Source organism: Antennarius striatus, chromosome 3, assembly GCF_040054535.1.
Source record: "Antennarius striatus isolate MH-2024 chromosome 3, ASM4005453v1, whole genome shotgun sequence".
NCBI classification, from domain to species: Eukaryota; Metazoa; Chordata; class Actinopteri; order Lophiiformes; family Antennariidae; genus Antennarius; species Antennarius striatus.
The window spans coordinates 16,933,063-17,077,241 of NC_090778.1; the positions used below are offsets into that span (position 1 = coordinate 16,933,063).

Here is a 144,179-nt window from a genome sequence, read left to right on the forward strand (position 1 = left end):
GAGCTGTCCATCTGGCAGACCTTCAGCGTGGCCCGAGCAGCAGTCAGGCTGCAACAATTTCTTTAATAATAAGATCCTGCTCATCAGAGACAAAATTAATGGCTTCCTGTCCTCAAACTCTGGTCCTTCTTTAGGTCCCTTAGTTCCGGAAAACACACAGCTGACTCCTGAACCCTTGGGTTCTAAGGATGTCTTTTCTCCAATACAGATCAGTCAGATGATTAAAATAATCTCCTCAGCTAAACCATCCTCCTGTCTGTAATATACCAACTAAACTCATCAAAGAAGCCTTACCTTTACTTAGCAACCACTTCCTTAATATAATTAACCTGTCATTATCAACTGGATATGTACTACGGTCCTTTAAAGTAGCTGTAATCAAGCCACTTCTCAGAAAACCTAACCTGGACCCTACTATTCTAAATAATTATTGACCCATCTCAAATCTCCCGTTTTTATCTAAGATCTTGGAGAAAATAGTCGCTTTTCAGTTATGTGATTTCCTTAAATCCAGGCTACTAGGCTACTACGTTTTTTTGGGGGTTTTTTTTGTTTTTGTTCTTACAGACCTACACTGCTGGAGACTCAACATCCAGACTCACTGAGTTCCTCTCTCCTCCTCCTTCTCTCCAACCATCTCTGTTACTCCTCCTCCTCTTCTCCGATTTCACTCTCCAAGTCTCCAATCACACCCTACTAACTCAACTTCTTCCCTGGAGTCTCTGTGCTCTATGTCCTCACAGGTTTTTCTCAGGTTCACCCCTCATCCACCCATCCGCTATGGACCTGCTCTTCTTACCCCACCAGTATCACCCCTAACCTAATCATCGGCTGGGGTTTGGCTTCCTTTTGTTTCCCTCCGCGCCACCATACTGATCCACCCCTCATCCACCCATCCGCTGTGGACCATCTGCTGTGGACCATCTGCTGTGGACCTGCACCTCCCATTCACCAGTATCACCCCTCACCTAACCATCGGCTGGGGTCCTGCTGCCTCGCTTCCTTCGTGTCATCAACCCCTCATCCGCCCATCTGCTGTGGACCTTCCTCTGTGGACCTGCACCTCCAAGCCCACCAGTACCACCCCTCATCTATCCATCAGCTGGGGTCCTGCTTCCTTTCTTCCTCCGTGCCACCATACAGTCATCCACAAAGCTGTAATTGTGCCTTGACTTTAGCAATGGGAAACATAGCCTTAACCACATTGACACTGACTCTATCTGGTCTATCTGCCACTCTCTCTCTGTCTCTCTTTCTCTTTCCCTGTTCCTATCTTCCTTTGATTTTTCTTCTACCCAACCGGTCAAGGCGGATGGCCGCCCAAAAGAGTCTGGGTCTTGCCCGTAGTTTCTGCCTCATCTAGGGAGTTTTTCCCCGCCACTGTCGCTTATGCTTGCTCTGGAATTTTCAGTTGCGTTTCTCTGTCTGTTAAAGTGCTTTGAAATGTCTGTTGCCATGATTAAGCACTATAAAAATTGAACTTGATTGATCGATTGAAACATGACCATTGATCAGTGAATCAATCGGTGAATCAATCGATGTTGCTCACGAAGTAACGGCTCTGAGAGCCGGCTCTTTGTGAATGATGGGAACCGGCTCCTCAATGCCTCGCTGTCGGCGCTCAGTGCATTCACTGAGCTGATCAGAGGAGGGAGGGGCAGTTCTTATAGTTTATTCATTCATTCATCTTTTGCCGCTTCATCAGCTATAGCGGGTCACGGGGAGCTGGAGTCTATCCCAGCTGGCATAGGGTGTGAGGCGGGGGACACTCTGGGCACAATGCCAGTGCACCGCAGAGCCACACACAAAGACGGACAACCATGCACACACACTCACTCCTACAGGCAATTTGGGAACGGCCAATCAAAGTGAAGTGCATGCTGTTGGAGATGGGAGGAAGCCGGAGAACAGGGAGAGAACCCACGCAGACACGGGGAGAGTATGCAAACTTCATACAGAATGGGACTTGAACCCAGACCCGCCGTGTTGTGAGGAGACAGCACTATCCACTGTGCCACTGTGCCGCCAGTTTCTTATAGTTTAGTTTTAGTTTATTTATTGTAGCGCTGAAGAGTAAATATTTTTAATTTATATTTTGTTGTGTTGCGTGTTTTTAAGGGATTCTGTGTTTGCTTGACTTTAACTTTTGACAAACACTCATCATTTCCAATAAAAGGGTGAACAAGTCAATCAAATAATAATAATAATAATTACAATAACGAGAATTAGTGGTTGGGGACCGCTGATCTAGGGGTAACAGGTAGTGACGTCTGAATGGCATCCCATGGGGCTTCGAACCGTTTGCGACAATTATAACTAAAACTGTTTCAGTACTTGGCGCCCCATTAACTGAGAATGTGGACGCCCTCTTTGGCAGGGTGACTGTACTGCAACCAGATGACGGTCGATGAGCCCGGAAAACAGCGCTTTGACGTTTCCTGTATTGCATATATTTTCTGAATAAAACCAAATATAATCTAATTCAATGTGTTAATCCTTGCTTGTTATATTGTAGCAATATATTATAGGGAATTGTTTTATGATAATTAGTCCTTGCAGGGTTCAATAAAGCAATGACTACTAATAAAGCAATAAAAGATATAGATTACATGTTCATGCATGTATGTTTAATATAAATATATACATATGTGTTCGTGTGCGTGAGTTACATAGGATGATTATGTAATGTCTTTCTTGAGTTGAGCGGTCCGGAAACCGCTGTGACAAGGCAATACGTGAGGCACGATGATGTCGTGCCTCATTGGTAGGGGGCGCTGGTGATCCCAGAGATTCGGCCAAGGAGTCTTCTTCCTCGGCCGTAGAAGAAGTGACAGCAAACTACAGCCATTCATTTGTTTTCCGCTCGTCTTGCCTTACTATATAATTTTTTTCGCTGCTTTTGTTCAGAAGGAGCAGCGCATGGACTTAATTTATAAGCAAACGTAACATATAAACAAACATGTAGGTAACAACATTACGTATTTTTTAATCAAATGTGCTTATTTGTCTTGCAGTTTGTACATTTAAATAATTCTAATAATTTTGCTCTGAGACTTTAAAAATAACACACTCACTGTTGATAATTAAATAGTGAATAAGCTGCACAGTAGGTCCATATGTTCGTAAATCTAATTATGATGAGATCAGTGCCTCACCAGCCATGAACTTCACCGCACGTCACGGAGTTAAATGGTGTTTGGAAGTCGTCTTCAGTTAAAGTGATCGCTATGTTGACCCATAAGAGGTTGCAGTCACAATCCCTCATTCTCAATTAAAGTTTTCCCACGTTTCCAATATTTAAACCTTTATTCGTGCAATTCAATTTGAGCAAGTACTGTAATTTAAAAAAAAACAACAACTCGCCTTGCGTCACGTCAAAACTCCAACGACCACAATGCATTTCAGCGACAGAGTCACTGTCATGTCACATCTTCAACATAAGGAAACGCGTCCTCCTTGGAAGAATTTTATATCATACCATTAGGACAAGACTGACTTCGTGCTATAGTTACTGTTTTTAGAAGTACTGAAACTGTTATTCGTCTTTGAAAGGAGGTTCTGTCAGGAACTAACTGCGTGTCACAAGTAGCCCACAGCTAGCTTTGTAGCTCAGGAGCTCACCAAAATACTGCCTCACAAGCTAGTACGCGCTAAAGCTAAGCTAAGTGAGGAGACCCAGTCCGTAACGTTGAACATGGAGCTCTAACGTTATATTGCGACATCTCGATATCAACGGGACACGCTTTAAGGTGACGACACAAAGTAAGTTGCTCGCTACTTGCTCTACTAGCCGATGTGTGGCGTTTGTTATTGAAACTGCAGAAGGTTAGCTAATTTATACAGACAGCTAAGTTATGTTGGTATCTGGCTCTAGAGTTTGGAAACATCCCGATCAACAACATTAATACACGAAGTGTTTAAAGTATTTCAAACACCTCTCCTAAGGGTATTCGTTACTGGTGTCATTCTCTGTATCCTATGGTGGCGAGTGAGATTTTATCACGTGAGCTGCCACAGCGCAGGAAATCCAAATCAAATTGTCTTCAGTTATGAAAGTTATGAAAGCCAGACTTAAATAATGCACACTATTAAAGTCGTAGTCAAACTTTGGCAACCACCGAATTGTTTTCCAACGACTGTCTGTAAAATTTGTTTTAAATACACACACACACACACACACACACACACACACACACACGTGTGTGTGTGTGCGTTTGTTTTCTGGGTGTCAGGATGTTCCCCTGATCGAGTCGAAATGTGGCTGCAGTGAAAATACTGAACGAGACAGTTTGACACAAGCCGTGGATCGACCCAGCCCTCATACATATTCTGTCGTCTTTGAGGAATGACATTTTTTATCTGATGGATTTGATGAACTCTCAACATAAAGAGATGAAGCAATGATCCCATCCAGGCATTTATTACAAGTCATTGCTGTTTCCATCTGTCGTTGCTAACCAAGCTGCTTATGTCTCCGTACCTTTTGCCTTGATACTTTTGAAATACTTCCTGATTTTGGATATTCAATGAAGCTAACCAACTAATCACTTCAGGTCTTGCTATGACAGCCATAAATTCCCCTGTGAAGTGCATTGTTTCAGTAAAGCAGTTCGGAAAATATTTACCCATATAACTAGAGTGAGCTCTTAATTTCCCCTTCGGGGATCAGACTAGTATACAAAGTTAAAAATAAATAAATAAATAAATAAACAAACTATCTGTAATGACAGATACTGCTGCCACATGACTTTACATATTTAACCCAGAGATAATTTAAAACTGGACTTGTATACCCCTGGCCACTGCAGCATTAGTTGCTTTATCTATTTACTTTCATTTGCTTCATTGGAAGCTGGCTGTCATTTTCACCCAACCTGTTAGTCACTACAGTTCATGCACATGCTAATTATTTTATGTCAGTAAGGAAATTATTTATTGTGGTAAAGTAACTCACTAAAAAACATCTAAAATGTTTGAAAGTCTCAATGCATGTCGGGGATTTTATGAAAAGTGCCAAGGGTGGTTTGAGCTGTCAATGTGTGTTTTTTAGTTTTCAGTATGCAAAATATCTCTTACTACCATGTTTTTGTAGGTTCCATTTTGATACTTATTTCATGAGGTTTCAGGTTGTTGCAGTCAAAGCTTAAGTATTTAATATAAACTGTGTACGCACTGTGTACATGTTGACCCTAACCTTAACAATTGACAGGTCATTCATTTCCTTTCTGATAATATTACAAGTGCTTATTGTTGAATGCACTTGCAGTCATTATCTGTGAGTCATTAATATGCTGAAGGCCTGATATTTACGGACTGAAGCAAAACATTCTCTTAAAATTTTAACTTTCATAATTTTTTTCTCTTTCTAACAGCAAATCTGCAGATTTCTGAATTGAAATTACAAGCAACAGGTGAAGATGAATGAATCATTCCCATGGTTTCCCATGAATTGCATCTGGAGGTGGAGGATGTTGTGAGGAAGGAGCACAAGGCAATTAGAAGCAAAAGTCATGAATCTTCATCAGGTTCTCACAGGGGCTGTCAATCCTGGAGACAATTGTTTCTCTGTAGGCAATGTCAACAGTGTGCCGTTCACGGTAAGATATAATAGCTGGTGGAAATATTTCCCTTCCTGCTGTTTAATGACCCTGATTTTTAGGACTGGTCTACCTGATATGACAAAAAAATACCTGTTCATTTATCAGGAAACTTTGTCCGAACCTGTGATAAGCACTGTAAATGTATCAAGCAGTGTAAAAGTAGAGAACAGAAAACGATGGAAGGAACAATTTGAGTGACAATTTTTCTTTAAATTTCTTGAACATTTTCTACAAAATCCTTATCAAAATGTGGTCATTATCCTCATATGTTTTTTCTTAGGTATTTGAATTAGTTGAGATTCAGTTTTAGATGACAAATAAAATATTGCCATAGTATTGATATCTTTTACCAGTGCCAGGTGTTACCAGTGGTTTGTACATGCTGAAATGTATATAAATCCATCCATCCATCCATCCATTTTCCTTCTGCTTATCCGGGGTCGGGTCGCGGGGGCAGCAGCTTAAGCAGGGAAGCCCAGATTTCCCTCTTCCTAGCCACTTCGTCCAGCTCCTCCGGGAGAATCCCAAGGCGTTCCCTGGCCAGCCAGGAGACATAGTCTCTCCAGCGTGAGCGAACCGCTCCAGTATATAAATCCATAGTATTAAAATGAACTACAGACCAATTCATGTGCCAAACTGCAAATGAGTCTTTTTTTTTCTTTCCCTCGGCCTTCTAACAGTGCTACTGTATATTAGCTGCTTTCGGTGCACTCAGAAAACACTTCCGTCTTCTGGAGGAAACTCTTATTTAGGCTTTGGAATGGTAGTCTGTGTCAAAAATACACAAGCTGCAAGGCTGATTGCTTTGGCACTCTGATTTCAAAGTAAACTATGAACTACTACTATAATGGTATTTGAAGAATAGATAGAAAAATGACAACTCTTTCTGTCCATCTGTCCTCTTATGATGGTGACACACTTGACATCCTGTGAATTACATCATGTAAAAAGACACAGAAATATAGTTTACAGTTAAAATTTTATTGACTTTTACTTATGAGGTACATTTTTTTCCACTGACTGTGACTCTAGAACACGTGCAGTACAAATAACTCATGATGGAATTCCCTCTTAGTGGGTCATAGTGCCATTTTAAATGTCCTGTCTACTTGTTTCTCAACAGGCCTATGCATCAGGCTGTGATGTGGTGATTTTGGGTAGTGACTTTGAGCGACTGCAGATCATTCCAGGGGCCAAACATGGGAACATCCAAGTGGGTTGTGTTGACTGCTCTCTGCAGGACGGACAGGTAAGACAGAGTGGTGCTCTGTTCTTTCGGGTTCTCATGCTGATGCTGACTGCTGTAGAATGTTCATGAAACATATTTGCTTTTGAATATAAACATGACTGTCATTGAAGTCAATATTCCACCTTATTAATAGCTAATCCTCAGTTGTATCGTATGTTTACAGAGGTGAAACTGCAAAAAGCTGCGATTTTCTGTATAAATACAAAATGCAATCTTTGAAAACAAAACAAGTTTACCTGCAGCAGCTTTAGTAGTTGTTGTGTTGTCGTTCCCTTTTCTTCTTCTTCATTTTATTTTCACTTGTCCCATTGGGGGTTGCCGCAGCTTGTCTTCCTTTTCCATGTCAGCCTATCTTCTACATTCACCTCTCTAACTCCAACTGATCTCATGTTTTCTCTCAATACATCCATCCACCTTCTCTTTGGTCTTCCTCTTGCCTAGTTTGCTCTGGACTGTTGACCCCAAGTATTTTAAGTCTTCTGCCTTCACTATTTCTTCTCTCTGTAGTCTCACTTTTCCTTCTCCACTCCTCTCATTTAACCATGATTATTCTCTTTTATGGTTTAATACAACTGTGTTTTATAAAGTGGTGAACCTCACCTCATTCTTGACTCTAAATTATTGAAGTTTTCAGGGATTCCCTTTTCATGCTTAATCATAATAATGTCAACTCCTGAGTGCCATTTTTTCTTGCAATCTTGTGTTGCCCCTGTCTCAACTTGTTGAAATGTGATGGTCTCGTCAAATCAAAATATTTAAAGTTATGCTAAATTAATGCTAAAATTAATCAAGTTCAGGAGAAATACTTATGCAGTATTGTTCTTGTAAATTCAGTTGTATGTAAGATATACAGTATGTCACATCTCTCTCTCTCTCTCTCTCTCTCTCTCTCTATATATATATATATATATATATATATATGTATGTGTATATATATGTATATACTGTATATGTATGTGTATATATATGTATATACTGTATATGTATGTGTATATATGTATATACTGTATGTGTATATATATGTATATGTATATACTGCATATGTATGTATATATATATGTATATATACTGTATGTATATGTATGTTTGTATATATATGTATGTATATTCTGTATGTGTACTGTATGTATATGTATATGTATATGTATATATATATGTATGTATGTATATACAGTATATGTATATACTGTATATATGTGTGTATATATATGTGTATATATATGTATACTGTATATATAATGAAAAAAATCTTTTAAGTATTATTTTCAGGGATTGAAATTTAGGGGTTAGAGATTGGGACAAATACTCCTCAATAGAAAGTACCTAGGAAGGTAGCATAAATTATTATTTTGTATATATTTAGTTTAATTAATATTTAGTTACAGTATTGTGCTTAACTAGATCACAACATAATCTTTGTAAATATTGAAAGTCGAAATTCTTCATTGTTTTGTTAAGTAGTTTTTTGGGGCAGCAATTTGCATGAATTCGATAGAATGACCCGTGTCTGTGTGTGTGTGTCTGTGTGTGTGTGCGCACATACTGTATAATATAATCTCCTGTGCAAATGTGGTTAAAATACTTTCTTCTTCATTTTGGGATGAATTTGTTGTTATGAATGTTCTTGAACCTTCATTATTTTATGGAAGACATACGTTTTCAACATCAGGAGCTGTAGTAATTAACTTCGGCTTCCTGTTGACATCCTCAAAAGAAATGAAAGTAAGCCAGAAATGGAAGTATAGTCTACAGTATGTTGACATGACTTCTTTATCTACTGGTATAGATGTGCTGAATATTGTTTGTTCTTTTGCAGTTTAGAAACGTTGTGTTTTTCTCTCCTTTGAAGTATAATTCGTCATACACTTACAGGTACTTTAAAAAAAAAGCTGTTTTCATTATGTATCATGTCATGTGACTGCACTTGTAAAATATTTTAGATATATACAACTAAAATGAGAAGAACAGTGTAATGTTTTATTTTATGAATTAAATTGCATTGGATGGCTTAAGCCAGTATCATACTTTTTTTTTTACAAGTATGTGAGTCAGTAAGCATATTATTAACCCCAGCAGACACACAGCTTGTGTTTTTTATTACAAGGATGTTATACTACTTATCCTGTAATGACTCCAAACTGGTTTCAACTGTTGACACAAAAGGTCTTTTGCAAAGCGTATCTAATTATATGTATTCCAGATCTGCAAAAATGTATGAATGGCATGATATATTTGTAATGTTAATCCATGTATGGTGGATGTTGAGACAATGTGAAAATTGTGCAGACACTTTCATTTTGCTAATGGTCTAAAATTATGGATTTTTTAATGTCCCCACAATATTGATAGATATCAGAGAAATAAATATTTTTGGTGTGTCAGCCTAGTAAATAATGTTCATTTCTGAGAGTATCAAGTTAGTTTTGTTGTGGTACAGTTTTTATTGTGGTCAGTTAATCCGATACTGATTTCTTCTACATCATTAATGTTTTGACCTACATTCATCTCAGTTGACCTCTGGCAGCATCTCTAGGCTCACATGGCTATAAGGAACAAATTGATTGTTTGAGTCATGCACTACTTTTTTTTTGGTTGATTTTGCAGCTATCCTTGACGATGATTTCTTTCTCAAGGAACTGTTTCTTTGGCATATACCCTTTGCATGCCTATTATTTAACAAATCTGAATTTTAAAAGCTAAACTAAATGGACTAAAATTTAACACAAGTCAAGTTAATTTGTGTAGCCCAGATTCACAAAAAAATACCTCAAAGGGCATAACAATCTGCACATGGACGACATCCTTCTTAGCACAACACAGCAGTTCTGCTAAACTTCAAATTGGTCGAGGCTGTTTGACCAGTTTTCAACTTTCACCAATGATTCATCCTGTAAGATCCAGGTGTGAATGCTCAGAAGGTGAACTCTGATATGATGCAAGAGTGTTAATACAATATCTGCAAGCATTACTCGTTTTAATAATGTTAATAGCATCCAGACCGCACTGTTATAATCTAAATATCAGTCATTTCAGGGGAATTTTTCCAGAACACTGTTCATCTATTTAACACCAGTGTAATTAAAAAAGGGGTTTAATACATTTCATTTGGGCCAGAAGTACCATCACATGTGTCTTGTGTTGACTAGCATCTGTTTACTCTCCGTGTACTCTCAGAGATGGAGAGAGAGATATTGGCCACACACACACACACACACACACACACACACACACACACACACACACACACACACACACACACACACACACACACACACACACACACACACACACACACAATTTATGTGCAGTTTAGGCACCTTGTGTTTTGCTCTCCCCTGCAGTATAATCAGTTGCGCACTGTATTAAAAAAAAAGCTGTTTTCATCATGTGTTATGTCATGTGACTACACTTATGCATGTGATGGCTTTTATGAGTAACCCTGTGTCAATTCATACATTTTTCACAAATACGTGAGTCAGTATGCATATTATTAACCTCAGCAGACACACAGTTTGCGTTATGCAGGATGTGGGCTTTATTAAACTTGGTATTTGAGGTCACTGTGGAAATGTCACCCACTCAATATGTTTAACAATTGAATGTAGTTCCCATTTATTTGTGCTAAGCATGTAACCCTGATGAATGCATGCATGGAGGGTGTACATACCATTTAGTCAGCACAAGTTAAATCAGGTCATGTTTAGTGGTTTTCTTTTTGGTGTTGTTTTGTTGGCCACGGGCTTAAGAGCTCATGTCCTACTAAGTCATGTCAGTTTATGTTCTGAGCCTAAAATTTCCTTTTTAAATCTCAGGTGCCAACTTGAAAAAATTAAAAGCCCATTCATCACTTTCTGTATTGTCGAAAAAGAACTTCTTTTATGTAACTGCAATCTATGTCATGCCAAAAACATAGTTTACATAGTTTTCACATGCATAAGCACACAATTCAGATTTTCTTTTTCTAAATTTTTAGAAACTGAAACTGAAAAGAATTTAACAAGTGGTTCACTTTGGGCAAAACTGTACAAGTCTGTCACTTATCATATTTTAGTATCCAATGTGTTGCATTTTATCCTTTCTACCAACAGATTGCAGCTTCTTATGGAAGCATTGTGTGCATCTTTGAGCTTGTTCAGCACCCAGATGAAAAGGTGACGTCTCTAACTGTGAGTAGACTCTAATGGTGACAGCCTAGTAATGCATGCACGTATAACAACCCTGAAAAACAAAACTTCAAACTACTTGTTATTCAAAAAGGAGCAGCATATTGTTTCTCCAAACCTGTCAGAAATTCACTCGTGAAACACACGCATTTAAAGGAATTCTTAAGAAATTAAAGTGTAACGTTGTCTTGCAGACATTGTCGTATTTATGGATTATTTCCATGCTATAGTTTATGCAGAAGTTCTATCTTTGCTCTGTTAGTGTTGAATTGTGTTCTGTTTCTACAGACATTAAAAACTAGTCATATGGAATGGAAAGTTTGAACACATTTTAAAAACAACCCAGTTCCTCTTTCATTGAAGAATTTTTCCACTTTTGCAGTTTATGTCTATGTGGCCTGATCACATGTGACTCACATGAGAGCAGCTTCACTGTTGTTTCTAATTTCAAGTTGAAACTGGTGATATAAAATTGGAAAAATGACCAGGACAATTTCACTTTTATTGTTAATTCAATTTTTATATAATATATTTGTTGTTCATTCATTTTTTAAATTAACACAGAAGGAGAACTGCCAATGGCACAAGACTGGTCAGTTTGTATTAAAGTCTATGGTACGCAACCTGGCCTGGCATCCTACAGGTACTGCAATAAATATAACGCGTTGTTAAAATATCAAATAATGATAGGAGATATGGATGGTTATCTGGCCTGACGTGAATGTGTCCTTGTGTGTCTAGGAAGGACTCTCTTAACTGGCTCTTGTAGCCTCCAGTTGTGGTGTGATTTTGATGTTGTGAAAGATGAAACTACCGAAGAGGGAAATCAGACAGAAGTGACCATAAGAAACTCACATTCTGCCTGGAGGAGCATCTGGCAGAGCAAGTAGGAACTGAGAACCACATAATAATCACATGATGTTTGAAACTATTACATTTCTGTATTCATTTGAAAAAGTATTGTTTTTCTGTCTAAATTTCCTGATATTTTTGATATTGTTACAAACACTAGTTATGATGAAATAGCCAGTTTGATAAACTAGATAATGCAAGCGTCCCATTTGGATTTATTCATTATTCAAATGTTTAAAAAAATTCTCTTATTTACCGTGTATTTAATATTCAAAAATATGAACTTTAAGTAATATTAAGTATTTGATGTTGCTCTTCTAATTTGAATTTTTCTTTGAAGGACTGCATCTCCAATTAGTTTGATGAAGTTCTCCCCTGATGGTGAATTCTTTGCTACAGCTGGACAGGTGAGTTGCTGTTACCGTACGAGAGCAGTTGGTCAACCTCATTGATCTTGATATAAGCTAAAGTAATCAAGCAATTTTCATCTGTTCATTTACATGGATCATGTCCAGGTCAAGTTTAGGTCAAGGTCTATGTCGAGTCTGTTCTAATTGCTGCTGTTGGTCTGCCTTCATGGGTATATCTGAGGAATTAAAACATGTGTACGGTTGTTTAGTCATCCCTTGATTGGTTGTTGGGTATTTAATGGCTAATTAATTTTCTTTAAAAAAAAACAACAATGATGGCTTTACCATTACATAGATAAAACTATTTTGTTTTGTATCACTAGCAGCTGTGTTTTGTTTTGTTTTTTTGTTTTTTAGGTTTAAAAGGATTTGCTTGTTGATTGCTGAGTCATAATGCAAGTGCATCAGTGTGTAACCATTGGGGTTCTATCAATTGGTTCTGTGCTAGTCTTGCAGTGCATTGTCAGTCTTTTACTGAATATGAGTAGAGTAATTAGAAATGGATGTTCTTCATATAAAACATACAGTAATGGTCTTGGCGGAGGTAAACTATTATTCCTCAGGTCAGCGTAAAGCTTGTAACCTGCCTGAAGCCAGAGTGACCTTTCTCTCCATTAAACATCAGCCAGCAGATGGTGGCATCACAACATGAATGATTGAGTAATATGACCCTTAAAAGCCATAAAACATGTTAACAGTTGTGGAAATAAAAAAAAAACTTATCTATTTAAAGCTATGCCTTGAATATACTATCTGTTGGTACATACTGAGATTTGTTAATTTGTAGTAAGATCTGCAAATTTTTGAAGTGAGGCCAAAACATGCTGACTGTGGAAATATAGATCTGCTAATGTACAGGAAAATCGGTAAATATGCAGATCCTTTAATGAAAGATGGAATAGCATTCGGATTGTTAGTTCTAATCTATACGGTGTTGTGCCAGAGCAAATCACATTTATGAAGCGTAGTAAAGGTGGATTCTACAGCATAATAATAATGTTTTCTTGTTGGTATTTCCTCTTAAGGATGACTGCCTAATAAAGGTGTGGTACAGCACAAGTAAGTGGAAGTCAGGTGTTTCCAGACTCTTCACACCTCTCGAACCCAGCACTGATGTCAAGGGAGAGCCAAACTTTTCCTTTGTTTACCTGGCCCATCCTCGCTCAGTTACTGGCTTCTCGTGGAGGAAGACCAGCAAGTACATGCCACGGTATGCACATCATCAAGGCAAATTTCAGATATTCTGTAAACAGGTAGAGTCTGTCCTGCTCATTTACCCCAATATGCAATGTTTGCAGATTTAATAAAAATCACAGAACTGGGAAAAAATAAAAACATGTTTGATTCTGTGTGGAATTGCAGTCTTATTGCAATACTGTACTGTAGCTCCCAGTTCTATCCTGTTTTTGTGAATTATTGTCTCATTTTGCATGATCTTTAATTGTTCTGATGGGAATTATAATGTGGCACAGTACAGCTCATCAGAGTTATGTATGAATATTATTCTGGAAATTTCTTATGAAAGATCTTTATTTCCTATCAGGTCACAAAACCCAATGTAAACAGTAAGACGGGATGATATTAAAGCAGAGTTTTCAGTCAACTTAGCAACTTGTTCTGCTTGCATATTTCAACTTAAATTTCAACTTAAAATCAGGATTTGATGATGTTAAATTGCTGTGTTTTGCTCCTCAGCATACTTCAAACAAAATTGTTTGCCATTGTGCTTATTTTTATTTATCCCTCCTAACAGAACTGCAGTATGTAACGTTCTGCTTACCAGCTGTAAGGACAGCGTATGTCGACTCTGGGCAGAGACTCTCCTGCCAGGAGACACTCTGCTGTCCAGTCACCATAACAACCAATCTCCTGGCCAACACAATGACACGTTCAGATGTAGTGGATCTACTAGTAAAATCAGCAGTAACTGGAAGACCCACGGAAAAACAACACAGGAAGTAAGCTGTTTTTTTTTCCTTAAGATAGAAGCCCTAATTCTTCAAAAGAATTGGAACACTGTAAAACATGAAAAGAACAGAATATGGTTTGTACCGTTTTTTTCAATAGAAAATGATGCAAAGATTATATAGTTGATGTTTTAACTCATTGGTTACTGACTTTGAAGCCAGTAACACACTCCAATTATGTTGGGACAGAGAAATCTGAGGATTTGTCATAAGAAATCCTATTTTAACAATTTTTTACTTGGCGATATTACCATAACCTCAACCTCAAAAGGCTCAATCATTCACAAGCAAGGATAGGGAGAGGTTGACCGCTTTGAAATACTGTATATCAGCAGTTCCCAACCTTTTTTGCATCATGGACCGGTTTAATCTAAGACAATATTTTCACGGTCTTCATTTGCTCGATAACCGTTAATGACACCAGGACAGCTGTAGTCTAATAATAAATCATCCGCAGCGGTTTTATGTAAAATGCAGACATCAACAGACAATAAACAATCCTTTTTTCATAAATTGATAATATCTCTGTAAATGAAATAATTGTAAGAAATATTTACTGTATATTAAAAACTCAATTGAAGTGACTGCACTGATAAGATTTATTTTTAAATATAGCGACTTACAAACAGTGCATTCAACGTAGGAGAAATGCTGATCATTTCTAATAAAACTGTGAATAAGTCAGTCAAATAATAATAATTACAATAATGAGAATTAGTGGTTGGGGACCGCTGATCCAGGGGTAACATCTGACGTGTGTTGCGGACATCCGGTCTACACCACAGTTTGGTTTTCTTTACGGTCACTGCAGAAAATCCCACTCCACAAAGACAGGAGGTTTTTGATACTTTTTAGGCGATCTCAGGATAATCTGCATTGACTTTAATCCACAACACTGGTGCAGTTGTGGGCTCTTAATTTAGGGGTAACGGCTGGTAACCTATCATGTGACTGAGACCTGTCAGGTGGGACAGACGCAGGCGTTTTTCTGTGTGTCATTCCGCACAGATGTCACTTTCCAAAATAAAACATCTTTCAAACTCCAAAATAAATAAAACGTAAATAATGTAAATTATTTTTTATTTCTATGCGGCCAGGTACCAAATGACCCACAGACCGGCACTGGTCCGCGGCCCGGGGGTTGGGAACCACTGCTATATATGATTGTATGAAGGCAATTACATTTATACACCAGCTCAGGAGAATTCAGTAAAACTGTTGGATTGTTTGCGAATGTATGCGTTCTGTCTTCATTACCTTTTGAAATTAGGACCAGAAAGCTTAGGCTAGTACTCACTAAGGGGCAATGCAATTTGTTTTGGTGAGCATTAAAAGCATCATATAACAGCTGGATTACCACTGTGTTTTCTTTGGTTGTAATATGAAAAAGAATTACCTTAATGTTTTTAATAATTAGGAAATAAATGGTAGTCTGTTTTGTCTTTTCTTTTTGGCTCTGATGTAGAAGGCAGGCTCCAGGATTTTAACCACTGTTAATGTAGGACATCAGGGTGCTGCAGAGATGTGAATGAGAGCAAAGGGAGCCTCTGAAGAGGATGGAAATAACAGAGGCTTAGTGGAGTTAAAAGGGAGAGTTAATTGGTATCAGCCATGAAGATGTTTTTTTCATCTTTCTACAACTAAAGACTACCATCGGTGAAAATTGTTTGCCTCCTTCTGCTAAGCGATGCAGCACTTCAGGATGTGACTTCTGCTGATTCTGCTGCTCTCATTTGTATTGGTGGTGCCTTCCACTTCAAGTGACTGGCATTGTTGCTGACAGCCTAGTTATGCCTCTAACACAATACTTATCCATTTAAATATGGACATTAAAATGATAATAGGGCTCACGAACACTTACAGAGCCCAGGGCTCATTAGGTTACAGGAAAAAGAGTACATGTGTGGAATTATTCATTAATAAAACTAGGTCAGAACCTCGTGTGAGGCTGGAATGAGCCTGGTCAGTGTGCAAAAAATTAATTTTCCAGTTTTCCTTTCATTCCCCTAATAATTATTTATAGTTAAAGTCTGCTGCAGTGAGGGTACCTGCAGATCACTGAAATGTTTTAAAATATCTTCAATAATGTTTTTGATATTAAAGGTGTAAAAATTAGTGCTGTCAGGTGATCAAAAAATTTAATCTAATTAATTACAGGATTTATAATCAATTAATCTAATCGCATTTTAATCTCAGACCTGTTAAAGGCCCCCAAATAAAGAAGTTGAATTCTAGGGCATTACAAAATTGTAGTGCATGACTAATCAATAGAATGCACCAAGAAGAGAAGATGTGAAATCCACATTTTTATTGGTTAAGTGTGCTTTATAAATGAAATTCAAAAGAAAAAAGGCCAAGCACATCAGCAAACCAATTAGGCCAGGTGCATTTCTCAAAAATGCAATACGATTACAGTTAAATAAAATAAATAAAATATTTATTTCTGAATAAAAATTCAGAAATAAAATAAGGCTGAGTCTCAAATCGGCACATAAACCGACTCTCAATCAAAATGAATACTAAAGCTCAATACAGCAATTGAAAATGAATAGTATAACATGCCTCTAAATAAGACAACATCAATCGCAAGATGCCAACAGGCATTTCCTTTAAAAGGGTAAGCTGACGTTACAGGAACTGACAACAGACAACTCGATGTGTCCTTGACGTGTTTTGCATTTAAATGATACGTTAGGCAGGAGCTGCTTCGGTGATATGAAAATTCTCTTTTACAAAAGGTACAAATCATTGCGTTTTTGTTGATAGTCCCACTTTTGTTCTTTTTATAAATAAACTTTACGCCCAAAGGTCCGATTGGGCTTCCCTCACTCTCCTGTGTCGCGTCCATCTCTGTTATCAGTCACTCTGCTTTTGACTAGTGGCGCAAATACAAAGTGACGTACCACTGCAGCCTACAGGTCCTTCAATGGGCCAAATTTAAAATGCTTGCGCATTGACTTGCCACTCACGATTAATGGCGTTAATTTTTATAGTGCGTTAATTTGCAGAGTAATTAATTAATGTAATTAACGCATTAAAGTGACAGCCCTTGTAAAAAAGTCTTAGGCCCTGTCCACACGACGATGGATTTTTTTAAAAACTGAACTTCTTAAAAATGCATCGAAAAGGATTCCCGTCCACACGACAGCATTTTTAAAAAAATCTCCGTCCACACGTAAACGCACCAGTGCGTTTTCGAAGATGGCTATAAGCAAGCCAAACCATGTGGTGGCAGTATTGAGTCAAATTTTATCCAATAGGAATCCTCCGTCTTTTGTTGTCACAACGCATGGGCCCATAAATACAACGTCACAGCGGTTTTCGTCACAGGCAAGACGTCAGCGTTTTAAAAAAGTCGCGGATAGGCCGTCCACACGACAACGCAGACCCAGCGTTTTTTTAAAAATCCACCTCGGCCGGCGTTTTTAAAAAGTTGCGTTTTCGTTCTGGATATCGGCGTTGTCGTGTGGACGGAAGGCGTAAACGCAACAGAAAAGTTGCGTTTTCAAAAAATCCGTCATCGTGTGGACGGGGCCTTAATGTATTGAATTTTATCAAACTGTTTCTGCATCTGATTTGTAAATTTTCTGAAAAGGTGTCCTTTTTTTAGTTACAGTATTTTCCGCACTATAAGGCGCACCTAGAAGCCTTTGATTTTCTCAAAAACTGACAGTGCCTTTATACAGTATTTGACAAATGTTTTAACGTCGTGGACTCCCTCGTGACTTGTGCATCACATTTTCTCTGCTGTAAGCAGCACAAATTTAAACTGCCATCATTCACACATGAAATTGAACTTTAAAGTTGTCCCTTCTGATCTCACGCAATTTGTACATGCAGTTGGAGCAGTCACAGGCCAATGCATAGACCGTATTGTGGTGTTTGTACACTGAACAATATAATAGAGTGCTGCATGTCCTTGTGAAAAACAATACAACCATGTACGTGGGAATAATGGTACATTCCTCCTCAGATCTCAGCCTAAACCGTGAGTTGGATGTTTGCCAGGACTAAAATTGAGTTCTGTAATTATGTCAAATAATCTTCATGAAAGTAAGAATTGTCTTCCAAATTCTAGGCTGCTAGGAGACAACTGTTCCAGGTTTATACTGGACCTTTTTGTGCAGTTCATGCCCAAAACTGCAGATCCATATCCATTATTGTGAAACAACAGAAAGTCAATTAGATAACCTACTGTAAGAACAAAATTAAGTTACAGTTTAATATCACTTCTGCTAAAATGTCTTCCCTCTCACTCAGCCATATCTGTTCTCTTCAGTGATCCCCTGCTCATTCTCTATTTTCAGACAAAGTGTGCATTCATTCATTCATTTTCCAACCCGCTTAATCCGCTAACGCAGGTCGCGGGGTAGCCAGTGCCTATCCTGGCAGTCTCAGGGCGTGAGGCGGGGGACACTCCGGGCACGACGCCAGTGTACCGCAGAGCCACATACAAACAAACATACATTCACACACACACTCACTCCTATGGTCAATTTGGGACCGGCCAATTAACCTGAAGCGCATGCTTTTGGAGGTGGGAGGAAGCCGGAGAACCCGGAGAGAACCCACGCAGACACGGGGAGAGCATGCGAACTCCGCACAGAGCGGGACTCGAACCCGGGTCCGCCGTGTTGTGAGGCAGCAGCGCTAACCACTGCGCCACCGTGCCGCCACAAAGTGTGCAGTGAAGCTAAAATGTTTTCCTTGTTGTTTAAGCATCAATAGAATTACACAGAGATCCTATCCCCGAGAAACACCCAAACATAGCAGAGTAGCTTAGATAGGAAGGAATACATTTGAACAAAGTTAGTTGATTTATTCAGATCATAACCTAAAGCCAGTTTAACCAGTACAGGTGTGTCAGTCGGAAATGTACAAAAGAACACTTTGGTTTCATCTTCTAGCCCCAATCTTTAAATTACTTGTTGTTTTTATTTAGGTCTAAATCCCTAAAAAGAGGAAAAAAATAGGCATGGTGCATGTATTTATTGTATGTTGTGCATGTATTTATGTTATGGAAATTCAGCATGGTGACATTATTATTAGAATATCAGCATTTTAGAACTCCCAAATGCCAATCTACAATTATCCTCACAGATGGATATTCAAGAACCATTAGAATTGTCCTTTTGCCGAGATCCACCTCAGCCATCGCTGACTGGCTGCCTGCCGCACAATCGGAGCCAACATTATAACCACAAGACGACCAGGAGCAACATGCCCCATGCTAATGCTCTCTGCCACTTCCATATTGCTGCCAGCATCAACCCTGCCACAGGTTAGACTCAAGCACTTTGGTTTCTGTTACTGTTGGGTAATTCTGATGATCCTCTTTACTGGCATTATTGTGAGCCAAATTTCTCCAGATTTTATTTTAATGTGGAAGAAAGTTCAGGATAGTGCAAAAAGATGTCTAATTCTGTAACTCTGTACATTGTTTTTGACATGTGTACTGTACTTAAAAGCTTGATCCATTTTTTTTTTATGGTAGACATTCCTCTGCTTCCCTCCATCTCTTCTCTCAACACCATGGATGATGAGGAACCTGGAGGTCCTTTTACTGTCCATTGGCTCAACAATAAAGAGCTTAATTTCACACTAGCCATGGAAGTGTTTCTGCAGCAACTCCGAAGCAGCCTGGAGCAACAAAATCAGTACCCCCAAGAAGGTACTGAAAGATATTTTAATCAGGCATTAAAGGTTGACTTTAAGGACTGTGGATGTGGAGTTAGACTGACATTTCATTTCATTCAGCCAGCCAATTGCTACGTCTATCATTCCTTTTAATGCTTTTTTAATATGCAACATAAGGGTGTTGGAATTTAAGTGCATCAGAAACCTACATATGAAGCCAAGAGTATTTGAATTTAATGATGTTTGCTCTGAGTTATTATCATAAGTAAGCAGTGATCTTGAAAATAAGTTATTTACAATGTTTCTTGTTTGGATAAGGGAGGGAATTGACCGGTTGTATTTATCTCATGGAAATATGAGATAGTACTTTACTGATCCCCACATACTTGTAAGGAGTAATTGGACAATTCACCTCTATGGGGCGCCGCCACTCAAAAGGGGGGAGGAAAAAAAGGGGGAAGGGAGGACAGCTATAAAGCGATAAAGCGACAAACTATTTTTATCTTATTATTTACGGTAATTTAAATGTTTATGAACCCTCCCCATACTGATATTAAACCACCTTCTAACTGTATTACCTTTTCCCACACTCTTATCAACTGTTGAAAGCACTTTTGTGTCACGGAAGAGCGCTGCCTTCCGAGACTCACGGAATGTAGTGCACTTGATGTACGAATGCGCGACGGATTACTGTATTTGGTATTTTTGTCTTCAAACATTGTGTGGTATCCGTCCTATGCTTGATGCTCTGTCATTCAGAATTCATATTTTGACAACATTGCTTTCTCTTCTAGAGCCTGAGGATGAGGATAACTCTGATGTGGAAGATAATAACAGGCCAAGGGATCCCTCAGGACCAGAGGCTGTGGAACTTCCTTTGGCAGCAGTGAAGCACCAGGTGGATGTGCTGTTAGAGGAGTGGAATAAAGGCTCAGACATGCTGTTCAGCATCCATCCTATGGACGGCTCTCTGTTAGTCTGGCATGTGGACTGGTTGGATGAATACCAGCCAGGCATGTTCAGACAAGCTCAGGTTTGTTCACTGTTGATTAGTTTATGTTTATGAAAGTAGTGGAAAGTTGGATTTATGTTGATTTATTATCTTGTTTTAACATCATCTTTCACTACTAAGGTGTTTACAAATATCAATAATGAAGAATCTGGGCTTAATATTACAATGAGATGACAACTGATGAGAATTTACAGAGACCGAATTACAGTGAGAAAATACAGAAACGCAAATAATTTGATTTTACTGAACATGTTCATATGAATTAATGAATGTGCTAAACTCAGTAGATTCACACTTTCCAGTGACTTATTTCACAAATGGATTTTCTGGGACTTCATTTGTTTATCATCTCAATAAGTTTGTGATTTATTTTGACAGCCATGATGATGTGGCTCTTTTTCTAATGGTTAATTATCTAGCCGCTCAGACAATTATATCGTAATTATGCTTGACTTGAAAACCAAATTCAGAAGTCCCCCTGGGTCATTTTTATTAGAGTTGATATAATGAGAATGATATAATGAGAACTGTATGAAATGGCAATTTGTCAGTCAGGCGAGACAGCAAGCAGAATTCCAACTTTCATTCACATTTAGGGTGATTTGGCCTGAGTGCCTCAGTAAGATAAAGCAGGATTGCTGTTATTATTGTTGTTGTTGTTGCTCTTAGGTTAAGTAGTGTTTGTATGTGTTGTTGAACATTATTCATTTCACATACACACGTGGACAAAAATGCTAGTAAATTTAACTCAATATTTTGTTGCACAACCTTTTGAGACAATCACTGCAATCAAATAAATTTTGTAACTGTCAGTGATACTTCTGTACCAGGATCAGGAGACAAAACACCACTTCAGACTTGTCCAATGTTTTGCTCTAAGCCATTCTTCTGTGTTTTTAGCTGTGTGAAGGGTGCAAGCCTGTTTTGTTTGTTTGTTTTTTAGATTTATTCTGTTGAACTACAGTTCAAAAACATCTGATTTTCATTTGGTTGATTTTCATAAATTTTTTATTCAGTACTTTTGTCAGTTTCAAGTTCTTTCAGTGACCAATGTGGGTTTATTTTTATTAAGAGAAAGAAAAACCCACCAATAATTTTGTCTACGTGTGTATGTGGAGTAGCAGATGATGGCTGCATTCACATGTTTTACATTGTTATCGGTGTGACACAAATAATTTTAAAAAGTCCAGCTCAGTGTTGAGCTTTTAGAGCAGTGATGAGTGCATGATCTAAACTGCTATGTATTTCATAACTAATGCAATTTCATAAAAATATTCTTACTTTGGATTTCATTGCTGAGGTGTTTTTGCTTCTTTCTTAGGTGTCCTTTGTGTCCCGTATCCCTGTAGCATTCCCTACAGGTGATGCAATCTCCCTTAGCCACAGTGTTGTTATGTATGCCTGCAACAAGAATGTGGATCTGGCTATCCAGCATGGCAGGCATCGACTCTCCGGGAGCACATTGCCTCAGACCAAATCTGCCCTGATAAGCTATGGCGGTCAAGAAAAAATTGCACCAAGTAGTAGTCTTCGACTAAGTATCTTCACCCCAAATGTCCTTATGATCTCCAAACATGCTGATGGCTCCCTAAACCAATGGGCAGTCAGCTTCGCAGAGGACTCAGCTTTTTCCACTGTGCTCAGTGTCTCGCACAAGTCCCGCTACTGCGGCCACCGTTTCCACCTCAATGATCTGGCCTGTCACTCAGTACTCCCTCTCCTCCTCACCACATCACATCACAATGCCTTAAGAACACCAGAGATAGACAACATCCTGGCTCCTCAGGGCACCAGCTCCTCTGGTTTCTCTCATTTGACATCTCCACCCCGTGGGTCATGGCCTAGCCGGGTGTCCTTAGGTGTGGTTTCCCAGGATCCCAATGCCATCTACAGTGAGCTGATTTTATGGAGAGTGGATCCTGTTGGCCCTCTGTCTTTGTCTGGTGGGGTTTCTGAACTTGCTCGGATCAATTCTCTCCATGCGTCAGCTTTTTCAAATGTCGCCTGGCTGCCTACACTCATTCCCAGCAGCTGCTTAGGTGAGGGAATATTTTTATTTGGAATTCCCAAAGAATTTTATTGCCTACATTTATTAGCCATTTTAGTAAAAACAACTTCATTTTCATAATAGCTGTTATTTTGGTTCACTGATACATATATTTATGAACCTCTATAACTAGTTATGACCAAAGGAGATGAAATCTGTGATGTATACTCCCTAAATAAATAATGTATTTGGTCTATATGACCTACGTGTATTAAATAAGTACTGTTGAAATCAATTAAATTATTTAATTTAAAAAGGGCAACTTGGTGGTGTAGTGGGTAGCACTGTTGCCACACATCAAGAAGATCCTTGGTTCAATTCCAATTTTGCTAATTGTACGTTAATACATATACATATATGTGAGAATATATATATATATATATAATGTAAATTTTTTGTTGTGACAACACAAATTTTTTTATTCCTTTTTTGATTCTTTAGGTGTTTACTGCAACTCTCCCAGCGCTTGCTTTGTAGCAAGTGATGGCCAGTCACTCAGGCTGTATCAGGCTGTTATCGAAGCTAAGAAGCTGTTGAGTGAGCTATCCAATCCTGAGATATCAGTAAGTGATACACCAGGATTCTCAAACTGGTGGATATCATAAAGAATTGTGCTCATCATTTTGTATTCAGTCTGTTAACAACTCAAAAGAATTTCCACTTTCACAGAATAACATAATAATAATGATAATAAGTAAGATGGTGTTAGGTTAGATACGGTAGTAGAACGTTTGCATTGGAGCACATAAATCAAGATATAAATTAGTACCTGAATTTATCTTCCCCAAGACAACTGGGTTGATTCCTGCAACAATTCATGTTTATCAATGGCACTTAGCTTAAAAAGATCCAACAGTTGTAGAATCAGTTGTAAACTAAAGATCATCCAGTGGTCTGAAATGTTTTAATCTCTAACGTGTAAATGACCCAATGTATGAATAGACAAAGTTACATTTTAGTGTAATAGTGCTCAAGTAAACAAAATAAAATGTAAATTTTTGTTTCATATTAGAAATATGTTGGCGAGGTGTTCAACATCATCAGTCAGCAATCCACAGCAAAACCAGGATGTATCATAGAGCTGGATGCCATTACTGGCTTTGTAAGTATAAAGACTAAAAGGAATTAAGTTTATGAAGACAATGTTCTGCTTCTTCTGTTCTCTCAATGTTGATTATGTCTAACAGCAGAAAAATGTTGTAAGCATCTGTGATCACACTTGCTAACTGAAGGCTGTCCACTTATACAAAATATGTATTGTATTTTGTTTAGAAGGAGTATTTGAATTCTACACCATTGGTAGCATCAAACATTGTGTAGGATGCTTATTAGTCTGAAATTTGAGCGACCCTAACTGGTGGAGAACAAACCTCTGTGGGCATGTATATACTATACATTTACTGTATGTTAGATGAACACAACTTCCAATGGTTTGACTTTACATGATAGCTCTAGAGCAGTGGTTCTTAACCTTGTTGGAGGTACTGAACCCTGCCGGTTTCATATGCTCACTCACTGAACCCTTCTTTAGTAAAAAAAAAAAAAAACGTGTGTAAACAAAATAAAATGTAAAATAAAACGTGTGTAGCCACAGCTGCCCTGGGGCAGACTGACGGAGGCATGGCTGCCAATCTGCGCCTACGTCCACCGGAACATTCATACACCAGTGAGTACCCCACTGGAGGCAAGGAGGGTAAAGTGTCTTGGCCAAGGACACAACAACAAATGGCGGGAGCGGGAATCCAACCGCCGATCTTGAATCATTGACCCGCGATACCACTGAGCCATGGCCGCCTGTTGTACATATTCACCCAACCACTTTCTTTTTTTGCTCAACATGGTTACTGTTTATTAAATTAAGAAAGCAATCAGATGAAGTACCATCATGACAGGCATAAATCGACTGAGTGCGCAAAATCCCATGTAGCACAGGTAGGCTAATCGATGTAGCGTAATCACCTGCAGCCAGTGATGGCTAAAGGGGGCGTGTCATCACGAATTGACACGATGTGTCAAACATACACAGTGATTCGTGTATGTTTGGTAAAAACACCCAACACATTGTGTCAGGTGTTTTGTCTTGACCTCTGTCTCTGCCGAACCCCTGAGAGCACCTCACCGAACCCCTAGGGTTCGATCAAACCCAGGTTAAGTACCACTGCTCTAGAGTGAATGAAACATGTTCAGTATCTGCCTCTGCTGTAGTTTGATGATGGCTGTTGTTGGTCTTCTGTAGCAGGGGAAGGAGACCCAGCTGCTGCACGTTTTTGAAGAAGATCTGATTCTTGGCAGTGAGAACACAGAGAGCCCTTGGAAAACTCTTGATTCTCCTCAAACTGGTATCAAACAGTTCTTTAAAAACTTGGTTTTTCTTGAACCCTCCTTTAACAAAAAGTTAGTGGTTTAAGTCTTTGCCATTCTCTGTTGGTGTATATTCCTCTGCAGCCTCTGGTGAGCCACTCTTCTCAGCACGTTTTTTCCTTGTGGTGGTCGAAGCGACGCCGACAGGTCGTTCACTCCTCCACATGTGGCATCTTCATCTAGCTGCTCAACCTGTCACCATTGGTGGGTGCTTGAGAAATTTGAAGTTGACATGGTGTCGAAAAAGTTTTGATCCATTCACACCATTGCTTCAGTTCAAAAACTTTTGTTAATCATCTTGTTTTCATTCATAAACAAATAAATGAGTGGCTGCTTTAAAGAAAAATTTCCAGAGAGAATCTCTCAAAATCTAGATGCCTGATAAGAACCAGTAATGAGTAAGTTTTTTAACGCCCTATTGTATAATAATATGAAAAAATGTGTTCAATATCAACTGAATTAACTGATAATTTTTATAGCAATCCAGTGATATTTACATGCTATTGAAATAATGACATACTGTTTGTTTCACAAAGCAAGTATTCTGAGGTTTTGAGATTTTCCTAACATTCCACTTTTCTTGTCTGTGTTCCCACAGAAGTCAGCACAACCGAGGATGCCACAACCTCTTCTCCTCTGAACAGCTCTCAGTACATCTTCGACATGTTCAATTCTCCTGTAACTCCAAAGAGTAAACCATCCACTTCCAATCTTCACAGTGCCTGTCGTCTCAGCCTCACTACACACAGAGTATACAGCCAAGAAATGGCTCTGCCCGAGGGGGTAGAAGCCATCAGTGTCACACCCTCAGCAGGTGAGGAACAGTTGAGCTCCACATATATGCTGTAGTTTACAAAAGGTTCTAACCTGTTTCTCGGAGTGAAATGGAGAAGAAAAACATTACAGCTTTGAAGACAAGATTGTAGTCTTTTAGGACATTACAAGGTCAAAGACACAGAAACCTCCACTACTGAAAAAAATCTGTTTCGATAAACCATAACCTTAATGATTTGTAACAATGAATAGCATTGTTACAAATGCTATTTTAGAGGAGATGAGTCCATGATATACGTATATGGTTGGACAAGGGTAACCACATGTTTCTTTTTTTTTAAATCTGTAAAAACATGCATTACTTTAGGAATCTTTTCTCCAGAGATCAATTGAGTGTAGTGATTCAAATACCTATTTCATGATAAAAATAACAGTAGTATATTTTATGTGTGTAGCTATTTCTTTATGAGAAAAGCAACACAAAGTTTTACAACAAATATGCCTAACATAGGAAAAAAAGTAAATTACTGTAAACTTTATTATACGAGTGAAAATAAGATGAAGATACATTAATGCTCGGATGCCACCAGTATTTAAAACAAGATGAAATTGGATTGGAGAAGGAAAATAAGTCAATTATTAAAAAGAATTTAAGGGTGCATGCATTACATATATTAAATAAACAAACATACTTTTAAAATTATTTTTGATTTTCATTTCACTTTAACTTTGCATGTCTTATTTTAAAAAAGTTTATAAGCAATCTCTTAAAATGAATTTTAATATCAACAGACTGAGGAAAAGATCCATAATCATTAGTGTATTTTCATTCTTTTCCAAGGTCACCTGAGTGCATCCTGTTCTTTGCCAGCTGGCAGTGTACCCTACCTCCTTGCCACTTCCTGCTCTGATGAGAAGGTGCGCTTCTGGAGGTGTCATGTCACCGCATCAACGCCTTCCAATATGGATAACTTGGTGTACAGTTGGGAAGAGTGGCCTCTCCTAGTGGAGGATACGCTTCCCAATAGCAGTGCAATAAATGTGAAGGGTCGCCCCGTGGAGGTTTGCTGCTGTCATGCTGGACGGATCGCAGTTGCTTACAACCAGATGCCAAGCACACCAATGAACTCAACACCTCATCTGAACTCAACATCCCATCTAAACTCTCACAGGCTGCTGACTTCTCCTCCTACACTCTCTTCCTCTCCTTATGTGAACTATGACAAAAGCACCCACCTACCCCCAACCTTGGCTGTACAGGACAGACCAAACCTCACTCTGACTCCCAACCCAGCAAGCACAAGAGAGCCACTGGTATTCATTAGCATCTTCCAGTGTGAATCCACAGGTGGTTCACAGTGGATTCTAGAGCAGACCATAGTTCTGGACAGCTCAGATCCCACTGCTAACTGTGGTGTTAGCATTAACACAGCTGGAAAGTGCGATATTCCAAGTAAAATGAAAGCTCGGCCTAATGAGAACTGTCTTCTTTCAGCTGGTAAGAGCCTGGTTCACTTGGACTGGGTCTCCCAAGAGAATGGGTCTCATGTTCTGACTGTGGGTATTGGGAAAAAGATTTACATGTATGGTTGTCTTTCTGGGAAGCCTCCAGAACTCTGTCTGTCATCCGATTCTGGTCGAGGCCAGAGCTCATCTCACATGGTTCTGCTTCGAACAGTTGATTTGGTCTCCTCCGTTGAAGGTTCACTACCCATTCCAGTCTCCCTTGCCTGGGTGCGAGATGGCATCTTGGTAGTCGGCATGGACTGTGAGATGCACGTCTACTCCCAGTGGCAGCCCCCAGCACCACCCAAGCTTAATGCCGCATTAGTCCAAGAGACAGACATTAGCGGCAGCATTTCCTCCATAATCTCAGCTGTCAGACAAAGCCAGGAGAACGGTATCAACCCTGGGGGCCCCATGTCATCACTAGCCCCTCCTAAAAGGGTCCTGACAAGATCCATGATGAGCTTAGCTCAGAAACTCAGTGGAAAGAGAACAGCTTATGATCTCCCCATAGAGAAGGAAGATTCTGGGCTTTTTGAAGCAGCTCATCAACTCTTTCCTACGCTGCCTCAGTACCATCCTGTACAGTTACTCGAACTCATGGATCTAGGGAAGGTAATTGAAAGAAGTTGTTCAGATACTGTCTTGTGTTTTCGTATACTTCACATTTTCTTTGAATTGTGTTCTTTGTGTCAGTGTCGTCATCTTTAATGCATCGTTATTCCATATAGTTTGAAGAATTGTAGAGCAAGTGAATACATTTAATGTGGAAATATGCCAGGTCACATTTAGCTCAGTTGATTGTACATGTTTCCCATATAAAGCTACGGTCCTCCAGTGTTTGGACAGGTTCTATTTAATCGGTCACGTTTTGCTGCATGCCTTTGTCTATCAGTAAAAAATATGCAACACCTGGAAAAAATACCAGGAAAAAAGAAATATGCAAGGAAGTCCTCATTTGTTGTGGTCGCTTTCCAAATTTGTTATCTGAATCAGTGTAACTTTGATATATAAACCTGTAACAAATTTGTCCATCTTAAGGTTCACCGTGCCAAAGCCATCCTCTCTCACCTGGTGAAATGCATCGCTGGTGAGATTGTGACACTTAAAGACAGCACAACTAATCAAGAGAAACGTTTGCGTTCCCGAACTATCAGTGCTGGAGGCAGCACAGCCACCGACTGGAGGATGTTCAGTAACGCAGAAAACTCCACCCCCAACTACACAGAGATCAGCTCCATCCCTCCACTGCCTCTGTATGCACTCTTGGGAGCTGATGAGGACAAATCACCAAAACCTGGTGGGTGTACAGAAAGTTGTTTTAGAAGAAGTCTAATAGTAGTTGTTACTAAGGAATCTGATAATTAATTTTTTTCATTCAGTATACTGTATAACATTGGAAAAGTAGTAGAAGTACTGCTAGTATAATAATTATCAGTTTTAATTTAAAAAAATATCAGTGACGGGAATTTCACAAGCCTATTGGCTTCGGATGTTGTTGTTGATGTTTTAAATGTGATGAAGGGAAAATAAGGGTAATTAAAAAGAAAAAACTAATTCTGATAGAGGATTTAGCAAGGCTATTTGGTAATTTAAAAAACCATTTACCATTAAGAAGATCTAAAAGGGTTTGTTTTTTCTTCAGTAAATGAGATTCAGTGTAGTATTGATGCTATACTGCTCCAGACCCAGGACATCTTACTATTGAGGGAAATCTGACATATCCTCTTTTTCAGAATGTTCAAAACGAGAATGTTAACCTGTGAGCTGAAGCTCAATAATAACTGGGTCATGCAGAAAAACAATGATCCCTAAGCATAAGAGGAATTCAGCTTGATTACATAGTAAAGTTTAGTATAGTCAAATCAGACCTGAACCCATTTGGATGCTGTGACCTGACGAGCTTATGCTCTTTGACCCTCCAATGTGGCTGTGCTGAGTAGTAGTGTGAGGAAGAGTGGGTCAGATTTCCACCAAAGTGATGTCAGAGACTGATCCCAAGTTGTCTATTAGGATTATGGAGGTGAATAATTTTTAACACTACTGATTTGGGCCAAGGGTAATCACTTATTAAATGAAATTGTGTTTTAAACTTGTATTTTTTGTCCACTTAATTTCCCTTTGTTTTCATTACATTTTGGTGATCTAACACATTTGGGGGGGAAATACTCAGACATCGAATAATTCAGAAGGAAGTCAAATATCATATCACTGTCTCATTTGTAACCACCCTGCCTCAGGCTGAAAGAGATTGAGAATGATATCTGTCTCTTCCAATGTCTAGCTCTCCCTGTAGGAGGTGATCTTTCTGCACGTCTATAAAAAACATGTCATGTGTAATTTTACTGTGTCTTGTGCCTGCCTGCAGATAAAGTGTGCAGTGTGAGTGGAGACAGTGGGCATGGTTCCAGTCACACCGATGCTTATGATGAGCTCTTTAAGGCACCCACCATAGCAGATCTTGACTCTCTGGACAGCGATCAAGAGGAAACTGGAAGCAAGGTGCACTTTAGTTAGCTTATCCTTAGCTAATAGACTGTTTAGTTTAGATTGCACAATTTTTCTCACGTCTATTTATTATGTATTCTTGTGAAATATTGACGCCATGTGGTTGATTTTAGAAGTTCTATCTTTTTCTCTTCTGTAGGTCATTGACCTCTCTCAGTACAGTCCAACATACTTTGGTCCAGAACATGCACAGGTTCTGTCCAGTCATCTCCTTCATTCCAGTTTGCCAGGCTTAACCAGTACAGAACAAATGTCTCTCATGGCCCTGGCTGACACCATCGCCTCTACAAACACAGACCTGGATAGCCATGGCAAAAGCAAAGGTACCATTGGGAAATAGAAATATAGAATAAAAGATCTTCATCTTAAACCATCAAATAAGTACAAATACAGTAAGATTCCACATGTAGTAATGATTTGAAGGAGTAGTGAGAGCTGTTTGATTCATTTTGCAGGTGGAGATACGTTGGATGAGTGTGGTCTGAAGTTCTTGCTGGCAGTCAGACTCCATACCTTCCTCTCTACTTCTCTTCCACCAGCCCACCGTGCACAGTTGGTACGACAAGGTAGAGTGGTTTTCACAGAGGTTTCTGTAGGCTCATTTCATGACTGACACGGACAAATGGGATTTTGACTATAGGATTCAACCACTGCATCACTAAGAAATTGTTCCATATCTAATTTACCTAGCCTAAAGATCCCAGATTACCAGGTTCATTCTTTTGACATATTTGCAGAACTTCGCAACAAAGGACTAGAAAAGTTGTGGAATGTGAACAAAAATAGTTTGGAACATTCCACAGGTAACTGGGTTAAGAATGAATAAAAGCAGCTATGACAAAACATTTTACACTTTAGCAAGAAACTCGGTGGCCAGCAGGATAACACTGTAGCTGTCAGTCAACTTATATTTATATATAGAACCGACTACTCAGTGTGCATTAACTCACTGAAGTTCTTTTAAAAATAGCTTTATCTCATTCACTTAAATCATGAATTTGTCTCGTCCCTATGAAATCCTCACCCCATGTTCAGTGTATGTGCCTGTGTCTTTTCTCTGCAGGATTGTCAACATGCCATTATGCCTGGGCTTTCCACTCCGAAGCTGAGGAGGAGCTGCTGAACATGCTGCCTGCCCTACAAAAGGAAGAGACCACCTGGCCTGAGCTGCGGGCCATGGGCGTGGGCTGGTGGCTGCGCAGCAACATCAAGCTACGAAGGTGTATTGAGAAGGTGAAGTGCTTTATCACATAATTCATTGTGAAAATCATTAACAGGCACAGGTATTTAGGTATTATTATCACTAATAAATTCAATTTAATATTGAAATTATGCATGACATGTAAGTTTAGAATTGATAGTTTAGTTTGCAATTTATACGTTAGAAGGTAGTTACAACTATTTTTTGATGATCTTACAAATTGAAGGTAGTAAAACTACCAATATTTCTTTACTTCTATTTTTGTAATTTGGGGATTTCTGTTGTATTCGGCAGCACTTGAACATTGTGTTTTGGATTGGTGGTCAACTAAGTGACTCAGATTGTGAACATGTCTCCTTGTTTTCCTAAAAGAAATTGCATCCAGTTATTTTGAAGCTTTAACCATACAAAAAATTAGTTTGTCCATTATCAGGATTACACTAAAACTAATAAATGGATTTCCACAAAAGGTATGGAATGGTGAAGCACTGGTCAGACAAGAACCCAACAAATTTGTTGCAGATTCCAAAAATATTCATAACTGTAGCCCTTATAACTGTTATTTAAACTCTATTTATAACTAAAAGCAAATCTGAAAACATTGTGTAACATTGTCTTTCAGGTTTACTATTTATTTTTCCACCATAAAATAAGATTAAAGTGTTTTCAGGATCCACAGATGTGTGTTGTTGGGTTTTGGTGGAGGGGTACGCGGCTTCGTGTCATTCTGCTATATAATAATAGTCCTGTTGGCTGGGTGAAATTGAAACCTTGCTGAGGCTGCTGTAAAATACAGCATTATAACTGAGTTTGAGCCACTCCCTGGGATTACTTATAAAGCTACAACTTTTTCTGTGGATTAAACTGCATAGGCTGAGGACACACAAGCTGAATTTTTTTTTTTTTACTTTGTCAGGTTGCCAGGGCTTCTTTACAGAGAAATAACGATCCTTTGGATGCAGCTATATTTTACCTTGCTCTAAAAAAGAAGGCGGTGGTCTGGGGACTGTACAGGTAGGCAAACATCAACTTGTTTTGCAACTGAATTATAAATGCACACCTAACACATACTGTTAGGGCAAAATTGGTTCAAACCTTCGTCCAAGACTGTTTTGTTAGATTACCAGAGACATGAATAGTTTTCTTGTTTTGAATCCACAATGTCTCTCCCTCTAGATCTCAGAAGAATGCCAAAATGACAGAATTTTTCCGCAACAACTTCAGCGAGGACCGATGGAGGAGAGCAGCACTGAAAAATGCCTTTTCTTTGTTGGGAAAGCAGCGTTTCCAACATTCTGCCGCCTTCTTCCTTCTAGCAGGCTCCCTTAAGGATGCTGTGGAGGCAAGTGGAAAACAGACATGACAGACTGTTAGCAAGGAGTGCAAGTGCAATTTCACAGCTCGCTAATTGTAGTTTTTAAAGCTTGTTGTTATTAGCCAAGTGTTGCTCAGTTTCTTTTGTAAGAGGTGTGTAATACTGTAGATTACTTTTTTCGAACAGATGACAATCAATGACAGCATGTGGTGGCATAGTAAAAAACAGGAACCTGCTGAAAGAAGCTGTTCTATCAGTATTTATGTAGCATAGAACATTGTTTTCATTATTGAAACAGTTAAGTATATTTCTACAGCTTTATCTTTCAGCACAAAGCACTACGGAATTATTGATATTGACAGTTGACTCTTGGGTGTTGGTGTCTTTTCTCGTTTAGAGAGAACAGTCAATAGCACAGTGTCGCATTTATAATCCAGGAGCATCATTCTTTTATGGAAGCAGCATAAATTGGGACACTACCTTACACTTTCATAAAGATATGTTTTTTTTATTACTATCTGCCATCACAAAGCAGATAGGGTATGTTCAGAATTTACTCTCAAGGTTTGGATTTTAACAAATTTGAATTTGTACTCTACTTTTCAATTTTGTTTCTTTTAAGATTGTTAGAATCAACATAGGCCCCATGCTTATTTTATAGAAGATAAATGTGTTTATTAGAAGCTGCACTCTTTAAAAATGTATTGTTCATGATGAATAACTCAGTCATATATTCCTATTACATTGTCAGTTCACTGCCACTGGTTAGAGTACCGTATTTTCCGCGCACCTAAAAGCCTAACATTTTCTCATAAACCTGTAGTGCGCCTTATAATCCGGTGCGTCTTATATATGGATTCATATTCATATTAATATTGGTTAAAAACATGATCGCTGAAAAAAAGCCGGCAGTCTGGCTGCCAGTCATGCCGCACTTTATTTTTTATTGTGTGCGCCTTATAATCCGGTGCGCCTTATATAAGAAATAAATTATAAAACAAACAAATTATTGAGGGTCCAGTGCGCCTTATCGTGCGGAAAATACTGTATTTGCTTTTGACACAGTCTAAAGCAATTCGATTGAGTATAACTGCTTTGCTCTTTCTCTGTTGAAGACAAGCAAACATTTCTTTAATTTCATTTACCCTGTTGCAGTGAAATGAAGCTAGCAAGTGAGGAACACTGGTACAATGTGTCAAACACAGTTCACTCCCTGGAATCTACTAATAAATATTGGCGAAAGTGTTCAGTTAGGTTAGTTGGACAGCCCCACAAAATAATCTTGGCGTGCATGCAACTGTCTATCCCTTGCTATCGCTTGCAGAGGGGTAAATCTGGTCAGAGGACGTACTTAGCCTCTTATTCATCAAGGTTATTTCTGCTCGGAAAGACCTTGTGGAAATGAGTCACATTATTTCATCAGTGTGAGTAACTAGAGCTTCTCTAAGCATTTTATGGAAATGAGTGTCGCCCAGTCAAAAAGCTGTTACTGACTTTGCTTTCATTTCTCTGGCTGGGAGGTAGTGTCATTGAAATGCACCTCACACCTTACCAGTTGGGGGAAACTACATCAACTTCAGCTTTCCACAATCATTTTGCCTCATGACGACAATGTTTTGCATTCATCTGGTCCTGTATGATTTTCCAAATTACTGTGTATTATGAATGTGCCATCTACTCTTTCTTGTCTTATCCCCTCAGTACAGAATGATATCATGTAGGTGCAATCTTTTTTATTTGTTATTTAAGGTTTGTTTAGAGAAAATGCAGGATCTGCAGCTGGCTCTGGTGATTTCCAGATTGTATGAGTCTGAGTTTGAGACAGCATCCACCTACAAAAAGATCCTCCAGAGGCATGTTCTGGGACAAGACAAACAGGTACAGACCTCATGTTATCTCATCCCACAAGCTATTTTTACTGTTGAAAATCTCTATATCACGTCAGTATCGTATGACCCTTCAGAATTTCATTATTCGTTCACTGAAGACACCAGAATGAGCCTTTGTTACCTCTGTTAATGTCAGATTCAACCCCACCAGGACCCGTTCCTGCGAAGCATGGCTCACTGGGTCCTGGAGGACTATAGCAAGGCCTTGGACACTCTGCTTGAGCAGCCTGCTGATAACACCAGCATGGGGTCCACTATGAGCAAAGGCGATGCTGGTAGGTTTACAGCGCTGTGACATTGTGAGTCTGTTCAATGCAGCATTTTCGGTACATACATAGAGCTAAGCATTGAGTACCTCATTGTAATCTGATACTTTGATGTTAATAATGCTGTTTAACAAAACGTTTTTTGGCTTATTTGGTCATTAAAGTATATACTGAAGTTATTGGAGCCTTCTGGAAAATGAAAACATAGTTCCTGATTCCTTTAATAAATGAAGAACAAAACTTGATATGAGCCTCTTTGATTTAAGAGCAGAACCTACAGATTAACATCCCTGTGCTACATGTTTTATAACAGATATTCTTAAAACTCTACAGAGAAAAAGGCAAAGTAAAAAAGGTTCTTGTGCATCATATATTATGAGTCATGTATTTTTATTTTCAGTCTGCGTTGTCTGGTCCTTTGACATTGTTTATACCTGGATGAGAAAGAGCGAACTGAAGGCGTCACCTTTTTGTCTACTAGCTCTGCTCTCTAAGTCTCTGTTTTTAAGCTTCTATTTCCACCCTCTCCTCTACTTGAAGTCACCACAGAATGTAGCTCACCTAGATCAATGTTTAGACATTCAATGAATATTTAGTTAAGTCAGCTCTGTTCCTGTGTTGAATCCAGTTACATAGATAACATCAATATGCAGGTATTGTCAAAATACCAAGGGCTGAGCCTATTCATTGTTTTATATTTTGACATTAGTTATTCTGTTTCCTTATCTACGACAGGTTCATCTTATGTGTCTACATGTAACCCTATGGTTTTCAACTTTTACACCTACCTACGGACTCATCCACTCCTCCTTCGTCGTCATTTTGGCTCGTCAGACAAAGCAAAAGTTGGCCTGACTGCTGAGGGTCGTAGGGCCGATTCCATTAGCCTGGAGGAGCGAAGACTGTTTTTCACGGCTGCACATGCACACTTGCGAGCTGGATGTCCCATGTTAGCACTTGAAGTCCTCTCAAAGATGCCAAAAATCCAAAAACATTCCAAACTTGCCAGCCACAAGGATACAGACATCGCTACCGAACTCTGTGTTGGGAGTAAAAATGAGCAAACATCGGATTCAGATTGGTCTCAGCCAGGTCTGAATGGCTATGACTCAGATGGAAACAGTTTATCTAACAGCCATTCAGATTCGGTGTTGAGTTTTGACTGGAGCCAGCCATCAGTAGCAATCCCAGATGAGCCATTAGAGCTGAAATGGGACAGTGACAAAGATGGTGATGATGATGACAATGATGATGTGGAAGAAAATAAAAATGGTAACAATAGAGCTGCAGACTGCAGCAGCATTTTCCATGACATGCAGGAGGCTATGTCACCACCGATGGAGACGTTGATGGAAGAGGACTCTGAAGACAGCAATGACTTCATCGCACCAAGCGATGACATCTTGGCCGCCCAACTGAAGTTCACTGCCTGCTTGAAGATCCTGACCAATGAGCTCCGGACTTTGTCGACAGGATATGAACTGGAGGGAGGGAAGTTGCGTTACCAGCTCTACCAGTGGTTAGAGAGAGAGGTAATAACACAAACATTTGAACACTTTTACTAAAACTCCAAATCTAAAATTTTCAAACTCAAAATTTTCAGTGTAAATATTGCTGTTGTGATTTTATATCCATCTGTGTGGTGAAGCATTAGTCTTGCTGCACCCCTAGGTTCACTCAATAAAACTTATATAACTTGCATGACTCCCACACGTCTTTCCAGTTTTCAACAGCACTGACGATTTTGTCTGTCTCTGTGGCAGTGTTTGTAAATATATACTTATATATATATATATCTCATTGAAATGCATTACACTGGTTTGACTTTATTAACTAATTTGTCTTTTTACTGTGAAAGCTGCTTGACAGTTTGTTAAAATAATTTATTTTCAAACCTTCACAATAAAAATTTACTCCTACTGAATAAATGGATTTTGAGATAGAAGCGTGTTTTCCCCAGGTGGTGGCTCTCCAGCGCTGCTGCAGCTACAAGCCCTGTTTGCCAGAGCTGTCAGTCCAGGGTGATGCCCCTGTTTCTGTGCTGGTGGAAGAGGAACAGGTGGGTGTAGATCGCTGACAGCATCTAGATTTGTCAGATGTTCATGAGGAAAAATCAAAACGACGCATCCTGTAATAAAAAAAATTACAGCGGTGAATTTCACTGAAATTAATTTTACACAATTCTTGCTTGGATATAAGAATATGTTAACAATATTTTTGTTTTGTCAGTCATAAAACACAGAGCATGCTCGTCTATTTCTTTACTATCAGCAGGAAACTTTCAGATGCATGTTATTCTTAATGTGAAAATCTATCAGTTTTTAACATCAATGAGTATCATTGTAGTTTTACATTGGATTTAGCAATGTATCTGAACGCAATCCATTTTGATAAAATCACAATATTAACATTATTTTATGATTTGAAATTGCTTTACCAGCCCAGGAGCCCACGTGGTGAAATTCAAAGGAACAGGAGACACTGGCTGCAGAGCAACCAGCCTTTATTGAGGATGTTTCTGAGCTACTGTAGCTTGCATGGAGCTCATGGTGGAGGACTGGCCTCTGTACGCATGGAGCTCATATTATTGCTTCAAGAGTCTCACCAGGTATTTAAATCATACGCGGAACTTATACGTACAGCTGGACAAATTTTATTCCGGAACAACATTGGCACTGGCATGCAGAGCTGCAGTTATCATTACTATGTAGTACTTGTTATTATTATGTAGTTATAATTATTATTATTTTTATTTTTAAAGAGAGCTCAAGGTCTATGCTGGCTACTGAGCAGAGGAGAGGGCAAAGTACATTTGAAAGATGAACAGGATGCCAGGGAAAGTTTGTGCTTAAGCAACCATCTTTTCAAGACGTACAATCTCACATTCAGTTCTACTTAAAATTAAAATAAATTAAAAAAATTATTGTGTGATATAGGCTGACAGTCTGTGCTGATACTGAGCTCCTGAAGGAGGTCTTGGTTTGGGCTGAATAAGGTTGAGGCAAATTCCAGGAGGTGAACAACTCGATCACACACCACGGAGATAAAATGCTTGCCTGATTCGCTCTCTTGTTTTTGAACTAAAGTCTTTTTTTTCCCCAGCTCTTGTTCCATGGTTGTCAAATTTCTCCATTGTTGCCATGGAGTTTTTTGTATTCTCTTTTGTCTTAACTGAGCCAGTGAGCAGAGCTTATATCAAAAAAAGTGTTGTTAGTCTTACACAGAATCATTTTCAGGCATGTAGCGGATGAATTCAAACCATCCTTCATTACTTTTCTTTCTTTAAACCTTGTTCACGTTTATACTGGTGAACGCATCAGACTCGGGAAAAGGTTAAATATCACCTATCGTTTCCCTGCATGCATTGTCAGATGTCTCATTTATCCTCTGAAAAGGAAATAAAGATAAATACATATTGAGTTTTGGGTTGACTGTAGTGGGAACGTGATGTGTGGCTCTCCCCACAGAACGACCCGTTCCATTCTGCTTTGACACCATGTTGTCAGCAAACCTCCATCCCTCTACTGATGGCATGCACGGCCAACGTAAAAACAGTGGTGGCCAATCCCATTGTCTACCTGACCAACCTGACACATGATATCCTGGAGACCATCAGTGCACTCAACTCTCCTCCACATCCAGATGTTGTTAACAATGAGGTGAGGCAGTCTTGATGATCCATGTCTGCCACTGTTGATGGCGTAATAGGATGTTACCTTTTTGTCCATGTGATCTTGGAAAATAAGACCACTAGCTCGTCATTGATATACTAAAAATCCGAGGCGATTAAGTTTAGTTTCTTTTCGGTTTACTTTTATTTTGATTGCATTCATTCATATCAGACACTGATTCATGCTTCTTGTATCTCTTTCCTTCCTTCAGATCTACTTGATGCACACACTGGCCGCCTCATTGTCGGCCTGCATATATCAGTGCCTGTGTGATGGACACACCCACAGGTAAGTTTCTCTCCTGCGACCTTTAGCTAGTTATTCAAAGCTACCGACACTCAAGCCTGTCCTGTTGGGACTGTTAGTACAGTGTAGCCTGACAACAAATCAGTGATACAGCAAAAGCCTGTTTTGTACTTTGGGAATCAAGGGAAAAGAATCATTCTAGATGCCAAACCAGTGTTCGAAGAAATGCTTTCATCCAGTAAGACTCAAAAAGGTTAAAGATCATCCTGGTTATCTAACCTTAAGCTTGTCTCTGAGCAAGCCTCTTGGAGCCTTTACATAGTTCACTTTTATACGTTTCTTTCAACGTGACTTAGTAGCAGTAGTTATTATGGGAGTTTTGTTTTCCTAGTCTTAGCTTTTCAATTTAAATGATGAAATGCCAGAAAAAACTACTTGTGCATGTGTTCTCAGGTTTCCTCCTTCCTTCTGTAAGTTGTGCATGCATTGTTTGGTGGTCATATATTCATAACCGAGGGTCTGTGCATGTGTGGGTGTGTTTGTTTCAAGGTTTTTAACTTATTGGAGCAGAATAATAAGAGAGGGGAAGGGACTGGTATTCATATTTTATAGTGAGACTGTAATGCTCACATACATTTAAACACTACAACTGTACCAAATTAAGAGAGGGATTTTACTGTCTTGGGCTTTGCTTATGAGGGATCATCTTCAGGCTGAGTCATTTCACTTAAAAAATATATATATTACAAACTTTTATGATCAATTAACTATTTATTGATTAAATTCCTAAATATATTGAAGCCTGTTGTGTTAATGTCATGGAAGTTGGTGTTGTAACTTCTCAAAATTCACAACACAGAACAGCAGCAAAAAATAACTGGAAAGTCAGGAAGTGTCTTTTTGTTGTTGTTCTGGAAAGAGTCGTTTGAATAGACTGTTCTCGTTTAAATGGACTACAAAAATGTGCCAACAGTTTTATGATTTTGAGGTAAATGGTTGCCATGTAAACAGCCCCTGAGGCTGCTTTAAGGTTTGGATCATTACACTTACTCCTCATATCACAGTCTCTACTATCGAGCTATTGTGATTTGTGCTGGTTCGTATACTTTCAGGTTCCCACACATGTCCATTGTGAACTCCTTTCATTTGTACATTGGACGTGTCGCACACACACATGCATAATGATAGAAAAGACAGCCACTCTGGCTAGTTTTCATTTTAAGAATAGATTTTAGAGAAAATGCAATAAAGCTCTGTAATCAGGATGCCCCCTGGACGTCCCCCCGGGCTGGCGTTCTTGACTTATCCATTTGGGAGGAGACCACAGAGTTGACCCAGGACAAGACTGAGGAGTTATGTCTGTTGTCTGGTTTGGGAACATCTCGGTGTCATCTCTGAAGAACTGCTGGAGGCGGATGGAGAGAGGAGTGTCTGGGCTATTTTGCCAAGTCTGTTGCCCCCAGGACCCAGACCAGGATACACAGACAAAGACGAGACAATGAAAAGCACAGTTGTCAACTTACTGCATGTTTTAAATTCATAGATTCTTTGATCCATTTTCTAAATTCTGTGTAAAAATGTTCTCTGGAACATTCCACATTTTTTTTTGTACATGTGTTGAAAAGTCAGTCATTGTGAGAACTGAGAAATAAGGCATGCGTCATCATGAAGCATATCTTCTGTGTAACCGAATAGAATAGAAGGGTTGAGCTGCAATGCAGCACATTAGTATTTCATGTCTTGACAGAACAAAGCTTGACAGCAGTGCCTCTTAGAAACATCATCCGGGAGTTTAAACATTTAAAATAAAACACTGATATATATTTACATCGCCTAACCTAATTTCACAAAATCCACTTTTCCACCAGCATTGTGTGTTTAATATGAATGCTGTGCTGCCCTCAGACTGACTACAGAGTTTCTTTGTTGTCTGTTGGATGTCCCACAGCCATGTGAACCACTTCACAGGAATCGTGTATCAGAGTGTGTTGCTGTCCCAGAAGCAGCCTGTCAGAACGCTCAGCATGGATGAATCTGTTTTACCCAACACGTCCCCGGCTCAGTGGCCAGGTAGATCAGCTCCTAACTGTTCTGCCTGAAATCTAGAAACAAGTATAGGTGGAAGACCCAATTAGGTTTTTGTCCGTCTCCTTTTATGTCTTGTTTCTTTTGAATGAAGCTTCTAATGGATTTAAATAATTTAAAACAAGATGTTACATAATTTAGATTTTTTATTTTACCTTCTAATTTTTATACATTTTATACAGCAGCAGGATGGTGAGCATGTAACTACTAAATGAAGTAGGATCTGTCTTAATTCATCGTTTTCAGCCTTTAATGAAGCCTTTTGATTTATGCATGTTAATTTGGGCTGTACTTGCTTTGTTTTTCATTGTTTATTCCAAATGCTAAAAAATGGTCATAATTTGGTGTATCCGTCTGCACTATTAAATTGTTTTCCCGAACACTTTCTACGCAGGTATCACTTCTCTGATTCACATGTTGAGCTCAATGGGTGATGACAGCCAGCCGGGTTTAGCTGTGCTGCTCTGTGAGATCCTGACTGCTGTCTTCCTCAGTCTGTTTGTGCACGGCATGGCCACTCACTCCAGCAATGAGCTGTTTCACATCGTGGCCCACCCCCTCAACAGCAAACTTTGGTTGTCTGTGTTTGGAGGTGGTGTCCGGATACCCATCAAAGAGAAACACAGGAGTCCAACGAAAACACCCCCACCAGGTTCGTCGAGCTTTATGTGGCCAATCAGATTCGCTGGGGGGAGGTGACACAGGAGCTAAATCAAATCAGTCCGGCTTAAGTAATTGAGTTTGCATCTGTAGGTCAAAGTGAAATCCATCATTTTATTAATGTACAAGCTGTTTGCCTCACACTCTCTTTCAGCTCTTTCAGTAGCTCTGTCATGGATGGCAGAGGAAAGCCAAATACAACTACAACCCCCCCCCCCCCCCAATGAAATATGTGTACTATTTACAGTTGATGAAGATGTATTTAACATGGCTGGCATTTGTTTTGTGTATTTTGTGAAAATGCATGAAATTTAACAAACACTTTGTCTTGGCACCTCAGCTTTGCCAAGCAGCCTGGAAAGGAAGTCGAGGCGATTCAGGCTTCTGTCATCACGCAGCGGCTCCAGAGAGGAGGCTGAGACAGAGCAGGAGGGCCCCTCCACTCCCACACATGCTCCTGTGGTGGAACAAGAATCTCCCCCCGTCTTTAAAGAACGATTCATTCCTCCAGAGCTCAGCATTTGGGATTACTTTATCGCCAAGGTCATCCAGAATATCAATAATAGTATAGCCCCAAAATAATCGGTTAAGTCATATTTAACCCTTTCTTTATGTGATGACTCTTTTATATACGAGTTCTATGATGGTCTAATTAACTTTTGGCCGTATCTCTGTGGGTTGAGTTTATTTTGTATTGTTTCTGTTTGGCTGCACTTTATTCATTGTTGCCGTCTGTCCTTTAGCCTTTGCTGCCACCATCAGAGAACAGAATTGAATACGACTCTGAGGACAGCCAGAGCAGTCAGGATGAAGAGGATGATGATAATGACGAATATGAAGATGCATTGGAGCCCAACTTACCACAAAAAGAGCATTCCAACAACAATTCGTACAGGTAAGGAGAGTGTTGATTGTGTTTAATTTTGGCTGTCTGTGTCTGAATGGCTTCGACCTTAGTGAGGAGGTTAGGGTTCGTAGGGATTGGTACTGTTTGTCAGAGCCTCTATCACAATTCTGGAGCATAACTCAAAAACATTTTAGATTTTTTTTTTTTTTTTTTACACAAATTCTCCACAAAACATTTTTTTTTACATTTCCATGTTTACAAGTTGGGCCTATTTTGTGAGTGGGTTTGATGGTTGCTGAGTCATACTTCAAAAATAGAGTACATATTTTTACAAAAATTGTATGTACTCATCTCCCATCTACTGTTTTTTTGGGAAGTAAATTTTTTATGTCTGAGGGACAACTGATGTGTTTTTATCGGTTTTTCTGTTTGGAATGTGCCTGTGGCAGGCTTTTATTCTTTCATTTTTGTTCATGTTGATATTGTATTCAGTCCTCCCATCTCGCAAGTTTTCTCTACATTTTGAATATGTCTTTGCACCCCAGGTTTATTGAAGGCAGCTTGGGACCTATTTATGTCCATAATGAGCATTTTTTGTTCTCTTCTCAGTTGGTGTTTGATGCGTCTGGCAATGGTTCAGCTGGTGCTGTCCAACCTCAAGTCCTTTTATCCAGTGGCAGGATATGATCTATTAGGTAACCACTAAAATACAAGGATCTAGATAACGCTGTCCCATTTCTGTTTGTTTCGGCTAATCTTATTGCCTTCCTTTTTGTGTGTGCCTACTCCTACTTATGGCAGACTTGCCCGTGGCGTCTCCACTGTGTCACTCTGTACTGAAGACGCTACAGCGCTGGGAGCAGGTGCTGCAGAAAAGGCTGGAGATTTTTGGTGGCCCCCCTTTTAAGTTCATCTCCACCCACCTCCTGGATGAAACCGCTACTCCCGGTCCTGCCCTTCTCAGACACAAGGCCCTGTTTGAACCGTCCAACACTCCTTTCAGGTTTGACCATTAGCTTTTTAACAATGTTAAAGTATTAGAATGAGATGTTTGGGGGGTTTTTTAATTTGTTTTGATGGAGTTTAAAATCAGTCACGTTTTGTGTGATTTAAATATAACCCATTGTATTTGTTCAGGGCTGAAGAAAAAGTAATGTTTACACATAGAGAAATGGATTGATGTCTCCTATATGATACCACTTCCAGCCTACATATATAACCTCCAGGTCTTATGAATTAATGTTTACATTATTCTAATCAGTTTTTACAGTTTGCCTTCAACAATAAATATAACTGTACATGTCCAAACCATCCAAGTGTACTGTATTCAGAAACTATTCCCCAAGATCTCCACACATATACATATACAGACATACAGTTTTAGCCTTCAGCATTTCTGACTCCTGTAGATTTCCACATTGCTTTTAAATTTCTCCCTGTAGGAATTTATTGCTCTCAATGGAGCGATGGTTTCTTTATTTGCTGTTGATGTGTTTGCCTTAGGCACCAGATATGTGGGGTTTTCAGAGTGACACCAATGGCCCAAATCAAAATATATATATATTTTCTCACACATTACATTTGTGCTTCAGTGAACTGATTTAATAAGCAGTAGTGTTTACATGCTGGAGGTGCTCTGTTCGTTTCAGGACCAGCCACCCTTTAGCGCTGCCCATGAAGCGTTTGTGGCAGTTTTTGGTAAAGCAGGAAGAAGTGCAGGAGACTTTCATCAAACACATCTTCACCAAAAAACGGGATCCCAATGAGGTACACTGCTCACGACAGGTTCCCCACTGCATGAACTGTGTCTCTCTCAAAGCCAGTAATTAAGAAGGGTTGCCGCTGAATAACACATTAAATACTTTGTCATAATAAAATCCACATCATGTCTGTGATTACCCCCATGCAAATCCATTTCTATACCAGTATTGTTTCCACATCCCTGATGGCATGGTTTTGCTTTTTTTGTTAAGCTTGCCAGGCCTGTGTTTTATTTCTGCCTTCAGTTGCATGGCAATTTTGTGATTTCATTCAAATAATTACACCCTGTTTGATTAAGTGCACAATAATTTAGCTTCTGTGTGTGTGTGTGTGTGTGTGTGCGTGTTTGTGTGTGTTTGACTGCATGGTTTATCACTGGTTGTCATCTGTTGTGTGTTTTGTGCTTGTGTGTGATTATTCTGTGCTGCTTCCCCAATCATTAAAGTCTGGTGAGGACCGGCCTGACAATGTGAAATATTCAGAGATGGAGGAGACAGGAAACTATCAGGTACTGCTGCTTCAGATAAATTGTGATTTATGGTATTTGAGTGGGGATGGACCAGCTACCAAATATCAGTGATGAGTGAATTGTCCATAGCACCAAATTCTGACAACTGTCAGTAACCAAAATAAAGATTTGTATTATTTTTACTTATTCCTTCCGACTGATTTCATTGTAATTTTGAAACTGTACTGGTTTCTGAATAACAAATCAAACCCCATACCAAGACCAAATCTTTTGGAAGGGTCTTGGACATTAGAATTCCCATACTTGAATCTTCGATAGCATTTTTTAATAATTGTTAATACTGCTATTATTAATAAAGCATACCTGGTCACCTGTGCTTCTAAACTGAATCATAATTTTACAACAAATGGCTTGAGACAGAAAATGCCATCTTTATTTCATCAAAGAATTTTCTAACATATACAAAAACAAATTATTATGTAGAAACAATAATAAATTAAAAAATGAAAAATAGAATGATTGTAATAATAATTTAAGCAATAAATAATTCTAATCATTGTGATTGAACCTGGTGGTGTGCTCAGGTTTGTGACTAATGTGGGTGGTACATTAGGTATGCTAATAAATACTTCATGTGCCGTGTATTTGCCTCCCACATTAGAATAGTAAATGTGGCTTGTCTCATATAATCAAAGAAATATGGAAAGTGTGATCTTGACAGAATTACAGTACATGTGTTTTCTGGGCCATGAACTCTGTTACTGTCAGAGCTTGAAATTAATCTTACATCCAGCTGTCTAAATATTCATGCTAAAACGAGCCATAAATCTTAACTGTACTCTGATGCTACATTGAGATATTTCCTTTATTCTTCTGGCTCTTCGTATGCAAGCTGTCACGATGTAGCTACCCCATTTGGCTCGCTGTTAAATAACCCAGTCTCTCAAAGGACAAGCAATGAAGCTGGATAGCTTCTGATTAATGGACCCAACACTGTCGTGCTGAATCTGTGTCTCACAGGGATTATGTGCTTTGTGAAAATGGCAAACCACCATATTTAGATTTCCACAAGTCGAGTTTTACTTTACTCCATGCGACCCTTCCTTTCCCTTGAATAAATGTAATGAAGGCTTTAATTCAATCTCGTGCTAAAAGGATGCCGATGTCAGTTTGAGTGATTCTAGCATCAGAATGTACCGCTGCTATACAATATGCAGAGCTACAGTACAACTTATACTGCTTGCATCCCATAGGACCTCTGCTATAGTGTTTGCTTGTGCTCATCACTGACGAGCTGTCGGACTCATGCTATCTGATGGCTCTAACTCAATTATGTGTCCTGCTCTGTGTTAACTGTGTGGACCAATGTCCTCTTCTTACCCCAAAGGGAAGGGAAATGCACATAAACACAGAGTGCATACTGTGCATGGTTTTGTGTAGTACCAGAAAGACCAGGCTCATCTTGAGAAATAGCTCAGTTATAATCAGCTCTCATCATCTGCAGGAAATAATTTGACACTTCATTTATTAACCCCTGTAATCGATCTTGTCACAAAATTGTTTCCCCAGCATGAAGGAAATGTGTCTAATGTTATGGCTATAATTTACTCTGCAGGAAATGTTGACGTGTGTGTGTGTGTGTGTGTTGTGCGTGTGTTTATTTCTCTGCAGATTGAGTCCGATCTGGCCTGCCCAGGAGGAAAGGCACGCATCATCCACAAGGAATCTGACATCATCACAGCCTTTGCCATCAACAAGGTAAAATCTTTAAAGTATAGCGTATCTCCATGGGTTCTACCTAAGTATCGGTCATTCTGTTTGAACATTAAATGTATAAAGGGGTCCTACTTTGAAAAACATATTCTTTCAGGTCTCTACATATACATAGTGCTCCTCCCTAACCTTACCAACTCCTAGAATCGGGTAAACAAACGCTTCCTGCATCAATAAATATTTGGAATTTTAGGAATTCATGGCCCGGACAGAATCAAAACGATCGGATTTACTAGAGCACTGTTTGTGATGTCATTAACGGAGTGTAATGGACCTCATCTGAATTATATTTGATTGTCTACCTGGATATGGGCGTGTTCATCCCCAAGGTAGAGTTCATTTAGGCTGCGGTAGCAGTACGGTAACTGCTACCACAGCCTAGCGGTTACCACACCGCTAGAGCTATAAACAAAGTTCCTCACAAGCTGTTCAAGTCAGCCAGCATTTGGCTAACTAGTTAGCCCGCTTCAGTTAGGTGGGTATGGTGTTGAGGGGGGTATTCGTGTTCAGGCTGCGGTAGTGGTGTGTGGCAATGACCTGGCTCAGAGCTACACCCTGAAAGTGCCTTACAGATGTTGAAATTAGCTAACTAGTTAGCTCCGCTTCAGTCTGTGTGTGTGTGTGTGTGTGTGTGTGTGTGTGTGTGTGTGTGTGTGTGTGTGTGTGTGTGTGTGTCCGCTAAAGGCATATCCTCAATGTCAAAGTGAACACAGCTGCGTGTATCCAAAGCAACTACACTGCTCATTGACAAACAGCCTCAGCCTTTCATTACAGCCTAACAGATATTCACTGTCACCAGTCAAGGGTTACGTTCAACTGACATAAACCCTGCATGTGAAAAAAATCCAGACAGAAGTCAAGAGGTGAAATTACCACACATTCCTAGCCTTGTTTGAGAGACACAAGGCTGACACCAGCTACCTTCATGTCCTATCTCTCTCTCACACACACACACACAGACAGAGAGAGCGAGCAGGTTTTTCTTATGTACAGTTTCTTATGCGTATAAGTGCTATATTGATACATCCGTCCTCCTCACTGTGACGCAGGTTAGTGGACAAGTAGGATGGCGCCGTAACAGCCAATAGTTCAATATACTCATCAGCTTTGTCTTACCTCTTACAGATAACACTTCCTTAGACGGCATTAGCTTCACTCCCTGGTGTTGTTAGCAAGCAGTCTCCTATTGTCTGTAACGATTGTTGGGAACCACAGCTTTAATTACTTCTGTCAAACAGCGGTTGTCGTCTCCACTGATTTTTGTCCCACTTGCAAACACTGTGTGTTTAAAATTCTTTGCAATATTTACCGGTGGTCTCAGTAGGACTAGCCCATGTGTTTACACAATGAGCCATGGAATCACGTTCTGCTGACTGAGAAAGCAGCTCCACGCTTAACGCAGAGAAATCAACAGTTATTAACAAGAGAAACAAACACAAGAAAAATAAGAGCGAAATACGTAATGACGAAGTTCTTCTAATTCTCCTTTCGGCTTTTCCCTTCAGGGGTTGCCACAGTGAATCAGTTGCCTCCATCTAACCCTGTCTTCTACATCCTCTTCTCTCACACCAACTACCTTCATGTCCTCTTTCACTGCATCCATAAACCTCCTCTTTGGTCTTCCTCTAGGCCTCCTGCCTGGCAGTTCAAAACTTAGCATCCTACCAATATATTCACTATCTCTCCTCTGGACATGTCCAAACCATCTCAGTCTGGCCTCTGTGACTTTATCTCCAAAACCTCTAACATGTGCTGTCCCTCTGATGTACTCATTCCTGATCCTATCCAACCTGGTCACTCCAAGTGGAAGCCAGGACAGCCAACTCTTTTTTAAGTCATTTTGCTTCTTCCTGTTATTTGGAGAATATTGGATACAGATCACATCACCCTTTTCAACTGAGCAGCATATATGCTCAAATTCTCCCAGAGAAGTTCTGCTGTGTGGTAAATACAGGAGATCAAATCACCGACCTCAAGCCTGCTGTGTTCCCACATTGTGTTTTTGTTTGAACCAATGAATATCACCGGGCTTTTCAACCAATACTTTTGTTTTCAACAGAGCCAGACCGCTGTGATATCAAAAGCATCTTCAAAAAGGTTGCAATTCCAGAATCCACAGGCCCGGCAAACTGCAGGGATTGCATTACACTGGCAGCAACCCTGATATAAAGGTTTCTTCAGTAAACAACTATTCAGACCTTATTTTTTTTCTTGGAAACCTGCCCAAACTGCAAATTCTAAAAATCAGCTGTCAAACAGTTTAATCTGCTTTCAAACACTGGAGCATTACCAACTCAACAGCCTGAAAGTTTCCACAAGCCTGCCGAGACCTCAAACACAGCTAGAAAGAGGCCTCAAAGGTTCTGTGTGCTGACCTGATCAAGCTGAAATGGCAGCATTGTATGTCTGCAAGTTTAACCAACTTTAGCCAGTTTGCGATCAAAACAATGCTTTTTTGTTTGGTTAAGTGGAGGCGCTACTTTTGAAAATGAAAAAGAATTTGTCTCCTGAAGATTTATGCTGGTTATAGTCAAAGAATTCAAGAAGTTATTTTAAACCATAGGTTGTCTTTGGCCAATTCGCCTTTAAATTCAATGCATGCAAGTCAAAACAAATATAAAAAATTTTTGGCCAGTGGCACAACTATTATGCCGTTTTTCAGTCCCTTTGATGTTGCTGATGTTCAAACTGTGATTCTGTTGCTTTAATACAGGTATTTATTCTTCAAAGGAAGGCACACCTCAAGTCATAATTAGTAGGAAAACAGTTTATGGTTTTGCAACCACAGGCAATAGAGCGTAGGAAAAAGTCTGTCTGACTTTTGTGCACCTTCAAACTTCTTTAAAATTTGCACATACATTAAGGCATATCCTATTCCTTACCCTTATCCTTTCTGTCACCCCCGTCTCCCTTTCCACACTTCCTGTCTCCGTCTGTCTCCTAGGCAAATCGTAATTGTTTAGTCATGGCCTCCACCCATGACATTCAGGAGTTGGATGTGTCATCCATCTTGGCAACAAAGATCTTGACATGGATTGATGAGGATGAGGCTGAAACCAAAGGGTAAGAGAATAATGCGTGTGCGTGTGTGTGTGTGTGTGTGTGTGTGTGTGTGTGTGTGGTAGAGCTTGCGATTGTGTATACTGGTTGAGGTGTGAGGAATCCAGAGTCACATCTCGTCACCTTTTCACCCTCATAACCAGTGGAGCTAAATTGAGAGTGGGCATGGGATGATGTGATTGGTTCAGCATCATGGGTGCAGAAGATGAATATACATCATTGTTTCTTTTTAGATATGAGGTGTTATCATTGTGTTTTTGTGTGTGGTTGCACCTTTTTGTGATCTCCTTCAAGATATATAACACATGACTTTTTCTGTAAATATCCACATATCTGACAAAAACATTCTTAATAAAGATGATAGTGCTGTCACACTTCCTGTAAGGATCATTAATCTTAATTTGATTTCTGAAATCTCCTGAAAATGCTTCCTGCTCGGCTAATCACTGTCATGAACATTTGTAAGATCACAATGCTTGAATCTCTGTAGGGTCAGTAGTGATGACTTCCTGGTGGTCCATGCACGTGACGACCTTGTTGCCCTTCACGGCACCACGCCTTACACTCACAGTAGCCTCGGCACACCCATCAACATGCCGTGGCTGGGAGGGGTGCAGACAGGCCGGGGGGCATCTGTGGTGAGTGACAGTCTGACCCAAGCTAACCGTGACTTAAAATCTGATAAACTGTAGCTTGTAACAGTGGAATGAAGCCGTAACATTTTCACAGAAGACAAAGTAGAGCTTCGTAATAGCCTGGCAGGGTTTAATAGTGAACTGTTACATAGCAGTGTCCATTTTCCTACAAACTGGCTTCCATTTGTTGTGATGCCAGCCTTGTTGAAACTTTTTCTTTTCACTTCTCAAAGATGATCAAAAGAAACATCAACAATGTGAGAAGAATGACCTCCCATCCCACACTGCCTTACTGTGAGTATAACCTAGATATCGATCAGTATATATATTGTTTTTTTCTTTAATTATCTTGTATTGTCCAGCCAAACTGCAGAATAGAAATTCAGTCTTTGAGATGTGTAGAACAATTCAAAAGGTTTAATGTTGGCTGAAGTATGTACTATACATGCAGAGTGCAAAGTAAGATGTTTTGTTCATCAATTTTAAAACACATTAGTTCGGGATCATAGTATTGCCAAAACCTGATGATGTGACCAGCGTGCTCATCAAAACACAGTGGAAAATACAACTGTTTGTTTTCTTCAGACCTGACGGGAGCGCAGGATGGGAGCGTGAGGATGTTCGAATGGGGTCACTCACAGCAGATCATCTGCTTCAGAAGTCCAGGAAACTCCAGAGTCACCAGAATACGATTCAACCACCAGGGAAACAAGGTTCTAAAGTTTCTATGTATCATGTTCTGACTGGTACTTTAGTGTACTGGGACCAGTGACGTAGAAAAATGTCCCTGTGGGTGTTGAGAAAATAATTCCATGCAGATTCAGAGGATTTCAGGCTCATAATCCCTGAAGTCCATGGAATGTTGTTCATGCAGCATGTTCCTAGGGTGGTAATGTCTGAGGCCTTGAAGGACATTTTCTGTGACCTCAGAAAACAGAGTTTTGGCCACATCCAAAAAAAAGTGCAGTATACATTAATCATGACATTTCACATGATGATGGCCTCATTTATCTAAAAGGTTGGCCTCACTGCGTCATCAATTTTAAGCAAAAACACTTTCCAGCCATTATTCAACCCCATTACCCTGGAACAGAAAGGGGGGGGGGGGTATAACCAAATTTCACATTTGGCTGCATACTGAGTGGGTAGCACTACTCTTTGGCGCTCACCTTGGCACTGCAGCGACTAATAAAGATCTTCTGCGCTGCAAGTTGACAATGTTTATGAGGAATCCACATTTTTGAGTTTTAACTTGTTATTGGTGAAGTTTAAACGCAAACAAGCAGATTCTATGTATTTTTTTCTTACTGAACTTAAACACTGATAGACTTCGGATCGACTTCACCACAAATTCAGTGTCTTTGCTGATGATTAAGCAATGTTATTGCTTCATGTGATGAAGACCTGTCCCAAATCTCTGCATTCTTAAACTCCTTAAAGACTGATTCATAACTGGAATCATGCATGTTTGGAACCTTAATTACTCCTAAACTCCTTCAAGGTCTTCACTATACTGTACATAATGAGTCTGGACAGGCATAGCATCGCATCTTGACTGGTGGGTGGAGGCTTACAACCATGAGATGGTAGTTCTAGCTCACCCATTACTTGTTTGCATGCCTGGAACACTTAAGGCCTATCTACCAGCATGCAGATGTCAGAGTACTGAGGTAGAAGCTTTTTATTGTGAAGTCTGTGAGATTCAGCAACATTTTCACGTGTCCTCTGTTAGCACTGCCACGGAGGCACGAGCCACAGCGGGGAGTTTGGCTCCTGCACACATTGTTCTTCAGCTGAATGATTCAACCAGTCTGAACTCACACTCGCCTCAAGCCAATCATTTTCTCGAATGGCACCTCTCCTTTGCCAATGCTATCGTCTGCCTTTCTTGCCAAACTACTGAAATATGCTTCAGTAAAGATTGTGAAGGGAGGACATGCAGAGCACATGATTTTGGTTACATAAGTGCTGTGTGAATTCAGGAGGGCGGTGACATGCTTTTTAAGCTCATTTGAACGCAACCCAAAACACCTGAAGGGAGCTGACACAAGAGGAGCAGCAGTCAACTTGTGTCTATGTATAATGTAAAAAAATAGAATTTAAAAAAAATTCATTTCAGCATCTGATATCTTCTCCCTGGATGTGTTGTGTAGTTTGGTATCATAGATGCAGATGGAGCTTTGAGTCTGTGGCAGACCAACACAAGTGGAAATGCACCCAAACCATATCTGGTAAGGAACTCCCAGAACTGCTGTGTCTCTGTTCAGCGTGTTTGTGAGTTTTTTGCTGTTCAGACCTTCTTGGTGTCCTCATCCTCTCTTCCTGTCATTCTCATTTGTGTTTACCCTTCTCCTACCTCTCTATTACTGTCACTATTACTAACCGTCTCCATTATTTCTCTCTGCCAGACGTTGCAGTGCCACAATAAGACAGCTCATGACTTTGTCTTTGTGGGCTCCTCCTCCCTCATTGCTACTGCAGGCCTTTCAACAGACAACAGGTACGGGAGGCTGCAAATCACATTTTGCCTCCAATCCCTCAAAGTTATTCTGTTCCATTAACTTGTGGTGGATTATGTTGCATTCAGCTCCATCCCTGTATGACCACTGGGGATATGCCCTGTGATTAAAGTGTTAGAATGGGCAGTAATTTGGTCGTGTTTGGACTCCACAGGAATGTGTGTGTGTGGGACACTCTGGTGACTCCTGGGAACAGCCTTGTGCACGGTAAGCTGCACAAGCAACGCATTTATTTTTAGCAAAAGTCACCTTGACAAATTATCTTAGCAGTTAGCAACACTTTACATCAGTGTTTCTGCTGTAAGTGGAGTATTTGTATCCTGGCAACCGCTCAGTATTTAAATTATATTTGTTTTTATAAACATAAATATTTGGATTAAAAAGGTGTCAAGTGAAGATCTGCTGCTCTAATTTTGGAAAAAAAAAATTTTTTGTCTGTTTTCTGATAATTTCTTGTTAATTTCTTTAAAATTTACGGTGAGAAAAATATTTTCTGTTTTATTCCCATTTTCTCAATTTCATCCCATTTCATTTTCTATCTCATTCTTCTGATCATCCATCCCCCGCTCTCCTCATCCGCCCTAACCTCAGCTTTCTGCTGCCACGAGTCTGGTGCTACGGTGCTAGCAATGGCCCCCAGGCAGCAGCTGCTTATCACGGGTGGAAAGAAGGGCTGGATCAGCATCTTGGAGCTCACCCACCGGCACCAGCGCCAGAGTTTCCAGGCCCACGACTCGCCTGTCAAAGCGCTGGCTGTCGATCCCACAGAGGACTGCTTTATCAGCGGATCATCTGAGGGCAACATAAGGGTATATTTCACTTACTCCACTTTTCTATCCCAAAGCTAAATCAGCAAATTAAACATTTTTATTCCAGAAACATTAATCCACATATATATTATTATAGTATGTTAGTTTTCATTGGCAACTTTCAAGGTCAGGTGCAAATAAACCCCAAGTTTGCTTTGTGAAAGAATCTTAGAGGACAATTAGAATTCTTAGTGTTGGTCTTCTTTTTTATTGTAAAGTCAGTCATTATTTGGTGGAAATTCTCGTTGTAAAGACCTGGATTATAACAGGTTTTGACCATTTCCTCTTCACAAAACCAAACTTTACATGACACAGTGGTCGGGGGGGGGTTTGAAGTTAGTCTTCAATCGAAAGCCAATATCACACATAAAATGAACCACATGCTACAGACAATACCATGGAGGAAAGAGACGTGATGCAGGACAAGGGAAAGGAAGGTGTGAACAGAAGAGGAATGTGAGCGCCTTCAGCTAATATGTTTCCAGAGAAAGGGTCTTTTATCTTTCAGACATGAAGATATTGACACAGACCACATAGCTGTCACTCCAAAGATGAAGCCACTATGTCACACAGGCGTACAAGAAATGGTGCGGCGCACATCCGCCCCAAATTCAAATGACTTTCATTCTGGATGAATTATCATAAAAAGATCCAAGGATGTGTGACATTTTAGTCTGAACTGTTTCACTCTAATTCATCACAAATGAAATATACTGTATATGAGCTTTTCAGTGTTAAATAGAAGATTAGATATCAGATAACTCATCTCACAATGAGCTAACTGGAGACGTAGGTCTGTTTTCAGATGAACAGTTTATATTTTCCTTTTTCAAAAGACTTTTTAGTTAAAAGCTTTTTATTTTACATGCGTATCGTTCCGTTATTTTATATTGGTATGTATCGGTATGTTATTCTACTGCAGTACTTAACTTAGTTCTGTTCTGTAGCTACGACACATCAACAGTAGATGGGCCTCAGAGTTCTAACGAGGTGACAAACAGACACAATTCAGAGGATGAGCCAGGAGGTTTTACAAAGACAACAGAAGAGACATTTGTCTGATCGCCTTCTAAATACTCAACCCTCCAGAGGATCGTGCTTCATCCTGTTGCCCAACCTTCTGTTGGGCCGCCTCCATCCCCATCCTCTGATAGCTTTTTATCCATGTTTGTTGTATCCTCTGCAGTTCTCTACGTCCATCTGCACTGCAGCTGATGTGAATTTCTTTTTTCCTTGTGGACATTCAGATCCACACGGCAGTATAAGGACAGAACAGGAATCCTTTTGTTTTTGTGTCAGTCTTAGTGATATCAGGCTTGTTAGGATGTATCGCGTTCAAAAGAATCTGTGTGGTCCATGAATGACTCCCTTCTTCCTTTGACTCCCCAGGTTTGGAACCTGGCCACCCAGTGTCCACTCTACACCTTTCCCAATGAGCACGCTCGCCAATCGCTCTTCAGGAACCTCGGCACGGGGGTCATGCAGATCGAGGTGGGGCCGGCCGACCACATCTTCTCCTGTGGCGCTGACGGGACCATGAAAATGAGGATCCTCCCAAACCGCTTCAGTGTTGTCAACAACAACCACAGCGACCTCAAGAATGACGTGAAGTTCATCATATAGAGACACGTAGGAAAAAGTAGGTGTTATAATATGCGTTTTATGATCGAGCAGCATTGGCAGCTGCCGACCGGGGGCTTGGTGAAAACAGCTGCTGTCAGTGGAGGAAGAAGATCTGGGACAGATCGATGATGTTAAGTGTTATCAGTGTAAATGAAGGCTTATTAAGGTTCGTAGGCTCTGCATCAGTGTTTAGAGATCATGGCATCTGCTGCGCTTCGTGTGAACATGAATCCATATTTGTCACGACCAGAGGGAAGGTGGTAGAAACGTAAGAGGAGCGCAGGTTAAGGACTGAGGATGTATCTGACTGGAATAAAGCAAAAAGGAGACAAAAGCTTAGATGGAGAGTTTCCAATAGAAACTCTTTCAAACATTTCGAGAGTCTTTTTTTTTTTCCACACAGGATGAAGCCGTACAAGAGATTGAGTACATTATCAAGTTGTGGCGTTATTCTCCGTGTCTCTGAATGTTAGTCAAGCAGTCGTGATAAAGGACGCTCTTGCTGGACATTGCTGCTGAAGTGTTCAGGTGATGAAATACCGGAGGCTGTGTCCAGCGTGTCGTAGAGCAATGATCGTTTGAAGGATTTGAACGTCACCACAAAACTGTCCAACAGCGTTGGCCCAGCTCAGAACAATGTGTTAACACAATGGACATCATCCAAAGCACATCACCAGTCACAAGGATTCATGGCACATTCTGGGGCTTTTTATGCTTCTCTGAACGTGATCAAACTTAAAGAATAGCAGGATGTCAATTTCATATCACTTTGTTTCATGTTTTAAATTTAGGCATCTCTTTGATGCGCTCTCTTAGCCTGACTTGAAATTAGTACTCTGATTTTATGACATGGAAAGAATCTTGAAAGTCTAGTTGGACATTTTTCCTGTCTGGCAGAGGAGATGCTGACATGTAGCATCAACTCTCCTCCACAAAGCGAATAAGGGTACCTCCATTTTTGAATTAAAATATACTTCAGTTTGCCTTTAGTTCTGCTAGCTGATGTCCTCTTAGTTTTCATGGACTACCTGAATGCTCCAGTTCTCTATTTGCACAGAAACATCCAGCTGAATGATATGGAATGAAACACATGGCTGGAAGCAGGGTGAGCCTTAAATAACCCAATCGATCAATACAACACTAAGTGTTTATCACAGGTTCAATTTACCTGGTGGTTTTAAGTGCCCTTAATATTCTTAGATCCTCTTCCACCATGCTGGCACAAAACTAAAATGCTATTGGTCCCGATCAGTTATTATTGTTGAGATTTAGTTGCACAAATGAGCTTAAAAAAATACGTCATTTGAATAGGGCACCTTGAATTATACCCCCCTCTCCCTCCCCCACCCAAAACATGTTGACTAGTAAGCTTCAGAACATGAAACTTTACTGTCGACAACGAAAAGGGTTTGAGCACTTATTAAATATATAAAATCAATATTCTGATAGATTGTTTTATTCCGTAAAGGTACTTCCGCTTCTGACTGCAGCTTTTTTTCCCTGTTGGACCAGGATTCAAAACTGCCTTGGAGATTATTTTATTTTTAGCAGATTTGCTTTATCTTTTATCTTTGACTTTTCATTCAGTTCCTTTGTCACAATTATAGAAATTACATCAGCTTGACTTTTTTTTAAATCATCCAAATGTTGCACATTGCCTCAGTACATGACATAAATGTAATTTAGATAGGTGTGAGCTACGTGTCTTCCACATATAGTAGATAGGGAGAGTGTTAAAGCATCTTTTGGTTGAAGTGTAGTTCGTTAATGTCACTGCCCACAGAACAGACAGAACCCCTACTGTGCTGCTGTAAGGAAACAAACATACATTAACTCTGATTTCAGGGAGGATAAACTGAGGAAACCTTAAGCTGAAGCAGACGTGGTGCAGTTTGGTGTATAGATGGCTCCTCATGACTGCATAATCACAATAGTCACAAGTAGGAAGAACTGACAGAAAAGTCACTTTATGAAGAATATTATCCTGCACAAACATAGATATATATTTAAAGAACTACATTCATGTATTAGAATTGTAGACTGCTGGGTCAAAAGGCAGGTGTATCCTGATCTGCCTCTTCTCTTTTTGCTCTATCAATACTTGCTTTTGTCACATTTTTGCTGTTGTGGGCTTGACACAACACCATTGTGATTTTTTTGTTTTGTTTTTCCTTGAAATCATAAAGATTAGAAAAGTATGTGTACTTCAGCAATTCAAGAAAAACACTACAAAGGTCCACAGAGAGCTTGTTGGCCTGCCAAGGCCGGTAGTCTACTCTTCTGTTATATGCAAATAGACAAGCTTAACCGCTGAGTGTAAGATTTATTTCCAAAACTATTACAATTATGTTCAGATATGGGTGTACATAGCTGTAGCATCAGTGGTGGCCCACTGGACGTGTGGTAGTACCTGCAAACAAAAGCTCTTGTCATTTTTTTTTTTTTACCATCTTTTGAATATTTTGTGTATCAGTGTTTGGGGTAAGTGTCTTTGTTTCCCCCAGCTGTCGACAGTGCACAGGGTACGAGGTCGGATTATTCTTTGTCTTTGTCATGTATGTGTAAAATGCTATCAGTGTGTTTCATCTGAATTTATGCAAAAAAAAATCCAATAATGTGGTGAAATTACTGCTATGTTTGCTTTCTGGCCTCTCTCACATTCATTGTGTGGCTCGTTCAGCCGCCGCTGTACTCCATCTGAGAAGGTGCCAATGCACAACCGAATGAAATCCAGTTTGTGTCTACACTATGATTTAGATCCACTCCAACTTTCTTCTTTGTCCACGCTGCAGCTTTCCACCAAGTTTCATGGAAATCAGGCCAGTAGTTCTGTAATCCTGCTGACAAACAAAAAAAGTGAACATAACATCATTGGTTGAGACTATGCTTTTTTAAACAAGCTATGTGTACTTTCTTTGAAGCTGTAAAATAAGTTATTTTATCAAATAAATTGCTTTTCTTTGAATAATTCTCCTTTTTCTTTGAAGGCCTGCGTCACAAACAGACCAGTTTCACTATGTCAGTATGTCGCCGCTGTGAGTCCATTAAACAAACTCACTTTGCTTTTTCTCTCCTCAATCTTGCAAATGTGAACTTGATCAGATAATTCTAATTTTATAAATGAAGATATGTGTAAATTGCTGGATTGTTATATGTATAAAATGTACCAATATAATAAAAAATGTAACAAAGAGAAGTCTTCTGGGATTTTGAGTTTTTTAAATGTTCGATCTGTGGTTGAAGGGGTTAGAAGGGATTACCGTTAGAAGGGGATAGAAGTTGACCCCTGTCTATTACCCTGTCTGTTACCCTGTCTATTACCCTGGTACAAGCCAGTGTCTTATTGTGCCGGTCCCAAGCCCGGATAAATACAGAGGGTTGTGTCAGGAAGGGCATCCGACGTAAAGCTTTTCCAAAACCAAACATGCGAATCAAACCTATGACTTCCATACCGGATCGGTCGAGGCCCGGGTTAACAATGACCGCCATCGGTGCTGTTCACCTACAGGGTGCCGGTGGAAATTGGACTACTGTTGGTTGAAGAAGGAGAGGAGGAAAGTGTGTTCGTAGGAAGAGAGAGAAGAGGAACGCCAAGAGTATAGGAATGAGAGTAGGGGCGTTGAATGTTGGGACTATGACAGGAAAAGGTAGAGAGTTGGTTGAAATGATAGAGAGGAGGAAGGTAGACATACTGTGTGTCCAGGAGACCAGAGGCCTGTACCATAAAGATGGATTACGGCTTAGCAAGATAACTTCAGGCTTAACCCTGGCTTTTCGGTACCATAAAGGTGGCTGACTTTCCGGAGGGCGGATGTCTCGGTAAGTGAAGCCAGATGAGTAAAAGTAAGTCCGGCTAGGTTCATCAAGCTTTATGGTACAGGCCTCAGGTGGAAAGGTAGCAAGGCTAGAAGTTTAGGGTTCAAGTTGTTCTATCATGGTGTAGATAGGAAGAGAAATTGAGTAGGAGTTATCTTGATGGAGGAGTTTGTTAGGAATGTCCTGTAGGTAAAAAGAGTGTCAGAGTGATGAGTCTTTGATGAAGTGATGCAGAGCTTACCTAGAAGTGAAAGAGTTGTCATTGGTGCAGACTTCAATGGACATGTTGGTGCAGGAAACATGATGAGGAGGTGATGGGCAGGTTTGGTATCCAGGAGAGGAATGCAGAAGGACAGATGGTGGTTGACTTCGCAAGAAGGATGGAAATGGCTGTAGTGAATACTTTCTTCCAGAATAGGCAGGAACATAGGGTGACCTATAAGAGTGGAGGTAGGAGCACACAGGTAGAGTACATCTTGTGTAGACGGTGTAACCTGAAAGAGATCAGTGTCTGCAAAGTAGTGGTAGGTGAGAGTGTAGCCAAACAGCATAGGATGGTGGTGTGTAGGATGACTCTGGTGGTGAGGAAGATGAAGAGGGCAAAGGCAGAGCAGAGGACGAAATGGTGGAAGCTAAAATGAAGTGTTGCATGACTTTTAGGAAGGAGCTAAGACAGGCTCTGGGTGGTCAGGAGGTGCTTCCAGATGACTGGACAACTACAGCTAATGTGATCATGGAGACAGGTAGGAGAGTACTTGGTGTGTCATCTGGAAGGAAAGTAGATAAGGAGACTTGGTGGTGGAATGAGGAGGTACAGGAGTGTATACAGAGAAAGAGGTTAGCTAAGAAGAAGTGGGACACTGAGAGGACTGAGGAGAGTAGACAGGAGTACAGGGAGATGCAGCGTAAGGTGAAGGTAGAGGTAGCAAAGGCCAAACAAGGGGCTTATGATGACTTGTGTGCTAGGTTGGACAGTAAGGAGGGAGGGACTGATCAATACAGGGTGGCAAGACAGAGAGACAGAGATGGGAAGGACGTGCAGCAGGTTAGGGGGATTAAGGATACGGTTGGAAGTGTATTGACAGGTGCCAGTAGTGTGATGGGAAGATGGAAAGAGTACTTTGAAGAGTTGATGAACGAGGAAAATGAGAGAGAACAAAGACTAGAAGAGGTGACTTGTGGACCAGGATGTAGCAAAGATTAGTCAGGATGAATGGGAAAGGCAGTCGGTCCTGGTGATATACCTGTGGAGGTTTGGAAGTGTCTAGGAGAGGTGGCAGTAGAGTTTCTGACTGGGTTGTTCAAAAGGATCGTAGATGGTGAGAAGATGCCTGAGGAATGGAGAAGTGTAGTGGTGCCCATTTTTAAGAACAAGGGAGATGTGCAGAATTGTGGGAACTACAGAGGAATAAAGCTGATGAGCCATACAATGAAGTTATGGGAAAGAGTAGTTGAAGCTAGACTAAGGGAAGAAGTGAGCATCTGTGAGCAGCAGATTGGTTTCATGCCAAAAAAGAGTACTAAAGATGCAGTATTTGCTTTTGAGGATGTTGATAGAGAAGTACAGAGAAGGCCAGAGGGAGCTGCATTGTGTTTTTGTAGATCTGGAGAAAGCTTATGACAGGGTGCCCAGAGAGGAACTGTGGTATTGTATGAGGAAGTCTGGAGTGGCAGAGAAGTATGTTAGAGCGGTGCAGGACATGTATGAGGACTGTAAGGCAGTGGTGAGGTGTGCTGTAGGTGTGACAGAGGAGTTCAAGGTGAAGGTGGGACTGCATCAGGGATCAGCTCTGAGCCCCTTCTTCTTCGCTATGGTGATGGACAGGCTGACAGACGAGGTTAGACAGGAATCTCCATGGACTATGATGTTTGCAGATGACACTGTGATCTGTAGTGAGAGCAGGGAACAGGTGGAGGAGAAGCTAGAGAGGTGGAGGTTTGTCCTGGAAAGGAGAGGAATGAAGGTTAGCCGCAGTAAGACAGAGTACATGTGTGTGAATGAGAGGGACCCAAGTGGAAGAGTGCGGTTACAGGGAGAAGAGATCAAGAAGGTGGAGGATTATAAGTACGTAGGATCAACAGTCCAGAGCAATGGAGAGTGTGGAAAAGAGGTGAAGAAGCGTGTACAGACAGGATGGAACATGTGGAGAAAAGTGTCGGGTGTGATGTGTGATAGAAGAGTTTCAGCAAAAATGAAAGGAAAGGTGTACAAAACTGTAGTGAGACCAGCGATGTTGTTTGGTCTAGAGACAGTGTCACTGAGGAAAAGACAGGAGACAGAGCTGGAGGTAGCAGAGATGAAGATACTGAGGTTCTCTTTGGGAGTGACCAGGAAGGATAGGATCAGGAATGAGTACATCAGAGGGACAGCACATGTCAGAGGTTTTGGAGATAAAGTCAGAGAGGCCAGACTGAGATGGTTTGGACATGTCCAGAGGAGAGATAGTGAATATATTGGTAGAAGGATGCTGAGTTTTGAACTGCCAGGCAGGAGGCCGAGAGGAAGACCAAAGAGGTTTATGGATGTAGTGAAAGAGGACATGAAGGTAGTTGGTGTGAGAGAAGAGGATGCAGAAGACAGGGTTAGATGGAGGCAACTGATTCACTGTGGCGACCCCTGAAGGGAAAAGCTGAACGAAAAGAAGAAGACGATCTGTGGTTGAATGGATTTTATAAATTGTAATGGAAGAATAAGATTCAAACACATTCTTGAGGTTTATTCAGAGAACTTCAATCATATATTTTTCATTGTTCTTCACCTTTGGGTCGGCCTTTCGCATCAAACACATTTGTTTGGGGTTGTCACATGACAGAATGTGGAGAAGTTCTGAAAGCCATTGTAACTAACGCCAAGGACAGCGAGCATTAAAATATTTGTTACTCATCCACGTTCACCAGACATGGAGGAGGGGGACGCAGGGGGGCACTGGCATTCAGTTAATGTTAACTAATGTTTCTGGTGACCACGTCCGAGTCCCACATACGGTCCCAAGCCTCCACACTGCAGACACCAGCTGAGGAATGTTTCAGTCCTCCATCTACCATCACTTGAAGTTCAATTAATGCTGGGGAAAATGTATTGGAAGTCAGTCTAGACTTTACTCATTTACTCATGAATAATTTCTGGGAAGTCAAATTCTGTGGAATTAAGAATTAAAGTCAGGAGTCAAAATGGCAGAATTCTGAGAATAAGAGGCCATTGGCGCTGTTTGGCTGCCAGGTTTCCGTCACTCTGCCCCGGGGCAGCTGTGGCTACACAAGTAGTTGAACATCACCAAGAACGAATGAGGAGTGAATGAATAATGGATCCACTGGAAAAGTGAGTACTGTACCTAGAAAAGGGCTATAGAAATCTGATCCATTATTACTTTTATTATTATTAATATATTTGAAACTCATCGATAACGTGGATAATTATGACTGTCTTTACCCAAAGCTATAGAGCCAACTGGAATGAGGCATACGTAGAACTGAATATGAGTGTGTGCGTGTGCTTGTGTGTGTGTGTGTGTGTGTGGACAGTGGGCATGAATTTGGCCCCTCAGGTTAAAATGTGGCCCTTTTGTTAGAAAAATGTTTCATTCATCACTGGAAACAGATGGAAATCAGTCCAGGCTTCACTTCCTGTGAGCTGTTATGTATTCAGCTCTTGTCGAGTTGCTGCATATGACGCTAAAGTTGCTTCACAACAACCTGAACCGAGCTGCAATAAAAATTAAACACACAAAAAGGGGTTTGAACCAAGTTACTTTAGTTTTTAGAAGCAACAATGTTTTCACAATTGCATCGTTAATAAAAAATTAATGAAAATCATTTTTATAGAACTCTATTATTATACATCTCATGTGTTTACAGTAGCAAGTTGATTAATGTTCTTCTGAGGTCAGAACGTTCACAATGAAATCACAAATTACAGGATCGTGATGTGCGTCGGATTGAGCTTTAAAACCAGGTTAGCCTGGAACTGTTACATCTGCACAAAACACGCAAACACACACCAATCAGTGACGCAACAAGTGGTTGGTTCTTGAAGTCTTCTGATTGGCTGGCTGAGGAGCTCACAGCTTGGCGTAGTCCTTCAGGATGACCTCTAGTTTCTGACTCAGCATGATGTTTCCTTTAACCTTCAGTTTGCCCGAGAAGAACGCCTGGCAGAGAAACAAGGACACACTTATCAAACTTAGCTGTTTGTCTGCTAGTTGTTTGAAAGGAGGCCACCATGTCTGCGCCTCACATTTCCTACAGACAATAAACAAACCAGAACACGGGCCAAAGGAAACATGATTATTTGTTGTCTGGCAGGAGAGCCAGTAAATACCACTCAGATTTATTAGCTGTCTGTGTGCAGTGTTTCCTTCGCTACAATCAATCACGGGGCAGCGTTCCATCACGACCCGGGACGACAATTAGCAGCGTCCGTTTTAACCCCCGCAGCTCCTGTGGCTCAAGCTGCTCCATTTATTGACACAGTGGCTGGAAAAAACCGTCCTAGAGGTTCTGCAGCTTTTAAAGAGTTCAAACACACTGGCCTGAGATCAATACCAAGCACTCTCAGAAGCAGAGAGACGCTGTGCGGCGACGGCCACACCCTGTGGGAGACGCTTCTCAATAGATCACTGCCTTCCATTCTTATGATTACATGTGAGAAGTCACTACAGATTTAAAGGCTCATGAAAGAGACGTTAATTAAAATGTATAAGGAGTGATCTTTATACTGTATGTTTTTAATATATGAATCTATATTTTTAACATTTTAGCAAAAGCTTAACTCCCCCGCCCCCCTCTCCTTGCAGACCATCTAGGGAAAAATAAGTCTGGCTTCCTTTCACAGTACAGTAACTGTGCATGAAACACTAAACTGCTCCACCCACAGAGATTTATGTGTTTTACCTTCTGAGGGTTGAGCTTTCCCTTCACCACCTCCATGAAGTCTTCATCCGACACTGTGAAGGTCACATCCACCTTCCCGCTGTAAGGGCCTTTATTTAAGGAGCCCCCACCGTTCTTCAAATCAATCGCTGCACGGAGACACAGATGGAAAAGTGGTTTGAAAAGTGGTTTCCTCACAACTCACTTGTGTTTGCCGTTCTTATTCAGTCCATTGTTGTGTCCTGGTTTTAAAGGTTGGTTTAACAGCTTGTTAGCAACACGTCAATCCAGCTTAGAATAACTGAGAGGGGCACTGGAGGGACAGGCGTGTTAAAACAGAGATGGCAGGAAATGTCATTAATAAATTTAATGTGAAACTCCAGTGAGCAAAATGTCATAACTTATTTAACATTGACTGAAGGTTTATGGCCTCATTTTACAAATCCACATTAATGCCAGCCCTGGTCTTCACACTGAATTGTCACTCTGGACATGAAATCTGTGAATCATCAATCAAATGTTCCTTGAGGTGAACAGACGCCATCTTTTAGATTCAATTACTAACTATATCTGACAAAGAAATCTAAATACATCCTCTGACAGGATTTTGTAATCTTTCTCTATTGTCAAAAAAAAAAAAAAATCACATTTAATTCTATTCATCTAGAAAAAAAAAGACCCAATCTGGAATATATGCATTATTATTTAATCATCTTTATTATTCCATCAGATTACTGCAGACAGGAATTTTCTTGGGACACTAATAATTTGTAACAAACTGATGCCTCTTTAACTTGATGTCACAGTATTCCCCACACTTACTCCACTGTGCAGCATTCTTGCCATCTTTAGTGATCTCCCAGCCAAAAACAGCGTTCACCTTCTGGACCAACTCGGAGCCGGCGTCTTTCATTCGGCGCCCGATCTCTGTGAACACCAGGTCGCTCTGAAGGGCCCCTCCCTGCAGGAAAGACGGGAATAACACAAACAACTTTCGTTTACATGCAGGTCACATCTCTGCCAAAAGTGCAAATTCATTCAGGACAGAACTTTCTGGTGGGCCATGATTTGAATAAAAGCAAAAAATGTTTTGAAAGGGAAACTTTTAGATGGAGGTACTTGATTAAGATTTTCTGGAGAGGCTTCTGATGTGTTGTGCAAATCCACGTAGGCCCCCGCCAGCACGACATCACCTGTCTCCTTCACCTGGAGGAAAGTAAATGCACCGACATGACGACTAAGACTCATTTACCCCCAAAGGAATGTCAGATCCACAGATTGAAATACCAACTTTGCACTGGATGTGAATTCTGTTTCCTTCTTTCCACATCTCAGTCTGCAGTGACTGACCTGGAGTGACCGGCTTCACAAAGCGAGCCTGCAAAGAAGAAGAGATGGGGGGGGGGGTTTAAGAGAGGATGGATCAGCAATTAAATATGAAACTAAACTGATGAATAAGTTCCATTTAAATGTAAAAAAAACAGTTTGTCTTCATTGTACAGATTTGTTGGATTCATATGGATTCACGACTGTGAGGTTTCATCAGCTTTAATAAATGCAACTAAAACACATTAGGTCACATTAGGTCAGGATTATAAAAACACAATAATTTACTCAATAGAGAAGTTGTGCTGTCAAAAATCAGCAGACAGAAACAGAACACAATTAGCTGTGCCTGCTGAATTGGAGAAGACAAATCCATTCGAGAATCTAAATTGAGCCAGTTTTAAAGACCGAGGAGTAAAAATTAAAGGGAGGTGGTTTAAAATAGATTTGTCATGACCAAAGTGCAAGGTGAGTGGAAGTAACGTTGGTAGAAACAGAGGATATCCGACGGGAGGTGACGTGACTCTGAGTGAGCAACAGCCACACAATAAATGAGTGATGACATTGACGATAAGTAGATCCAATTTCTAAGTCAATTTCAGTAACGAATTTAATTCCAGGTTACTTTCACCCCAATTTCATTCCGGAGGCTGAAATCATTATTATTCCTTAATCAAATAAGCACTTTTTTTTTCACCCTCTGGAGACTATTCTGCAGTACTCCAACAGTTCTGGGTAAATTTGACTTTGTCTTTGAATGAAAACTGTACGTATGACAATATTAGCGGAACATGATGGAGGAACAAAGTCGTTGCCACGTGGCTGACATGCGGTAAAATCAAAGGTGAGTCTTACCTTCATAGCTTTGAATCTGGAGGGGTCGTTGTTGGCAAACTGTTTGAGAACGTGTCTCGCAGCAAAGCCATAGGAGGCCAGGCCGTGTAGGATGGGAGCCTTGAAGCCTGGCCAAAGAGAATTTTTAAATAGAGTAAGTTAAAGTATAAATGAGATCATTTGTGGCAAACACCTCCCACAGCTCTTCAGACTCTCACCTCCCATAGCAGCAAAGCTGGGGTCTATATGAAGAGGGTTCCAGTCTCCGCTCAGACGGTACAAGGCTGCCTGGAACCACGCGAGAGCAGGAATTGTTTAGATCTATGTCTAATTCATAAACCCCTGAACCCTTCATACACAGATGTGGGATGAAATTAAATTATTATGAAGGCAATAGAACAGATACCTAAAATAAGAATGCCTTTGAAGTGATGCAGTCGCATTTAAATCGCTAAAGGGATTTTGTGGTTTTTCTTTTTCTTTTTTTTACAAATCTGGTCCCTTTTATTTTCTGCAGCATCACACAATGTTCTTTTTAAAACTCTACGTAAATCTTGTATAACATTTCTGCAGCAGTTTCACATTTTGTCTCAAACGTTGTAAGGCTAAAAAACAATATGTCCTATTTTCACCCACATATTATCAGTGCGGCTAATTTATTCTGCAACCAAGCCCACACAGACAAACTCACTTGGTCTCTGGTAGTGGAGTCAGTCACCACAGCATCTGGAGCCCGTTTGGGTGGAGGAACAGCAGCCTGGAGAAACACAAAAGCCACATATCAAACACGAGGATGTGCTCATTCCTGACCTCTTAGATTGTCTGATTTGATTAAACGTCACAAATATGTTTGGCAAACATACTTTGGCTTTCTCAGAGGTTCTCTTCCCTCCGAACCCTCCAGCTCCGACCACAAACACTGAGAACTGGTTGTATGCGACCAGCTCGCCGTCGCTGTAGGTGTTCACTGCAAAGCAGCACAGATGTGACATCAAACTATAGCAGATCTGTGGCGATAGAAGCATTCAGAGCCTTTACCAATGAGAGGACAGCAGCAATGCAGGGTCCTGCAAAAGCTTTGTTTTATCTGATAATGACTGGAAGTAAAATCACAAGTGTTCACAATGCAGCAAAAGGAGCAGTAGTATATACTTAGAGATTATATTCAAGAATGCATATTACTCCAAATTATCCAGAGCTGAAGTCTCCAGGTGGTGAGAGCTGAGGAGGCGCTGAGGTACAAGGAGGTGGGAGGAGGCGCTCAATGTTTTTGTGAGCAGATCTTTTAGTTTATTGTGGAAACACAAAAGGGCACACGAGTGCCTGGCAACATTACACACCGAGCAGCAGTAACACACACACACACACACACACACACACACACCAACGTGACCAACAGAAGGCAAAGAAACAGTGGAGCGTTAGCCCGCAAATAAAATCAGCTTTCAAATGCTTAGTGGATAGAACGTTGTAGTTGGCTCACGGAAGAGACGTTTAATGTCACGAGTTCCCATTCATTAAGTTCACGTTTATGACGGGACATCACTTTGAATCACACTCAACACGTGTCTTGACGTTACTTAAGTTATTAACTCCAGAATTCAGACACACAATTTACAGACACACAAACCTGTTTCTGTCAGACTCCCCCTGAAAACAACTCTCGTTCTGGGAGGTTTAACAGAATGTGACTGGTCTGTGGGTTTAAGTAAGTTACAGCGAGCGATTGTGTGAGTCCTCAGGGAAGCTCAGGTCCCTTGTTGTTTGTTTGAAGTCGGATTAATTAAAGATCAGAGTGGTTTCTAATATCGTCCATCTATTCAGAAATACCAGCCACTCTAAGTCCATTATTTCAATCCCTGCAGACACAGACTGAAAATGGACTTGAATTAATTCAGTCTAAGAGGCAAACGTTCAGAAAACCACACATCGAAGTGATGAAAACAAATTAATATTGAATACATAGAATATTATAAGAAAAAACCCACCATCCAAGAGGATTAGAGCTCCAGATCCTTTGTCCAACAGGTCGGCTACGGTAGTCTCAGAGATGAGAGTCCCTGGAACGGAATTTATCACACTTAAGATTGCTTTAATACAACTTTACCGATGAATCATATTCTGAACATCCCTGAACTAACTCTGTACGTCATTTGTGACTCACACCCAACTTCATTTGAAATGTTGACAGCAGAGTGTTAAAATCTAAGATTTGATAAATGAGAATACATGACAGTCACAACCTTCAGCCAGGCTGCTCCTCTAAGTTCATTTCTACTGTGTGGACTCACATCACAGACTCTATTATAACAGGAAACATGAAAATGGGATGAATTAAAAGAAACTAACCTTCTATTGCACTTAGACCTAAGAAAATCTACTGGAATTAGTCAGGTTTATTTTACCTGAGGTTGGTAACGGTCTGTAAATCTCCAGATACTGCTCACCATGTAATATCTAACAAAACAACATTAAAACAGTCAGGATATATGAAAAAAGAACTTCAAGCACTAACAAATAACACAAAAATACAGTAGATCAGCCACCATGTGGTTATAGCCGATATCCACATCTGAACAGACTGGGGTGTAGTGAAGACTTTAAAGGTGGCGCTTGGTGACATGAAAATAATGACATCATTCTATTGAATTATTTCTGCTAAGAAACATGAGGAATCACATCAAACTCCTTATCAGTAAAACCCACAAACGTCATTGTGTGGAGTGGACAGTAAATCTGATTTGTACAAGAATAAACTCTAAAATGTCCCTGTTGAGTCTCTCGCTCACGCAGGCACACACACACACACACACACAGGCACCCACACACCCACACACACAGGCACCCACACACACACACACACACACCTTCAATCCAGAAGGAATAAAACATTTACTGAATATAATCACCACAGTTTCAAGGTGGACACCAAAGATTAGTGTCGCCCATTCCGTGTCTAACCAAATGTGAAATATGGTCACAATCCCCTTCTGTTCCTGGTTAATGGGGGTGAATAATGGCTGGAAAGTGTTCCGCAGCACTTGGGGATCTCACAATGATGATGACCTGGGCTTTTAAATGTCTTCTATGCATCGCTGTATCCTATTAGACTTTTGTGAGAAATGCATTAGCTTTTTGTGTGAAATTAATTTATGTAACCATTTCTTTGGTTATGGACAAAAAGTCTTTTTTCCCAAAAATCATTATTCATCCTTGAGTCCGTGTGCACATTTTCAGCTCCTTGTTCCTCGGGGGCATCACTGAGATATGGCCTTTACCAAAACAGAACAGACCACCAGACATCCTGATGCCTCCAGCTACACCATAAAACATTTTAAAGTTGACGTGTGCCTCCTAACCTGTGTGGGATCAATGTTGAGTCCTGGGATGGAACTCAGGCCACCTTCCATTATGGTTGACTGGGAAGGAATGACCCCAAAGGTGGGGAGGCAGCTAAATTCTGGATGGCCTTCATACAGGAACCTGCATGAAAATTCTGGAGTTACTGAACTGTGAAAAGTCACCATGTTATAGAAAAGCTGCACATCTGTAAGCCTCATTGTTTTTTTACTCTCCATGCAGGTAAAACTAAGCGGTTGACATTTCTTTGAAGTCAATTTCACACAGGTTGGCTTTTCAGAGCCCATGAGGCAGTTATAACCACATCGACACACCTGAGATGGTCTGGGTCCTTGGTGGACATGCCGACCCCCAGTGCGTACAGGATACACTGTGTGTGGGTGAAGGTGAAGCTGGATGATGGTAGTTTCTGTCCCACCGCCTCAGCCTGAAAAGAGAAGTCCAGATTTTACAGTTGACTTTGACAGTTTCTAGACATAGCAGTATAATCACGGCACGGAATGGAAAATTATCCTATAATTTAGACAGTGAATTAATGTCATTTTAAGGACTTTCAAAAAGATAATCAGATTCATCCAATGGTCGATTAGTCCCTCATCCCTGAGCACAAACGCTTTGGTGAACGCCTCACGTCCGGCCAGCCGATCCATCAATCATCCCCTATCATTAAGGTTCAGTCATGACAGGAAGTAATGCATTCACCTTTGTGGGGCTTTTCATTTTCTTATCTTTTTTAGTTTTGTTGACAACTACTCCACTTTTTAGTCCACAGCCACTGGAGCAACCGTTAGGGTAAAGATCTGATGCTTGTGTTACAGTGTAGTTTGGAAGATACAAGATGTACTGACTGTCACCATCAACTATTAGGTTCAGGGATCACAGGAAATGGAGTGTCGATTATCTATTACAACATCCACAGATTGACTGATTGATCTGCAATTGTGTTTTATACCTAAAAAATGAGTAAAGACACGTCTGAAAAAAAAAATCTTGAATGAGGGTATCGTAATTTGTGCGTGAAAGGGTTAAAGGGTTCATTAACATCACTTTGTTAGAATATTGTTAAATATTCCTCCTTTTATCAGTTTTTAGTGTCATTGTCTTCACTTTACTGACAGTTTCACAAAAATTGAGACAGGAAAAGTGAGGAGGAAGTTTCCTGGAATGAAAATAATGGTGTGTGATAAGCATGAGGTCCAACAGGAAGTCCCTCTCATTCATTATTTTGACATCAATGCAGCCTTCAACAATATTACATCATACTGATAAGCTAACAGATAGATGTAACACCGCTCTTCAGTTTGTTCAGCGGAGCATTTATTCTGTAAATAAATACACTAAACTGGTCCTTTCTGTAAATGAAACAGAATAATACACAATATTTGAGTTAATATTAATGCTGTCGAACTTTTGCATGAAACAAGTTGCTTATTAGAAAATGGGGACTGTTTCCCGTGGATTTATTATTTCATGTGGATCACATGAAATAATTAATACTTTAACATGCATTTGAATATTTCATGGGAGCAACCAAAAGCAGTTCAAGGTCTGTTCATTAATGTTAGGGAAAACAGTGCAGTGAAGGGGAACTCCTATCGCTGCACCATTGTGCTCCCACATCTTCTCTGTGGCATCTGAAGCTCTAATCTGAGGCGACACATGTCTGACGCATCACCACTTCACATTTACAGGACGCATCCGAGTATTTATATAGCGTGTTTGGCGCTTATTCTAAAAGGGTTATTAATGTCCCACACCAAACAATGTAGTGAAATTAAAGAGTTATGAGTGAGTTTATTAAAAGCAGTTTGAGATCCGACAGCCACACGCCATCAGAAGTCATTATCAGCCCACCGTTAAAATCGATGTTCCAGTCGCAGCGGGAAGAGTCGTACAAGGAAATGAGGAGAACGTTGATGGGCATAAAGTAACAGGTGTTGAGAGTGAGGCTAAGACCTGCAGAGCTCAGGAAGTAATGGAGGATTAAAGGATGAATGAGAAGGTATTTAACCAAATCTCAGTTTTGTACATTTATTTATGTATTTCTGCAGTTTTCAGTTTAAGACTGTTTGATGCCTTTTTCTTCTTCTTCTTCTTCTGCCTGTGTTGTACGCCTGTTGTTCTACCTGTTTACCGTGGGTCAGAGAGGACTGCAATTTCATCTGTGCTGTATGTCGTGCATATATAATACATTTGACAATAAAGCTGACTTTGACTTCTACTTCTTCTTTTCCTTTTGGCTTTTCACTTCCAGGGAATGATGCCTTTTGAACATCACAAAATACTCAAGTTTTCATTTCTCGCTCATCATAAGTCAGTTAGCCTCCTAGCAAGTACAGTTAGCAGGAGTAGTAAAGGTTAGTAAAGATTTAGTTACTGATTACTGCACAGCATCCACCAATACACACCTAACAACTATAGGTGTGATTCTTGTGATGTCTGTCTGCGTTTGGATACAAACCTTACAACATACAACATGGAGCAAACATAGTTTCAGACTTCTAAAGCCAGACCTGGTGTCACCTATAAATCCTAGACATTCAGGTTTGTGTGAAAGAAAACAAAGAGCAGCGGTGAAATTCTCCACTCACAGGATCGATCCCGAGGACAGAACCTTCAGCAGCTGTTGGATTGGCTTTGACCTCCGACTCCACGTCAGACAGCACGTTCACCATTAACGCCATGGAATCTACACACAGGTGAGAGACGGCGTGAACACACAGTGATAGACACCAGATAATTGTGACTCTGGCTCTACAGACCATGAAGAAAGACAGAGGTTTGTTCAAATCCAAAGGCATTTACTGCTGTAAACAAACTTATAAACAATCGATCCATCAGCTGACTTTTCAACAATTCTTCATACATCGATCAAGTAGTCCAGACAAGCGTTTCATGGCTGGAACTGATAGAATGTTTAAGCTACACGAGGTTCAAGCCATCACCTAACTATTACTTAATGTGGCATCACAACGTTCTCACACCTCCAGATATTTGGTAACATTAATTTGAATGGAACACGATGTTAATGAAGACATGAATACACAACGGGGGAAGGATTTAAAATCCATATAAGTGAGCTCTACCAGTGTTAAGAACAAACAGAAGCAGTTCTTTGTTCACACACTGTGTTGCCTTCTGGGTAACACCTATTCAATTGGAACAAAATCAGCTGAGGCAACAAGGGGAACATAATGACACAACACAGACCACAGTCACTAATTAGCTTTGCTACATGGCAGCCGCTAACAGAACGGAGGCAGCAACGAGTTTCTGAAAAAGGTGTCTTTCAAAAATATTCATGCTAATGAGGCTAGCCAGCAGCCCTGTGAGGCCGCCACCTTCGTTAGGTTAATGTTAGCCTTTCTTCCAATGTTCATGTGAGAGCGCGGAGGGGGTTGGAGGAGGCGGAGAGAAATAATAATGAACATTTGCAAGCCTCTTGTTTGTGCGAGACCTTTCAGGAACAAGGCTTGTTCACACTGCGCTGTATTTATCTTCGTTTCCTTACTCCTCCTCATTCTCTTGATCTCGTACACAACTTCATCCACGCTCCATATAAGCAAACTGTAGGTTTGAATGAACCGATTTGAAAAGAGTTCATATTGGTGAAAACTGAGTTGAAGTTATTGACTCATTGAAATAATGAGTTTGAGCTTCCTAAAAGGTGTTTTCCATAAGGCTGGTATTACACTTCATACGGGTTAATTATCACACAGGTGAGCCATGGGTTGGTGGTATGTGACGCTTTACTGACCTTGTAAGGATTTAGGCTTGGTGGCATCTGTAAAGTCACAGATTTTGTCCCACTGGTCCCTGACAGCCTCGGGGACCATGGGTTTGTTCTTTTGTCTCACAATTTGGCCCCGAGTACGCTCCCAGCGCACTGCACACATGGACACACAAATAAATAGGTCAGTGTAAAGTTAAATCGCACAACGAGTACCAACGGCGAAGGAATTTCATAAATGTACACAGACACTTCCTGAGGAAAAACACACAGTACTCACATTTACCAATCCAGCCCGCACTGACCTGAAGGGAGATAAAATGAGAGCAGATGAAGCAGCAACTAAATGTTAATAAATCACCAAAGATAGAAGAAATAAGAAATTCTCAGACCCCACATCTATTATCTGAATGAAGACAAAAGTCCATTAGTGCATTTGTAATGACTGAGGGACACACATGTACAATTTATGTCTAAATTTAAATTAACTTAGTGGTCTTCTGATCTACTATCTTGAGCCATGCAAGCATTATCACGAAAAACAGAGGCCGTTTCCATAGTTGGGTAAAATAAATTACAGGCATAAAAACTGGTTTTTCAGTTGGACACCTTCTGGAAACCATCACCCGAGACTAAACCTCCAACACGTAACCATGGAAATGAAAAAACAAAGTTAATAATCCCTTATTACAAAAAGACAAACTTTTCTATTCATGAAAATACATTTAAAGTTTTGTACTTGTGCTTCGGAAAAGATAACCTGACTGACGGATGGAAAGTCCCCTTCCGGTTTGCTCTTGGTGGGATGACAATCGCCACAAAGCTAGAGGGGGTACGGTACGACGGACGAATAGTGTTTTCTACTCACCTCAAACAGCCCTCCATTTTCTTGGCATTGTTCATGACAGAGCCAGAGGACCAACGGAGCAACGTACTCTGGCTTCAGGGACGCCAGGAGGTCTAGAGGGAACAAAACATACAGATCAGGTCTCATTAACGCCGTACAGAACTACGGGGGTCTGGTCCTACCTGGGGATTAAAACAGGACTTGTAGGTGAAGGTACTCACTAATGGGGTCTACTTAAACCTAAAAATCTAAAACAGGTTCAGGCTTTCAGACCACAATCAATGCTTTTTAGATTCATCACTGACCATATTGTAAACAAATTTCAATATGATTACTGCAGAAACACAAACTTGATTTCCATTTCTCTGACAGGTTCCAAATATTTGACTATAGTCTAAAGAATTCATTTTACAAGTCAATCATCAAACTTTATTTATAAAGCACTTTTTATACAAAATGAGTAACCCAAAGTGCTTCACATACAAAAAACAGTTTACTCTAGAAATATCCCCCTCTCCCCCAACACTCACAAACACACGCAAAATTTAATAACACTGAGAAGTTCAGAACATAGAAGAAACGCTATATTACACTCACCAGAGAGAAGTTAATCGATATAGAGATAAAAGATGACTGTATAGTAATGTAGTAATCAAAAGCAATCTCACTTTACTTTATGCCTACAGGGAATAAAGTTTGAATTACAGGATGTGCTTAAAAAAAATCTGTACTCTACTGTACTCCAGATTGCCTAAAGAAAAGGGGTTTGTTTATTTATTTTAACGCCTGAGACAATGAAAGGTACCATATGGAAGAAAGTCATTTTCTAAGGTGAGGCCATACTGTGACAGTTGGCAGGGCACAGTGTGACAGATGCTACTGTAGATCAGCCCAGCAGGGCATCAAAACCATTCCTATTAATCTCTCCCTTAATACCCCTGTCAGCAGGGCTACAGCCACTGAGCATCCAGAGAAGTTATCGACCGTTATAGACTTTGGTTGCTCATGAGATCCTTTCTGAACCTCATCACAGCATGTTAAACACTGTACTGCTGATGAGTTTTCATTGTGTAGGTCGGTATTTAAACGTATTGATGTAATGTTCACACACTATCGATGGTTTCCCAGCAGTGAGCTGTTCTGAGTTATGTTTCATTACGCTGGTGTAAATGTCCAAAGGTGCATTAGAGTCTTAAGAAATATTAAACATCAAAAATGTGTCCAAATACTAGGAAGCCTGGGTAACACCTATGGCAAAATGAGGGGGCCAGGGCCACTTGCTGAAATAAAGGGCTGGCATATTAACATTTCTGAAGCAGTAAAATGTCATTGTAGCTGTTAGATAAGAAAATATTGATTATGACAACTTCATATGTCAGGGCTACTACTCCCTTATAATTTGTTGCTCATCCTTCCACAGGAATTCACATTACGATCTGAAATGCAATTTATTATTTTGGCAAGTGTGACAGCATTTGTACCTTTAACTGGCAGAACAGCTCAGAGGAACAGCATGCGCCGTGCAAGGTCAACTGCACGCAATTAAGGATGTTGTACATCACTGTCCTTACCTGGTGGCATGACGTCCTCCGTGAGGCGTGACCCAGCAAGAGGAGCGATCGTGTTGCAGTAGACGTTGTATTTGTTTCCCTCGATAGCCAGGGTGTTAGCCAGCCCCAGCAAGCCCAGTTTGGCCGCGCTGTAGTTGGCCTGACCGAAGTTACCATAGATGCCTGCGGCTGAAGTCGTCATGATGATTCTGGGCAGACACAAGCGGAGGCAAGAAGTTGTGAGTGTCTGTAGCTCTCACATACACTGTGTATGTACAAACACACAGGATAATACACATCTTAGATGGCTGTCCTTTAATTAAGATATAGTATTTTCCGCACTATAAGGCGCACCTTCAATGAATGGGCTATTTTAAAACATTCTTCATATATATGCGCACTGGATTATAAGGCGCAGTCGGTTTTTGAGAAAATCAAAGGCTTCTAGGTGCGCCTTATATTGCGGAAAATACTGTACTTAATAATTAAACACTGTCACAAATATGTATTTGCCCCATCCCTGAAGGGGATGTAGGTTTGCCGTTATGGTATCTCACCCATGAGGACTGGAGGAACTGGGCAGCAGGTGAATGAATACTCTTACCACATCCACTTTTATTTAACACCCAACCACTGTCACAAATACACAACTGCTGTGCACCAACAAATGCATGCAAGCAGCACCAACCTTGACATTACTCTGATCACTGGTCACCATTAAGCAGCAATCCACAGCATTGCAGTCTCATTCTGTACTCTGGAACTGAGCCAGGGGATCGGATATGATAGGATATTTTTCAAATCAATACATTTAATGCTCTTAAATCTATGATTTAATTACCAAAGAATCCTTTCAGACTGTAAAATATTACAACAAAAACAATCTCTTTTCACAGTGACCATGAGACATGTCTTTGCAGAAAACCACAGCCTTTGGTGCATTCAGTTTTATTCACAGCCTTCTATAGCTTCAACATTCTGCCCATCAGTGGTGGATAATCTAGTTATGACTCTTTCACCTTTTTATTTCTTTTTGAGACAGATTTAAATACAAAATAAACATTGTTTAGAAGGTGAAACACAAGAACACTGAACTTTAAACGTGCCCACAAGCAATAAAAACTAATGATAGAAGTACTAACAACAAACATGAATGTCAAAAAAACCCAAGGATCTATTTCCTCGCATTTATTCTGTAACTCTGTTCTAACCAGGTCCAGTGTCATTTATACAGCAAACAAAGATAACTGCCCACCAGAAGAGAATTGTAGATGGCTGGAGTATTAGTTTTCATTCACTTACCTGCACAGCAAGAATACTGAATTTGCAAATACCTATTTAAAAAAAACTCAAGTTCAAGAAAAACTCAAATAGGAACATAAATAATTTTTGGCCATTATTGAAGAAAAATTAAAGGCACTACCCCATCTAAAAAGCCTCTATGACTAGGTTCCACACAAGCCAAAGTTAGCTTCAACATCAACATGTTTATGAAAAGTCTTCTGTCATACATTCCATACAACAAATAATAATAATAAATTTTATTTATATTACACTTTACATTACGAAAATCTCAAATTATGCACATAAAGTTCATAGGGCCTGTTACATGATCGGTACAAATTGATTTGCAGGAGATCCTCTGGATTTACTCTTCTAATCAACAAACATTCCAAAAGTTCAATGGTTTTTATTCCTTTTAATCTTTGCTGTGATGTTCTGTGGTCACCACACTCCACAGAGACCGCCCACACGCATATACAGGAAATAAACTATTTATATTTACAATATTAAAACTACAGTGTTACTACACTACTGACATGTAAATATTTAGAAATAACACTGTATATTTTGTATAAAGTTGTAACTAAACTTCTAAAGTATATCACGTCTATAGCTGTCCCTGGTCCCCATCAGCCCTCCCATCATGCCTGGCTCATTTTCAAATACAAATGACTAGTAACCTATCCCAACTTCACAACTTGGCAGTGCCCCTTTGTGTCCATGTTCTGCATAGCTCTTAAATGATTGTCAGTTTTTTTTAATCAAAACTTTAATATCAAACATAAATTCCAACCGTTTTCTACATGACAAGAACCTCACTTCTGAAATGTACTGAAACTGTCTACACAACGTAATTTTAAGGTAAATGATCCCCATCTTGTTCCACTCATTTAAAAAGTGTCATGCTTTTGTGTGAAAGGAATCAGTGATCAGAATTGCTCAGCTGTATAAACTGGCTGCGTGACATTCAAAACATGTAAAGCTCAGAGGACACAATCTGCTCTGGATGTGTTTGCAAGTGAACACAGTCTTCATCATATTCCATAAGTGAGTGAAAGCACCTCGCTGCTTCAAATCAACAAGTAAATTGTCCACTGGATATTTTGTGTTTCATTCCAGCGGCTTCTCTAGAGGTATACAGTCTAATCTAATGAATGGCAAAACATCTTCAGCGCAACAACTTCACCCCAGCGGGTATTTGAAATAAGTATGCTGAACTACTTAAAAGAAAAGAATGAGCCTATACAGACATCTTGGCTGCCTCTTGTGAAGTCTTCAATTTAACTTGCGCTCAGAGTGAAATGTAGCCACATTACCTCATTTATTTCTTGCGTGATTTACATATTCATAATAAATTTGCTGACTTGGGCCTCTCTTAGTGTGCTAAATTGTCTTTGTGAAAAGACACTAATGGAGCTAATGAGTCATAAAATGAGTCCACTGATACAATGGCACATATTCTTTATGCAGACTACAAATTTCTTCATTGCATATCATCAAAAGTCACCTAAAAAGGTGCACAAACACTCTTTTTTTGTATCCGTGACATATAACATCGTGTTTTACCATGTAGGCCTTTATTAAATAAAATGACATGGAATATCTGTCATGATTACCGCACAGGAACAGCCAGACTGGTGAGGACACAGCTACGTGGTTGGACCTAAAAATACCACATAATAGGGAAACAGCATCATTTGTAGTAGCAATTGGGGCTCTCACCTCCCAAACTTTTGCTTTTTCATATGGTTCCAGGCAGCTCGAGTCACCAAGAAGGAGCCTCTTAAATGAATTCTGTGAATCAGGTCTAAAATGAGGAGAGGAATGATAAGTGCATGAAAACAATGTGACTCAGCTCCAGCTTATATAAGATTTTCAAAATGCCACATATGCAATCTGCCATTACATCCACATGGTTAAAACAAATGCATTCTTCTTTTTAACATATGGTGGCACAATTTGATTATAGACCAGACATAATGAAATAATGTGATGATATGAGATAAGCCACACACATAGTCAGAGATAACAAAAGTGAAGTGAACGTAGAGATTAGAAACAACTGAATTACCCCAATCCAAATCACTTATCCTGGCAAACGATCGGTCACGGAGAATCCTTTGTAAGGAGAAACAGGAAGAGGTTTGAGTCTTTTTTGTCTACTTACTCATAGTCACTTAAATTGGCGCTATCAAAGAGCTGAAATCAGATGTAATGAGATCAAGAAAAAGGGAAAATAACACATATGACTTACCCAGCATTGTTTACAACCACATCTGGACAAAAAGATATTTTAATAGAGTTAAAAGCTCTATTAAGTTGATCTAGTTTACTAATGAAACACATGGATAAGAGTATGTTCTGATGGTTGAAGTAGTGAAATCCAAATACAATACTTGCCTATTCTTCCAAATGCATCCAGTGCTGATTGGATAAGTTTTTCTCCATCTTCTACGGAATCTGTGGGAGTATGAAAGGAACAGGTGCCATTTTATCTTATTTTTGCATTTGACATGGTGATGAGTCTAGTATTATTCTGCATAATTGTGAATAGGCAATCTACATTCTATTTAAATATGCACCTGACACACACACACACACACACACACACACACACAGGGAACCTGTAAGCATGCAGGTGAGAGGTAGAGCGGCGGGCAGCTCCATCATGGTGTGCCCCAAATGAGCAACTTACAGAAGGGGCCGTATCTTGCTCAGGGGCACCTCAGCAGTGAAATTTTTTGCCTGACATGGGTCTTGAACTGGCCACCGTCTGGTCCCCAGCCCAAGACTGCCCCATAAATTGCATGTTTTTATCCTAATTTGCCAGTTTGGGGAGAATAAAATAAGTATCTTCTTCTTTCATTCATAAACACATACATGCAATACACACACACACACACACACACACACACACACGTACACACACATACACACAATATTCAGGATGCACAAAGATGACACAGACAGACAAGAAGTGTATAAAGACTGTGTCTCAGAGTAAACAGGACAGAAACAACAAATGGACAGAATGATGTGAAAAAGAAAACTTCAAGAAGTGTCCAAACTTCTCACCATAATTGGCCACAGCCTTGCCTCCTTTGGCTCTTATCTCTTCCACCACCTTATCTGCAGCTGCAGAACTCTTTCCACCCCCTTTAGTGTCTGCCCCAAGGTCATTCACTTTATTGCAACATAGAGAAAAAGATTAATAATAATGGGGTGGTTTCAGAAATTGTCCACGACTTACTAGGTTAGGAAAAAGGTCAAGCTAAGCTGATTTAATGTCACAGTTCAAGGGCAAGTTCAATCCACGCAGCAAGGACAGCTATTATCATCAAGAATGTAAATGTCTCTAACAGCACCTGTAGATGCAAAATCTAAATGTACAGCAAAACAAACCATATTTCTTTGTATGCTTCATTTTGAGTTGAAATTTCGCTTCTATACAATACTACAACTAAGGGGATCTCTGCTGACGATACTAAGGAGAAAACATTGCTCTTTACCCTAACTACCAAAAAAAAGATATAATGTACATTGTCTATTATCTACAGTGCAAGTCCAGCACTAACAGTACATAATCTGGGCAGAAAGTACAGTGTAAGACCTCAAGACCTTCCTCCTCACCCCCACACCTCTAAGAGCCACTGCTCTTTGTTCAGGCTGCATTTGTAAATCAGAACCTGTTCTTAATTGCTTGCCTGGTCAAATAAAGGTTAGAAGGAGATGTATTTAGTCAATTACTCAATTCACAGGTGTCTTTTGAGTGTGCCATGAATTAGATTATCATTTTATCTCTCATTTCTTCTAAAAGTCAGGCGTACCTACAACTGAACCATTACTGTTTAAACAGCTTGATTCATGTCACTTAAAGTCAAGCATATGGTCCTTGGTTCGTGGACATCCTGACCCCGACCTCTCCTGATCCAGTATCCCATGCATGTGAGCAAACACCACAGTTTTTAGGTGGGGTGCGGCTAAGGTATCCCCAGGTGTACAATATGTCTTGTAATTGATTACACACATTCATTTAAAAAAATTTAAATCAATCAGAACACCTCACAGTCATCTCTAACATGAGCCATCCAGGTGCAAGGGGTGGTAGGGTTTTTCACTCCTGTTGTCATATTACATAAACCAAACTTCAATACTGATCCTGATACATTCCTATACATGTTGTCACTTATTCACTTTCTAAAAAAAAGGGAAAACTGAACTGATGTTCATTAATTCGGGAAAAAAACATTTGGAATGTGAATGGGTGTAATGTCACAACATCCGCGATAGATGTTCTAACAATGACATTTCTTATAAATCAAAATATGTGCCCTGTATTTACCGACAACTGAGGCGCCTCTTTCAGCAAAAGCGAGAGCATATTCTCTTCCAAGCCCTGCGAAACGAAGAACAAACAACAAATGAATTGTGTTGACTGCTGTAGCAGCATGAAAACAGCCATCGTGTGCTCTTTGACACACTTTATTTGAAGCCATAACATGACACGCACTTTGCTCTCTGTAAGTTACTCGAGTAGCAAAAGTCGCTTTTTTGTTGAATTATATTATCAACAAATATATTAAAATGCTTCCACAGTGTTTATCTCCACGTTGTGATCTGAAGCTGTTCACTTTTCGACTTTGACACTTGCAGCTGGGTTAGCCAGTGTTAGCATGAGATACTAACACCAGCAATGTCACCGTTAGCATGGAGACATTCACTCATTCACGTACTTAAGTCTGTAAGTTAATAACCTGACTTACAGACTTATGTCATCCTGGGACAAGTCGGTTTGACTTAAGAGATCATTTTGAACACCGATTGACGAGTAATAACAGTTAGCAGCAGGCACAGTTTAGCTAGCGTTCGGCTGTGTTGTCATGGCTACTTTACCTCCTCCGGCTCCAGTGATGAGCACAACTCTTCCCTCGAACGACAAAGACATTCCTGTGAGATTATAGTCTCCGTTTCTTACAGCTGCGCGTAAAGAAGCTGTAAAAGCGACACTGATTTCCAGAAGACGAACTTCAACACAACTTCCACTTCCGCAACCGTGAGAAGGCGGTCTCAGAAGTGACCAATCAGAGAGCAGCTCATTCATAGCTCTGAAATAGTTCAAATCGATTCTGAAAGAAAGTTTTTTGGGTTTTTTTTGCAAAAACACTTTAATCACATTGAAACATTTTACAATTTTACATTAGATGAAAGCACTAAAGTGCTTCAGAAGAAGATTTTTTGTAAAAAAAAACCCCCAACAAACTTCAATCACCTTCAGAACATTTAGAACATTTTACAATTTTTCATTAGATGAAACTTCAAAAACACTAAACACTCAAAAACACTGAACACCAACAAAAGGAAATACAATATAAAAATTAGTGCATTATAACAGGAAGTTTACAAAAGTGAGGTGGTCATCAACTAAAGTGCATAGGACATTTTTGTAACACCAGATGTTCCTAAAGTTATTCAGGTCTTTTGTCAATTTATAGAAACCAAATTCTAGTTTTAAGCAACATCTGATGTTACAGCAAAAAACAGTAGCTGGTTCTTGAACAGTATTGTTTTCAATTCTCCTCCTCCTGGTCACATAAATTGCGAGTTTTGCCTCTCCAGAGATAAAATTTAAAAGCTTCTCTGATTCGATTTATTGCACCCAGCGTAGATGAATTTCCTGATACTAAAATTTTCACTGAACAAATTAAAAACATTCGTTAGAAGAGTGAAGAGCACTGCAAGTCTCCCACACTCACTGAAAGCATGAAAGACTGTTTCACAAAGGGGACAGAAGGGACACTGGCTGGACACCGCAGGGGTAAAAACAGAGATAAAAACATTGGAACCGATGGCATCATGTAAAATCCTCCACTGGAGGTCGGCTGTTTTTTCTTGAGGAGAGGTTTGTACAGAAGTCTCCACTGGGGGTCAGGTCCATTTCCTGTCATCCTGTTGGCCCAGGTAGTAGGTGCTCTGTTACACAGTCTTTTTTTGTTGATTACTTTTACACATTGTTTGTACAGTATTTTTTTGTTGGCCGTGTGCAGGCTGATTTGTCGTTCATCTCCGAGGAGAGGACCATCCAGTTCTCCAAACAGGGGACTGATGTGTACCTCAGGGAAAGGATCTTTGCTGTCCGGCACAGTCCCTTTACTATAGTCCAGGAGGAGGCTTCTCTTCTTCCCGGAGAGTCTTTGCCTCCACAGTTGTAGCACCCTCTGAGCCACCCTGGTGGACTGGATGTTCAGCAGGGAGCTCACAGCCTGGGCAACGCCAACGCTGGCCCGGCGTTGTTCACTAGCTGCTGGAGGGTCATGGTCCTGGTTCTGCAAAGCGCTGCAGACAGCCCAGGTGTGGCTCCACTGCAGACATCCAGCCTGGCTCCATGCACTTGTGGTTCCTTCAGTAACCGGAACAGAGAGTCAGAGCTTTTTCCTGGGCTGCTTTTAGATAGGGCCCATGACTTTAAAACACCATGTCCAAGTTACAGGTCCAAGTTACAGGTCCAAGTTACTCACATGTTTGAATATGCACCTGGCCACCTCTCTCCACGTCAGATCTGCTGGTCCGGTCAGAAGTCTCCACTGTGGGTCAGGTCCATTTCCTGTCATCCTGTTGGCCTAGGTAGTGGGTGCTCTGTCAGAAGAAGAAGAAGAAGACGACGACGACGACAACGACGACGACGACAACGACAAGATAGATAGATAGATAGACAGACAGACAGACAGACAGACAGACAGACAGACAGACAGACAGACAGACAGACAGACAGACAGACAGACAGACAGACAGACAGACAGACAGACAGACAGACAGACAGACAGACAGACAGACAGACAGACAGACAGACAGACAGACAGATAGATAGTCATCTCCACCCCTCTTCTCCTGAGGGATTCATTGTACAATCTCCCTGTGACAGCGGTCTGCCACTGAAAGAGCTCCTCTGCTGGGAGAAAGTGGTGTGCAGGGGGTGGCTGGTGTTCCCCGTGATTGCCCTGACTTTGGACATGGTCCTATTTTCCATAACTGTGTCCACAGAGTCCAGGCTCTGACCAGCCACTGAAGCCCACTCTGCGGATGACTCTGTTAAGCTGTTTCATGTCCCTTTTCCTGGCAAGACCAGGTGTTGCAGGAGGCCAGTCTCCTTTGGAAGCACATCTTTTACACACAGTCCATGTTCGATGACCAGTCCAGTCTGCTGTCTAACTGAAGACCCAGGTCAGGTCTTCAGTGGACTGGTCATCCAGTAGAGGTGGTAGTTTCCTACCACCTCCACTTTCCTACCCTTGTTGACCACTAGCTGTAGAGAGGAGCGTGCCTACCGGAAATCCAGCACCATCTCCTTTGTCTTGGAGAGGTTCATCTGGAGCTCGTTCCGTTGGCACCATTCCACAAAGTCAGCCACCAATGTCCTGTACTCCCTCTCCTCACCCTCACTGATACATGTCACAATTGCGGTGTCATCGGAGCACTTCTGCATGTGGCAGGTCTGCCTGTCAGGTAGAGTGATCCAGCTTACAAGGTAGGGTTCCAAATCCATGGAAGGCAGTGTCTCCTGCAGTAGCTGAGGCTGGATGGTGTTAACAGGGCTAGAGAAGTCAGAAAAGAGCAGCTAATACCACAGCCCCCGACGTCCAGATAGGAGAGCACACAGTGACAGGACCTTCCATAGCCAGACTGAGGTTGAATACTTGATGAAGAGGGTCTCCCAGCACAGCAGCATAGGCTCAAAGGAGTCTTTGGGAGACTTGGTCTGGTCCGGCCGCAGAGTTGATGTCACCTGGTCCGCAGTAAATGTGGTATTGTTTGAGATAAGAACACATGGTTCTGGTGGACCCAGTGAAATAGGTGGTCTTGTGAGCCGAGTGGGTCAAGTGGATCCATTAAGAGAAGCAGCTTCTGGAGTGGGCTCGAGAGAGGTAGTAAGGATAGAGGGAGAGGAAGAGGAAGAGAAGGATGCATGTGGAAGGCGGTCTGTAAAGCCAGAGGACATCTGTGATGAGGAGCCTCGAGTAGAGAGAGCTGATCCAATTGAAAAAGCTGTTCAGTTCACCAGCCAGTTCCAGTACTGCGCCTCCTTCTTTCTGTTCAGGACAGCCTTGACCTCCTTTATTACCCAGGGTTCATCATTGGGGGAACACTTGACCATCATCACAGGGACCACCGTGTCCACACAGAAGTTTTGATTCCCGTTATTGAAATGCCAATGTTTAGGATATGATCCACAATATTAATCCCAATTAATTAATCAGTTCCAACTGCCCACCACCATGTTGAACTAACTGATCCCTATTAAGAGACTTGAATGATAGGGAGAAAATGACATTTGTAATAATGTCATAGCTGAGGCTACATGAAAGGAATAATGGCATTAGCATGCTGAAGGCATGGAAGTCGGCCATAAAAGCCAGGTTGGTGGCTGCTTACTATTCCACTGTAGTGCATCTACACAGCCTGCTACAGCCGGAGGGACCAAAACAGACTATCTGTACTCGGGTCAACCCATGTAATGACCAGAATGGTATTCAATATATTGGTTTTCTGGACCTCACACATAGATTCCACCTGGCCACTTCTATAGCAAGAGACCTTTGGCCCCATAGTAGACCGGTGCATGTCACAACACAAAATTGTCTTTTGCATAATGGAGCTTAATCTTCCATTGCTGGTGAAATGACATTGTAAGGATCATGTGTGTGTGCTCTGTCTCTGGGGGAGAATGGCTTCACAACACTGTGATGGCCAGCAATACAAACCCTGCTGAGAACCTTGGACAAGTAGGACAGGTTGCACCAATCCATGACGAGGAGGACTACTGTACTAATGTTCATAGGGGACACACTGGTGTTTTCATGTTTAAGACACAAACTACTCAAGCACATTTTCATACAGGTGCAGCGTTGTGCTTTTAGAGCCCCTGAATTATCAGCATTAGTATAATCCAGTGGGAATGGAACTGAGTTATTTTAACACAGGCGAGCACAGCCGCACAGTAACTAATAGAGACCTCTTCAGCCATACATGATGAAACAGCAACAGCATCAAACAAGGAGCAGTCGTGCAAAGAGAGAGAGAGAGAGAGAGAGAGAGAGAGAGAGAGAGAGAGAGAGAGAGAGAGAGGAGAGAGAGAGAGAGAGAGAGAGAGAGAGAAGGAGAGAGGGAGAGAGAGGGAGGGAGAGAGGGAGAGAGAGAGAGAGAAGGAGAGAGGGAGAGAGAGGGAGGGAGAGAGAGAGAGAGAAGGAGAGAGAGAGAGAGAGAGAGAGAGAGAGAGAGAGAGAGAGAGAGAGAGAGAGAGAGAGGGAGGGAGAGAGAGAGAGAGAGAGAGAGAGAGAGAGAGAGAGAGAGAGAGAGAGAGAGAGAGAGAGGGAGGGAGAGAGAGAGAGAGAGAGAGAGAGAGAGAGAGAGAGAGAGAGAGCGGGGGGGAGCGCGCTGGGGGGGGGCATCATCTGAGCCCCGGTACGTCGTTGGTTCCTCAGACGCGCTGAACGGGCTGCGATGGAGACAGGATGAAATTAATGGGGTGCTTTTCTGAGAGAAGCGTGTCCGAGTGTCGATATCTGACGGCTTTCTGGAGTGTTTCATTATCACAGCCGTTTATTCCGAGAGGAGGGGAGCGTGGATTACAATTATGTCACCCTGGGCATGATGGACCATTGCATTAACGACAGACTGTATGTAACGGACTGGATTACTACCACCCTACTCTCTCCTCTTCTTTTTCTTTGTGGGCTTCTTGCTGTTTACTACTCTATGTAAGGCAGTCGTGTTGGATGTTTTCCTCACAAAATGTTGAATTTAGCGCTCCCGAGACGTGAGGGATATTTGCGGTATGACATAATTTGTGGCTGGACATGAATCTGTGATGTGTTCCAACCTGGAAGCTGGCGTCGTGTCACAGGCAGTATGACACGGTATTTTGACATACCCGTTGTTCTTTATGTCACTGTCTATTGCGCATGCCCAGTGGTCGACACCGAACGCTGCCCGACGACACCTCACTCCGTCCTGGCCGTGATGTAGGAGCAAAAGTTAAAAAAAAAAAAAAAAAAAGGGAGCGGACTAAATTATGCGTTGGCAAAGTGACAGCCAGACGACAAAAGGATTTGACTTTAGGTCCTTCACTAAATAGTTTGTGTCATAAACTGAATAATGTCAGGGACACCCAATGCAGACGCCGAAGGAGTAGTCTCCAAAGTACAAGTGAAGAAGGAGATCAAGACAATAGTGGAGAATTTGGAAACCATCCTGGGAGACCTGAAAGATGTAGCCAAAGAGCTTAAAGAGGTAAAGGAAACACCTCACCAAGCCTTTACTCATGAACATCACACTCCAGTGATCTGTGTTTTTTTTCCATAGGCTTGGTTTGTCCTCTTTCTAAAGCCTCCTTGTCTGACAGGACATTGGAAGATGACGTCCACTTCATTGGGGCCTGGATAAGGCCATGACGTCAATCACATATTTACACACACCCACGCGGACAGACACACGGTCACACGCCTTCCATTGGCCCACTAATGTTTGTGATCTCTATCTCCAACATGAAAGACATGTGGCACAGGGTGGAATGTGGGGTGTGAAATCACAGGATCACTTCTAGACTCCAGTGTTTCAGGAATGTGATAGAAAAAAAAAATCACATCACAAATAATATATGAAGGATAAGTTCATTCAAAGCAAAAATAACGTTTGCATTCCATTTCATCATCTACATGTTGACTGTTATTTACTGCAAATTTGATCACATCAAGTAATAGAACACTTGTCTTTTGATTTTTCCATTGCTCAGTTCAAACCAATCTTCATTGAACTCATTTAAATATCTGTCACCACATGTGTGAGTTTATCAGAGCTTCTCATCTTCATTCTATCTATCTGTTGTCTCTCTCCATCTCTATCTCTATATTTCTTTCTCCATCTCTCTCGCTCTGTACAAAGATGTTAACAATAAAGACTCAGCTGTCTGATTGGCCTTTCAAATCTCTCTCATGCAGAGACAGGTGATGAATTTTGAGCCGGGGTGATGCGTCTTTGAATAAATCAGAGCTCACACAAAGATCAGAAATTATTTTTTATCTACAAGTTGTGCTCATAAAGCAGAAAACATATTCACATATTCCATTTCTCCCTGCAGAGAACCGCTGCTTTAATATCATTCATGCCTTCCTGTGTTTGTTTCAGTATTTGCCCCGTTGTCAGTCACTGTAACGCTTTCTGCTAGCTCAGTACTAATAACTTGCAGTATGTGCTGCTGCTGGTCATACACCAGGCATCTGACCTGATGCACTGAACCTCTTCTCCTAACATGACAGTCTGTCATTCTTTGAAAAAGAAACCCAGTTGCATCGAGCCTCTGGTTCCTACATTATGAATTGGGAGTCAATGCAGCATCTGGCTCCTTCTGCCTTGCTGTTCCCCTTACTCTGTTTCTCCAACTTGAAAAAGACTTCTTTTAAGTTCTTTCACAATTTGCTGGGTCTCAGGCTCAAGCTGTAAATAATAATAAGAAATTGTAGGTTGTCTATTTTGATTTTTTGTGATGTGCCCTCTTTCTTTGTTGCTTTTTTGTTTGGTTTGCAGGAAATGATGTGGTGGATCAGCTATTCTGACAACCACATTTAACACACACACCTTGAGGGGTGTTACTATCAGTGTCTGAGGTATAATCCATTAGAAATGCAGTTATCTGCTGCAACTCCAAGACAGTCCTGGAACTGAGCCTGGTTCTTAGGAGTGCTCTGACCAGATGCTTGGCAGAGCCACTGATGCTGCCTGCCTTACCCCAGAGGCAGCACACTGGGGATACTGATAGTACCTCTTATGTGTTAATACTTATCATCCATTAAAAGATTGCATGGAGTATTGGACGTCACCGGTGTCTACTGTTTGTTTCTCTCCTCGCATCACTTCTCAAGTCATTTTGGACAGATATTTAAAACCCCTACATGACAGCAGTGGTGTTTTACAGTGGGCTAATCTTCATCCTGCAAGAGATGAGGATTACTGATTCAGGGTATGAATATAAACTCGTTGTTCCTTTTGTAATTATTTTAAGAATTCTGCACACGACAGTCATCTTCACTTTTTATCTGCTGTGAATTAAGACATACTCATATCAACATATGTCAGGTTTTATTTCAGCTGATTGAGTGATCTTCATATAGTAAGGCAGCCAATATGTAAATGTCCAACACCACACTTCAGTTCTGGGCACTGAAGTGGTAATAATTATACAGAAGAAAGAGGGGCAAAAATTCTTTTCCAAAGGGAATGGTTTTGACCTTACTTAAAATGCAACCAGTTTTCATCATCAAAATCGGTTTCTGGTTCCAGTAAACCACATGAAAGGGCTGATTTGGAGGCAGTCTTTCCATGACATGTAGATCATGTCAGTGACAGTTTCAGACTCTCACCTGTCTTTCTAGCACATGGTGACATAATCTGTGACATTGTTAGTCTGGCACCAATTTAGAGTTCATAGAAGTTTATTCAGCATCATTCAGCAGACGTTGCAATTAGAACTTTTTCTCTTAGTATATTAGTCTGATCCCCAAAGGAAAATCAAGAGCACACTTTAGCTGTAAAGTCATCAATCAAATGCATGTATACATGTTAGTGTGTACAGACTCCTGTGGCACACGCACACACACACAAGGGGACCTGTAGGCATGCAATGGGAGGTGGAGTGGCAGGCAGCTCCTTCCCGGTGTGCCCCAACTTGTAAAGAGGGACTGCGCCTTGCTCAAGGGTGCCTCGGCAGTACTCTGGAGGTGAGCTGACACCTCCCACTGTCAGTTCACACTCCAAGGAGACTGGGCGAATGCGGAAATTGCTGATCTTGGGAACACTGGACGACCCGCTCTACCGCTGAGCCACTACCGCCCCCACAAACTTCCATGTGCCTTTACAATATGTATTGTGTGTGTGTGTGTGTGTGTGTGTGTGTGTGTGTGTGTGTGTTTGAGTGTGTGTGTGTGTGTGTGTGTGTGTGTGTGTGTGTGTATGTGTGTGCTCGCGCACTTTATGTTCTCTCTTATGCCGATGCACCCTTACAAACCAGTATAGTTTGTAAGGATGCCAGCTAAACAGATTTCTGTTCCAATAGTTCTTTAATATGTCCCTATGCAGGCAGCAAAACAAATTTCCTCTCGAATGACAAAATAAAAATCTTTTTACCTAAAAAGAACCTGTACAAATTGGGTCCTGAAACAGAATCTTGTATTTATATTCCCGGCATTGAGTGAACTGCTTTTTGATCACTTCAAAATTGTATTGTGATGAAAAGAAGTAGTTTTCTCTTAAAGAAAATTGACATAAATCTTAAAAGTGAAAAGAAATGGAGTAATAAAACAATGGTCCCAAAGTCAGGTTTCCTGCATGACAGTTAAACATCTTGACCAGTAATCTTAGGTAACATCATCACTGGAAAAATTATACCTTTACTTTATTTTGGCATTGCAGATGATCCCTGTCCTCTTTTGTAAGACATCTATTGAATTTCCTTAGTGAGGCAGATTTTGTAATGCTTTTGTAACAATAGTTTTTGCATTATAAATAAGAGTGTCTTGGCATCAAGGACATGACTGGCCCAATTAATTCTCTCTGTTCCAATACTGTAAAAGTTTTTTGTAATTATTATTTCAGACAAAGTTTGACAGACTCATAGGAGTTCCCATAAATTCTATCAATATTTATCTTTTTTTTTTAATCAAGGGTGTTTCTCCTTGAACGCTGTGAATGAGTTTCCGATGCAATAAATCAGTCTCATAAATGAAAATGTAACTTTTCAAAATTTAATGTGATGATGCTTTAGAACTTGACAAGATGAGCAACGTTTTTGTTATTTTGTTTTTATGCACTGCAAATTTCTTCCCCAGTCAAATATCACAGATAGATCAACATGCTTTCCCTAATTACCACTGGGATGGTTTTGTTTTTTTAAATCTGGGATTATAGTAGGTGATATTTAGTCCTCTCACACAATGTTGTTCCACATTCCTGACCTCAGCCATCACAGTTACCACTGTTCTTCTTGTCTCCAGGTTGTTCATGACATCGACACCCTGACCGGTGATCTACAGCTGGAGGAGGACGGACTGACCGACAGTTCGAAAACGGACACCCTCAATTCCAACTCGAGCTCCACCACCACCACCACCACTGCTTCTAGTCTGGAGAAGATGAAGCTTTTCCCTGATGACTGCATCTTTAAACTAACCGCACCCATGGCTCCGGTTCTCGCTAGCCCTCCTGCAGTCCTAACAGTACTGAAGAAGCCCCACCCTCCTCTCCCACCACCTAGACTGACTCCGCAGAGAAGCGAGGACCACAACATTAAAAATCTGCCTCATCCAACATTAGTGCTATCAGGGAACATATCCAAGGCTGCCGAATCTTTAATGAAAAATGGAGGCGTTTTCCAGTTGAAACCACACAGGGATTTATTCTCCTCCCCACCCTGTTTCATTTCCAATGACAGTGGCGTCCCTGAAACGGGTCTTGTTCCTACATTGCCCAGGCCCATGCCTCTTCTCCGTCATGAAAAGAACAAATGCACAAAGGACCCCGGCAGGGATTGTCGTGAGAGAGAGCGTGTTCGTTTCAGTGAAAAAGTCCAGTACCATGGTTACTGCCCAGACTGTGACCTCCAATACGATGTAGATGACACAGAATTACACTTACAGGATGAGCTGAATGACTTCAGGCTCAGCCCAGTGCATTGCTGCTCTTCCTCTTCCCCTCCTCCTGCTCATGTTCTTCCTCATGAACTGATGGTGGAAAACGGCAGCCTCCCAGTGAGCCACAGCTTCCCACCAACAGCAACCACTACTCCACCCTGTGTGCCTCGTCACCCACCGTCTCTCAAACCCCAGAAAACAATCCTACGCAAATCAACTACTACAACGGTTTGACGTTGGACCCCTTCTGTCTGAATTAAGCATTCTTGAATCATTCGTAGTGTCTTATACTTTACCCTAAGTTCTACACCAGCTGAACTTTGGATGATCTAAACAAGGAGAGGAAGGGTTGGGGAAAGGGAAACACAAGAATAGATAAGTGAGTGGAACAGAGGCAAAGGCATCACCATGGTTGCTGAGATATACCCAGAGATGACGAAGAAGCGGTGAGTGTTTGTCCATATATGATGGTGTTTGTCAGGAAAGAGAGCAAATGCTTTTGTGCACTGATGCTGTGAATCCATCTGCATCTCATTTTGTCTGTTTATGTACTGTTTATTAATATATGTATGTGTTTTAGGAGCATATACATGCACAAAGTGATGATGGTTGCTAGTGAGGTTTGACTGAAAATGTACAAGGACTTAAAACACTTCCAGAGAGACTGCTATCAACAACAACAAAATTAACTGCATCTTTTTTGGGATATTTCAGGAAGTCACAGACTCAGGACCTGATAATACACATCTTTCTGAATGAAATCACAATGAGCAGACAGCCAGATAAGAGTCTGGGTCAGCATCTCCAAAGCTACAGGTCTAATTTTGTCATCCCAGCCTTTGATAAGTACCTACCAAAAATTATGGGTTTTGGGTGCTAGTGATGAGGATGAGGAGCAAAGTCTAGCCTGTGTGTTTGATCCCACGGTAAAGCTACTGCAGAGCAAATCACTGAAAAAGTTTGAGGTGTCAGAACACACAGGACCTCTCTTAGTCTACAGCAGCTGACTGCCTTTTCTGGTAAAACTAAATGTGATTGTGTTTCTGTTTTTGATACTTCTGATTTGCTGTTGTGTTTTGGTATTTTCTTTTGTACTTTTCACTCCATGGGCATCATACTCAACAGGTTGAGGCTGTTTATGTGGTAAGTGTGAGCTACAGTATATGTGTTTTTCAAGTACTGTAATGGCTGATTGGTCAGAAAGAAAGTAACTTCCCATCACGCATTAACATGCATGATGGGCAGAGATCAGGGAAGATCTCACATGAATAAAATTTGAAAAGATGTCTTTGCATACGCCATTGGAGGAAGAGTACCCAATAGTTTCCAGCTGCACCATTACACTTCTTCAACCAGTCTCGGCTACAAATTTGAGTGGACTCAGCTTTTTGAGCTTAACTTACTTCAAGAGCAAGTAAAGGGAGTGTGTGTGTGTGTGTGTGTGTGTGTGCGTGCGTGTGTGTGTGTGTGTGTGTGTGTGTGTGTGTGTGTGTGTGTGTGTGTGTGTGTGTGCATGTGTGTGCATGCGTGCGTGCACTGGCTGTCAGAGGGATACAGAGTGTACATTTATAATTTCATTTTAGAGTGGGGTGACTTGAGATTTTGCATACTTTAAAAGTGCTTTGGATGAAAAAGGCTGAGGAATGCTGTTATAGGTTGAAAGTCATAGCAAAGTAGACTGACGGCCTCAAAGAAGCCCATCTAGATGAACGGTTAGGGCTGACAGATAGTCATATTTCTTCTTCCACCATCAAACGTTGTCTCATTTTGTTGATAGATCAGACTTTGGAGGGAAAGAATGTGGAGGGTTAGAGTGTCATGGTGGTCAGTTGAGGACAAAAATATTCAATGACAAAACTGACATTTTTCCTTTCATTTGCTCAACATCATATTTTAATTTTAAAAAATCAAACAATTAATGCTGAGATACCCATTCCTGTAGACCATCATAATTGCTCCATGTGAAATCTAAAAATCATTAAATAGAGTGCAAAATTAATCAACTTTGATTTTGAGAGAACGAACAGAAACTATTTCAGACTATTTCGTTTAAAAAATTGTATAACAGCATTAACAAATAAGATCACCAATCTCTATTTTATTAGCATTTAATAAGGGCCGGTGTTAACAAAGTCTGATTTGTGTATGTGTGCGTGCGTGTGTGTGTGTTGTATCGGTGTGCATAAAACACATTTCAGTTTGGCGGCCTTGAATAGACAGTATACCCCGGAGTTGGATGAGATTAGTAGCACCTTCCTCCTAGCGATGCCCTTAATTATCTGGATTAGTCTCCAGGAGATAACAGTCTGGCTCACACAGCTTTTGTACCAACATCACCTTTGACAAAGCTGCTGCTGTTGGTGCTGCTTCACCTATTTTTATTACAATCAAATAGTGTCGGCATGCTGAGAGGTGGACATCGCATGACAGTGTCTGTTCATACAAGTGCCCAGTTGTATGCTTGGGTGGTAGGAATTTATATGAACAACACACATGTCTATCATAGATATTAGTTTCTGGCTGCAGAGGTGAGAAGTGTGTAAGATCAGGCTGAGAAAACCAGGGTGTGAAATGACCTCGCTGGCTTTAATTAAGTTTGAAATTAGTGTCTAAATTGAGGATCGGAGGATATTCAGCCAAGAGTAAAACAATTGGTGGTGAGGGAGTGGGGGTAAAGATACCAAGGTGGGAGAAGGAGAACGGACAAGGAGGAAGATACCGTTAAAAAAGGGAAGTAGAGGGGTAGAGAGGGAGACAGTGAAAGGGAAAAACACAGCAAAGGAGCTGGATTGTGATTGTTACTTTGGAGCCTGTGTGGATGGATTGTTGTTGAGCTGATTGTTCTCAGCGTGAAGCATTCAGTGTATTTACCTTGTACCAGCATGCTAACACACATGGGCACACACTCAGACACACACTCAGGCTCATCAGGCTAGTGTGTTCCTGAATGGAGTGTGGCCAGTATTGCCAGGAGTTGCAGCGCTAATGGACTTGGGTTTTTTTTATAATGTAATACGCTGTTTAAATTAACCCAATGGCCTTGGCTTTGTATGACTTAAGGGTATCGACTATTTACAGTTTTGAAATCATTGAATGTTGAAGCTGAAACGACTGGAATTCTGTTTGGACTTAATTTAAATACCTCCTGGATCAGAGCTGAAATATCTTCAATAGAAGTGCAGCTACTTCATAATCAGTCTGCAAGAATTACCACAACCTGCAGTAATGAAAGCTTTGTAACTTTAGTTAATACCAAACAACAATTATTGTTCAATAACTCACTTTTAGAAAAAACATCATGAAAGGTCATATCCTGTCACAAAATACTTTAAATGATAATATGATTTTTTTTAACATGCTCTTGAAATGTATTTTAGATTAGTTCTTAGTCATTTGTTTGCCTGCATCATTTATGTACCATCACTTATTTATTATTTATTATTTATCACTTACACTTATGTACCATCACTTATTTATTATTTATCACTTATGTACCGTCACTTATTTATTGTTAGAGGTGACTCTGATCTCTTTATCCATTTTACCCCATACTCATGAGAAAATTGAACAAAGATAATATATTCAATGTACGACCTCATCCATGGGCAGATGTTTTGGAAGGCAAGTGTTGGTGTGTGTGTGTGTGTGTGTGTGTGCGCGCGTGTGTTTGTATATTTATATATAGTTCAAACAAATAGTGGCAGGAGCAACAAAAGAAAGAGAACTGAATGAAAAAAAGCTGTGTTTTATAACAGGAAAAAAAGGTTAACTGTTAATAAATGCTGTGGCCTGTCATCATCTTTGATTCCTCTGAAGCAGTGGTTCTTAACCTTGTTGGAGGTACCAAACCCTGCCGGTTTCATATGCTCACTCACTGAACCCTTCTTTAGTAAAAAAAAAGAAGAAGTTTTTTTTTTAAATTTAAGACATAAGTACATGTTTTACTGGTGTATTTAATGAATTGTGCATTAATGTCACCTTTTTCAAAGGACAAAACCAAGGCAGTGCATGAACTCACATGAAATGACCTACCTGCATATCAGTGTGACTTCTGCTGTTGTTATTGAGAGACCAGTTCAGATATGCGTGGCTTCACCTTGGCAAGTGCTACTCTGATGTCATTTTCACAGCAAAGTCTGTTTCTTTTGTTTTCCATGCAGCTTAAGGAAGTGTTCCTTTATTTTTGCCAGCGCGAAGACTAGAGTTGCTCAACTTGACATTGCAAATCACGCAGAACGCCGACTCCCATCACGTTCCGTTATACAGTACATGTAAATTCACTTTGCACATACTCGTCCGACCACTTTCTTTTTTGGCTCAACATACTATGAATTAAAATATTAAGAAAGCAATCAGATGACGTACCATCATGACAGGCATAAATCGACTACTGAGTGCACAAAATCCCCTGTAGCACAGTAGGCTAATCGATGTAGTGTGATCACCTGCAGCCAGTGATGGCTAAGGGGGGCGTGTCATCACGAATTAACACAATGTGTCAAACGTGCACAGTGATTCGTGTATGTTTGGCAAAAACACCAACTAAAGTAAGTTGTACATTATACACATTAGCTAAATAATGGAAACACCCGACATGATGTGTCGGGTGTTTTGTCTTGACCTCCATCTCCGATGAACCCCTGAGACCGACTCACCGAACCCCTAGGGTTCGATCGAACCCAGGTTAAGAACCACTGCTCTAAAGGCTTGCTGTTTCTTAGAAATAATAGGGCAAGGTCCAACACTTTGTGAAACACATGACTGTATAAAAGATTCTTTGTGAAATCATTGTTGCTGTCTTTTAATTCGTTTTACACAGGGTCCCAAACTATCCAAAATTAGGGCTGTTCATCCATTACTTGTTATCAGACTGTTCCAATGCTCTTAAATCTCCCTGTAGCTGCTTTTTCACTGTTTTTCTAATGGCTGTCTGAGCTCCAGCTCTGCAGGCTTGAGCATAAAGTCATAATGGTCAGGAAGGAGGTGGATCTTCACCGCCTCCACTATGATTCAGGGCTGACTCAACTGCACTGACCTACACACTGCAGCTCTAGTTCATAGTCCACCTCTCTCTTTCTCTCTCTCTCTCCTATGGCTTGTTCTCACTCTATTTTATTATCCCTTGGATAATTCTTTACTCTGACAAGGCAGCAGCTGCATGCATAGCGATCTTTCTGAGCACATGATTCTCTTTATATATGCGCATGGGGTAACTATTTTTATAATATATTCGATACTTTTCACAGCAAACACATTTGGCAACATTTCTCTTTGCATGTTCTCTCAGAAAGTTCACTGACTTCACCGACTGCAGCAGCCTCAGCTGCAGTTCTTTATTTGTTAGCTTTGGATTACAAATGACCTCAAATCAGGATGAAAAATCCGCTCCCTGTTGTTTTGCATCCAATATTAATGTGTGTAGTTGCTTCTCTACACAGAGGTTGGAGCATAGTTTTCAACTTTCTTCCCCCTCATTTTTTCAGGATAATAAGTGAACCTGCCACCATCACTAATTCAGACTCTCATGAAGCAGAGTGTTCAGATGGTTAACAGTTAATTTGTCACTGTAAACCTGTTTCTCAGACGTATTGTCTTTTATCAAAATGTTTGTCGTACGTCTGCAGACAGCATTCTCTTCCACCCATTTTCTAACCTGGCAACGGCACCACACAACTCATTCAATGTGTGAGAGTGAAGCACGCAGTTTGCCAGTGAATATTAATTAGCTGTTGTTTTTCTGTGTGATTCTTGGTGGTGACAGTCTACCAGTCTACTTACACGCATCATTTTCTTTGATTTGATTCACCTTAATCAAATACATTTAAATAGGATTACTGAAAGACAATGTTATGAGGAAAACTTTAAAAAATCATAATTAAGATGAATAATAGGGTTGTTACTTGTCACATTCATTGTATCCATAATGAAGATGTTTTATGCAAGCATCTGAGTATTCAGAAGTTAAAGTCCAGTGGGGTGGAATGTTCACTCTGTGCTGAGGCTGCTGTTCTTCAACGGGAGCCGTGGGTTTGGCCCTTTCCTGGGACACTCTTTTCTCTTTCTCCCTTCCACCCCATCCTCTCATCAGCTGTTTCTCATTCAATAAAGACAAAAAAGCCAACTATTTGCTTTATAAAAATCAAACTGGTGCACATTTGGCATTGATAGAGAATGGCTGTGGTTCTTCATCAATGATTCAGACAAAGTCATGATGTGGGAAAGTGAGTAGGCATGCATGCATGTGCTTGTACTTGTCATAATGTGTGTGCGAAGTCAAATATGTGCATTTTCATGTTAAAGGGATACATATGCTTAAGTGTATGGGTGTGGAAAAGACATGCATGGGTACACACATCCATGTGTGTGGGGGAAAAAAAGGCTTGGGACGGGTCAGTGCAAGCAGTGGGTGGTGAAGCAAACTTAATGTGAAGATTTTACACTGCTTTGGAGATTAGTAAAAGTTGCAGGCATCAGCTGTACCTCATGCAGGGAAGGTACATAACATCCCAACAACAGGATATGATTTGTTCAAGCCACAATGACCCAGATGGGTCCTCTGCTCTTTGAACCGCAACAGACATGATGAAGAAACACTGAATAATGGCAGCTTTTTAAGGAAAGACACAAAACGAATTGTTTGTCCTTTCCTCAAAGGGAAGAACTGCTTTCTTATCTGCAGTGGAAAAATGTGCTTGATGACTCATTCTAATTAACTTTGATGACTTGTACATGCATGTCTGGCTGCTTGTGTGTGTGGGAAATGTTACCTTGGTGTATTTTTTCATTTTGTGTGAAGCGACTGTTGGTTCTGTGACTGCTTTGTCAAGTGGCCCCCCTCTGTGCTGAAAAGCATTCACACTAATATATTTCTTCCTTTTGCACTGCAGGACCACAGAGATGCTTGAGATACGAGTTGAAAGCATGCTTGTTTCATAAGCCGATCAACCCGTCGGAGAGGGAGGAGCCGGAACCAAGAACAAGCCTCCCCCTCTTTGTATAAAAAAAGTGCTAAATTTATTCTCTGTCTTTTGAGCAATGTATGATTTCCAGTGGCAGTTGTGCCAGGGCAATGTTACTGTGAATCTGGGGCAACAGAAAGGGCAGTCAGTGTATGTACATGTGTACAGTTGTGAAGATTATATTTTGTTATGAGGAAACACTAGAATTAAAGTTTTAGTTGCTTCTGAAACTTTGGGTCCCAAACTAAAGGGGAAAGTTTAGATGAAAGAGGTACAAGATTAAGTGAAATGATGTCAGCCTTTATTAGAAAACTGTCTTGAGACTTAATCTCTGCATACTCAGATGGAAATCAATAGCTCCAGTCAACTGATGGAATTAACCTTTTAAGATTTGTAATTGTTTGTCTGGAGAGCCTGACAGGTTTGCCTGGGAGCAGAATGCTGCTCTGCTGAACTGCAGATAAAGAGAAACTATTATTATGTCAGTATGCACAATCACAGTTTGTCTTTGAAAGACTTGTGGTATGAAATGAATTATGATGTGGTCACTGATCTGTGTCCATTCAGTACATTGTACATCAATATCAATGTGCTCAACTGATACCATGCAAGTTTTTTTTCCACAATTACATACAATGAAATGGTTTAGTGACATAGGTACAGCTTTAAAAGATCCTCGAAGAAGTAATAATTTGCATCAAATTTTCTTTGTATACAAATATACATGTACATGTTTGATATCTATATATTTCAAACATTTTTATACAGAGACTTTAACATTTAAAGAGATGATATTTTTGATATTGTGTGGAGAGGTATTTTGTTGAAAGCTGACGTTCCCGTGAGGTGTGTGTTATTTAGCAGGGTATAGCAGGATGTGTTATTTATACACAGCAACAGGATGGTGTTCATACTGATGAACAACATGTGCTTCAATATTATAATTTCCAGAAACTGAACAGAATGAGCTGCATTATGGCAAAGAAAATGTAAGATGGTGAAGATGAAGATAAAATGAGTAAACCAAATACCCAGTTGTGCTTTATCAGATGGGAGGCATGGGGTTGAATGAATGCATTACTGATTCTTCACTTTGTCCTGCCATCACCGTGTTTTTCTATGCATATTTATGGAGAGGCTATCTGTTGGTGGTCCCAACATGCAGGGTGCTCTGCTCTCTCCAGAATTTAGAGTCAGAGAACTACTCTCATTTCCTCATATGATGTCAGAATATTCTGCAGCCACAATAATGTGACAAATCTGAATCAATCAAGTTGATTTAAAGATGATTTGATCTCTGAAAAAAAACCTGTCAGTGTTATTTTGTTGTGCGTGAGAAGTAAACATGTTACAACTAATCCAGTGTGTCTGTGTGTATTTTATGCACTACACAACAATTTAAAATAAAAAAGTATTGATTTTTTATGTCTGTATTCTTTATTAGGTCCCTTGCAGAACACTCATTTAAAATGACAAAACTATTAACTGTGTGTCAAATATAGAAAATTAAACGTCTGTGAGAGCATCATTTTTAATGATAACGGTCAAGAAGCAGTGTGTTGAAACCATCTGATAAACGTCAAATAATACATGGCATCAGCATTTATATCAGTTAATTACAAATTAGTGTGACGAAATATCAGCCTGGGGGTTGCTAAAGACCATCAGCTGTCTGCAGATGAACTCACAGTGGCTGGTCATGGTCATACAGACCATAATGTAGGCCAGCAGCTCAGTGCCTGGGAAATAAATCACGGGGCAAAGGAACAGGGCAGGGGCTGTTTGGCAGACAGAGAGGCAGTTTAGAGACTGGAACATAATGAGTTCTGCTCAGAAAGTGTGCATGTGTAAAGTATATGTTTAACCCATTGTCTTGGTTCCTTAGGACAAGGCAAACATAAGAGAAGTAGAAGAATACTATACTCAAAAGCTGTTTTTAGTCTCATAAATGCTAACTTGATCAAAAAATAAAAAATTTGCGTGTACAGTTTTATCTAAGAGGTAATGTGTAGAGTGTTACAACCTCTGTTGTATTGATATACAGTACTGTACTGTACTTTTAATATTCTGAATGTAGAAGCCTCTTAATATAGAAAATGTGGCACACATTTTGCATGACTAGCAGACCATAGATGCAATGCAGATTATTACTTCTCATTCATTTTGGAACAAATAAGTAGTTTAGTGTAGAAACTGTCAGAAAACGTTTCAGTGGTTTTCAAAATCATATGTTCATGTTTACTGTTTCTTATTTTCTGCAGGGCAACTGTAATTCAAAACATTTTGTGGAAGATTTTGCTGGAAATCAAGTGGCATGAATGGTATGCAGGGCAATAAAAAAACATGAGGAATAACAAAGGATTATTGGGTATTGATGTCCAAAATGTCAAAGCATGCATTTATCTGAAAGTGCTTTCATACAGTTTTGCCTGCTCGTAAAAACCAAACCAAGTACAAGTCATCCCTAGGATCAGACGGGGTGCGCGTGTTTTAGTTACCGCTCACTCCTTGGTTACAAGGAAAATCAATCTCGACGCCACCGCCCCGTTGAGCTGACTGCGTCCGCACCAACAAGCGCTCTCCGATATCGGTCACGTGTCAGGGAAGGAGGACGGAAGGAAAATAAAGGAGGAAGAGAGATAAAGAAAAAATGGAACAATAATAATCTGCCTCACTGAAAATAGCATCTCTTTATCTTCAGGTAAACAGGACCGATATCTGATATTGATGACATAAACTGTGAGATTATCTGACTGTGACGTTGCATGGAGCGGTAGCTAGCTAGTGCCGTGCAGTTTGGGGGGGGGGGGTGAAAATGCTGGATGCCCGTTTGAGTTCACCGAAGGTTTTTGTGCCAGATACACTTAGTTTTTGTTTTGCGTAAAGTTACTGTAGTCAGGTGTGAATTCTCTTGCCTGCGTATGTGTCAAAAGTTTATGACTTAAATCTCCAGATTAACTAACACCAGTGAGCTCCACACTGAACCTGAACGCCTCACGGGGATGGGACATCAGCCTCCCGTCGGCAACCAGCCGGACTTTCCTCTGCTCGTCGTTGTTGGGTCTATCTAGCATCTTAGTTACGAGATTAAATATCGAACTTTTTAAATTTTCTATTACTTCAATTCCTTCTATTTGAAAAAACAAACAAACATCGGAAGACGAAGTGAGACGTGTTACTGCAGATGCGATGGGAGGATGTTCATGTCAGCTGGATGTCAGATAAACACGTAAGCGATCCTACCAATGTGTAGTTTATTCCAGTTTATTCCCGGCATTCTGTCCAGTGTGAAGTAGAAGCTGAAGCAAAAACAAAAGATAAAAGCAAGTGTTACAATGCTGAGAAAGTAATATCTAGATAAAGTAATAGTATTTCCACATTTAGTAGTATTTCCACATTTAAACTTCAGTCACCCTTTCATCCGATTGAAATCAGATTACGTTTTTGTTTAAGAATGTGAACCATCTGAGCCCTGGTTCATAGCTGGACATGGAACCCAGTCATTTCTTCCTGTTGTGTAAGTTAGCCCTTTAACTTGGCCTATTTTTGTTGTAAGCCAAGTCTAGACCAGAGTTTTACTCATGTCTACTCACAATCCGTCATAATCTTCATCATTATTGTTAGTTATTACTATAAATACCAATAATTGCAGATTAATTCATCTATTGATACACAGTAGCTGTTGTTGTTGCAGTACGGGACTGTATTCCTGCTCATCACTCTCTTTTTTAACCCCTCTGGTCAAAGACCCCTCTGGGATCTAGACTCAAGCTCCCCGCTTGAGTCTAGATCAGATCGAGGTTCCTGATTGTTAAAAGACTTCTTCTTTTTTTCCACACCACAGTTTCCAAGTGATTACTCATGTGGGAACGGTTGGGTCTCTTTAAAATAGTCAGTCTAGACTTGCTCTGTTTGGAAAGTATCGTGAGATTACTTTAGTCAGAATTTGGTACTACATAATTACTGTAAATTGTGCTGTGCTTTCCTTCCAGTAAACATCAGTTGGCACAGCTTATAGAAGAGACAGTGAACAGCGCAGTGACTTATTAAAACGAACTACAGTATTTTCCGCACTATAAGGCGCACTGGACTATAAGGCGCACCTTCAATGAATGGCCTATTCCAAAGCTTTTTTCATATATAAGGTGCACTGGATTATAAGGCGCACAGTTGGTTTTTTTGAGAAAATTAAAGGCTTTTAGGTGCACCTTATAGTGCGAAAAGTATTGTACAGTGGTGCCTTTACTTACGAAATTAATTGGTTCCGGAAGAAATTACGTAAGTAGAAAATTACATAAGTAGAGACGTTTTTTCCATGCAAATGCCCTAATCCCTAATTCTGACATAAATGCTTTATGAAGTACAAAAATGCATCAAAACATGTAACAAATACATGTTACAATTAGATTATTGCACAATAAAAGAGAGTTGTGCATAACGTAAAAAACAAAGAATAGAGTAAAGAATCATAATGACGATCATTTACCTTTTAACTGTTGTCCTCATTGTTTTTTGCCCTCTTTGGTTCATGCGCTCCTATCTCATCATGCCGAACAACAGAGTGAATTCCAGTCCTCCTTTTGAACTTCTCCAACCACCCACGTGATGCCGTAAACTCCTTAAACTTCCTTCTGTTTTAATAACGTGGCGATTGTAGATGCATTACGGCTGTATTCTTTGGGGAGATCAACCCAACGCATCCCTTTCTCATGCTTTTCTATTATCTCATGCTTTGTCTGTATGGACAAAAAAACTATTTTCTTCGTCTTTTCCTCTTTTCTCCGTCACTTTCTTGGGGTCCATAGCAAATACGTACTCAAAAAGTTATTATATTTGCACAAAACTATCAGACTACCTCACGGGTCGAGTGCTGAATGCTGAAGACATTGCATAAGCACCGATCTAGCGCCAGACAGAGGTGGAGTGGCATCCCTCTTAGCCAATGGAATGCCAGGAGGATACATAATAGGTAATAGCCAATAGCAGAGCAGCTATGAGAATGTTTTGTTCAGGAACTTGTGAGAGATTTGAGTATCAGCTGATACTGTGGTTTTACATTACATAAATCGAAATTTCTTTCGTAAGTAGAGGTATATTTTCCTGCTGAGAAATTTAGTAAGTAGAAAATTTCATAAGTAGAGACATTCGTAAGTAGAGGTATCACTGTAATTACTTCAAACATTGTAATGATCTTTGTCCTCATAACGTCTCTTAGGTTAATAACCAATCTCCTGAGGATACGCAGAAGAGAAGAAGATGAAGCTCAATGAACGCTGCATGATGCACTATGCCACTTGTGACTCACCGCCGGACAAGACAGGCTTCTTGTACAAAAAGGGGGAGCGCAACACAGCGTACCACCGGCGCTGGTTTGTCCTAAAGGGCAACATGCTCTTCTACTTTGAAGAGCGTGAGAGCCGAGAACCTATCGGCGTCATCGTGCTGGAAGGATGCACCGTGGAGCTGTGCGAGTCGACGGAAGAGTTTGCATTTGCTATCAAGTTTGACTGTGTCAAAGCACGGGTGTACAAGTTGGCTGCTGACAACCAAGCAGCTATGGAGTCATGGGTGAAGGCGTTGTCCAGGGCCAGCTTTGACTACATGAGGCTGGTGGTGAAGGAGCTGGAGAGGCAACTGGAGGAGATCCAGGATGCTGTGGGAGGTGGGTGTGTCGGGGCCGCAGCTGGAGGCCCGACTGCCAGGGTCAGATCATCCAGACGAAACCAGGTGGCACGATGCAGATCTGGAGCATCCTCATCTTCATCATCATCATCTTCCTTATCATCACTATCCTCTTCAAATACCTCTCCCACGCCAGTCCCCTCTGTTCAGAAGGGCCTGCAGGATGAGGTACAACTCATCTCCGAGTATTCCAGGGAGAATAAAGTAGCATGGAATAAACCATCAGTAGCCTTGACTAACGGCTGTGTTGATGCAGCATCCTCGTCTGCGGCCTGGGAAGCGTGCACAAATTCTGGGAACAGCACAGTGACTCGTTGTAATGGAGAGAGGGCTCCACCAGTGCCCCGCAGGAGAAAAGGAGCATCCTTGGAAAGCCCAGTCTCTCCTGGCACCAGCTGCTTCTCCAAACTCCATGACTGGTATGGCAGAGAGGTGGAGGAGCTGCGAGTGCAGTGGCTGCAGAGCCAGTAAACTATTCTGGATGGATAGTGTCTATTTTACAGCTTTGACATTCCTCCTAAAACATTTTATAGTTACACCCTTCTGAACCAAAGGGATGGGTGAGGAAAACGAAGACTTGTCTGCAAACTCAATAAGTGAATGACAAAAAATGGAGATTTCAAATGTTGTCTCTGGCACAGGGGAATTTTTGTTAAGGATTAACATTACAAGAGTTCAAAACCTAAAACATTCTCTTTTCCAACAATGTGGGATGTCATTTGAGAAAAACAGATACAACATGTTGAAAGCATGGTGTTTGAAATAATCAAAAGATGCAGTGAGTCTGGTTTAAATGTCCTATTATGAATGAAATTCAGACCCAATGTGACTTTCTATCATGATGATGTCTCGTCAGTGTTCGCTTCCAAACAGTCTTCTGTAAATTTTTTGGGATTAGTTTCCTTGAAGTCTGTCAGAACATCCCTCTAAGATTTTATAGTATTCCATTGGAGCACACCAGCTAAGTATCGAAACTACTCAACAACAAATAACTATCTAAATAACCTCAAGTTGTTTATATATATATGTTGTTTAGAATAATTTGGATGTGTCTGTTATATGCAAATTAATGAGATAAGGTTGATGTGTAACAAAAGACATGGAACTAAATCGTTGAAGTCTCACGATAATAAGAGGCTACATCTTTTAAGAAGTTACTGATGATACAGGGGACAGTTCATTCCTCCAGTTTCCTGTAACTTTATACCACTTTACCTCTAAGATCACTTTAATATGTCGATTTGCAGAGGAGTAAGGATAATTCCTGGATGAGAAGTGCTGTGGAAGTGCAGATCCTCCTCTGTTTTCCCACCAGGACACATCTCAGAAGCCCTGTGACTGTCAAGGTCAAAGCATCCTTTCTGCAGCCCCCGGGGGGCACTGAGGGAGTGGGATCTCTCGCACAGTGGGACCCACTGGTGTTTTTTCCACCCAGCGGCGACTCATTCACCTCCTCTGTGTCATGGAGGGAGATTATTTTTCTTTTTATTTACATTACTTAATACTTCTCTGTGGAATCAAGTTATATTTTTAGATTATTTTGTATGGAATCAACTTAATTTGAGCACACATCATCTTGATTTATAGATGAATATTTACTAATCGCTGATGAACACCAGCAGTCTACACAGTAGGCCATTCAGAATTATCAATCACGTAGCAATTTATAGTTTGTTTTATACATGCCTTATGCGTCCATTATTGTGGCTGTGGCCATTTTTATAAGATTACAGCGAGAGGAGAGTTTGACTTTATTGTTGTGAAGGTTTACTGTACATGGATGCAATCAATTCTCCCCATGATTTGATGCAGACGTGTAATTACTGCTCTGCACTTAGATTGAACAAAGACAGCAATGTGCAAAGGAGTGGAGCAGGCTGATTGTTGTTTTTTTGTTGTTTTTGTTCTTTCTCTCCCAAAATGGTGTTACTGAGGAGGCAGCATGGTTTTGACACGTATAATCTAAAATGACTTTTGTAGTGCCATTTCAGCTCCTGAAGAACATCACGGCAATTACACATGATTGTAGTCCATTTTTTTACCTTTTGAATGTGTCAGATTATCAGTATGAATTATAGCGGTACCATTGTTTGTTCATGAGAAACAATGAATGCAATCCATGTTCATGATGATTCTTGTGTTTTGATATATTGTCATGATTGTCATACAATTTGCCATTGTCATATTACACAATAAGTATTATTTTCTTAAATAACCAATAATGTCTAACAGGTGACCTGATTATGGTACTGTACTGTTACAGAAGTATTTGATTTAAAACACTAAATAAACAGTGTTACATATGCTGTGAACACATTACTCTTCTGAGTCCTTGAGGTCAATTTATTTTACTTCATAATGACTTTGGTTCATTGTTTGCTGCCACTCATGCCTGTCCTGCTCCAGCCTGTGAGGGCGCTCACATCCTTGCTGCTATTCGTTCTATATTTCGCTAGGTGTCGCTGTGCTGCAATCCGACCATACTTTGGTCCCAAGAAAATCAAGACACCTGAGGCCTGTACCATAAAGCTTGATTAACCTAGCCGGGCTTCCTCTTACTTATCTGGCTTCACTTACCGAGACATGCATTCCTCTCCTGGATACCAAACCTGCCCATAACCTCCTCCTCATCTGTTTCCTGCACCAACATGTCCATTGAAGTCTGCACCAATGGCAACTCTTTCACTTCTAGGTATGCTCTGCATCACTGCATCAAAGACTCATCAGTCTGACACTTGTTACCTACACGACATTCCTAACAAACTCCTCCTTCTAGATTACTCCTACTCTATTTCTCTTCCTAGCTACACCATGATAGAACAACTTGAACCCTAAACTTCTAGCCCTGCTACCTTTCCACCTGAGGCCTGTACCATAAAGCTTGATGAACCTTGCCGGGCTTCCTTTTACTTATCTGGCTTCACTTACCGAGACATCCGCCCTCCGGATTTTCGGTACCATAAAGCCGGCTATCAACACACTAATTCAATTCAGGCATGTCCACTCTAGATCTGTGCGCGCTCACATAAAAAGGGGGGAGGTTGCTGCATACGACCAATCGCAAACATGCAACAAACCGGCCCAAGCCGCATATTTCACAACGGAGGAGCAAACAATAATAATTAATAAATACGAGCAATACAAATCAATAATCCAGGCAAAAAGCAACACAGTTGCAGCTGCCAAACGGCGCAAGGATCGCTGGCACAAAATCGCCGACTGTGTCAATGCGGAAGTTAGTTCCATTATAATATTACTTCCCAACTATGACTGCACTTGTATATCTGACTACAGAAACATTTGTGTGTTCCATAAATGTATGTGTGTACGACGTTATGGCATGTGATTGTAGCCCCCGCGACTTTATGAATAGCTCTACATACTGTGTTCTTCCCGAGGTTTTCGGCTTCGCCAACAGAATATATAAAAGTACCTATGAATGAATGAATCAATCCATGATTTACTTAAACAAATAATTGATTAATGGCATTTCATCTGTGGCTTGCTTGTAACCCATCCAACGAGGGATTTAATAATAATTACGAACATCACTAAGAAATATATTAACTGTTGCAAAAAACCTCAGTGCAATGCACACTGTCTGTGGGACTGTCAGCGCATGGTTGAAGTGCGTTACATTACTGATGTAAGGCTCCACAAGCTGACAGATGTAATGTAACCCCTTTCCCCAAAACCTGTACCTTTCGTACAGTGATTGTTCAGGCAATTCAAACGGATTACAGCGATCTCTAAATATTCTCTCGCGCCTGAGCGCTCTTCGTACAAGCTGTGCACCAAGATCCACGGGTTCTCATAAAACAGACAGCCCATTTTCCAAGAGAACTGATTGGTCAATGGGTGGGGCTGTTATACCTGCTGAGCTCTTATCCTGAACTTATCCTGCTCCGGAGCAGGTTAGGTGTTCAGCATAGGTTACCGCGACAACATAGCCTGATAGAAAGTCAGCCACCTTTATGGTACCGAAAAGCCAGGGTTAAGCCTGAAGTTATCTCGCTAAGCCATAATCCAGCTTTATGGTACAGGCCTCTAGACGCACAGGTGAAGCTGGACGTAAACATCAACATGTGTTGTTTTTCAGAACATATTTGTCCATGGAGCAAGAATATATACATAAATGAATAAATAAATTATAATGTCAACTGTCTTATAGATTGTTTTTTCCCCACGTTTTTTTGCCTTTGATTACTCGTAAACATAATTAAAATTGAAAATTAAAATTGAATTTTTTTTAAGATGAAGGCAGCCAGTTCCGTGTCCCTTTAAGGTATCTTGTATTGAACGGATGACTTTAAAAAGCAGTAAACACTTTGGGTAATCATTGTAAAACGTCTTCATGGGCTGTATCATATAAACAGGATAAAACCTCACAAAAGTAACTGGTAAACCATGACAGACATCCACAGATTATAAACTAAAGGTACAATATTTGATCATACTTCAAAGTACGGGTACTTTCTACACAAATGGTACTTGACGAGGAATCTCCAACAACAGGGAAAGTATTTCCTGTTTGATCATTTCAACATAAAAGTCAAACAATACCGGTTTCTCCCAGAATTAGCCGTTGCAGTGTTCTATGCACTAAAGACACCTACAGATGGTGTTAATGACATTAACAATCTCCTTACAACGTGGGGATTGCTGAGACTGTTTTACCTGAAGAGCCACAATATTGATTTGACGTGCCCCAGTATTATTGTTGGTTAGATCCAGTGGCGGGCCGGGCATTTCATACCTAGGCCTTCAGTCATGCTTTGCTCAGTCAAACTTGCATAAATAATCCCATAATGCTGTGAGCAGCTCCCACCACTGCCACCAATGTAGCGTTCAGGACTGAGACGTTTATAACTTCTCTCAAATGGTACAAAAACCGGCGTCAGCCCCACTCCTTTTATTGTCACTTGCACATGCCGGCAAGTTTTTATTGTCACTTGCTGGCAAAACGAAAGGAGGTGGAATTTGCTTTTACATCCACAACGGCTGGTGCAACGATGTGACAGTACTAACTCAGCACCGTTCCCCGGACCTGGAAGCCCTCATCATCAACTGCAAGCCCTTCTACTCGCCCTGTGAGTTCTCCTCATTCATTCTCGTCGGTGTTTACATCCCGCCGGAAGCTAATATCCTTGAGGCGCAGCGCGCGCTGACCGACGAGATACTGAGAGCAGAACGTGCACAACTGGATGCCTTGGTTACTGTCCTTGGGGATTTTAACAAAGGTAATCTCTCCCAAGACCTCCCAAAGTTCAAGCAGCTCATCAAGTTCCCTACCAGAGAAGGGAACGTCCTGGACCACTGCTACTCCACCATCAGCGGTGCGTACCACGCTGTTCCCCGCACTGCACTGGGCTAGTCCGACCACATCATGGTGCATCTGATACCTGCCTACAAGCAGAAATTAAAGCTCTGCAAACCTGTTGTAAGGACATCCAAGAACTGGACCAGTGATGCAGTGGAAGAACTTCAGGAGTGCTTGGACTGCACAGATTGGGATGTGTTTAGGTCTGCCACCAACAGCCTAAATGAGTACACGGACACTGTGACATCCTACATCACCTTCTGTGAGGACAGCGTCATCCCAACACGCACCAGGGTTAGCTACAACAACAACAAACCCTGGTTCACAGCCACACTCAGAAGGCTCAGGTCAGAGAAGGAGGCTGCATTCAGAAGTGGGGACAGAGACAGTTACAAGGAGGCCAAGTACAGATTTGGTAAGGAGGTGAAAAAGGCCAAATCTGCATATGGTAAGAGTATGGAAGAACAATTCTCAGCTAACGATTCTGCTTCTGTCTGGAAAGGGCTCAAAGCTATCACCAATTACAAGCCTAGAGCCCCCCACTCTGCCAATGACCTACGTCTGGCCAACAGCCTTAACGACTATTACTGTCGTTTTGAAAGACATTGGGACAGACCTGATCCCCCAATCATTATCAACGACCAGCCACTGGACAGCAGCCCCATCCCCTCCCCCACTGTCTCATTGGGTCCTTCACAGCCCCACACCTCAGCGCCACCCCCCTCCCCACACCTCTCCTTATCAAAGAAGGAGAGGTGAGGAGTCTCTTCCAACGACTCAACCACCGCAAAGCCGCAGTCCCAGACTCCATCTCTCCCTCCACCTTGAAGCATTGCGCCAACCAGCTGGCTCCGGTGTTCACTCAGATCTTCAACACCTCACTGGAGACCTGTCATGTACCAGCGTGCTTCAAGACTTCAAGCAATTGTCCCATTCCCAAAGAAGGCAAGAATCACAGGACTTAACGACTACAGACCCGTCGCTCTGACATCTGTGGTCATGAAGTCCTTTGAGCGCCTTGTCCTGACCCACCTCAAAGACATCACTGGCAACCTCCTGGACCCTCTACAGTTCGCCTACAGAGCCAACAGATCTGTAGACGATGCTGTAAACATGGCGCTACACTTTGTCCTCCAGCACCAGGACTCCCCAGGATCCTACGCCAGGATTCTGTTTGTGGACTTCAGCTCTGCTTTCAATACGATTGTCCCAGCTCTGCTCCATGACAAGCTCTCCCAGCTGAACGTGCCCGACTCCATGTGCAGGTAGATCACGGACTTCCTGACAGACAGACGGCAGTTCGTGAGACTGGGGAAGCATGTCTCCGACACCCAGACTATCAGCACTGGATCCCGTCAAGGCTGCATTCTTTCCCCTCTGCTCTTCTCCCTGTACACTAACTGCTGCACATCTGGTCACCAGTCTGTCAAACTCCTGAAGTTTGCTGACGACACCACCCTCATCGGCCTCATCTCTGATGGGGATGAGTCGGCCTACAGAATTGAGCTGGACCACCTGGTATCATGGTGCAGCAGGAACAACCTGGAGCTCAACGCTCTCAAAACAGTGGAGATGATAGTGGACTTTAGGAAAGACCCTCCTGCCCCCCCCCCCCCCCCGTCATCATCTGTGACACTCCAGTGACCCCTGTGGAGTCCTTCCGCTTCCTGGGCACCACCATCTCCCGGGAGCTCAAATGGGAGCAGAACATCAGCTCCCTCACCAAGGAGGCTCAGCAGAGGATGTATTTCTTGCGGCAGCTAAAGAAGTTTCACCTCCCTGTGAAGATGCTGGTGAACTTCTACACTGCCACCATTCAGTCCATTTTTACATCCTCCATGTCAGTGTGGTTTGCTGCAGCCACGGCCAGGGACAAGGCCAAGCTGCATCGTGTCATCCGTTCTGCGGAGAAGGTGTTCGGATCAGTTGCAGCCTCCCACATCTCCAGGAACTGTCCGACACAAGGACCCACAGTCGTGCAGCCAGGATTGCCGCTGACTCCTCTCATCCCGGCCACAACCTCTTCCAGACCCTCCCCTCTGGCAGGAGGCTACGGTCCATCCGGACCAGGACCTCACGCCATAAAAACAGCTTCTTCCCCACTGCAGTCAGCCTCATGAACAATGTCCCCCCCCAGGTAACCATCCGCCCCTCATCACTCTGCAAAGACAGTTTACTGTTTGGACTTATTTTCTTCGCCTGCAATCACCATCCTTATACAGTATCTAAACTCACCGTAATGTGAATTGTAAATAGTTTTTGTATTCCTATTCCTCATTCACTACTATTCTCTTCCGCCTTTCAATGCACCGACACCGCGTCAAGGTCCTCGACAGTAATTTTTACTGTACTTGGCAATAAAACCTTTTCTGATTCTGATTCTGACATCACAGAGCAAGTGATGTGCAACCCCGCGGCCACACCTTTCATAGAAGTCACACATCTATGTCATAGAACAAAACCGACTGAAATGACCATCATTTATGACATCACAGCTAGAGAAGAAAAAGACAGACATACACTAACTCACTACTACTAGATGTTGCATCACCTCTATCAGGTATAAAACATGCTAATTTCCAGCAGGGAAACAAGTTTCTTTTTGTATTTCCACTACAATCACACAGCTGCACAAGTGCACCACATTATTTACACATACTACAGAAGAGCAAGAATTTTGTTTAAAAATTATATTTGTCATTTAATTTTATTATAATTGATTTGATATAAATGAAATTAAATTACAAGAACATTAAATATGAAAACTGAATGAAATTAATGAAATGCACTCACCAAAACAACTCTTCAGGCGGCTTATTTAAACACAAAATCCATTCTCCTTTCATTCCTCAAGAACACTCCACTAGCTAGAAAGGTTAGCTAGTTCAGGTTAGCTATAACAGATTAGCTAGAACAGGTTAGCTCCTTCATGGGTTGCACCCTCCCTCACTAGAACTTCTCTTCAAATGTGCGTCTGCATTGTGTCTGCATAGCGCCGCCTTCTCAGAGTGAGTATCCAATCACAGGACACGTACATGTCAGGTGAACGTGAGGCCAGCTAGAAGGCCTTTGTGTCGCTAACTCGTGATCTGATTGGCTATTGCATCTGTCTATTAACTATATGTTCCTGTTCACTCACAGTGCAGTGCACTCACTGCAGGTCCTGGGCAAATTTCATTCAACCTGGCAACACAAGCTAGCTGAATTCTGATTGGATAAAACCCCTCTAATCTAAAAATAGAACACGTACCCAGTGTTGGCCTATGTCATATATCCAAATGTGTAATTATATATTTATACATATATTTAAATATATTTATTTGAGGAAAAGGCATTAAAATATAATTAACTTTCATCATAAATATTATCATGATCTCTGGTTATGTTAGACCAGCAGGGAAGGCCTTGCTGGCCCTGACCGCCCACCACTGGTTAGATGTGATTAGCAGATAAATCTATATCAATCATAATGTGAAAATAGGGACTTTTTCTATCTTCAACAATGTCAAAACTACATACTGTACCTGTATCTGCTTTAAGTCCTCCCTACAGGCAGACAGTCCTAGGCCTTCTCCTGTATTTTTGTTCTAAGAAGAAACCTCTTCTCCAGAACTACAATGGTTGCCCATATAACGGGAAACATGAGAATGCTGTGAGCTCCTCACATCATCACTGAAAACTTTACATGTCAGAAGGGAATTATCTCAAGATAATGAATGTAAACAGAATGATCGTTCATAGTTACGTTTTTCTTTCGCCGACTATTTTTTTTTATACATAATATAAATGCAATCGTGGGGAATTCAGAGTGCTGCTGTTTGTAGAGTAGAGAGTAGAGTATAACTTTATTGATCCCTTAAGGAGGTTCCATCAGGGAAATTAACTTCTCCGTCGCACTACACACTGCACAGAGAATACGCAAAAACACAGAGAAAGCACAGACAAAGTAGTAACAACACCTATAAAGAATATAAATAACCCACCATGAATGTACAAATAAAAGGCATAAACTTTTATTCATGCTTTTTATGTGTACATTCATAAACTATTTGTACAGTCATATAGGCATAAACTTTTAACTTTAGAAACTTTAACTTTCTTAAAGTTAAAGTTAAACGCTTTAACTTTAAAAGTTCAAGTTCAAGTGTTTCTAGTGTTTGATTTGTCCCACTCACTCCCCAACACACCACAGCGTAGGACAGGACGCTGGTGACCACTGTCTGACAGTGGATATAGTAGAAATAGTCAAATGTGTGCAAGACTCCACAGCATAAAAATAACAGGGAAAGTCATGGATGTCACTCCGCACAAACATCTCAGAGATCTATTCTGTTATTATTGTATGATTGCAGATTTGGTGCAATTTGGTTTTATATTTGCTTGTATGTATGTTTTTGATGCATCACACATATTAAATCGTTAATGGATTAACTGGTATGTGCCCTGTTGTTTGTACTATGTTTTTGAGTGCAAACAACAGGACTTTGTTGTTTTTATTGTGTTCACACAATATATCAGAACCATAGCAGAATATTCTTTTGTCTGAAAAGAAAATTAACTAAATAATTAAAAATAAATATCATCTCCTGAAGACTGCGAAGCTGCACCGACGCAAGAGCAATGAAAGGCTGCGTGTTCCCTTGAGTACCAGGTGGGGGCGTCCCAGACTTCTTGAAATTCCCTTAAAACATAAATATGTAGTTTTCAGAAATAATCAATTATTATTGTATTTTAGATCTTAAGTCATCATTGTTTTTTTACACGTTCATCTTATCTCTTTGCTTGCACATTTTTAAGAGTTAGAATTAATCTGTATGTGAGACATTCTTCTTCTTTTCCTTTCGGCTTTCCCTTCAGGGGTCGCCACAGCGAATCAATTGCCTCCATCTAACCCTGTCTTCTGCATCCTCTTCTCTCACACCAACTACCTTCATGTCCTCTTTCACTACATCCATAAACCTCCTCTTTGGTCTTCCTCTAGGCCTCCTGCCTGGCAGTTCAAAACTCAGCATCCTTCTACCAATATATTCACTGTCTCTCCTCTGGACATGTCCAAACCATCTCAGTCTGGTCTGTCTGACTTCATCTCCAAAACCTCTAACATGTGCTGTCCCTCTGATGTACTCATTCCTGATCCTATCCTTCCTGGTCACCCCCAGAGAGAACCTCAGCATCTTCATCTCTGCTACCTCCAGCTCTGTCTCCTGTCTTTTCCTCAGTGACACTGTCTCTAGACCAAACAACATCGCTGGTCTCACCACAGTTTTTCTCACCTTTCATTTCATTTTAGCTGAAACTCTTCTATCACACATCACTCTATCACTTTTCTCCACCCGTTCCATCCTGCCTGTACACGCTTCTTCGACATTATTATATTTCAATTACGATTTCTGTGCTTTTGAACTTTCTTTTATTATTTTAACCAAAATATTAAAAATACAATTAAAGTAGTAAACATATTAACAGTAAATGCATTAAATACAGGTTTATTTTCTTGCTGAACTATAGAAAAATCAAAGTGTAGAACTTATCTCTTATTTTGAAAAGCCGGCAGTCGGAAATGAATGTTGCGAGTTTTGTTTGACTTCACAGATCTGGTCCGGGACACATTTTTGACAGCGGAAATGAGGAGTCGCCGCTTTTTTTCCGCGTAAAGTTCGTGGCTGAAAGTTTTCTTTCTTCCTTCCTTTTTTTTTTTTTGCTTTTTTTTTTTTTCTCTTAACGAAGGAGCCGTCGCTTGCATTCATAATGACAGAGAAAGCGACGCGGCTTTTAGAACCCTGCTTTACACTGAAGTCCCGTTTTTGTTGCTCCTCGTCGACGTGGTTTGGGTTCACGTTACTTTAGATGCTTTTCAGGACATTTCCGTTATGCGAAGTCCAACTTGTTGGTTAATCGTCGTGCCGTGGTGGTTGTTGCCCATCCGAGATAACGGAGAACGTGAGTATGCTGCGAGCTCCTGTCAGCTTGTATTATCCTTAATTCAGAAAGTGCTTTTTAACAGCAACAAAACCTTTATCTCATGATGGGAAGGAGTTATTCAGGATAAAGATGTGGAAAATTCTTATTATTTTTCACTCCCTTTAATAATAGTCGTCGAGAATAAAAAAAAAACTCTTGGTCGTGTAGAGTTTAAAGGGCTTTGCCTCTCGCCCAGTGACGTGTGGTGTTTTGACAAAAAAAATAGTTTAGTGTTAAAATAGAGTTCTTGAAGGATTGCATCTTGGAGCTTCTTGGAGACGCATCAAAACAGGCGGTCCAAAACACGCGCAAACACGTGTCTTCAGTAACATGTGGAACTTAAAGTAAATGTTGTTTAATTCTCTATTTGTGACGTTACTTTATCTGTGACTGGTTTTACCTCCTCAGGAAAAGTTTTTCTAAAACATCTTAATAGTCCATTTAATAGTGTGCTCTGGAATGTTGACGTTATTGTTGTTAATATGTTATTAAAGATAACACCAGAACCCCACAGGAGGTCTTTATACCTGTGGCCATCAGACAGTATGTTTGGTGACATGACGTCACCAAAACTAGTTACTGACCAGTACCTGACACTTGTCAGTACTGTTGTTATTGTTACTTCATTCTACTCTGTTCCTTGCATATATTCATATTGCTTTTAATTTCCTGTAAGTCTTTGGAGCAAACTGGAAGCAGAATTTCGCCCATAGGACTAATGACGTTCTATCTTATCTTATCTTATCTTATCTTATCTTATCTTATCTTATCTTATCTTATAAGAATGTGTGCAGCTGAGGCCCAGAGTGTGTGCTCAGGTTAGTGGTTCCTGTGTCGTGTAGCTACAAATTCAGTCATTTATTTATTTGTGTCATGAGTGAATTTAAGTTCTTTTCATTTTTCGTGTGTGTGTGTTTGCAATTGCAGGTTAGTGTACATGAGTATGCATCAAGTGATTATTTAAAAAAAAAAACTCAAACTTAACTGGTGACAACCAAAATATTTTGGTATTTCCTGTCTATACTTAATGTTTTCTCATGTGTTTCAACAGGCGATATTGTGGTCATTTTGTGCTTTAAAATTTTACATCTCAAGTATCCAGTTAAGAAATTAAAAATGGTCATTAATGTCAAGTTGTAACTAATTAATTTTATAAATGAGGTTAAATTTGGTTTGACCTTGACCAGCTGCAATGCTAAAATACTGCTTAGGCTTCTAATGGATATTAAGAACAATATTAAGAACAAAAACATTAATAGATAGATAGATGCACAAATGTGAATGATAAGCATTCACGAACCAGGATGCTTATCTGCTCAAGTGTCCTTCCTTTAACAGACCAATGTCAAGGTCCTGGTCATGTTGCCCCAGTTGTGAAATTCTTTTAGATGCAGTTTTCTCCCAATCTGCCTTTTTATAGAGGTTGGTTGGTTTAACAAGGAAGTAGTCAATTGGAATTAGTTGGATGAAACAAGTGCTTTCAGACTTATGGCTGCTCCAAAAACTTGTGAAGTAAAACGAGTGGAGGTGCTTCTATAGTGTTTCCTCTGCTCCTGCCTTTATATTACAGTATCCATACAAAGATCCCAAGGATCAAAACATACTTGGGAGGGCTTCCTCCATCTGACATCCACCTGATAGTTTATGATAAAATGTGTATTTAGTGAAGGAAACATAAATATTAGAGTGACTCCAGATTAAGTGGAGGAGTCTTCTTTCTGCTTGCAGTGTTGTAAAATGAGGCTTTTTGGATTGTTTGTGTCAATTACACGTAAATTGCCTAATAGATTACCATGAAACTTTGTGAAGAGTTATGCACCATGGATGAAATCATCAAATTTTAGAGTGGATCTAGATAAATGGACATTAACAACTAGTGATGATTCCAAATTCTAGAGTTTCGTGGTCATGGAGTTGTATTTTGAGGTCAAAACTATCATTTGACTATTCTTTCAGATGCAATTACATGAGGAGGAAATGGAGATATCTTGGCAGGGTGTTTTCTGAGTGATGTGTACATTAGAAAATTAAATGTTGGATCAGTCTAATATGTCCACAAGGCACATCTGACACTTTATTATCCAATAAAATATACTCAGCGATAACTGCCAGCATTAACATATGAGCAGTATGATGATGATGTGAAATGTTTCTGTCCTATTGCATCATAATTATATGTTTTTCAGCATATTGCACACGTATGATATTACCGTGCCCGCTTGTAAGATGTACACATAATAGTGAAACATGTATGAACACATCTGTAGGGTTCATTCACCTTCTGAACTCATTTGGCCAACAAGCAGATGTTCAGTCAGTCACTGTTTAAGATGCGACAGCTGCAACACCTTGACTCAGTGAAGCACAAAAGACAGAAAAACATGCCTCCAGGGTGGGGAAGTAACACCAACCAAAGTGTACAACATATTTTCCGTTGATGACTGGTTTAACTCTGTCTTGCCCAGACAAAAGTTTACTTCTTTGTAAAGTTTCAGCACATATCCAGATCCTCTACTTGCTCAGTGTAGTTTGTTTCTGTTTGTAATGATTTTCAGAGACGAGTTTACTTTCCTGATTCCCTTGGTTGCTAAAATTTGACATTTTCACTTCTCCTTGAGTCAATGTAGTGTTTGCCCATGTCTACATGTGTACTGAGTCTCTTATTTACAGTGAAAACCTTATATATTTATTGACAACACAACCACACAATACTGACAAAAATAGTCTCTGATTTTCAGTTCTGAAGCACGCCTGACTACTTGAGTTTTATTGAACTTCACATGTTCAGAATCAGAAATGTTGTACTTTCCCTAGAGAGGTGGATAATATCTTGTGCAGCATGATTGTAATTGGATTTTCTCCTACATGAAATGATTCCTTGGTTGGGGTTTTTATTCCCCACAACTCTCCTTTGTCTTGATAACTGTCTGAGGCATCTTTTCTTGCACCAGGACTGTAGCTTCATAGAATCTGGGTGTATTGTATTAATTATTCTAGTGTCTTTTAAGCATTGTGCACATCTGATGTACATGTATGAGCATGTGTTACATGAAATATAAAAAACAGTAGAACCTGAAGCCTCTTTTATCAAATTTGAATCAGACAATGGTTCCAGGTCTTTAAACTAGTTATTAGTCACTAGGTCTTCGATCAGGGTTATTGGCAGGCAGATAAGATGAGGAATGCACAAAAGAAACACGGAGGAGGACAGAAGACACAAATTATGGAAGAAAATGGAGAAAAAAGAAAGGTATTTCCTGGCATCAATAGGGTCTTTTTAAAACCTGACACACATTCATGACTTTGACAAATCCTGGCCACCCAAACAACTGAGTGTAAAATTCTACTCTTTCCATGATCATCACACACACCCTACAGCATGTGGTCTAGATAAATACATGTGTGTGCATACATTTCTGTAAGTGTTTGGAGGGGACCTGCTTGCTTGTATTTATTTTTCTACAAGCAGCAATAATTACAGACATTGTGTATTTTTTAAGTGTTAATCCTGACCGACTCCTGTTCTTGTTGCTGGAAGAATGTTGATTATAGGCCCCATTCAGCTGCAGCAGCATTGGGATGGTGTTTAAATGTGTTGCACTCGTGGGCTTTGCAGAAAATGTGATGGGGTGACCAAAATGTTATATTCTCACCGTCGAGAGTTCAGTTTTTCAAACTAAAAACTCACGCCTTGAATATATTATTTGTGTGTGTGTGTGTGTGTGTGTGTGTGTGTCTGTGTGTCTGTGTGTGTGTGTGTTTAAGCAGATTAAGCAGAAATGGAAGTGATGTTTAAGTTGAAGTGAAAGAAGGAACACACTCTCATCCAAAAAAACCCCCCCAAAAAACAATTTACACCACATCACATAAATCGAGTCATGATACCAGTGCAGATTTTGCTATATTGCAGTCCAAAACAAGATTCTTGGACGATGTCGCTGTGTGATCAAGTGTTGTTTAAGTGCAACGCTGAAACTCAATTGGCTCCTCATGATTCCCGATGTGGAAAAGTTAATAACTCCTGAGTTCGTCTTCCAGAAAGTCAGATTCCTGCAGATGATTCACAACAAATCACATTGAATGGAGGAGTCACTCAACACCTCCCCCCGCAAACTACCCACGCTGGTAGACACACACACACACACACACACACACACACACACACACACACACACACACACACACACACACACACACACACACACACACACACACACACACACACACATATATCATAAGCTACAGTTGTGCGTCTTTACAGTTCACAGTGAGTCAGAAGGCATCGTGGGTCGAGGTGACTCATTCATAAAGTACTTTTGGATTTCAGACAATGATGTCTGTCGTATTCTCTCTAGCTGGAACATTTGACTCGTTAATATTTGAATTGGCTGAATCATATTGATCTCACTCCGCCAAGTTGTAAATGATGGATTGCTGTTTTCAGCTTTTCAGAGAATGAACACATGTTAAAGGGTTCCAGGAATAAGTAGAGGTCTGCTTTTGGTGACTTTTTTTTAGCTGGGAAACATACTAAACTGTTATTTAATCTTTGAATAAAGAGTATTGAATGTTTTGTAACGTGCACAGTCAGTGTTTATTTGCCTCTGGACTCAGGAAAGTTTCTATGTACTTTTTATGATCTATTCAACATTGTTAGCAGTCCACTGCAGTACAATGCGTATGGTCACATTGGGTGCCTTTGAAACAATAACAGAGTTCAGTTGGTGTAATTACACAGTGGGACCATTAGATTTACATGTTTGCTCTAAAAATCAGAATATCTACTATAGAATTAGTAAGAATAGGGTTATATAATTGTGATTTGATAAAAGGTTGAGATTTTATATTCTCATCACCGAATGACCAATGTATGTATTTTTTATTTTTAGAGCTTTTGTTTGTTTGGTTGTTTTTACCAAATGAGATAAACATTTATTAAGCCTTTTAAACTTGCATTTCTCAATACTTTGCTTAGTTTAGATTGATTCCTATGGATTCAAAATGTAAAAATACACTCTTGACTCCATAGTACTTTTTTTTCGCGGCTCTAAACATCGATCTTTGAAAAGGTAACAGGCAGTAATCAGCGGTCAAAACAGGAAGAGTTTGTGATGGCAGACTGTCAGGGCTGACCTCATTCCTTTTCGTCTCTCGTACTCACACATCTACTCATGCAGCCAAACCTAAACTCCCCTCTTTTCATTCATACCTGTCATTGCATCTCAGGGAGCCCTGTATTTTTAGCATTCTCTAGACCTGCCAGAGTCTGCCTCCGCAAGCTAATGATAGCCTGCAGACTGCGGCGGTGTTTTCTATTAGTCATTGATAGGATGCCGGGCAGCTGGAAAGACGTTTAGTCGAGTATTTTTACGTGGTTATTGGGAATTACCAGACTCATAGTCATCATATGAAGTGTTCACTTTTTAGGTAAACCCCAGATTTGCTTTCCATAGCTCATTGCAGGAAAAAGTGTCATAATACTCTACAGTGAAATTCTGGTTCTTATACATGCTTGTTCTGTGTGATAAAATTCTTATCCTAGATCCAGACTTTTATGATGACTCTTTTCCCAACCTGCAGTACCATCTTTTTCTCAGAACACAGGAAATGGCCAGAAAGTGCCTAGTTTTATTTCTGTGCATCTTAAGAATAGGCACATTGTGTTGTATCGGAGCCTGCATTGTTGTGGGAATGTAGGACTGAGCTAGAAAATATTTGCTATCGAGAAGTGAAACTTGTGTACCCACTACTATTTTGCCTGCAAAACAGTAAACAGCTATTTTTTTTTAGGTATTACAGTCCACACACAAACAAACATATCCTTTAATGTTCATGGTATAAAGAATCCAGAAACAGCTGTGTTAATGATGTTTTATCTACTTGTGTTAAACTTTAGATGTACCTCTAGGCTTCTCTCATCTTTTATCCTGAATCAGCAAATGCTTTCCTCCAGCTATGGGAAGTTCAGGTTAAAGTTATCTCAGGCTTAAGCCCCACTTCCTCTTTTGCAAAATGTTATTAAATTTGTAAGCTGTGTGTGTCTCGCTTTCTGCCCTGTTTATTATCAAAGCTCTTTTACATCTCACTTCACACAAACAGGAAGACTGAGACTCAGCCAGTCCCACCAGCCCTTGCTACTGCACATTTTTTCATGTTTGCCTCTTCTTTGTATTTTTGATCAATCAGTAGCTTTGATTTATTTTATCATTATTATTTTAACGTAAAGTGAAGCCATGTAAGAATCTTTAAGTATGTGTTGAACATTTAAATCAAATAGTGCCATAACAACGTGACATCCTGTTAATGAAAAACAGGCTGAATATTATCAGCAGCAGATGCTTTTTGATGATGCGATCTATTGTTGGAAAGCGAATATGTTCAACCTTATTTAGCACAGCGGCTGGATATAAAAAGAAAGCTACATTCTTGTGCCAAAGTAGTGCCATAAAGTGTAATAAAGAGCTAGAACTTTGGATGTCTTTGTGAGCAGTCTTAGAGCTCGCAGCCAATGAACTGTCTTGGCTCATTCTTTGTGTTTCGAGGACTTAATCTCATTTGATGCCCTTAGCTGTTTTGTGGATGGTTGAGTAACTTCCTGGAAGCTCAGCTGGTTGACCGGCAGCTGGACATAACTCTACTGTACATGAACCTGTATGTTTATCCAAATCTCTTCAAAAGCTACTGGGCTGAACTGAATGTATTTTCATTTGTGCATTGTTGGAACCATGAGGATGTGCAACTCATAACAGATTTCTAGATTTTGTGAATCATTACACCTCAGTTCATTAAGGTGTAATGATTCATTTCATGATATATAAAAGGCTAGGTAGACAAATTTGGTGTAACTGTTTGAGTATTTCAATTTTTGCAACCAAGTACAATCTGAAGCTAACTTATTCAACCCCCATTGTATATTTATTTTATTGTGGCTATGATGCATAGCGAAGCAATAGTTTGTAGTACTGCTTCAAAGGGATCTTGTTTCCAGTTCAGTTAAATTCCTGGTTTAAATGCTGTAGCTGTCTTCAAATTCCAGCAGAGTGTCTAAAGTATTCAACTCAAGCTACTTTGACACTGTGAATGATTCAGGCTTCCTCTGTAATCAAGCCTTGGTAGGCTTATCAGTCTGCTTGGGATCATCATTCTTTTGGAAAGTCCAGTGGCATCCAAGGACATGTAAATAGCTTGAGCTGCTGAAGACAATCTCTGTTGTTAATCTGGCTCATCAGTGATCTCTGTCATACAAATTTTATGTAAATCTAGGCTTTGACAGAAAAAAAATCTTCCAAACAATTACTAAGTAAAGTCATGAAGGTTGGCTCAGTGTTGTTACCAACAAACCCAACAAACTTAATATCTGTAATCAGGAATCAAGTGTGTGTTGGAATTTTGATTACCAGGAATCTCACCAGCACACCATTCACCTAAGTGTGTTGGAATACCTTAGTGGGTTAAGGCTTGGCTTAAAGTCTACACCTCCCAAGGATAAAATTCATTCAGTGGAGGTAGAGATATTTAATTTACATTACGGTACCACAGTGTTATATTTCATTTATGTGTTATTTCTGCATCCCACTTCAAAGCGGTGATGTATTATAATTGTCAGTGTTCGTGTGTTCGTCCGTCCGTTCGTCCGTCCGTTCGTCCGTCCATTAGTTAGTCCACCCAAAATGTTCACGACCGTTGCAGATAGAAAGATTAAACAAAAAGCACATTACTCGGGCAGCAGAGGGGATGAAAATGTGATGATGACCTTGAGAAAACTAGGCCATGGTCAAATTTCAACTTCTGTACACTCAGGAACTGGATAAGATAGAAAGACGAGGGAGAAGGCCAGTGTTAGTTAGACCATAGATCCAAGCTAGTGCTTGGATCTATGAAAGTAGGTCAGAGCAGTAGCTTTGATCTTTGACCTATGCAAGTAGGTAACGGTAAAATTTTGAATGCAGCGGTGTCGCAGGATGTTGCAGTCTCTGACTACCTGTTGTAATTGTCAGAGTTCGTCCGTCTGTCCGTTGAATTCAGGGGTGTCGCGGGATGTTGCAGTCTGTGACTGCATTGGTTCTAGTTATGTTCTGTTATTGTTTCTGGTAAGTCTTAGGAAATAAGACCTTTGTATTTAGAGTAGTAATGACATTTAAATGACCTCAAATGGCGATTTTAGATTGAAATTCCGTACATAACGACTGACAAACAATTCACCTTGCAAACAACCTCTCAGAACCAATTGTGTTTGGAGGTTGAGGACTTCCTGCACAGCACATTTGCCAACATGTTCTTTTACTAATCACTTCTTAGCAATAGTTCTTCTTATGTGATTCTGAGTTACACTTTCCACTCTTCTTTCCACTGATCTAAGGGTGCTGTTTTGGTGGGTGCATGTGTTTACAGTGCCCATGCATATTGTGCTGCTCACAGATTGGCAGGGCAGGACTTTCTGTTCTTTGGTCTCAGTTTTCCTTTGGCTTCACAACCTGGATCCTCATCAACAAACCTGCCAACACGTCCTCCCCTCACGTGTCTTTTGTTTTTCTGACTCTCAGCCTTCCTTCTTCTTATGTCCTGGCTATATTCCTGACTTTAATTTCTGTCTCATTTTGGTTCCATTCCCTTGTTTTTTTCTCCTCCTCATTTATCTCTTCTCAATAACCCCTACATCCTCTTTTCAAACTCTGTTTCTCTCTCGCTGTGATTTAAATGTGTCTCGAGCTCTGTGATTCATTCAGTGATTCACAGAATAAAAATTCAAAGGTGCAAACACAAGGGTTTTCATCTCAACCCTTGTGATGCAAATGTTTGTCCTGTTTAATTATTTTTTATGTTTTCCACTCCAGCTTGCAGAGGATGCATTTGATGTCTCAGAAAGCCTTGATGCCATGCAGATTAATTGAGTTGTAAGCAATGGATTGGATCCAGCTGATCTCTGTAATAAGGCCGGAGTTGTATAAAGTTTCGGAGGATGTGGTTTGTTGTAAATTGCATTTTATATAATGACTGTGATGATTGGGATCACATCCTATTTTCGCAGTAATGAGCAAAAAAACTGCATGGAGATGTGCATGTGCACACATTCTCAGGCGGCAATTTTGGTTTACACGTCTGTCTGTGTGTGCATATGGAAAGCAAAAAAAGCGCCAAATGTGAGCACATGGGGGTAATTTGCTTCACAAGTTTTCTGCAAGGGACTGTTTTTGAGGCTTTAGAATGATTGCATTGTTAACTTTGTCTTGTTTATTGTTGGTGCCTCAAAATCAAAGCAGTATAGTGCTGGAGGTTAAGCAAACAGCTGTTGTTTTCAGTATAATTCAGTGTTATTAAATATTGCAATTATCTCTTTTGTTGAATCATAAATTGATTTATAAGACATAAAAATAGCAAAGAATAGTCTATAGTAGTTAACTAAATCTCAAAATGACATATCCATATTACCTATTATTTTGTTTAACTAGGTACAAAACAAATTTTATTATAATGGTTAAGGTAAAAGCAACTAAACCCTCTGAGAAGCAAAACATCATTGAATATTTAGCATTTTAACTATTCATACATTGACAGACTATAAATAGTTTTTGATTTACCAGCTCCACCACTGTAAGTTATTTTTCCTCACATACATACATCCTCCTCACAACTATCTGTTAATCTTCAACGTAAACATAGCTGTCATAATAGATCACAGCACATCGCATGAAAGTAATGTGCATAAAAAACACTAATTATCGAGCACATTAAATTAAGAAATTAGTGGACTTTCCGTTTCATTTCCAAGCAGTGGCCATTACAGGTAGCATAGGACATGGTGTAGGTCCAGTCATCCAGGTTGAGGCAAATCAAGTAGAGCAAAAAAGAATCAACTAGACTTGCTTCACGTTGGTTGAAGAATGACTGCAACCAACCTCTTGATGTAACCTAAAACACTTGTGTAGCACCGTGAAGTCATGACCATCACCACCTGCCCTGATTATGTGACCTGAAACCCTATGTGTGTGTGTGTGTGTGTGTGTGTGTGTGTGTGTGTGTGTGTGTGTGTGTGTGTGTGTGTGTGTGTGTGTGTGTGTGTGTGTGTGTGTGTGTGTGTGTGTGTCTATTGCCGCAAACATGAGCTGCTGCCAACTGGGGACAATGGGGACAACACATTGGTGTGTGTCTGAGCTGATACTAAGCTCTTCAGATATAAATAGTTCCTCCTTGCAGCAGGACTTCCACCGGTGGCACTCGTAACTATTTTGTGTTGTTTCATTTGTGCCCCCCCCCCAAAAAATATGTACATATGTACATGTACATAACTGTATATGTACATGTGAAGTGTGATGTGTAAAAAGAATTTCCCCAAGAGGGACAATTAAAGATATGGTTATTATTATTATTATTATTATTATTATTAATGCAGTGCATTATTAAATGAGCACGCCTTGTCTCTCTCTCTTGTTTTTTTTTGTCATAGTTTTTCATCAATATTTTAATTTGGTATGATAATCTCAGACTTAGTTTAGCAGTGTGCATTTCAGAATCAGGATACTGTTGTCAGAATAAACATATTGCTGGATTTTCTTGTCTTTCTGTCTCAATATATTCTGGAAATGAAATACCACAGGACCACGTGTTCATGCCCCAATATGTCCTGAGGTTGATTCAAGCTTGCGTTGTGTGAAGAATCAACTCAGTGAGCTGACACGAGTCATGAGGTTACTAATGTTAACAAGAACACTTCATGTGTCTTTCATGCATCCTGTTTCCTTTCCAGCTCGATTAAAATCTGTTTTGGCTGCCCAGAGTAAAAAAAAGTGTTTAAAAAATATGTAGTATCACATCTGTCAGGAAAGTGTTAGTACAGAAGATAAGAGGTGTGGTACCAAATTTATCTTTTATCTTGATTCAATATTTGGCTAAGTCACTGTTTATCCTGCTTAGTACCTAAACTTTATTCGAAGATCAAAATACGTCACACTCGAAACTTGAGTGTGATGTATTGGCAAAGGTGAGGAAATCCTTGTCCCTCACTGTGTGGGTGCATCTGACAAATATTTTCAGTAATGCTTTATCTGTTCCTTAGTTTCTTGATTGGGTGTGAACATTACACCAATGTAAACTTTGCAGTGAGAAAAACTGTAGCAAATTACACTATTTGAAAAATTGCATCAGTCCAATAAAAGCAAATTACTCTCAATTTTTGCAAAAGCTTCTACTCTTTCATCAACAGTGACTGAGATGTAGCATCATTTCCTTCATAATCACAGGCAAAAATTTAATTTCTTTTGTCTAATAATTTGTTTTAAATCATCAGCTAATGGTCCTGAGTTGCTCAGGACAGCAGTGCTCAGGCTGTATCAGTGCTGCGGGAAAAGCTCTGCCAGATTTCTGTATTGCACATGAGTGAAACAAAGAAAGCAATGTGTGTGTGTGTGTGTGTGCGCGCGCGCGCGCGCGTGTACGTGCATGTGCGCTTGTGCTTGTGTGTCACAGTGGAAAATGTAGGCATTGAGAATGTGGAGGGTATAATGAGTAGTGTGAGGAAAACAGACAGGATGCAGTGAATGAGCTTTAGTTCTGTTGTGCAAGAATGTTTTCCAATTGCACTTAAGAGTGTTCCAATTGTCCTATTTTATGGACTCTCCCCTTCATACCCCTTCTCAATATTGTCTTGTAACACAATATTATGATGAAAATAGGACCAGTTTGAGGTAAGGTATTGAAGACAAGTTCAGAGAACCTTGACATTAAACTGTAAAAGCCCTTTTGCTTTCCCTGAAAACCTGTATGTGGCCCTGTTGTAGGCCCTTAGTCTAGGTGAAAGAAAAAGAAAACATGGATATAACCGGATCTTGAGATCTTCGTACCGGAGGACACAGACGATCAAAGGAAAGAGAAAACCATGGGAATAGAGACGGTCAAGCCCCTCGAGGGATGCTATGAAAGGAGGTGTGTGTCTGCATATGTATGTGTGTGCGCATGTTCTGTAGTCAGTCACTGCTGAGTCATCGCTGGGCTGGCCATGCAGATAGAAACAAGCTTCTAGGGGGGCCAGCTAGAGGGGCAAAAGGGGGCAGGCTCTAAGAATGCTTTGAGAAGTACAGGAAGGGAAATAGTTGTTGTGACAGGATACATTCAGGAACTTTAGTGATGCAATATTTCATATATCACACATTTTCACTCCTGCATTAACGTATGTTTTCCTGTGGTACATTTTATGATAATATTGAGCATTTGCCACTTTGCTGCACATCAAGACCTCAAAAATTTAAAGAGTTTTGTTCGTTTAGGATCCGGAGACACCCCTTCTATTTTTTGTGGTTTTCTGTTGGACCACAGGCTACGAGTCGACCCCCCTATACACGCACACACATAAACACACATTCATACATCCTGTATATACAATGCATCATTTCTTCTGCACTCAAGGAAGATGGTATGTACTCTAGACAGCTGTTGTTCTTTGAATGTGATAAACCTGTGTTATTACTTTAGCTGTTGTATTGCCGTCAGTTTATATGATTGCTGTTCACCATCTCGCTTATAGGAAGCATAAGCAGTATGGAAATAAGTTCCAGTAGTGACGTTATGCATTCAGTTTCATTGGTGGCAGTGTCTCATGAGAGACTCTGTCTTCGTACTGATCATCATTTTTATTGAAGAAGCAATCCTGTGCCACCAATGTAACTGCAACATCCTGACTTGTATCTGTAATGAACCCCTTGATGAAACTAAAGTACATACAAAGGTAATTGTTTTGCAGTGGTGTGAAGATCTAGCAATTAGTTGGCTGTTTGCATGACACTATATCCTCCATGGGCTCTCTGCATACACCAAGAACCTCCGTTCTTGCATCACCTCAAGCTTGTTGTGGTTATATGATGTGTCCTTCTTTCGGCCTATTACCGCTGCAACTATAAATTGAGTGTACTCTAGAATGGTAATCCACACGCTAGCTTTGAATGAACGAAAGCTAGAGTGTGAAGTGTTGGGGATTAGGATCAGCACCTCAAAATCTGACGCCATGGTCCTTATCAGGAAACCTGGGGACTGCCTTCTCCGAGTGGGGAATGAGGTCCTTCCCCAAGTGAAGCAGCTTAAGTACCTTGGGTGAGGGAACAATGGAACATGAGATTGGACGGAGAATTGGGGCAGCAGGCGCGGTATTGCAGTCGCTTTACTGCACTATTGCAACAAAGAGGGAGCTGAGCCGAGAGGCAAAGCTCTCCATCTACTGTTCAGTCTTCGTTCCTACCCTCACCTATGGTTATGAGTGATGGGTCATAACCAAAAGAAAAAGATCGTGGACACGAGCAACCAAAATGGGTTTTCTGAGGTGGATAGCTGGTGTCTCATTTAGAGATAGGGTGAGAAACACTGCTATTTGCGAGAGACTCAGAGTAGAGCCACTGCGCTTTGTGTGGAAAGGAGTCAGTTGAGGTGGTTAAGGCATGTGGTACTGATGCCTCCAGGGACCCTCCGAAGGTGTTTCTGGCACGTCCAGTTGGGAGGAGACCTTGGGGCAGACCCAGGACCAGCTGGAGTGGTTATATCTCAACACTGGATTGGAAATGCCTTGGGATCCCCCAGTCAGAGCTGGTGGATGTGGCTGGGGAAAGGGAATTTTGTGGTTCACCGTTGAAGTTGCTGCCCCGCGACCGGACTACAGATGAGCAGATTAAGATGTATGGATGGATGCTAGGGTGGGGCTCTTATTGAATAGTTTGGAATGAAGGAACCATCCTCATTTGTGTGGCAGTAAGCAGTTAATTATTGAGTCATCATCTAAACTCATGAAAACAATTGGTCTCAGTCATCCACGGGTGGATAGGTAAAAACATATGCTCTGTTGAAGAATGGTACCATTAACTACATTTTGTATGGAACAAGATGTGGAGTTCACCCCACTGATGATGTATTTTTGTAACTAATGAGCAAAGTGGTAGAAATACTTAGTAGTAGGAAAGTCTCCCAAAAGATTGTGACAGCCAGGAGGTTTAAGACTCTCACTATGTATCCATTTCTTGAGTTCAAAAGATAGAAAACTTTACCGTGTCATCTCTTACTTATTTTGTAATGCATTATAGCTAGTTCCATTCATATTGCTTAAGACTCTTTGTGTCATCATTGGACAGAGCACACTTTGGAAGGTTCATGGTTTGAACCCCCTCAACCCGCAGTCTACAGGTCAAACAGTCCTTGAGCAAGATTCTGAACTCCAGGCTCTGTAATCACTGTTCACTCCTCCTCAGGGATACAATTATGTTGGATTTCTTCACAGGGACAACAAAGCACACTGTATCTAGCCTCTCACAAAAGACCAGAAGTGGCCATAAATATACACTAGAAAGATTTTTTGAAAAATAAAATGAACAAACTAAATAGCTATTCTGATTAGCGAGATATTTCCAGATATTTGAATGTTGAGTAAAGTAATCACAGTCAGTGCAATAACTTTCATCTTCAAAAGAACAAAAAAAAGCAGATGGAGTATAGTGGTGAAAGTCACACATAGTCACATGTAAAGTGCACGTACACACAGCTGGCTGAGTCTACAATGTGGTCGATTGAGAAATTGTTTAACCCTATTTATCCAGTTTTGGCATCATGCAGACTTATTACTGCTTTTATCCATATCAAATTCTTCAGTCTCTGCTGTTAATAAGAATGTGGTTTGGGTCTGATTTATTTATATGTACTGACTGAGTCCAATGCACTTCCTAATTTTCTCTTGTGACTTTATTCATTTCCACAACAGGAAAACATTTTTTGTTGAAGCTTTCCTTCATTATATGATATTAACATCATTTGTTTTTACTCTTGCTTCAATTAACTGTTGCTCAGCAAATGCTTCGTCTTTTTTTGAGAATATCAGTCTTCCTTGTCTGTTAAGATACTCAGTGACTGGTTGATGGACATTTTTCACTCTTATGTAATCCACTTTGGACTGTTAAATTTGAGTGAAAAAAAATCTGATTTTGACTGCCCTTCCCTAATATTTTAACAACCTCCAACTTCCAAGTATTTCATAAAAATGCAGTAATGTTTTTGCCAGCTCAATTGTTTGTGCTCCAGGGTTTTGCACAAGAGTCTAATTACATTTCCATATCTCCCTTGTCCCTCAATCATCCTTTTTCTATATCTTTTCCTTACTGTCCATCCTTCTATTCTTGTCTCCAAATCAACACCTTTACCCCCACCCCCCTGTCAAACCATCCAACTCTCTTTTCATGTTTCTCTTTCTCTTTTCAACCTTCTCTGTTTTGCAGCAGTGATTTTCAGCCAGTCTGGTGACTGCAATGAATGGTAACACTATACATCCAACCAACACCACCACAACAGCAGGAGGGAGCCCAGGTCTGGTCGCACCTCCGAGGGGCTGGTGGGAATTCTGTGAGCTGCACGCCATCGCAACAGCCAGGCAATTGGCCGGACAATACCGGAGCTTTGCCAGAGAGAGGCCACAACATGATGTGCTCCCACCAGAGACCTTTTCCAAACAGTTCACCGACCTCTTCCAGCAACACTTCTGCTTTGAGGTTGATGGCATGCCAGTCAACCAGAAGATGTGCTCTACCACTCCTGGTAGTGCATCCTCCAGCACTCCAGTGGCCTCTTCCCATCTGTCACAATCCACAGTTGGTCGATTGCGGATCACGTCTTTGTCTGGAGTGCAGGACTATCGGGAGGCGGGTCGACCAAGTGGAGCAGCGACTCATTTTACTGTTGCATCACCAAAAGTGGAGCCGGTGGTGATGAGGGAACTGGAGCAGCCACTTCATTGTTCAGCAGGAAACTCTTTATCAGGAAACCCAGTAGTGCTCAGAGGGTCAACATGTAACGTTAGCAGTGGGTCACTGCTGATTCATAGCCGGAGCCATGAGGAGGTCTCTGGAAATGATCGTAATCACGTTTCTGAACGGTACTCTTCGGACTCTTCCACTTCCAACCCTGGCAACACTGACATCACACATTTCTCTGTCAGTCAAATCCGGCAGACTGTAAGACGGCTGCTCAAGAAACGGCCCCTCCCTAGTCCCCCTTTATCCCAAGACCTTTCCACAAGCAGTCCTAACTCCACCGCAAACAACAATCCACCAAATAATGGTGACAGAGTGGGCGCGATTTCCTCCATGAATGAGGAGGTCTCATCTTCATCCTCATCCTCCCACTCTTCCTCGTGCATGAACTCTGAGACCACACCCCCTGCTTCTTCACATATGTTTATGGCTGGGTTAGCCTCTAACTTCCTGCATAGTTTCCGTTGGTTACGCAGTGGAAGCATGAGACAGAGAAGATCAGAGTTGAGTGACTGCTGTAAAGAAGGCCAGCTAAGGTACTTGCTGGTGGATGACACTATCTCAGACACTCAGCCCAACTGGCAACGCTGCCGCCTGCTGGTCAGGAGGATCAGAGATGCTCAAAGAGGAGGAGGGGAGAGGTACCAGTTGGAGCTCTATGATCCTCCAAAGGTAGAGCCATTTGTTCATGCTTCTACTTATATAGACATATTTTATATATAACCAAACAGTTATTGAATATTTGTGGAATAAGTTGGTCTAAAAGTGTTGTGCATTTTATCATACATTTTCATTTTATCATGTTTTACAATCCTTGCATTCATTCCACCGGATCTATACTTGCATTCCAGACAAAATTTGGTAGTCTCTCAGTGCCATCTAAAAATAACATCAACAGCTCAATGATTATGCAGTATATAAAGACAGGAGTAAGTCCGCACTGGTTAGGGTGTACACCAGTTAAACAATGGCTAAATAATGTGCTTCTACGTGTTAATTCCCTTATATGAATTTCAACATTTGTGCTTTGGCTTTAACGTGATTTTGATAATCGTATTTGAGACACAAGCTTGATTTATTGGTTTTTACAATATACTGTTTCTCTATGCAGTATAGTGTGGTAGCTCAAGTTTCCACATTACAGTAGTATTTAACTTTAAGCCAATTACCTTAGAGAAGTTGTTTTTGGCCCAGATGTTTGTCAAGTGTTTTTTTTGTACATTTTTAGTGTAGAAATTAAGTACACAGTCAAAGTTAATCCCTATTGAGCCACAAATAATTATTATTCATATATTTTATTACATTTTTATTTACTGAAAAATATTCGGAATTTTAAACATGCCATATTTGCTGTGTATAATGATACCAGAATAGAATATAAATTCTTTTAGGTGCAACAAATAGGGATATTAATGATCAATTGTTAAGCAATTGATATTTAGAGCTCAATTAACTTTATTAGATGACAGTGTTTGTTTTGCATACAACAAAGTGATTTATTTCACTTTTGAAATTCAGAAAAACTACTTGTATGAAAAATAAATGACCAATGGACAGAATTTAGGATTAACTAAGGTTTATAAAAGACGAAAATGCACACAAAATATTGTGACAATTTTAAAGTATGGTCCCAATATAATATAAGTACGTATCACATGAAAGCATAACGCAGTCCTCAAGCAATCATGTCAGTCTAGCTACAAGAAGCAGTCCTGATTTTCATGTAAAGACAATAATTCAGGGAGTTTTCTTAATAGTGGAGAAGAATATAATTTGTGTAAATGTGCTGGATTGAGATGAATTACTTGATCTTTTTAATTATATTACTATAACATAACTGATCAAATAGCCACTATGTATAAGCCACTAAAAACACCCACATACCTTGGGTTATTAATTATTAATGATCAATAAATTCAAATGTGATCTTTGTTCATTATTTAAGTAAAACACACGAAATGTTTAACTCTTAGGCCTCTTGTGTGAAACTCATGTCTCAGCCAAATCACCCATTTATTTTGAATACCCAATTTGATTACTTTTCAAATTGAACGTTTCAGGTCTAAAGTTTTCAGGTGTTTCACAGTTCAATAAATGTGAAATCTGTTTAGTGACATAGAATTTTACTGTATCATGAATTTGGGCCCCTTGTATGATGGCGTTTGACACCCCTGCAAGTTAAACAAACAGATACTCTACATCACAGCGTGTGTATTTAGTAAATAATCAGTTGTTGACACATTCTGTCCTGCTTTTTTTCTCGGTACAGAAGCTGCGTCCTCTGCAGGTTTTCACATGATATGGGCCTCCAGAAATTTCAAATGTTTATGGAGCTTCTTCTCAGAGCTTTGCAGAAACATTCAACAGCTGGCTCTTTCATGTGCAAGACAGATAATTCCCTTATCTGTTTGTCCTCATCAATGAGATTAAAACCCACAGACGTCTTTAAATAAAGTGATACCTCTACTTACGAATGTCTCTACTTACGAAATTTTCTACTTACGAAATTTCTCAGCAGGAAAATATTACCTCTACTTACGAAAGAAATTTTGACTTACGTAATATAAAAACACAGTATCGGCTGATACTCGAATAAAAACACAGTATCGGCTGATACTCGAATAAAAACACAGTATCGGCTGATACTCAAATCTCCCACAGGTAACTGAACGCAACATTCTCATAGCTGCTCTGCCATTGGCTATTAACTATTATCCATCTTGCTGGCATCCCATTGGCTAAGAGGGATGCCACTCCACCTCTGTGTGGAGCTAGAACGGTGCTTATGGAGTTTCTTGGCATTCGGCACTCGACCTGTGAGGAAGTCTGATAGTTTTGCACAAATATAATAACTTTTTCAGTGCGTATTCGCTATGGACCCCAAGAAAGTGACGGAGAAAAGAGGAAAAGAAAAGATGAAGAAAAGAGTTTTTTTGTCCAAGAGATAATAGATAAGCATGAAAAAGGGATGCGTTTGGTTGATCTCACCAAAGAATATGGCTAAAAATGTACAATCGCCACGTTATTAAAACAAAAGGAAGTTTAAGGAGTTTAAGGCATAGCGTGGGTGGTTGGAGAAGTTCAAAAGGAGGACTGGAATTCACTCTGTTGTCCGGCATCGTGAAATAGGAGCGCATGAACCAAAGAGGGCAAAAAACAATGAGAACAGCAGTTTAAGGGTAAATCACCGTCATTATTCTTTATTCTTTGTTTTTTACGTTATGCACAACTCTCGCTTATTGTGTAATAATCTAATAGTAACATATATTTGTTACATGTTTTGATGCATTTTTTAGCTTCATAAAACATTTATGTCGGAATTTTTGTGGGCTTGGGACAGATTAGGGCATTTACATGGAAAACGCGTCTCTACTTACGTAATTTTCTACTTAAGTAATTTCTTCCGGAACCAATTAATTTTGTAAGTAGAGGTACCACTGTAGTTGTTTAATGTTACTTTGCTTGGCTGTGTTAGATGCAAGCATTCTTTAAATTTACACAAACACAAGCAGCAACTTGTTTCCTGCATCCAGCTGTTTTAGTCATTGGGCTTTCCCCCTTTTCTTTTTCAGACCATTTTCTTTCTCTGTTTATTTTGCTTTCATAGATGATTCCACATCTAAGGAGATCATTTCGACATTTTTCTATTATAAAGTTGTGTGTTTGTTGGTGACTTTCATCAGGTTTTCATACCCAGCCTTTGTCTCTTTTTAACCATGTGTGCTTTGATGTAGAACAGACTTTCATTGTAATCAAGCTGAAAAGGCTGAAGGAGCTCACTAGCAGTCTAGTTTGAACATGAACAAATGGAAACTAATCAGTGCATCATGTTTAGCTTTTGTCTTGTTTGCTGAACAGCAGTGCCACTGTTTCAGCTTCATTATTTGTTTCACAGTGATAGGTTTGCAAGATGGCCAAGATATAGTTTACCCTTTCACCCAGTTCAACAATCTAGTGGAAATTGAGCAACTCTTCATATGACTAAAGATCAACTGAATCTGTCTGTGCTTCTGTGTTTGGTAATTAATTAACACTTGTGTATGAAAGACATTTTTATACATTAATGTGATACATTTTTGACTCAGTTATCTCGAAGAATCTTCAGCAGGCATGTCCTTTACTCTTTGGTGAGTTATTATGCCTCCCACACTATTTCCTGTTTGTTTGGGGTTTGTTTCAGCTGCTCACTACTTTTTTGCTTTTTACTTCAACATTGATATATCGACCCAACAAGCAAAAAATATAGAAGTTGTTATGCTCAAGTTGTTTGAGTAACTTGCCTTTTGTTGGATGAAAAAAAACCCTAAACAATTTCCTTGCCTTCTCCTGACCTTATTTGATTCTTCATCATAGAATAGCAGTAGACCTTTTTTTTTACACACATTCACGCTTTCTCACTTGAAACCTCATGGCTTAGTACCCTACGATAATTCCAGATCAGGTCAGCTGCAAGGCTGCATGTGCTTGTACACCAAGGTCCAAGATCTCCAAACCAGTAGTTATAGTGGCTAAACTAACTGTTGTACGAGGTGCCCCCACCATTAAGGGCCCTGAAAGTAGAGGTTTTTGGGGGGTTTTCACCAAGGTGTGTGCAAGGTTTTAGTTTTGTCAATTGAGCAGTTGTTGCATTCATGTGTTGCTTTGTCTGAGTTTATGTGTCCTTGTAGTGTTTGACGCCAAGACCTCAGCTCTTAAATGAACTGCAGTCACAACTGAGTGCGTGAGGTGATTCAGCTGAAGACAGAGCTCGCTGTGTGTACACATGCACATAGTGTGTTTCAGACTGGGAAGGAATTTGCAAGATCTTCCTGACTGATTGCAATACTATTCTAGTTAGCCCATTGCATGGCTGCTCCCCCTTGCTCTTTTCTGTGAGTGAGTGTAAATAATCTTGGCAGGGCAGAGAGTTGAGGCACTGAGAATGGCCATAAAAGGAAGGAGAACTGTGGATTTGAATGCACACAGCGACCTTTTTTTCCCCACAAACGTAAAATATGATGGGTTTACCAGATTACATATTGTGTTGTTTGACACAGTTGATTTTTTTGTGGGTGTTGAGTAAGTTTTCACACATTGTTGTCTTGATGTGCGAGAATGGCTGCCTGCACACTAGCTGCATGGAAAATAATTATATGGAGCATTCTTTTGTAATGTCATGAACATTGTTGTGTGTATTTGTATGTTTGAGACACAACAGTAATATTGACTTGATATGGAACAACAGAACAACAATCAAACAACAGCTTCCTACTCTTCCAAACAGATATGAAACTGCATTAATCTCAATCCAGGATTTCTAACTTCTCTGACAGATATCAGAAATTACACATCTCTGTATTATGTTTTTTTTCCACTATGAATTGGTCAAATAACTGAACTCCTGGCAGATTAATGAAATATATCTTGGTTAAATTTAAGAAATTAATTTGAACAATGTAATGGACTGTATCTCGTCATTGTAGTAGAATTTATAATCCCAATGAACAATTATGCAATCGTTTCTATTGGTTTTCTCAAAATTATTATATAAGCATCTTCTAGCTCGATCTTTCGGTTGTCAAAATAGCCACAGTGATCTAATACTTGTCTCATTGCAGAAGTGAATCTTGTCACGTTAGCTGAAATGAGCTGATGAAATTACCTTGGTATTGTGTTAGACTTGAAACATAAATTCTTTATCATGTCTTGGTCATGAGTATCTGAATGACGAGCAAGTAACTCCATAATTGATACTCCTTTCTTGATGTTTTGCTATTTTAAATCCTTTAGTCCACACACCAAAACTGTAAGTAGAAGATAGGGGTGTGTGACATTGGTTGTGGTATGTTACTTTTTCAGTTTCTTGTAGCTATTTTGTCGACTTTCTTAGCTTTGACGCCAACCAAGTTTTTGTTTGGAGAACATCAAGCCCTACTTTGATTGTTATAGAATTCAAGGGTGCAATGAATGTACACTTCATGCCAGGAAAGTCTTCCAGTCAGTTCCTGTAGACTGCTGCAGGGTAGCATGTTACCTCAGGCTGTCCTCTACACTTATCACGAATCACTCCCTTCTCATCTCAGATGTGCATGTGTGTGTGTGTCGCTGTAATTACTTGTGTGTACTCTTTCTTACTCTCTTTCTCTGTGTGTGTGTGTGTGTGTGTGTGTGTGTGTGTGTGTGTGTGTATGTGTGTGTGTGTGTGTGTGTGTGTGTGTGTGTGTGTGTGTGTGTGTGTGTGTGTGTGTGTTTGAATTAATGGTGAAAGCCTTGTCTTTATCTTTTAGACTTATCAGGGTCAAGTGATGGCGGGTATTGACAAAGATGTTTTTAAGATTTTGAAGGCCTTATGTGGAACCAACAGAATCAGAGTGGGACAGTCACAGACATATCTTCATGTATTCTCCTATTTGCTTTTCTCTTTAATGATGTTCTTCTCTCTTGATCTGTGGTGTGGATTTCTTTTAATGCACTTTTTCTCTCTCACTGACAGAGAGGAGCTTGCAACATCAGTGGAAAATACTTTTCCACCAACCACACTCTGGTGTCCATCTGTTCTGTGTTACTTATTCTACTTTAGTCTCTCATATGGCAACATGCAGTGTTAATTTGGCCCTCGTTACATACCACAACTGAAGATCTGAACACATGGGCCCCAGTCAGCTGAACCAGAAACTGTATGAAACGAACCAAGAAAAACACAGGAAATGCAGCAACAGGAGAGATGAGAAAGTCAGACTTTAGTTAGGTAGAAAAACCAGCAAAGAGGACAGAGTAAGATGAAGGTGTCTGTGTATCAGTGGCAGGATTACTCTGTTATTACAAGTAAAATGTAGGTTATTAAGGATAATGTTGATCTGTAACTATAGGCTTAATTTTAACTTTTCTCACACTAAGCCATGCAGATTTTAATATCTCTGTCCGTATAGCTGACTCTGTATGTCAGACGCCATTGAAAAATTCAGATTTCTGGTACATCCGGATAATAAGCAGGCAATCCTGCACAGCTTCCCTTGGAGAAAATGTGTCCTGACTTGTCATTGTAACTACTCTATATATCCAATATGCATATTATTTTCTCTTGCTTTTAAGTTTCTACAGACGCTATATTGCAGGAATTGATAATGTATATGAATTGTCGATTATTTTTGAAAATTTGTTAGGGTGGCAGAATTGCAATTTTTTTGGTGAAAATGTTATCAAACATAACGTCTCTATATATAGTATCTGAAATACTACATTTTTTTGTAGTATTCTGTGGTACCAAATGTAGTATCTTCAGGTTTGAACACAAGGCACAGCTTTGTTTTGGCATGTTTGAAAATAATCAGTGGTAGGGCTGAGCCAGGTACTCGTTTCAGACGAGTATCTAGTACGGATTACGCATTTTTGATGAGTACGAGCATGATACAAGTACAACTCGTAAAAACTCATGCTCGTAAAATCCTCATAACAGTCACACACAGCGCCAGCTCCTCCCTACAGAGACTGCAGCCAGAGCAGAGCTACCTGTTGCTGTCCCACTCACACACACACACACACACACACACACACACACACACACACACACACACACACACACACACACACACACACACACACACACACACACACACACACACACACACACGGACATTGACTGATCTCTCTGTAGCTTACGTTGCTTTCCTTAGGTTTTCTTCAGCTTGCCTCTATTTCGGTCTATTTAAGGTTACTTGGTGAACTTGTTTCTTGTTTTGTTTTGTTGCATGTACACGGTGCATTTGACCAGACAGAGCTGAAAAGTTCTCAAGGTTGCATCGGTCACCGCCTTCACTCCAGTCGCTTTTTTTTCTTCTTTTATCTGCTTGTTCTTAGTTTGACATTTTCTCACTTCAGTTCAAATTAAAGATTTCTATACTGTATAGATACTTTAATTGTTACATACCACACACACATACACACACACACACACACACACACACACACACACACGCTCCCTCTGTCTATCTCTGTCTCTTTCTCTCTCTTACTCCTTGTCACACATTGACTCAGTCACACACACAAACACATACCTAAACACTCTGCCTACCTGAATTGTGCAACTACTGTCATTATAGTTTTATTTTAGTGTCCTGATCTGGTTTTACCTATTCCACCAATTTATTCTTGGATGATTTAATGATAATCCAAATTATATACAAATAATGTCCGTGCAGTCAAAATGACTGCCTCTGGTAGTTATACTCAGATCTCTTTTGTGTTTTGAAATTTTAATGATCAACCAATGTCAGAAGAAAATACACACATTTAGGAAAAGTCAGGTTCCTATTGATTATATATATATATATATATATATATATATATATATATATATATATATATATATATATATATATATATAGTTATTTTTTTTATTTTTAAAAAAAAAACAAACAAGTTATGACATTGCAAATTTTGAAAGCAGTCAAAATGACTGCCTGGTGGAGTTCACATGTTAATCAACATTGTTTCACTTTGTGTGGAAAAAATAGCAAGAACATTAGGTGGTAAAAATAAATAATAATAAAACAAAACATTAAGAGAAAAAAAAATTAGAAAGTTTTTGAGTATGACAGTTCTTGTTCATGCATACTTCGTGGTTCATAATTTATTATTGCATGCATTGTATTCATTAATGCACTTCATGTTCATAAAAAACTTGTTCTGTTAATAGTTCCTTTACTACTGTGATCAAAAGCATTGAATCTCAATTCTGAGGCTGTTGTGTAAATATTCATTCATACACTTCAGAAGTTCATAAAAAACTTGTTTTGTAAATAGTTCTGCTAATTTTGTGATCAAAAATACTGATTTGAATCTCAATTTTGAGGCTGTTCTGTAAATAGTTTTAAAATGCACAATAAATATAGCAACTTCTGATCAATCCATATCAATTTTAGACTTAAAATAATGTAGTGATTTAAGTCACACCCATTTCCGGTCAAATCACACCCACTTCCGGTTTAAGCCACGCCCATTCCGAGTACAAACAGGGATGCAGATAATTTAAATGGCTGTACAGATAAAGATACAGATAGTGGTGTACTCGCTTATCCCTAATCAGTACTTTATTTTCACGCCTTCATAGTGAAAAAAGAACCATAATACACAGATGTTTTTACACCTTCTAAGCCCGCTTCATCCGTTCTCATGGGTTGCTGGTGCTGGAGACTATTACATCTGACAGAGGGCGTGAGGCAGGGGACACCCCGGGGGCGACGCCAGTGCACCGCGGAGCCACAAATATGCACAGAAAAATGCATGCACACACTCACACCTAAGGTCAATTTGGAACAGCCAATTAACCTGAAGCGCATGTTTTTGGAGGAGGGAGGAAGCCAGAGAAACCGGAGAGAACCCACATAGACACTTGGAAAGCATACAAACTCCGCACAGAGCGGGTCTCGAACCCTTGTTTTGCGGCGACAGTGCTGCCCACTGCGCCACCCCAGTGTTTTATTTGACAGTAAAAATCATTTGTAGTTGCAGCCTTGATAATTAAGTTACATCTGCTTTTTCCAGACTGCTGCCTTTTGTAATCACCCAAGGCAAAGCCCTGTGGCTGTACGACATCATAGAATTGTTACTGATGCAGATGTATATGTAATGCTTGGATTTAGAGCAGAGATAACTCTTCAGAGAGACGTGGTTTCATTTTACATCATAAGTCTTGTATCTCACTTTCAAAGTCAAATCTTTTCCTCTTTCCAGGTATCGAGTTTCATGAAATTTTAAACTGTTACTTCATATTATTTCTTGCTTTGTTGACTGCTTGTTTCAGCACTAGCATAGCATAATAAAGTTCCTGTAACATTTCAACTTTTTAAAATATATTTATATGTAGAATTTTATCTATAATTTAATAACTCCACCCACCACACTTGAGTAGAAATTGGCTGAAAATTGAGTCCAAAACAGTGTTTTTCTCAAGTCAGCAGTAATGACTCCTGTCAAGAATACAGTGAGTAAAACAGCATACATTTACAAAAGCACCTGGAGTAAAAATAACCAAAGGGTTTAAATAACTGGAATCTCACAGATGTTATAGTTTTCACATATGAGCTCATTTAATAATATTGACTATCTTATAATTCTGTAAATTTATGTGAATAGTTACGCAGGCAGAGCACAAACTATTTTATTCACTGACATCTGAACTAATCACTTGTGTTGTCTTAAGATCTAATATGACCAGATTCATAAAGAGGGTTATGTATTTAAAGTTGTGAGCAGAAGTCCAGGACAGTGAAAATATTTGCACAAAAACAGGGATATTCCCTGTGGGGGATACAGCTGACATTACAGGATGATAAAAACATATTTTAGGAACTAAAGCAGGCTTATATTGTCTGCCCTTTTGGGATGAAGCCTTCAGAGGATGGGGCCTACATTGTCCAAGGCAGTGGGGTTGAATAAGCTGAACGCAATCCACTCTGTGGGACTCTATTCATTGACTTCTCTGCTCTGTGTTTAGTTTAGGGCAGCGCCTCTGGACGTACACAAATGGGTGTTGATCTCCTTTTAGAGAATAGGGGACCAATTATCAGAATACAACCCTATTCTTCATTTCATGGAAAGTTGTTTCCAGCCATAATGGAGGAGCAGAGTCTCTGACTTGTGGTCAAATATCAGATTTCGCATGGAGTTGAGCCAGTATTATTCTTACACTTCTGACTTAAGGCTATTGGATGAAGTTGTTGGTGTTTGAAGATTCAGTCAGTAACAGTCGACTCTGCTATTTGTGGGTTTTTTCAGTGACCACGTCCAAGAAGATGTTTTACAGAGCAGGCTTTATTTTAACAAATCAGAACTAATAACACACACTAGTCAAACTCTGCCTCTGTTCCAAGCAGCCTAGTACCAGTGGATAGTGTTCTAACAGAAAAGGGAAGTACTCTTTGCTCCATACTAAGTCACTTGTTTCCTTTTAGAGAATTTTATTATTCACTTTGCCTGTTTTTATTTACTCTTACTATGCAATCCTGTGTAAACTATTTCTAGGCGCAAGCACATCTGTGTCCTTGGACAAAAAGTTTCTTGTTTCTGTCTGAATTAAGAGTGAGTTGCAATCTCAAGTGAACAGACATGTGCTGTGGTGAGATCATATTGTGTAAATTAGATTTTTTAACTGGGTGGTACTAGCTGTGTGTAAAATTACTGCTTTTGCTTGCAATGCCAGTTGAGTTGGTTCTGAATCAGATGGACTGAAGATGCTTCCCTGTGGAGAGAATCCCTGTAAGGTTAATTTGTAGGATTCACCTATATCCAGATCATGATGAAGGGATACTACATCTCAATCTGGGAACTCCTCAAGATCCCACAGGAGGTGTCTAAAAAGTACAAACCGACACTTTGTATAGATTATATTCTCTGTAGTTAGACTGCAAACAAAATCAGTTAATGGAAGAAATCAATTTTTCATGACTGACCCATTGAAAACATACACATTTCTGCTCTGTTCAGAGATAGATTCTTTATAATATCAACCTAGAACATTGACTTAAATGCGTATGAAGCTGAAACTATGAAATATGAAGCTATGCTAAAGATGCAACTAAGGTAGCAGAGGATAACTTAAGGCACTTGATGGCACTTGGCATAACTGGTTGCTTTTACAAAAATGGTCTTGTAAGAGAAGATGTGCATGAGTTGAGGTGTGTGTGTGCGCGCGCGCGTGTGTGTGTGTGTGTGTGTGCGTGCGTGTGTGTGTGTGTGTGTGTGTGTGTTTCAATGTTTTCAATGTTTTTCATTTGCCAAAAATCTCTAGAATCATAAGGGAAGTGGAGTGGTTAGAGGCATGTGGTCAGAATGTTCGTCAGATCTCTTTAGATCTTCCTAGTTCTGTGCCTCTTTCTACAAGTAGGAGTGTCTTTACCTACATTAACAAAAACTCTTTGCTTCAGTGAGCACATGGCTTCAGTTTAGTGATTAATTGTATTTTGTTGTTCATGATTCTCAAACGTATGCTTTTAAAATTTCAGCTTTATTGTTGGACTCTATATTGTTTGTTTATTTGAATGTATGTGTGTGTATACCCTATAAGCAGTGTCAGTGCACATGACTTGCTGAGTAGGATGTGGAAATCCCCCAAAGCAGAGCTGTGTGACTCTGCTTTCGTTTTTTCTCTATGCCCCCCCCCCCCCCCACACACACACACATTCACTCACACCTGCAAACGCTGTCATTACCAATCACCAATTTGCAATGATTGTCTTTGCAAGCATATTAAAAAAGAATGTCTGTGAAGTCTTTTTTATTCATCACAGGATATTTGTGGTGAACACCACCAAAAGTAGTCTAAATTTATAGAAATATACGCTTCTCTGTGCTTCTCAATAGATAAGCAGGTAATGTGTCTACAAACATAGAGTTGCTGGATAATTAATCTTAAAACTATTGTAATCTGTTGCCCGAGTGTTGCAGTAAATCTTCCATTTATTTAGTAGAGAAAAACTCTGGCTATTCTATCTTGGCATTTATTTTTGTTATTTACTAATGGATTGGATTGTTAATCATTCTTATCCATCAATATTCTACCACCTATTCAGACCACAGTATTTAATTAACAAATTATGTCATGAAGTGATCTAAACAAATTAGTCAAGTATTTGTTGGACAATTTAATAGTAAATACAGTGCGCCCTCACACATTTGAGCATCCCGCTTGCGCCTAAACGTCATCGCGGATTTTTGGTAGGCAGTCCCGTGATACCGTACGTGCATTCTATTGGCTGACGGCATCCAGAAGTGTGCTACATTCCGTCAGTCTCAGACTCACATGAGACACAAAAGTGCTTTAAATAGTTGATAAGATTGTGGGAAAAGGTAATACAAATAGAAGGTGGTATAATATCAGTATACGGAGGGTCATAAATGTTTAAATTACCTTAAATAATAAGATAAATAGTTCATTGCTCAATTGCGGAATTCATTAATCGTGTGTGGTTCCTGGAACGCATTAACCTCGAGGAACGAGGGCGCACTGTATATAGCTTTAATTTTTTAATCATTTTAATCTCTATGGAGGAAAGAGTAGATTTTCTAATGGTTCCAACTTGTCAAATATGACATTGTTTTTTACTGCTTTTCTTTATCACACACAATGACAGACTGAATTAAGATGCATACTTGTTTACTGCATTACAAAAACAAACTGAATAACTAACTATACTTTAACTATGTTAAGTTGTGAGTTGTAAGTATTGTTGACCTTTTTTAAGCCTTACATAGAATAATTATTTCGAAAAAGTCTAACAGATTAATCAAGGACAAAACCACAAA

At 40.3% G+C, this 144,179-nt stretch overlaps 5 protein-coding genes across 12 annotated transcripts in view; 4 read left to right on the forward strand and 1 right to left on the reverse strand.

Annotated features, from left to right (window-relative positions):
* The first annotated feature begins 3,417 nt into the window (after window positions 1-3,417).
* On the forward strand, window positions 3,418-58,105 carry LOC137591444 (dmX-like protein 1). Of its 3 annotated transcripts, none has more exons than XM_068309440.1 (51): window positions 3,418-3,762; window positions 5,373-5,597; window positions 6,724-6,849; window positions 10,938-11,015; window positions 11,577-11,655; window positions 11,754-11,898; window positions 12,205-12,271; window positions 13,300-13,484; window positions 14,028-14,232; window positions 19,342-19,522; window positions 19,736-19,912; window positions 20,673-20,911; window positions 22,212-22,929; window positions 23,379-23,500; window positions 23,950-24,039; window positions 25,174-25,276; window positions 25,383-25,502; window positions 25,897-26,112; window positions 26,914-28,193; window positions 28,620-28,878; window positions 29,947-30,080; window positions 30,226-30,409; window positions 30,542-30,652; window positions 31,150-31,319; window positions 32,204-32,301; window positions 32,464-32,629; window positions 34,352-34,480; window positions 34,628-34,766; window positions 35,493-36,289; window positions 36,718-36,816; window positions 37,198-37,365; window positions 38,225-38,416; window positions 38,640-38,716; window positions 40,623-40,744; window positions 41,154-41,411; window positions 41,760-41,962; window positions 42,163-42,314; window positions 42,876-42,961; window positions 43,068-43,269; window positions 43,916-44,033; window positions 44,473-44,535; window positions 46,168-46,254; window positions 49,214-49,332; window positions 49,820-49,967; window positions 50,198-50,258; window positions 50,550-50,677; window positions 52,118-52,195; window positions 52,373-52,464; window positions 52,638-52,690; window positions 53,075-53,292; window positions 54,682-58,105. In XM_068309440.1, exons 2-51 carry the CDS (start codon window positions 5,511-5,513, stop codon window positions 54,913-54,915), a joined length of 9,363 nt encoding a protein of 3,120 aa, XP_068165541.1. In that variant the 5' UTR covers window positions 3,418-3,762; window positions 5,373-5,510; the 3' UTR covers window positions 54,916-58,105. The 3 variants fall into 3 exon arrangements, with proteins under 3 accessions (XP_068165541.1, XP_068165550.1, XP_068165559.1); XM_068309449.1 differs by having other exon boundaries at window positions 34,643-34,766; XM_068309458.1 differs by lacking the exon at window positions 44,473-44,535.
* Window positions 58,106-62,466: 4,361 nt separating this feature from the next.
* On the reverse strand, window positions 62,467-81,588 carry hsd17b4 (hydroxysteroid (17-beta) dehydrogenase 4). 2 transcript variants are annotated; one of them, XM_068311182.1, is made up of 25 exons: window positions 81,425-81,588; window positions 80,874-80,927; window positions 79,607-79,714; window positions 78,932-78,991; window positions 78,786-78,807; window positions 78,603-78,649; window positions 78,254-78,338; window positions 75,269-75,456; window positions 73,719-73,810; window positions 73,131-73,155; window positions 72,878-73,006; window positions 71,712-71,809; window positions 69,435-69,547; window positions 69,120-69,243; window positions 68,166-68,217; window positions 67,749-67,820; window positions 66,624-66,727; window positions 66,452-66,517; window positions 65,979-66,048; window positions 65,782-65,888; window positions 64,892-64,978; window positions 64,720-64,806; window positions 64,423-64,561; window positions 63,622-63,749; window positions 62,467-62,879 (listed from the first exon to the last, which is right to left on the reverse strand). In XM_068311182.1, exons 1-25 carry the CDS (start codon window positions 81,474-81,476, stop codon window positions 62,790-62,792), a joined length of 2,199 nt encoding a protein of 732 aa, XP_068167283.1. In that variant the 5' UTR covers window positions 81,477-81,588; the 3' UTR covers window positions 62,467-62,789. The 2 variants fall into 2 exon arrangements, with proteins under 2 accessions (XP_068167283.1, XP_068167284.1); XM_068311183.1 differs by lacking the exons at window positions 78,786-78,807; window positions 80,874-80,927; window positions 81,425-81,588 and having other exon boundaries at window positions 79,607-79,665.
* Window positions 81,589-85,999: 4,411 nt separating this feature from the next.
* prr16 (proline rich 16) lies at window positions 86,000-99,496 on the forward strand. The gene is made up of 3 exons (XM_068311008.1): window positions 86,000-86,815; window positions 90,571-91,652; window positions 98,094-99,496. The coding sequence occupies exons 1-2, from the start codon at window positions 86,681-86,683 to the stop codon at window positions 91,438-91,440; spliced, it is 1,005 nt and encodes a 334-aa protein (XP_068167109.1). The 5' UTR covers window positions 86,000-86,680; the 3' UTR covers window positions 91,441-91,652; window positions 98,094-99,496.
* Window positions 99,497-100,767: 1,271 nt separating this feature from the next.
* On the forward strand, window positions 100,768-106,223 carry pheta1 (PH domain containing endocytic trafficking adaptor 1). Of its 3 annotated transcripts, none has more exons than XM_068311165.1 (2): window positions 100,768-100,866; window positions 103,381-106,223. In XM_068311165.1, the coding sequence occupies exon 2, from the start codon at window positions 103,422-103,424 to the stop codon at window positions 104,316-104,318; it is 897 nt and encodes a 298-aa protein (XP_068167266.1). In that variant the 5' UTR covers window positions 100,768-100,866; window positions 103,381-103,421; the 3' UTR covers window positions 104,319-106,223. The 3 variants fall into 3 exon arrangements, with proteins under 3 accessions (XP_068167266.1, XP_068167267.1, XP_068167268.1); XM_068311166.1 differs by lacking the exon at window positions 100,768-100,866 and adding an exon at window positions 101,228-101,394; XM_068311167.1 differs by lacking the exon at window positions 100,768-100,866 and adding an exon at window positions 101,581-101,682.
* An 8,437-nt stretch (window positions 106,224-114,660) lies between these two features.
* Window positions 114,661-144,179, forward strand: part of sh2b3 (SH2B adaptor protein 3) — a 52,407-nt gene continuing 22,888 nt past the window's right edge. The window contains exons 1-3 of one of the 3 annotated variants that reach the window (XM_068310885.1): window positions 126,854-127,047; window positions 127,389-127,534; window positions 130,368-131,570. In XM_068310885.1, coding sequence (XP_068166986.1) covers window positions 130,398-131,570 — 1,173 coding nt within the window. In that variant the 5' untranslated portion in view covers window positions 126,854-127,047; window positions 127,389-127,534; window positions 130,368-130,397. Of the gene's footprint in view, window positions 115,108-126,853; window positions 127,048-127,388; window positions 127,535-130,367; window positions 131,571-144,179 lie in introns of those variants that run through there. The other 2 variants (XM_068310882.1, XM_068310884.1) reach the window with 2 other exon arrangements.

Excerpts from the sequence above, each read along its gene's own strand:
- LOC137591444 (XM_068309440.1), top strand. The coding sequence starts at position 5,511 with ATGAATCTTCATCAGGTTCTCACAGGGGCTGTCAATCCTGGAGACAAT. Across the intron at positions 6,850-10,937 it reads GCTCTCTGCAGGACGGACAG|ATTGCAGCTTCTTATGGAAG; the intron begins GTAAGACAGAGT and ends TTCTACCAACAG. Across the intron at positions 32,630-34,351 it reads CCCTTAAGGATGCTGTGGAG|GTTTGTTTAGAGAAAATGCA; the intron begins GCAAGTGGAAAA and ends TTGTTATTTAAG.
- prr16 (XM_068311008.1), top strand. The coding sequence starts at position 86,681 with ATGTCAGGGACACCCAATGCAGACGCCGAAGGAGTAGTCTCCAAAGTA. Across the intron at positions 86,816-90,570 it reads TAGCCAAAGAGCTTAAAGAG|GTTGTTCATGACATCGACAC; the intron begins GTAAAGGAAACA and ends TCTTGTCTCCAG.
- hsd17b4 (XM_068311182.1), bottom strand. The coding sequence starts at position 81,476 with ATGTCTTTGTCGTTCGAGGGAAGAGTTGTGCTCATCACTGGAGCCGGA. Across the intron at positions 78,992-79,606 it reads CAAGGCTGTGGCCAATTATG|ATTCCGTAGAAGATGGAGAA; the intron begins GTGAGAAGTTTG and ends ATACTCCCACAG. Across the intron at positions 78,650-78,785 it reads GTGGTTGTAAACAATGCTGG|GATTCTCCGTGACCGATCGT; the intron begins GTAAGTCATATG and ends CTCCTTACAAAG.
- pheta1 (XM_068311165.1), top strand. The coding sequence starts at position 103,422 with ATGAAGCTCAATGAACGCTGCATGATGCACTATGCCACTTGTGACTCA.